Below are 144,179 nucleotides of genomic sequence, written 5' to 3' on the forward strand. Positions count from 1 at the left end.
TCGTTATTATGGACTACCTAATGCGGCTATGAGTAAGGCTATATGTAGAAAACACTAAAAAAAATCTGCTTTTGAAAAATGATAAGATATTTTTACAAAAAATGTTCCATAATCTTTGAGTCGAATCTTTTAAAGTCACCAAAAATTATTACTGTTATTTGTTTTAAAATAACGCCTGTAATACTTAGAAATTGCTCGATTTCGAGCAACAGGGACACTAGTACTTATTTAATACGCAAGCAGGTTTTTTGTGACAATTACTCCTCCGATCCGAAACTACTGAACCGATTGTCATGTTTTTGGTGTCATTGGAAAGAACGTAACGTGTAGTTGTGCAGGAAACTTTCTTTTTAGGCAAATAATTAGTGAGTGAGGCCCTAGGGCCCTTTTAATTTTCATATTTCTCCATAAGATTAACACGGGAAACAAAAATAATTATGAAACTCCTGCTGTTATCAGAATTTAAAAGTGAGAAGAAAATCATATGTTAATAATTGTAAACAGTCAATAAGTTTGCTAATTTAACAGTTTGCTACAAGAATTTACTGACTTGGTTGAAATGAAATATTTACTATTTGAATTTGGGTTGGCGTAAATATTAGAATGGAAAAAAGCGAGAGAGCCTGTATAATTTTATATACTAAAAAGAAAACTGAATTAACACTGTGCTGCATTTTTTAGTAATCATTGAAAGAGCCGATTTGCAAACCATGGAAACATAGGAAAGTCCTAGAACACCACCAAGGAGAAGAAATAGAATTAATGTTGTTTTTATTTTTAATTTATAATCGTTATTATGGACAACCTAATGCGGCTATGAGTAAGGCTATATGTAGAAAACACTAAAAAACAAGATCAGCTTTTGAAAAATGATAAGATATTTACAAGAAATGTTGACTATATTGATCTGTTATGTACATCTGGAGTATTTCCATGATCTTTGAGTCGAATCTTTTAAAGTCATCATAAATTATGACTGTTATCGTTTTAAAATAACGCCTGTAATACTTAGCAATTGCTCGAATTCGAGCAACAGGGACACTAGTTATTAAAAAATACGCAAATATACAAATATACATTAGCTGCCTCCAAAACAAAACAGCTGTTACAACCGTACTTGAGATGTTGCCACCTTGAAGGCCGCGGCCTGGAGTTAAAGGTGGCCGTGTATAGTCACGATAATCTAAACATGTTCGATACTTTTCCTAAATGTTGGCTATTCTAAGATTATTTTAATTTTATTTACGGTTTTATGGTTTCTGCCTGATTCAATCAAAGTTCAATTCAGGTGGCAGAGTCGCAATGACCAAGAGAAAAGAATAGTGAGCCTGCGCAGCCTGTCTGTCTCTGTCTGTCTGTCTAATGGAAAGTTCGTTTGCCAATGACGTGCTGTCTGCTGTGTTTCCAATCCTAACCAAAATAACTTAACCTAGAATGTAACTGGGACCGCCCGTATATCTACATTTATATTTTTAGAACGTTTGTGATAAAAGTTTTGTAAAGTGCAGTGATGGCCCCAAATAAGAAACAAAAATCTTCATCTCTCAATGATTTTTTCTCACGATTTAAAGTCTCATGGAAGAAATGTTGTTCTTGGAACTATGCAATATCATTACTACTAGATCCACGAAATTTTCTGATCGTATCTGTGCTATTATTCATTTTTGAAATATTAGTCAATCTAATAGTAATAAGACACGTAAAGTACACTGAAATTGACTGGGTTGCTTATATGCAGGAAGTTGAAGGTGTAATAAATGGGACTCTTGACTACAGCAAACTGAAAGGTGATACTGGACCTTTGGTGTACCCAGCAGGTTTTGTTTATTTTTTTGGACTATTGTATTTTTTGACAGAACATGGTACAAATATTAGACTCGCTCAGTACATTTTTGCTGCTTTTTACTTAATCTTATTAGCGTTAGTATTTCGTATCTACTACAAAACCAAGAAAGTGCCTCCCTATGCTATACTCCTTGCATGTTGTACTTCGTACAGGATTCATTCCATATTTGTACTTCGAATGTTCAATGATGGTGTTGCGGTCATGCTTGTTTTTGCCGCTTTAAACTTATTCCTGGACAATAGATGGACCCTAGGAAGCATATTCTACAGCCTTGCTGTATCCGTAAAAATGAACATTCTATTGTTTGCCCCGGCTTTACTAATAGCTTATTACTTTTCTCTTGGTGTAAAAGGAACAATCAAACAACTTACCATTTGTGGCTTCATTCAAGTGTTATTGGGATTACCTTTCCTATTTACAAACCCTTATTCCTACATTAAAGGTTCTTTTGACTTAGGCCGTGTGTTTCTACATCAGTGGACTGTAAATTGGAGATTTTTGCCAGAAGAATTATTTGTTAACCGATACTTTCACATTTTGCTTCTAATAATTCATTTGACATTGATATGTGCATTTATAAATTCATGGAAAACCTACCTCAGCAGCTTTGCCACACTGAAGATAATAGAAGATGATGTCAAGCCGCAGCTGAAGAAAAGGAAAGAACGTGTCAACATGGACACTAGTTCACAGTTGTTTATCTTACCATTATTTACTTGCAACTTTTTAGGTGTAGCTTGTGCTCGCTCATTACATTACCAGTTTTATGTATGGTACTTTCACACTTTGCCATATCTTCTTTGGTCTACTCCATACACTCCAACATGGAAACTTATTATAATGGGTGTGATTGAGTTATGTTGGAATACTTATCCCTCAACTATACTCAGTAGTGCTGCTCTTCATGTTTCACACATAGCAATAGTGTTTGGTTTGTTCAGAGCAAAGTATAAAAAATCTTAAATTGCTAAACCGGTGTTGTACATTTATCAGGAATTACAACTGAAAGAGTGGTCTGTATTTCTCTAAGGCTGCGTTTACACGAGGCCTGTTGGAGGGCAGGGTAGGTGTACTTGCCTTAGGTGACTTGAAAATTAGAGACAAGTAACCTGCCTAGGCTTTACTGGCTTTGTGTAAACGGGGCTTTAGGAAGAATATGGAAAACATTTCTTGTAGCCTATTTAAATTAAATCAAGACTGTAGAGTTCAAGACTATGACGATGAGGTAAGTTCTTGATACTCCAAAATCATTTTTAGAATTACTGCAGGCCCTGGAATTACATAGCGACCTGGATTAACTTTATTTTTGTTTGGTAAATAAAATAATATGTAGTAGGCTGGTTAAAATGTATGTGGCCTATAACTTCATGAATGACAGCAATATGTACATACTTTTCTTTTACAAATTAAAATATGCTAAAAAAGGTTAAAAAAGTGTACAGTAAGAAGTTAGTGACAATGGCTGCACTTTAACTTACTTTACGTCCCACACTCATTTGAATGAAATCTACTAAATGAAAATATCGATTATTCGATATATCGTTTGGTTAGGTTAACCTTACCTAACTAACCAATTCGATATATTGTTTGGTTAGTTAGGTAAGGTTAACCTAACCAAACGATATATCGAATGAAAAAATCTAACAATCGATATATACATCAATATTTTCATTTGAATGAGTGTAGGACGTAAAGTAAAGTGCAGCCGTGGCAATACCTCAATTGATTATCCGATAAGCCTGTTGTCAAAAGGTGTACCGGTAATACACTAACTATCAAAACATTAGGTAAAGTTTTAACTGTGATGTGGAAGTGCCTTACCTAGGCCTAATATTTCACCACATAGTTTTTCACCCCTTTTTTATAATGTGCTAGCCTATGTTTTATAATATGCGTGAGTGTACATAATTTAATACTTGTAAGAATTTAAATGCAAATCTAGTCAATTCACAAGAAGGATAGGTTATGAGCAACATTATCATTGTTTGCCAACAACAAATTATTATATATAAGTGGAACCATACAATTTGTATCCAGTTACTCAAATCTGATACACTAGATTTTTAAAAACAATGACATTGCCTAAAACTGTAGTGAATACATTGTCTTTAATGTAGAGAATGTTTCAGCCCTTTTTTTAAGGATCAAATTACAACATAGCATTAGGCTATCCGGTAGGCTTAATTTAACTAAGCGCCAAAAGTATCCAGACAATGCTGGAATTGTGTATAAAATATTCCCAATAAAAAAAATAAATGTAATAAGTTACAAATGTATCAAACTTTTTATTAAACTCCGTTGTTAATAGACTAGAATATCCGACAGTCTCGTGTGCTTCTGCACAAGTCTTAACAGGAGTCTTTTCATTTATTATATTTTATAAAGACATTTTGTTTAAAATATGTTATGATTGTAAATATTGAGTACCTAGTTACCGGTACAGTAGCTACTGAGTTTATTGTTTTCTTGACCCTTTTTTCTTCCTGCAGCCGTTCGATTCCTCATCTGATCATCTGAACTTTTTAGCACCACCACAACAAAGTGTTCCTTAACCCGCGGTATATGAATTTGGGTTTTGTACAAAATAAACCAATGTTTTCATTTAAGAAAAAATATCTTAGAATTATTGTTTGTAGACTACCACTGTTTGTACTATTTGTATAGTGTGATTATGTATAATATTCACAAATTTATGTAGAAAATTAACAATAAAATTATTTTGGACAGTTAGAAAGTGGAATTTTGATTTTATTCAGTAACCCCTAAATTTCTTAAGTTTTAATTTAAATCACACAATACAAAGTTATTAAAAATCATAGCATTTTAATAAAGCAAACTATATTATTAGCCTACACTTACCATCTATATATTAATAGTATTTAATTATTTCACAACGGATTGGTCTTTTTCACGAGTACCATGAAAATAGAAAATATTGTTGAAAATAGAAAAATAACCAGCAAGTGCAAGATTTACCAATAATAAATATACATAACTTGTTATTCTTAGGTTGTCGGTTACTCATCACTAAAATAAATTAATCACAATTTACTAAAAAATGTCGAGGTATATTTCAAGTTTACTTCAAAACTCATCTTCAGCCTCTAGTAACAACATATCAAGTAAATAAACTATGATTTATAATGTTTGTTTATAAATTAATTAACATATGTTTGAATTATTTTAAAATTAAGTTAGTTGGAAAAAATTTTTATATGTATATATTATGTAGATGTCACAGTTAATTTATTATTGTTTTTCCAATTTTAATTTTGTTCTCAACCTCTTCTCGAATTAAAGGTATAAACATAGGGCTGATTGTAGCACTAGGTTGGGATATGCTTCTTTTATCAACCACCATGCAAGCAGCTTCTTTAAGATTTCTTAATTTCCAGTCTGCTTCCTGGTAGATCATAGTTGATTCAGACCAATGTATTCTATGTTCTTTCAGAGAAAACATGTTCACTTAGTTTGGAATAACTCTCCAAATGATTACTAATGCTCTTCTGGTGTAAATTATAAATCATAGTTTATTTACTTGATATGTTGTTACTAGAGGTTGAAGATGAGTTTTGATGTAAACTTGAAATATACCTCGACATTTTTTAGTAAATTGTGATTAATTTATTTTAGTGATGAGTAACCGACAACCTAAGAATAACATTAATAATGCCATCACGAAGGAAAAAACATACCGGAATGAATTATACATAACTTAATGGTTTAAACTTCAGTCTCCAGTTTAAAAGTAATTTTCTGCCACCTAGGTTTCAGCATGTTGTGCCATCATAAGGCTTCCAGTTTGAATAATATGTCGCAGAAATCACTTATTTTTAACCATGGAGACTGAAGGTACTTAAACAATTATATTAGTTCTTTAACAGTTCAGGGCAATTCCATGTCTCATGATGTAAAACATATGACAATAATGGTTTGAGAAATTCTCAAGTATTGAATAGGTACATTTAGATTATGAGAAGAAAACGCCACCAAACTCTAAAAACCGGACAGACTGTTGCTTTGTAAAAATCGTACGTTGGCTAGCCTATATTCCAGCTAATCATAACTCTATTAAGTGAAGAAAGGTTATCATATTCTCCTACTCATAATGTTGCATACATTTCCATCTTTGTAAAGGTTCTCAAGCCCAAAGTTATTGATTCAACCCACTTAATATTTAAGAAGCTCAGGTTTATTTTGGGGCTTAAAACTTCATTAGTTTCCTATTTCAAACCTATCATGAGGCATTTCTGGGTGGAGACACAAAACATTTCCAAGATTGCGGGCATTCATTGTCTATGGCGATGTTGGGAATCTCCGAATGATGTTCCTGGGATGACCACTGACCGCTCCTTTCCACACACACACATTCTTTATATTTACTTTCTAGCCTCTTCGGACGCTCTTCTTAGGGTATTAGTAATGGAAGCATTGAAAGGAGTATTGCAGCTACATATCATTGAATAATATTTATGAAAACATAATTTTTACATATTCTGTCATTTGGTGTAAAAATATAATTTTTTATAATCCCTGTGTAATAACCCCATCAAGTATAATGTTAATACCAAACCTCTAAAAAACAAATTTTCCATAAATATACTATAGCCACAATAACTCAAAAGTTTAGGTTCATCAGTCGAAGATCCCACGATGTGTCCTAATAACTTGAAGTTTTGCAGTTTGCAAGTGCAAATCACCTGCGTTTTTATTCCTGTTGAGCCATGAAAATAACTACCTTTGTTTGTTTGGAAATGGCTAGTACAGTATACTGTCTGCCAGTTATTGAGATGATTTTGTGAGCAAGGTATGTGATGTTGTCAGTTAAGCGTGGGTGTAAAACGTTGACAAAAGACGGAATAAAGAGTGACTAAGACAGTTGGCGATAAAAAGTGAAATTGCCTGGGACATTTAAATTCCAACTAACATATTTTATTGACGATTTTGAAAAACGGGGAGAGTATGTGGCTGTAGGTGGATTGAGCAATAAGAAAATAATGAGTTTAATGACGTGGATGAATGTGTTTTGATGTAGATAGTTAAAACAGTATCAAATTTAAAAAAAATTCCTGTATCAGGACCGATTTTGCCACTTTAATTGTAAAAACATTTACCAAATTACAAAAATGGCTGATTTTGTGAAAAAATGCCATGACCACTTTTACTTAGCTTTTAACTTTCTATAGAACAATACAGTTTAAAAACATTGAACAATAAATAGCTGAGTAATCAGGACTTTTACTTCTAGCCTACAGGCCAGGCAAAAATAAGGCTGAGCAGTATAGGTTCGCATCACTTTGCGCCTAAAAATTATGATTTCTCAGCTATTAACAATTTGATCTTTTTGAAGTTGACACCTTTTAATAGTTAATTTCAAATACTAAATTAAAGTGTACTCAGAATTTTGGTGTTGAATAAGTAATTTTTTAGTGGTTTACAACAATTAACATGGCTGCCAATTTTATTAAACTAGAAATATATTTAGAGACTTTTTTTCTTAAAAAAATTAAAACAAAAAGACAGCAACCTCGCTCACAGGGCATTTGTGGAAAAATATTTTCTTCTTGACTTTGGTTTTATTTTAACCCAATAAACCTATGGCTGTGTTTAAACTATTCAGTAAACTAAGGCCCTTTTTCATGCCATTTTTATTGTTGACGAGATCTATTGAAACTTAGTTATTTAACAACAAATAAAGATTTATGTTTTAAATTTGTTGTACCTATTTATGGGACCCACAATATAATTAAAACTTAGGTAGGTAGTTATTAAAAAAAACACACTCTTGAGCCAGAACTTGTTTTTTATTCAGTTTATTTAAGCTGCCATTTTATCTTCTTTTTTGAGGTTTATGTCGAGTCTTTTCTTTTCCACATAGTGAGCGATACGAGCTTCCAAACTCTCTGTAAAAACATACAAAAATGTGAGAATAGATATCCAAGACATACAACTGATAAAATACCCCCGCTGCAGCAAACCGGCAGAGAAACCAAATTTCTATTTTCCTAATTCTTTTTCAACTAAAATGTTTCCTAAAAAAATGTCAGATTTATTTCCTAGGTTCATTGAGTAAATAGGATTGCTGTTGCAGGGAAGTAAATAAAGTGTTTTCAGATGTTAACTAGTGTACATATTGCTCAAAATTGAGTAATTGCAAAGTAAAGTAGTTATTTAAAAAACAAATAACTTATTTAAAAACGAATAAAAGTCATAATTTCCGATGAGTTTAAAAGACTCAACCCATAGATTACGTACCTAAGAGTTCCATATAATCAAAATTTCTTGTAAATATTTTATCATTTTTAAAAGCTGATCTGGTTTTTTTAGTGTATTCTACAAATGTTTCCCACTTATAGCCACATTAGGTTGTCCATGTTGATCTTTGTCAATGATAATGTAGTCTGCATGGTACCACCCATTGTCACCAGTACGTTTACAAATTTCAGTAATTTTTTTATAGCGATTTTGTTTGCATTACTTAAGAAATACCTGATGTTCTGCATAACCTCTCTGTCACAATTGTATTTGCTACAATTGGCATTACTTTGGCTAGCCTATATAATAGGCTTATATAGCTTACGTCATGGCGACCAATAATTCCCCCAAACCATGGCCCTAAGGCCCATGCCAAATTCCTAAAAGTTTCAATTAAACTTAGAGAAAAGCCCTGTGGTCCGATTAAAGTACAATTTCAGATTTATACCTTCCCATGATTGGTTACTATGACTGTGCTAGATTTTGTGCCAATTGCTTCAGCCGTTCGCAGGAGTGTGGTATAAGAGCTTCGCTCCGCTCAATTAATAAATAACTTGATCTAAATCCAACTTAAAAATATCATGAAATAAGCAAACTACAGTATAACAGTTTATTATTCTCTATAAGAATAACATGGGAATTTTAAATTTACAGTTTTTTACTTTCTTTGTACAGTATAACAAGGCTTCAATATCTTCACCATCTTCAATATCATTCGTTTTTCAAGCCATACAAAATGGTTTGGAAAGAATTTGCTAAATTTATGATGAATAATATCAAAGTTATGCTTAAAAATGTATAATATTGTTGAGTAACAAAACATATCCAGCCAAACCACCAACAAGTTGATTACTTACATTGCAATTTTGTAGTATACAGTATCAGTTTGTGTAAGATAACTTTTGAATCACTAAGGTCACTTGTTTCCTGCACTGCTAATTCATCATAGATAACACTAACAATGTAGCCTCCATATATTTTTTGTGGTTTCCATTATTCCAAACTAATAATTTTTTTAAAAATAAAGGTGTCCCATGCCTTCAGAACAGTTAAGTGAGAAATGTGTATGTAGCCTTTTTATAGCAAGGGAGAAGCATGTGCAAACATGTATTTTCAAGTTCATGATATTTAGTGGAATATATAACAAGACTCCTTAAGGCTGAAAGCCCCACATGCCTGTACTTCAATTGTGGTGTGTTTTATGGCTCTAAACTTAACTGTTGCAGTTTCACACATTTAAAAATTGTTGCATCCACTAGGAATCATCGCTGAAATTGGGCGGAAATAAAGCACTGCATAATAGGTGTCTGACTTCAAAAGAACTATTACCGTCCAGCCTTATATATATGATTTTTTATCAAAAAATATAAAAAATGAATGTAATAGTAGGAAGTTTTACTTTAAATTAAAGAAATTCTTAGTAGAAAAAACAATTTACTCCTTTGAGGAATTATACAATTTAAAATATTGTGAATAGACAATAAGTTACTCACTGACTCTATTTATTTTACTTGTACATTTATGAATAAAGGAGATTTTGATTTGATTTGATTTAGGCTCATAAATAACCACATAAAATGAATTTAAAAATTTGTCATGCATAGGCATGGCCTCAGGACTATGCAAGGGTTGACTTGTACTGAAACATTTAGTCCTAGGATCCAAACTCACAAAATTGCGGCCATGGATCCAAAGTCTGTCACACTACCAACTGAGCAACTAGCGTCATTAAATGTGTTTCTTACCACATGTAGGCCGCTGCAAGAGAGGCGTATAGACTTTACCCTTGTTCCCTTGAATGAGTGCACTGCTTTGGCGACACAGGGTTTGACCTTCCATCATGTTCTCAATACCTGCTATCATCTGACTCACCATTGTACTTCTGAAACATGATTTAAGCTGAATATATACCCGACGGAAACAAAGAGGGGAGTGTTCATTGACTTGCTTTAAATTACAAAATTAATCTATTTATGTATCAAAAGCAACTTCTTTTCAATTGAACTGGATTAACCTAATGCTCCTTTACCACTCCAGTAAAAAATTTTCATATCAGGGGTGCTTACGAACCGAGCACCATGTCTTAATCCCCAATAGGGTCACCCCATTATCTACGCTGTACTCCATACATGACCCGCCCGGTACCTGAATCTTCAGCGTCTGCCTCAATGGTTCTCTAATGTGTCACATTACCCTACACAAAAATTCATCAACTGCTTCGTTATTATAAAATATTAGCCGCTATACCTGCTATATAACTGGATATCTAGTACAATATATTTTTGGCCTTGATGCTAGTACGAAAGTGCTGTAAAATATGGTAATATTAAAGGCTTTTTTCAATATTTACACTCTTAAGACTATTATCGACATTCCCATACTGCCATGTTAGGTTAGGTTACAACCGATGTCCCGAAAAACAGGAGAAAGGTCAATGAGAAGAGGGACATCCTTTTGGAAAAGATAAATAATTAAATAGCCAACAAATAGATATGTTAACATATGATAAGTGTTTAGGCTACAAATATTAACCAGTGTGAGGGTAATAAATCCCCTCATGTGCTTGGTTTATTTGTCGACCTCCATTTTGGTGCTCAGTTCGAGTGCGCCCCTTATCAGTACCGTCAATCAGTTAATGTTACCTCTCCCAAAATTTAATTCCCTGAGTATTCAGGTTCTACACATGGTGTGTATTACCACTTATAGCAACAGATTACGCTATGGAGTATATGACTTAAGTTTCCTACTACTTCTTATTTAGTCACAACAAAAACTAAGACACGATGATCCTGTGTTTACTCTGGATTTGAGAGAAGATTTTTTTACGATGGCCAACTCTAAGTTTCTTGTTTTCAACTTACACATCAATACTCATTTTGTTTTTACAAACAACAAAGGAGGGTTAAGGGGAGCCAATCATATTTGAAAAGTGTTAAAGGTCGAAGTTTTTGGGTATTTGAAGCTATTTGTTAGGATTTTGGGAAGTCCGCAGAATGAACTCAAACTCCGCCAGGTTAGCGTCGTCTGTTGTCATAACTGATCAGTTACCATAAATGTTTCGTGTCCGTGTGTGTATCGTGTCTAAATGTCTATTTATTTTTACGTGTTAAACATGACGCTCTTCACATGAAGAAAGAAAACGTCCCTTGTACCGCCGACGATGGCTCCACATAGGAGTTGAAAGTAGTTGCGACGGCAATTTAATGTATTGCTTAATAGCAGGTATTTGAACATTTTTTTAAATTTTGGGAAGTTTGAAAGTTTCGACTTAAAGATTTATTTTCAAACTAAGCAGACATGTACCCTTTTGTATAAATTAATAATTAAAGTAAAAAGGTGTTGGAAACGTATGGAGAAATTTCTTACGTTGAACTATAGTACGTTAAGTAACGTATCCATAGTAGACAGTGATTCAAGGCTTTTTAGGGCTATTTCCTTCTTAGTCGGCCCAGTGGAGAGCCGCATCAACTGAGTGTTTATTAAAAAATTGATTTTAAGAAACTGTAAACTTAAAATGTATTATTGACCAGTAGAGTGAAAATTTGTTGGGACACTTTAGACACAATCAGAAATGAGGATTGTCACTGTCAGTTAACTCAATAATGGGAGAGAAACCTACATTTCTTGTAATTTGGGTATGTCAGCTATAAATAAAGAGGCTTTAAGGTAAAATACCCTAAATAGTGAAGTGCTTCACATTTTGATATGTCAGAGGTCGAGCAGCTGTGTTTATGACTCACTTGACAGTATGTAGCGTCCACTGCTGTTGTAGGCTCTGCATCACACACTCCAGGTTATGTCTGTCTATCTCCCAATCTCCGTCAATCTCATACTCACAACGGAACAGCTGCAGTGGCTCTCCTATGGCGAGGCCGTACTGCGGCTTACTGCAACAGAGAATACTCGTGGTGCTCAATACCGATACCTGAAAAATCAATTCTCGATGCCAATACCATGTTTTTATAATTTTACCAAGTTTTCTTAATGGATTGATTTGATAATTCTACACCACGAGTCTTTATACTCAGTAAGTATTTTGAGGTAATGGGGTGTTTTACAAGTAGAGAAAAAAATGCAAGCAGCGATGAATTTGAGAGTTTTGGTAGGTACTCAAAAACCTCTCATACTCATTGTGGAAATAAATAGAATTACACCTTGCAGATATAGTTTTATTGTAAACCACATGGAAAACTAGCAGTTGAAATATCACTGATTTTTTCAAATAAATTGATACATTTAGATTTTACGTATTGTTTTAATATTACAATAAAACAGGGTTGCCACCTTAGGTAAGGGAAAAATCGGGATATGGCCCCCCCGCCCCCCGGATTAACATAGGCTTAAATGCGGGCATAAGGAACCGAAATCAGAACTGTCCCGGCAGAATCGGGACGGGTGGCAACCCTGCAATAAAAGGACATTTTCTTTAAAGCAAATATTCCAGAGCTAATTTTGGGTAAGATTTTGTCTACATGGCTATTACAATCTAAATGCTGATCAATAGTTAAACCAAGAATCTGAGCATTTGGTTTTGTTATAATTTGCTGAGAGTTCAAATCTATCACTGGTTGTCTCTTATTTCTGTTTTGTTTTGTATAAAAATTAATACAATTAGTTTTTCCTACATTCACAAATAAATTATGATCCTTGAGAAATTTATTGATGTTTTCTAATTCTAGTTTACAATTTACTTCAGTTTCTTATAAATTCTCCGATGATAATTTCAAGTTTGAATCATCGGCATATAAAATTAATTTTTAATTTGGTTTGAATAACAAGGCATTTTCCATGTATTTCATATAACATAAAAATAACAGAGGACCTAATATTGAACCTTGTGAGACGCCAAATTTAACGGGGCGAGTTTCTGAAGATATGCTAATAAGTTTATTTGAGTTTGATTTTGATAGAAACGTTACTTTAACATACTGACTGCAGTCACAAAGATATGACTGAAACCAATTTAGAGAATTTTTAGATTTTCCTTAAGATTGTAATTTTTGTAATAAAATTGAGTGCTTCACACTGTCGGTTTGATTTTTTGATACGAGCAGCTGATTCTAGTGTTGATAGGATTAGAGGTAAAGTGTATACATATTATTAGATATATACAGATTAGAATAAAGTAATTTAAGCTGGTTCATATCATACCTGGGGCATTTTTCAATATCAAGCAAATGTTGAATAATTTCTGGGTTCTCAAGTTTCCTTCCAATTAAAACCAATACTCCAACTATGCATCTTACTTGATGCCACAAGAATCCTTTGCTAGTCAATGTGAATTCACACATGTCATAACCTGTAACAAACAAGTTTATCTTACCAAACCATCTCTGTTAACTAGCTGTTACTTGTTTCTAAATCATACAAACTGGGACGGTGGCGTAGTTCCGTAATCCAGCTACTAGGAGGTTACAAATTGTGGATATTTATAGGCATTAATAATAATTAATTGGCTCTGCCATGGTATCAATATTTACTTTTGAAAACCTCAACTCAAAACTCTGGTAATCCACGGGGCGAAGCCTGAGGGGAACTCAAGTAAGTGAATAGAACTATGACGTTCCTAGATATATGGACCATCATTGTGGTTAATTTTGGCTATATTGGTTTAGTATTTTAGTCGTCACAGCTGAGATGTTGTTGAGATTTTTCGGTTTTTGTAAAACAAATTTTTTTGCGGGTTAGGTGAAGATTTGTATCATAATGCGCAGCAAAAACAACCGTTTTCAATTCTGCAATACTGTTCTTTCGTCGGGGGCTGGAGTAGTTAATTGTATCCATTAGACATAAAAGAATCCATCAAAAAGCCTGGTTTTGATAGTTTTTGTTAAAAGTTAATACATGGATAAATTATAGCAAGCCTGCGTTCTTAGCCAATTCCCAACAGATTTTGATCAAGATAAGATATATAACATATGATATTGTATCAGCGGATTAGATGTTTTGTTTTAATTTTTGCTCATGTCAAAATATACTATTAATTCTATTAATTTATCTTTGCAATGACGTGTTGCGTCCTTTTCCACAGTCTCTTCAAAAACTTCTGATAATGTAATAATGTAAATTAAAGCAAAATGTGTATTTTAGCCCGTAGCGAAGTCACGGGTTCACTTCAGAGGGTTCATTTAGTAGTAGGTAATGAAATACAAAGCTATGTCGAGGGAATAAATAATAAATTTAATCTTGTAGTGGGTGACTCAAACATGGTAGGCCTAAAAGAAGTGTAAACAAACATTGTAAAAGCTATAATTAGTGTTTATTGTTAGGAAAGCAAACAAACCATAAGTAGCCTACCTGGATTGTTGAGGGTAGAATTGGTAGATATGACTTTAATTCCAGCATTATCAACTGTACGGATAAACTCAATAACTCCATTAGCAACATCCATTTTGCAGAGATTTCGATAATCATGAGTGCCAATCAAAAATGCTGCACCTTTCTCCATAGCCTTATAAAAATATATTTACAGTTAGTTATTATTGTTAATGCTAATTATGGTATTCATATTTCATTCTCATATACTTAAATTTCATTCATACATTCAGACTATTATATTCCCTTAAAGAAATTAAAATGGTTCTTACTAGTTGTGACAAATGTGTTTTTCTTATGAACAGGACTCGGAACTAAAACCAGGCTCAAAAGCAAATTTTGCAAAAGGGTCGAGTAGTAATTGGGGTTTTCACTTCTCGCATTATGTTGGCATAATGTTTATCAATCGGTTTGTAACTTATCAATTTTTTTTTACTAAAAATAAATCTTTCCTTAGGGAGTAAAACACCTTTTTTAATCCTAAGGAGTAACAGTCAGCTGTTGTAACTTTGATTGTCAGCACTCATGTAGGTATTAGACTTATTTATAGATTTATTTAACCTTATCTGTTGTAGCCTATTGTTGCATTCTTGTCAATAGTTCAACAAATCGATAGTATAATGTACAGTAACACAATTGTAATAGACAAAATGATTGAATCACAAACTGATCAGCTGCTTATTTTGCATTAGGAATAAATTGAAAACAAGTTGGAAGTCATTTTCAGAGGTTATCTTTACATGAAAAGTATTTTTGTTTTCTAAGTTGTTTTTTAGATAAAAGTTGCAATTTGACAAAAAATATAGTTCATCACACAGGCAAAAAGTTTCTTTTCAACCCTCGCTCATTTTACGACCTTGGCTTCGCCTCAATCGTGAAACTTAAGGTAAGGTCGAAAAGATTCATTTTAGGCCCTAGTGATGAAATATACTATATATATATTTTTTAAATTCTACATTGATGTTGTCCCCTTCAAAATAGTACCCTTTAGAGATTATGCATTTGTGACAAAGCTTTTTACAATCCCCGAAACACTTCTGAGACACCATGTACTAACTTTGAAACTATGATATAGAATGATATAATTTCCTGTGTAGTAGGAATATATGCTACAGTTTGAGCCACAGATTGTGAAATGACAAATACTTACTGTCAGATCTAAATCGCCCCTAGGAAAGAGATATTTATAAGTTCTCTTTTTACAGTCAAACCTCGCACTAAAGCCATCAGGAACTTGTTTCCAGGCAATTACTATGATGTTGTTTGGTAGAAGACTGTTCAACATCTTGCAGTATTCCAAGGGTGGCTCCCCTTCCTTAGCAGCCCGAACCGTCAAACTTATCACCTATAATAAGAAATATAATTTTTATTATAATATCATTAACATGTTGATGATACATCCTTGCTAAACAGGTTCAATTTGGCTTGTTGATTCGATGTGAACAAACCGAACTGACAGTGTATGTGTCAAAGTTTGTTGAAACAGTGTGAGTTCAAGCCAGAAATTTGATATTGTGTGTGAACACTGAGACAGCCCATCTATATGGACCAGCTGTCTCAATTTTTCATTAAAAAAGATAAATAACATAGTTGTGTGAGCCAGCCACAAAATGCGCTACTGCCTAGAACTCTGTTTCGACCTTATTTTTTGTTGCTGACCGAGTTCTTGGGTCCCAACAGTTGCTATAGCTCACAATAAGTCATTCCATTAGTTTTACTTGGTAAACCAAATTGTGTATTTGGCAGAGATTAGTAATTTAGATCAGCACAACCTGTCAATGGCTCACATCAACTATGACGATTTTGTTAAAAAAACTGACAAACTTTAACATGGGGATGGAATGTCTACTTGCAGTGGCGGATCTATGGGGGGGGCTAAGGGGGCTATAGCCCCCCCCTTCGGGTCTAAACTTACACTGTATAAAACGGAAAAATTCCTAGTTAAACCAACAATTTACCATGAGACTTGCAGGTGCTTGAAATATAAAGAAAATAATTTATGAGCGTGTTTAATCTAATTTCATGTAACGACAGTGCATTACAATGAATTAATCTACTGCTTGTTTTAAACTGGACAGACCTTTAAGACTGCAACAGAACAGCGCTTGTACGGTTCGAAACTTCTGGCCGTCTGTGCCCGAAATAAGCCGAAGGGAAGGGATGCGCCTCCAGCACACTTTCCTCCCCCGCCACCGGTTAAGTTGGACCGTTCCGCGCTATGACTATGAGTCATAGAATCATAGTTTTGGCACGTACGCTCGAAGATAGCCATTCCCATTGTCAGTGTCCACGCTCCAGTAGTGCCCGTCCAGTGTCCTAGTCTTACTTCCTACTGCCACGCAGTAGTTTGTTGTTGTGCGGGAGCGTTTTAAAGTGGCGTCAGTGTTCATGAGGGTGAAATTAATTTGACTAGTTTTGTATTTCTATTAGAAATGAAGCGTAGACTTACGGATTATTTCAGTAAGAAGGTAAATAGTACTGTTTCTGTTGCTGGTGAAGCAAGTTGCGAAGTGAATAAAAGCACAGTCAGTGATAATACTACAGTTAGTGATCAAAGTAATGAATTCTCCAAGAAGCATCGCCGTTTGGATGATGAGTCAAATAAAAGTGAGACTTTCAATAGAGGCGAGATGAGGATTTCTCATGATATGGTAAGTATAGGCTAACATTAAGCGGTAGTGTATGCTTTTTAGTAACGTCACGCTCGTGGTAAGGAGATGGAGTAGACACTCAGAGACTATTTTCTCAGCAAATACCGTTAAGTAAAAGGTTTTGCATTATTTTTAGAAATAGCCTATGTCTGATATATGAAAATTTAATAATTCTTACAGGACACGAATCGCTCAGAACTTGCGTTCATAAAAGAAAATTTATTTCCCAGCCTCGGGCCGGGGCCTACCAACATAAACAATTCTTTAATACTTTCTTATTAAATGGTGACGATACAAAGTAGGTATTTTAAGCCAAGTATGAATTTGAATGGAGATGAATTCATCGACGGGACGCGTTTAGATCTACTATTACATCGTTGTTTTACGTCTTGCATTAAGTTATAAAACCCAACTTATTATTTATTGATTTTAACAAAATGTTTTCGTAATTTCTGTTGTGTTTATATCCTCGTGATAAAAAAATAATTTACCTTAGAAATGTTTCTTTGGGATTTATACCTAGGCCTCCAAGTTCGTCCATTTTCCTGTTTAAAATTTGATTACACATAGATTACCTAACCTATGCCCCAATTTCACAAGGAACATTTTTTTATGGTGACTGTTGAAGTATCAGTTTTATTTGATGGCTTAAACTAGCGGGTAAGGTGTGGCCAATATGGGTATGTGACTCTACCATCATCGGTAACTAACAGTGGCCATAACAAAATGTATTTTATTTTAGGGTCCACCTGGTATATCAACCACTTGTGGTGGAACATATAAATCAAATGATATTGGTCTGGCTGTTGGGAAAATTCTAGATGACAACGAAAAGCTACAATTTTTGACTCAGACTTGGGTACCTCCAGTTAAATATAATTTTCCAACTAAAGTTGAAGGCAAGCAAACTCGAAAATTCAGAAGAGAATGGTTAGACCAACACGACTGGCTTGCATACAGTGAATGCTTACCTGGAGGATTTTGCAAAATTTGTGTTCTTTTTGCTCCTGCTGAAGCGGGAATAGGAAGTCAGGTAAGCCATGTCTCTATACTTGATAAAGTATTCTTTTCGTTAACATTTTTTAGTTTAAAAGTTTTGCAAGTGTTTCGAAATACAAGGCCGAAACGGGACATTTATTAAATTATTCGTATAAATAAAAAGCATTAACTTGGGCAATAATTTCATGTTTACGTTAAAAAAAAATTATAAGTACGGTAATGTTTAATACAAATAATTGTATTAAATCAAATTAATTAAATCTATAATTGTATTAAATCTGTTTGTTACTGTAACTTCTATAATGAAAGAGCTGCTGAAGTTAATTTTTTACTAAATAATAAAATTAAGTGGTTTTGTAAAATATAGAACACTAATTTAATATTGTTGACACCCTTAAGATTCTCGTTTTGAAAAAAAAAAATTAAAGGCATAGGAATTATTTTTTGTCCTTGACTTGAAAACGGTCAAGTAATTTGACTGTTTAAGACGTAAAAAAATAATGCAACATAATTTTTTATAAAAACAAGTAAAGTTCACGTTTTGTTTCAGGTTCTTAAAACATTTGTGAAAGTGCCGTTAAATAAATTTAAGAAGGCAACAGAAGAGATCAAATGCCACGAATCTACTAAGTATCATCAGTTTGCAAAAGAGAAAGCTCTAAATTTCAAAGAGTCGTCCGAAACTGCTGGCTTACCTACCAAACATGTCGGTCATATGATGGACAAGAAAAAAGCCAACATTATTGAGCAAAACCGACGAAGGCTGAAACCCATAGTGAAGACAATCCTCTTTTGTGCCCAAAACAACCTACCCCTCAGAGGCCACAGAGATGACGGAAAACTCTCAGAAGATGAACGAGAAATGGCTCTTCAAGGAAGATATGGCGTATTCAAAAGCCTCCTGTCATTTCGGATTGATGCAGGTGACGAAGACCTAAAGTCGCATCTTTCTACGTGTAGGAAAAACAGTACACTCATAAGCAAAACCATTCAAAATGAGATTATAGAGTGTATTGGAAAACATTTACAATCCAAAATAGTAGAAAGTGTACAAAAGGCCAAGTATTTTTCGATTTTATGTGACGAAACCACCGATGCCAGTAGAAAAGAACAGCTTACGTTTTGTGTCCGTTATATCGACATGGAAGACCGTAAGGTAAAAGAAGAGTTCCTTGGTTTTGTAGAGCTAAAATCGACTACAAGTGTGTCGATTATCTAGAGAAAGAGACCAAGAGAAATATTATCTAATATCAGTTCCGTAATATAAACATAAAATATATTGGAATTGGTTTATTTTCCTTGTTTGTAAAATAAAATTAATCAAAATTACTTTTGTTGTAGTTTATAAAAGAGGAATGCAGGATGAACGGACCGAATGGTCTATTATTTTTCCTACTCTAATGAATGTCTATTGGTTTTGTTTGTGTTCAGGTTGAAGAGCTACTTGAGAAGTACTATGGGAGAAGTACGTTTGAACGGGCTGGCGCTAGCAAACATATCAAAAGAAAGGGAGGTGCCAGTAGATGAAATTATAAACCTCTTCAGCAGATCTAAGAACAGACGCATGAGCCTGGAAAATTGGGAAGAGGATTAAGTAAACTATTTCTATGTATCTGATGTTTAATAAAACCGATTTTCAGTTTAAGTCTTTCATTTTGTATTCATAGCACCGATTACTGATCACAGTGTTTATATTTGAATAAGTTTAATGTTAAATTTAACTATTTAACGAACGTAACAAATGTGTGTATGTGTTTGTGTTAATTGGGGGAGCAATTTATCTAAAGGCTATATTTTAAAAAATATGAGGCAATCTTTGTTAAGAAGATTATGGCTAAGCTACTGAAACTGGATAAACTTTTATGACTTTTGTGTTGTTTGAAAGCCTGTAATGCCGAAATGAGCTTTTTAGGTGTCTCAAATCGGTGCAGTGTAGTAGGGTTTCAGCTCACTGTAATGGAGGAACATCACCACGAACGAACATTCAACGCTGAATACAAATCGAGCAGACAACTAAACTGTCAAAATGATGCTTAAAAATACAAACATATGGTTTGCTCGCTTCTTTAATACATCTACATTATTTTAGTTCAAAGCGATGCCGATACCCACGACTGTAGTATTTTAAGAGAAAACAAAGGCAATAATCAATGGCTGTGCAAAATCTAGTAATCAACAGTGATTCAAAAACGAACAAGAATTTTAAGGTTAGTGTTTGCATTTGCATTCACGTTATAAAATTATTCCATTAAATAATCATGACAATAATAGTAATACAAAAGTTTACTAGTTTGGCAAAAATTCTATTCTCAATAGAAGTTGATGTCGATTTTAATATTTTTTTTACTAAACTTTGGACAAAGAATTAGTCTAAAACTGCCATTTTGGACACTTAAATTTCAAAAATTCAAAAATTTCCCCGAACCCCCCTTCTTGCTGGGGGGTATTCCATACCCCCCAGACCCCCCGGTTAGCCCCCCCCTTAGGATAGTTCTAGATCCGCCACTGTCTACTTGTATACATCAATAGTCAAAGGTTCAAGTCTTCAAATCAGCTGTTCTGACAATACAAGGCTATGGCCACACTTAGCGACGGTCGCCGTGACTTTTTTTCTTGCAACCTGGTCGCTGTGGTGGCCATACTAGCAACAATTTAAACCTTTTAGTTGACTTTTTAACCATACCCGTTAATAGTGTTTCGAAATGTTATCTATTATATTATTAAAGTGATACAATCAAATTTTATGTAAACGGTTAAGGTCATTTACCAAATAAAAATATAGGCATATGGAACATCAAAATGAAGCTTAGAGTGTGTATTTGCCAAAAAGTATTGATATGGACAAATTTCCTAAGGGCTCTGCCCCACAGGTTGATTTCCAAAGGGCTAACGCCTGGCATGCTTCCAATGTTAACATGATTTTATTTAATTTAATGAAACGGCTGGTCAGTACAATGAACTGGTGTTTGTTTTTTTACTCAAATAAGATGTTTGTGACGCTTTATGTAGATTGAGGAGGGTTATGTTTGGTTTAAAGTGAGGTTGTATACGTTTTGTATTTATACAGTAATCTACATGTGAAGAGGCTTGAATAAAATTGAAGAAAATGGTAAAACATGTCATTCATAAAGAATCAATATGAAGCAATAATTGATGTTATTGCTACACTAAGGTTTGACTTTATATGTTACTTTATGTCAGTAAAGAATGCAATTTTCCATTGATGAACTCAGAGAAGAAAGTTAGAGCCAAAATACCTTAAATGTTGGCACTTCTCCACCCTATTCTTAAACTGTGTCTTCTATAATATTACTACTAAATAGTTGTTTTCAGCCTCAAAATAAAAATATCATTTAACTCAACACTGGTCAAACTCTTCTGGTTGGGGAAAAATAGACTGAAGGTCTAGTTTTATTCAAAAGCCCATGTTTAGTTATTTTACCTTAACCCTCCAAGTGTCCATAGTTTAGGCCTTAATGTCCACCTATTTTTGGCGCATTTGCAAGGTTTTATTAAAACGGATCTGAGAAGCTTAAAACAATGTTAATTCTAATGTTCTATATACCATTTTGTTTGGAAAATCATGGGCTTCAATATTATATATAAAACATAAGGAACATTTTTTCAAAAAAAAAATTTTTAGGTAAAAAAAATATAATTTCGAAAATTTTCAAAAAAAAAAATAAGTTCGCGCTCAATGAAATTGTATAAATTATAGGCCTATAAATATTTGAAAATAGCCACTTTGTTCTAAATTTTATGAGGATTACAAATATATAATAATATAAGGAAGTAGATTTGCAAATAAATAAGTTATGGGCAAAAAACTGATTTCAGTACATAGCGTTTAGCTAAGAATGCATAGCCTAACCATAGCTAGGAATCTGGATGATAATTTACATCAATATCACTACCTACTTCTTCAGGATCATCAACCAGCACTTCAAAACCACTTAAATCTTCTTATAATGCACCACGTATATCACTACTTTTGATTTTTAACACTAAAACAATGATAAACGTAATAAAACACATCAGTCATCGGTCCGGGGGAACCTAGCTGTTTACAAATACACGCACGTCAGCTGTCTGCTACTATATTTTCGGAACTAAAATGAATAGCGCTTAGAGACAGACCTCTGAAGAAAGCTTAGAATATTACGGAAAGAACGATACCTAACTCGATCCAGTTCAATCCGATTCAGTCAGTTATAGAGCCTTCGCCGTAAACGATGTCTGCGTGTCGAAAAATCGACAAGTAACACTACACAAAGTGTGCTGCTTGTCGAATTTTCGTCAAGTAACACTGGGAGGGTTAAAGGGGATGAGTTTATCACCAACAACGTTTTTTTTGTAACACAATGTGAAAGTTTGCAAGTCAGTTTTGTCACTGGTTTTAAATATACTAGTAGTCGTCCAGTGGTCGAAAACTCGACCAAAAATATGTAATGTACCTGCAAAATTTACAAAATTTACATTTTTTCTTTTTTTTTACAAAAATATCAAAGTAAGTCAACGGTACAGGCTTCTCTATTTTCACCCCTTGCTGTAAATAAAACATGTGATTGTAATTTATTCCATTTATTTAGATTTTCTGTTTATATTTTGTCACCAGCATGGCAACCCATAAAGCCCATGTTAATTTGTTTAAATTTCAAATCCATTTTTTGTGCTTATATTTGAGCCTTTTTTAATTTTTAAAGAGATTCTGCACATCTACAGGAAAATATCTTTCTAACAGTATGCGTAGATTTCCTCTGCGATGCACACGAGCTGAGAAAAAAGGTTTGAAAGAAACATGCTTGCCTATTAATATATAGATAGATTCTCTTAGATTATGTTAAATATGACATTGTTGTAAAATAAGACATAGACTGGCAATATATAGGACAGCATAGGTCATGAAGCAGACTGTATGTTCCACATAGGTTCCTTCCAAACCTCTACGTCAGCTACTGGTGCACAATTTAATAGCACAAATGTTACACAGTTTTAACTGAAGTTTGTTCCCAGAACGCACAAGGTTTTTTAAAATAGGTCTTACCTGATCAAAAGCGCTCACGGTCTTGTCCGTCCTACCACATCGGAAGTAGTTGCATGTTTCCTTGCTTTCAACAAGACAACTTTTGTGAAGAGCTGCAAACAGATGATGCTCAATGGTGTCACAGCTCTCCTCAAGAGCAGCAAATCCCTGGTACTCCCAGCCAAAGTATAAAAGCTTAAATGCCACATGCATTTTTGGATATCTACAATGAAGATTGTAAATTAGTTTTTGGGAGTTTGGCCACACTCCACACTAGTCAATTGTACTCAGGAAGCTAAAACCTATCCTTACAATAAATACGGTATTACATGTGCGATTGAAAAACCTACTACCATGTGAGTTACAAATGAAGACCCGATTGATGGTAACATTTAGTATGTTGCTTTAAACAAAATCTTAAATATATCTGACCAAGTAGGTTGCATCAGTAATTTATTAACGTTAAAAAAATACATAGGTACCGGTAGCACAAAAAATTCAGAAACATTGGTTCCATAGTTAAAAAGCGAGATCCAATCGTCTGGCACAGGTGAGCACACATCTACGTTGTGAAGAGAAGTACTGCTTGTAAATGACAGCAGTTTACTATATAATTTAACTAGCTTACCCGTCCCGGGTTGCTGCGATTTCAAGAAAGTTTCAGAGTCGGTTTGGCTCTTCAACTATACTGATCTGCATAATTTTGGTCTTAAATTAAAAGCATGCAAGCACAGATTTACCATCAATCATCGGAATTCATTTATTTGGTGTTTATTTCGAGTAATGCACAAAAGCAACTTAATCCCTATACATTTTCTATGGGAGTTAAATTTGGATTTTCTTTTCCGAGTTTGTTTCGCTTCCAATGTAGGTCACGCCTTATAGATGTTGATAGTTCTGAGCGAAACTAGTTAAATTGATGAAATAGTTGTTTTTTGTATTATATCTCTAAACATTTTTTGACTAATTGCTTAAGTATTAAATTATTTATTAAAACCATGAAAGTGATCGTCCCTCACTGCTATGAAAGCAATCCTAGTTTTAAATAAGAAAAACAAAACAGCAGATAGCTTATCTCACTAGGTGTTAGGATTTTCTTGATTTTTGTTTGATTTGGACCCATAAGGTCTGTTTCAAATTTTTTGTAATTACTAATTGGGAACACCCTGCATATGTTTTTGCTGTTTGAGCAGGCAATTAGTGTATAGCTAATTCTAACCACCTCTACATTCGTTATAATTACTTGGAAAAGTCAAAGGGTCGTTTCCTTTTGAGATTTTCTCTTTCATCTGATCCATTGTGCTTTGAGAGAATGCCTTTTAGCTGTTTATTGTGAGCTTCTAATTGCTTGATGCGTTCAATTAATTCCTGAAACAGATCAATTCAGTTTAAAGAAGTTCAGTTTAGACATGAACTAATCAGTTTTTTGAGTTAACTAATAAAATTTGCTATTAGTTCAGCAAAATAAATGAAATTATGAACACAATTGAGTAAAAATGCTGGTATAAAACCTTTAAAGTTCGCAAACAAATAATTAGATGCAAGTGAATCTATCAACATTGATTTATAGTGATGGTCTGAATTTACCTTTTTTATAGAAAGATTTTGTGCTTTACGTTTTATCAGAATGGCAATAAAATGTTAAGTTCAAATTGGTAAGGTTAAATTAGAAAGTGTTATCATGAATGGTTGTTATGTGAGGATTTACTATACAAGTTAGGAAACAAATACAAAATATACTGTATTCTAATGATGATGAGCTTAAGTCTGGGGTTTTGAACTGCCTGATACTGCAACCCAACATATGCATTGATAAGAATAACTATTAAAAAATACTAGTTTTTAACTTTCCCACTTCTAACTAGATCACAAGCAGAAAAGCACATACTGTAGATAATGAGTTAATTACTACATGCAAGGCAACACATTTAAAAAATATATGATAGCCATAAATTTACAATTTCAAATTTAACACTTCAAAATTGATATAGGCTACCAACTATGCCTTGATAAAATGTTGGTTTATTCACTATTTTCATCAACTCAGTAGAGTAATATTTGGTTTGATTTATTGATCGACCACCCCTTATAAATTATAATATGGCGTATTATATTCGTATTCATCTTGGATTTCAAACTTTCAAAAATGTATGAAACTTTAACAAAAATGTATGAAACCTTATTAAAAAGGCTTGTTTGGTAATTCAAAATACTAATTAATTATTAAATTAGACAACTTCAACTTCTTTTAACTCTTGTCTATTTCACTTAAGTCACAAAATAATAACTCCTGTATATTTGAATCCATTTAAGGAAAAACATGATACTCCCAAATTGAATACAATAGCACATTTTAAAAAATTAATTGACCTTCATTTTGTTTTAATATTATATAAGTTGTGAGTTAGAAATATGAAAAGGTGTAAGCTATGACTTGAATCAGGCTAAAATAAATTTAATATAAAAAAAATGGGATTTACTTGAAATAACCTTATTGTTTGATTGAAATTACTAAGTCATAACAGCAAGATTGAATTTGTCGGAATGCATTTTCGTATAAAATAGTTTTTAAGAAACAATTCAAAATAGGTATCCAAATGCTGTATTGTTTAGCCCTTTTAATTGGCGACTGATCTTTAGTATAAAACGTTTTTAGAAACTTAACACTTTGTTTAATGTAACAAACATTTGGTGATATTTTTTTATAAGGAAGTTGTAGTCTCCTTTCAATTCATTATTCAAAATCCTTTCTGTTTTAGTTTTTTTGTTTTTGCGACAAGCTTTTAATATTATAAGGCAATAGTTTTGCTGAAATCAAAAGGTATTTATTTGATTTTTGCTGTAATTGACAGTAAAAATATTAAATACAATATATGAGTTGTAGTCAGTATCTGAAACAAAACTCAGTATTTTATAGGCTAACTAGATCAGATTTAGCACTGTCCTCTAGTTACATAATTAGCTATAATGTGTAGAGATACAAACAAAATAAAACTAATAATTTCTATTACTTTAATTGAATTTCATTCTAGTACCAAAAGGGTTATTTAAAAGGTTTGATTCTGAGCAAGTCCTTAGATACTTTTTTGTTAACATGCTAAAAGTATTTGATTTACACTCAAAATCATAAAAACAATTCAGTTCTTGCAAGCCTGGATTTTTTATATTACACGCTTCAATACTTTACCCATGCTATTGAAATATAAATTGTACCAAAATTCAGATTTTTTCCCCACAACCAATTGCATAATTTTAGGAACAGTAAATAAAAACACAAATGACTTATAAGACAATAGTTTCTATTTAATATTTTTACAAAAAAATAAAGGACATGCTCTCTGAAAAAAATATTTACATAAACTTTTACCATAAATATTTCAACATTTTAAATTAAGAAAACAAAATCAAATTTTGAATTGGATAGCTTATAAACATGATGTATTATTTATATAACAGAGTGTACTGCAATAAAGTGTTAACATTATTCTTGAGTTTTGAGTATAAGGAACTTTTCTGGCTTAGCCACTAAAAAATAAAAAAATATATTTTCAGAACTCTATTATGAAAGCAGGTAAGTTACTTATGTTAGAAATAATATTGATAGGATATTAAAAATAAAAAGTAACCTGTTACAAATAGTTGAACAATAGCTAAGGGGTATAATCAGAGTCAAGTCACCAACTACATTTAAAAATAAATACAAATTAACAAAGCTTGGTTATATTAATTATCATCAAAGTAAAACATACTAATAATATAAATCAGGGGTCTCCAAACTACAGCTCGCGTCCAATATGTCTCTATCTAAAACAAAATTGTATGGCCAACCATTTAAAAATAAAAAAAATTAAATGTCTGTTTGATGGTAGTTGTTGAGGTAGCAATTTTATTTGATACAAAATTATTTGTTTGTAGTGGTTGTTTTGCACATTTTATTTTAGTGATGACTGATATCTCACTACAGAATAACTTTCAAGTATTATATGTTAGGTAGTATTTTCTGAATCATTTTACTATGCTTCCAGATTTTTTTATAAACCAACAGAAAATAAAAACTAACTAAAAACTAACAAAAAAAGAAAAACTAACCATCAAATTATTCCTACCAGTATCCGAAAAGGGAGTTTTGCACTTAAAACTCCCTTTTCAGATTGCAAGAGATAAAAACTTTTTCTTCGTCAAAGTGCTTAAAATGTTGACTTTGCAAATAGTTTTGCAAAAACTTCCAAAGGAGGACTCCCCTCTCCCTATTCCATACCCTCAAACCCATAGGTAATCATGGCTCAACTGGACTCCAAGATATTAAAATCTGGCCCTTGCGTGACAACGTTTGGAGACCCCTGATATAATTCATGTTCTAAAACGCATGAACAGTCCAAACACTAAGGACATTTTTTACTGTTTATCTTTATAAAGCACTAAAGGGCAATAAAATGTAAGGCACTAAGAAAAAACTCTTAACATTTTTTGATACAGGCACTTTTATCATTACTTTATTAGTGAACAAATTACTAGGTCAATAAAACCTTCTTTATTAATCTAGCTTTTAAGCGCAACAAGGATTCTTTTTTACCTGAATATTTAAATCGGCATATTTATAATTAAGTTACAGCGTTGTGGATTGGATTTGAAAATTAATATAAGTACCTATTGTAAAAGGACACAAATTAAAATAAATACATTTGCTAAAGGTAATTTAATCCATACCTTTTTGTGCAACATTCAAACAGCTATAAGTTTGTGCCTAAGAGATATGGGTGAAATACCCAATACATTTTTTATTATTGAAGTCTTCATATAAAATATCTTGAAAATTAAGTAATGCAGACAATGTTAGTGCTTACTTCACACTCTTGAGATTATTTTAGGAAATGTCAAAGGTTTGGATAGAGATTTTATTGAACTTGTAGTATAGTACAGCAATGTAAATTTTTAAATTTTATGGCATGTTTAAGGGAATGTCAAACATTACCTTGATCTAGAGGGCCTTATAATGTAGGTTATTCTGCAATACAGTAAATATTTTGTTAATCCAAATCACACAAAACATTAGACTTAGATAATGTACCCACAGACTTTGTACAACTGTCCATTCATTATAAAAAATAAAGTTTAAAAACATGAGTACCCTACATAAATTTACTTGTCTAAAATTATAATTTGTAAACACCAATCCATTATAAACATTTAAAGTGTATGTTATACCTTTTTTGTCAAAATTCCGTAAATAGGAATTTGGATTGAAAACATAAATAGTTCCCAAATATTTTCATTAAAGCACAAGTAAAATTGATTCTACAATGAAAATTCTTACCAAGTAACGCTGATTAACGGTACTCAACTGTATTATTTAAAAATAACTGAACCAAAAAGTCTATGAGCCAACGAGCTTCTAACTTGATTAGACTAAACTATTTTCTCTACTTCTATATGGGGAATATGATTGCATTAGGAACTAAATTCATACATTCAAATAAACAACATATTATAAACCTACTCAGGCACCCATCATAATCTTAAAACTGACACAGCCTTATACAATTTGTCAGAATTATCTACTTACTTGTAGGACTTTACTTAACTTGCAGCCTCTAATGCAAATGACTGGGGCTACCATGAAGTAGCAAAACCAATTTTTTTAGGGGGGAAAATGTAGATACAAACATAACAATTTATAGTAAAATGTTATTTTTTGTATTTAAGTACCATACATAATACGACTTCATTAACCACTGCTATATTAATATATACATTAACACACTGAGATGTATGAATTTTAACATACACTAGGCCTATACATGCATTTCTTAAACTTTTTGAAAAATATAGTTTTAAAGTATTTAATAAACTTGAAGCACAAATGTATTGAAGACAATTGTTGAACTCTAACTTTGTATCTTGAACTAACAATGTTTATAACTAACCTTGAAATAAACCGTTGCAAATGTGTAGGCAAAAGAATTTCAAAGCTATGATACATTTGATTTCAACAGTCCATGGTAGCCCAATATAAAGCTTAAAGACTTAAAACATCTATTATCACTGAAAAAAGATACTGTACAGAAAGTATATTGCCCACAATTATTGTAACATTTGAAGTTCGCTTTGATTACTTGTAAAACAGGAATGTGTTACTATTGACTAACTCATGTTCTGGTTTAGAAAAGTTGGTATTTACAATTGTTGGAGAAATTGATGACTTTGGGATGGAAGAGTAGATTGTTTTCTAAAACAGATAACTAATTCATAGAACCAGGACAAAATAGATAATGACATCAGCTAACTCTGACTTCAATGAGCATCAAACGTAATTCAAAATTACACAGCTGGGCGATAAAGATGAGGAATCTAATAGAGAGTACACTTAATCTGTGCTAAAAATATTTTATATTATACCTTAACTACAATATACACATTCCCTAGATTTGATTTTGTTTGTTAAACACTATATCAACAAAACTAGAACACAAAGATACAATAAGATAATGATAAAGCAAAAATATAATAATGAAGCTGAAATGTTGGAATACAAAGCTCTAAAAACGTGTCCTCATGAATCTAACAAGCAGGTATTTACAAACAACAAGCAAGATAACAAGTTGCAGTAGGCTTATAATAATAATATTTAGAAGAATATGAGCAACACTTTGGTCTTTTAAATATTTATCTAAATATTTGTCTGTAGAATTGAAATACCATAATTATTCACCTGAACAGGAAGATCTTGAAAATGTTTATTAAAATGTTTCACTCAAACAACATTATAGAACAGTACTTCAGTTAAAAATTAACAAATCGCGTACACGCTTTAACAGAGGAAATAATTGATTTTACCTTATCCTGTCTCAGGTAAAGTTAAGGCAGGCTCAATGAAGTTAAAAAGAAGAAATGTAATGAATTTGTTTAAACATTTTGCTAATTCGTTATTAAAAAAAGAGAGAAAAAAACAGATACTGTTTTCCAAGTCATCATAAAACTTACAATTGTGTGTTTGTCCAATGTAAATAGGCCAACTTAAAGTATGCAGTTAATTTAAAAAGTTTAAGTTGACCAATTTACATGGGGCAGACACAATTATTTTTTCTCTTATTACCTATAACTAACAATGCAAATAATTTTCAAATAAAGAATGGATCATTTTTAATATTATTTTCGCATTTCCACTTTAAAATGTTGTCTTGAGGTGTGACTATTTAACTAATGAGATTTACTCGCATGACCGGACATTACATTGTCTTGTCCTACTCCGGTAAGGTAGTCTGCCTCGACTTACTTAACCTGAGACGGGGCTTAGACCTGTAAAATTATCTTTGTAACTCATTAAAAAACGTTTGTATGAAAGCTTCAAGTCTTCAACAAAGGTACGCCTGGATTCTTGTCCAAAGTGACCAACTGCAAAGACAGAGAATATATATTTAGTAGGCTACTTAATATTGCTAAGTACAACCTACGTGATCTACTGAAATAATCCAAAAAAACTTCAACTCAAATTAAAACTTATTGTAACCAAAATAATGGACTTCTTCATTAGACCTTAAGCTAATGGGGACTTTTTCAATTTTCTAGAGACTAGATTTTACGTCTTTCAAGGATTGGTATCGGTAAGTCAAAATAGAAAATAATTTCTAAAGCTAAATAAAAAAAAACTTTTAAAGGTAGGCTTCAGAATAGTGTCTTATGTTTGTAATAGGTATTACGCAAACTTTTGTATAAATTATAGTAGGCATAGGCCTTGGTAGGTCTGGAGGAAAAGAAACCTAGATATTTTACCAAATAGGCTAATGTCTGCAAATTAAAAATAAAAAAATACAGCGGACTATTGTATATTGAAACAAATGGGACCAGGACAGACCAGGACCAGGAAATATTACCAAAACAGATACTTAATGGATGCAGGCTTCTGGAGGTTTTTCAGTAAAATAACAAAAAATTCCTCCAATCCTGGCCTAGGATATATAAAATCTCGATTAGTCTGAATGTGGTCAAACACCAAAATTGCACACGTCACATTTCAGGAAATTGCACACTCATCTCAGAAGAGAATCACGTTTACATTATTCTAGATAACTTAACTTATTAAATTTTGCTAGATAAATTAATTGTTCTTTATTTATTGCATTCCCCTAATAAGTCTTAATATTTCTGGCGACTCTATACTCACACCACTAAATTATCTCTTGCTTTTATAGCTACAACAGGTTGGTTACTTATCAGTCCAGGTAAGCCTGCAATGGTATTAGCGAATTTCCCTATAGGGAAATAGCTATTACGGTCTAGGTGGCACGGTAAGGCCTAGTCCTGGGACCAATTTACTTTTTCATTTTGATGTTCCCAGAGGCCAAAAATGCTAGGGCCTATTCATTGAAATTTATATACTGGTATCTATAGTTATGTAGTACCGGTATGTGTCCGTAAATGCGATAATTCGAGTAATTTTTGTCCGATTTTGATGAAATTTGTTTCAAAGATGTAAGGCAGGATAAACTTGAATGAGTTTGCGAACCAGCATGATCAAACCATGAGAACGGGATCAAGATAAAAAAAGTTTAATGGGGTAAAATTTTCATTTTTGACCCTCAAAACACAAAATTTCCCAATTTTTTCTCTAGACCTTTTTAAAGAGCTTAAAAATGAAAACGGCTTAGTTGGCAGGTTTACTGCGGCAGGGGTAGCCTATTTATTTTTTTAAATGGATTTGTTATGAAAACAAAAAGGGAGCAAAACAATCCAAAAGTACAGTAGAACTCCAATCATCCGAATTAAAACTTAGTTTGGTCGATAACTCATTCGGATTGGCTAATACAAATTTGGATAGTTGGATTTTTACCGAAATTTGGGGTATTTTGCAGAAAAAAGGCCATTTAACAATTTTACAATCCCAGAACACAAGACTAGGAATTTCCATTTGTCTGAATTGATTTTCAGTTAAATATATTTTAATATAACATTTTAGGTTTAACAAGTACCTAGGTTTGCTACTACAAGGAAACTAAAAAAGTGTGTTTTTAAGTAAAATATTGATAGCTTAGTACAAAATAAATAAATTTGCCAAATTTGATCAAAATATGTTCATAAACAAGCAAACTACAACAGTTTACTCATTCTCCATAAGAATAACATGGGAATTTTAAATTTAAATTTTTTTGGAATTTTCTCCGTAACCATTAGGCGCATAATAACGCTTCAATATACTAAATTATTTGTTTTTTGAAGCTCTACAAAATGGTTTGGAAATAAATTGCTAAATTTTATGTTTTTTGGGTCAAAAATGGGAAATACCTATTTTTACCCCATAAAACCCCCCGTAAACACCCGTTCCCATGGTCCGATCATGCTGGATCGCGAACTTGTTCGAATTAACGTAGGTTTACACGTTTGTACCAAATTTCATCAAAATCGGATCATTTTTGCTTGAGTTATCGTGCTGACGGACACACATATATATATATATATATATATGAATTCGAACGGATGGTGTTTTTGGCCTCTAGGGACCTCAAAACGAAAAAAAAAAATCGGTCCCGCATCCAGGTCTTACCATGAGTACTACGGTAATAGCTTATTCCCTATATGGGAAATTCGCTAAAACTCAAAAAAAAAATTAATTTCAAACTTACATAGCAATTTAAAGGAGGCTTGTATTTACCTTTTTTAGAAGTGTAGTAGGATGAAGCATCAAATTTCACTAAGTGCATGGAAATATTGTTTACAGTTCCTCAAAAAATGCAACTCTTGCTTTGGTAGAACCAGATTTAACTTTTTTCAAAGTAGAATACTTAGTTTCACCCATTCTGACTTGCTCGTTATGAAGAGCGTCTAATTCACTTTGCTTTTCCCCAACTTTTAAGACTTCTATTTCCGTGCGCAGGTCCCTCAATTGGTTTTGTAGATGTTTACTTTTTTCTAAATACTCTACTCGTTCTTTTTCAATTTCAAGCGATAGCTGTTTCATATCATTATCTGGTAAACCGATAAGATCAAAAGATGAAATATCAGTGGTAGAGAGTGATGGTTTAGGATTCAGTTGTAGTGCCTGCAAGTCAAGAATAGTAGTAGGATTGTAGAGACTACCAATTCCGTCATTGTTACACATGTTGTCATCTGGAGGGGACAGAACGGGCTCTGGGTAGAGATTTGACAGACTTGATGAAATATACGCATTTCTAGAGAGAAACTCGAGAAGTTTTTCTTTAGCTTGTTTCTCAGCAAGTCTTGCACGAAGAAGCTCATCCTTTAAGCGGTTTGCCTCAGCTGCACGCCTCTCGGACTCATCAACCAACCGAGCAGTTAACTGTTCAGCTTCTCTTGTTTTACGTTCTAAATATACTTTTTCTTCTTCAGTCTTAAGAGCTGTTAAGCGTATTCGGGTGATTTCTTGTTCAGCTTCTGCTGCTTTTTGACTCAAGAGCATAGCTTCTTCTTCAGCCACTCTCGATTTCTCAGCTAGTAATTCAGCAGTTTCTTCAGACCTCCGCAGAGCTTCATTTGCTAAACGAATTTCTTCTTGGTATTGCAACAGCCTTTGTTCCATAGCTGCTTTTTCTCTTTCAGCTGTTTCTCTTAGTTGTTTTTCACGTGCCAATTTGTTTCGTTCTATTTGCCTACGGGTTTTTTCTTCTTTTGCTTGTGTTTTCATTTGCTGTACCTCCATTGAATCAGGTTTTCTTCTTCTCATAAATAGATCATGATTGCCTATACATAAGTCCAAAATTAGTTTGTTCATCCTTACTTTGCGTGAAAAGAAAACACAATTAGGTGCTGATTTATCAACAGGTTTTATTGTGAATTTCTTCTCATCAAAACTAACATGGCGAATTTCAGACCAAGGAAAACTGGTTTTAGGAGTCAGTTTGTTTTCTTTTTCATACATATTCAAGCCTAATGCAGTTACCCCTAGCCAGAGATCAGTATCTTTCTTATTACTAATTGGAAAATAATTTACACCATACATATCCAGGTCTTGGGCTATTTTTAAGTATTCCATTTCTGCTTCATCTCTTGACATACCCCGATGATCTGCGTACCAAATTTTAATTCTATCCTCCCACATTTCAGGTGTCATCTGGTATTGGTCAATTACTCGTTGAGGAAGAAGATCTTCACTTGCTAACATTCCAGGCTTGTAAGTTGTATCATCATAATCACCATATTTTGCTTGTACTGCATATGAGGCAAGAAGGACTGAAGCTTCAGGGGGGCAATAAATGTCCATAGATAAAATAGCTTGTTTAACTTGAAGAAAAAACAGGTGCTGTGTTACTTCTTGTACAAGCTCCTCACCAACATCTTCGGGGTAAAATTTAGCTAGGAACATAAATGCCGTAGTTCCCGGTTGCTGGAAAATGGCCTGATCTTGAACCTTTTTATCTAACTTCAGCCAAGATATAAAGCCTTTAGAATCTTCATACTGAAGCCCAAAATACCATGTTTCCCGCAGGCCAATAGTTCGACAAACTAAATCGAACAAATCTCTTCCTGTAGCTCGCCATTCTAAGTTGAACTCCAACTCAGCATCTAATGTACACACTTTAACTGGAAAGGATTTTCCTGACTTCTTCCTTAAAAATTGTGGCATTTTCGTATAACATGATTATTTAACTATTTAAGATAAAGAGTTGGTAGGCTACCTACTGTACAACTATTATCAAATCCATCACAGTATGTAAACTTGAATTGGCCTACCTACATTTTTGGGTAATTCCGTGAGTTCTTCACTAGTAAATGTTTGCTTTCTTCTTTTCACACCTGCTTTAGCACCACTCATAACTAAAAGTATTTTTTTTTTTATAATTTAGTCTTTTAACTTAGATAACCCTTTTCAAAGGGAAAAATGTAGTCCTGTTGGCTGATAATAAAATGTTAAAGTTAACCAAAGAAAAGGAAAATTTACTTTTGTCCTGTTATCTCACTTCAGCACTTCACTTCTTCACTCTTCCTTCACTCACTACCAAACCAACTACCACTACTCCACTACCATTGAATTGGATTGGGATTGGGATGAATTGATGAATTTCACTACACTATTAACTTGAGGAGTATGTTTAATCTATGCTATTAATAAACGGTATCAGCATTCTGACACATACTTTCTCCCATAAGTTTGTCAACAACCTTTATCATGCGTAAGCGGTGAGATTAAATAAACGGAAATGGAATTTGTACAATTTTCTTCAGAATTTAAAGTACTATGACATACTAAATTTTTATCAAAATCGTTCGAGCCAATTTTGGGAAAATCTGATTTACCGTTATTATATGGGGTTTTTATGGGAAAATAACATAATTTACAATAACTTTTGAACCGTAATTTTTACAGAGATAAGATTTGTACCATTTTGTTCAGAATATAAAGGACTATAACATACTAAATTTTTATCAAAATCGTTCGAACCATTTTAGGGAAAATCCTATTTTTCCGTTATTTTATGGGGTTTTATGGGAAAATCTCCATTAAAAATGAAAACTTCTAAAAAATAAAAATAAACTTTCAAAATTGTAAGGACTATAACATACTATGTTAAATCAAAACCGGATTTTTGTCTAAAATTCCATTTTTTGTTATTTTATCGGGTTTTTATGGGAAAATAACATAATTTACTATAACTTTTGAACCGTAATTTTTACAGAAATGGGATTTGTACCATTTTGTTCAGAATATAAAGGACTATAACATACTAAATTTTTATCAAAATCGTTCGAGCCATTTTTGAGAAAATCCAATTTTTCCAGTTTTTTATGGGTTTTTATGGGGAAATCCCCATTAAAAATCAAAATTTCAAAAAAATGAAAAAAACGCCTGGAGATACCATGGATTAGAACCTACATACCAAATTTCATCGAAATCGGACCACAGGTGTAGTCTCTAGCTCTGTACACATCCAGACACACAGACACACAGACACACAGACACACACACACACACACACACACACACACAGACATCACTTCGAAAACCACTTTTTTGGGTCCAGGGGGACCCAAAACGAATATATCCACTCAAAACTCAAACTCGAAAATTTTGACGAAAACAATACTTTCTCCATATACTATAGTATAGCCGGAGAAAGTAAAAATTGCAGCAGCGGGCGGCCGGGCTACAAAATTTTTATTTCAGCTGTGGTTTTTCGAATCTACGACGGCGCTGAAGTACGACGGCGCTGAAGGGCCACCAACTATAAAAAAATATTTTTCTTAATCTCTGAGAAAAAACTTAGAATTCTGAGTTTAAAGTCAGAATATAACAAGTGGGCGTTCCACTCTGAGATTAAAGTCAGAATTCAACTAGTGGGCGTTCCCCTCTGAGATTAAAGTCAGAATTTAACAAGTGGGCGTTCCTCTCTGTGAAATGAGTCAGAATTCTGAGATTAAAGTCAGAATTGAATTGTGGGCGTTCCTCTCTAGGAAAAAAGTCAGAATATAACTAGTGGGCATTCAACTCTTAAGACAGAATTGAACTGTGGGCGTTCCTCTCTTATTGCAACGATATTATCAGCATATCGATGCTATCATCCCTACTATCTTAGACAAAAGAAATAATATAAATATCATTTCTGTTGTCTATTCTACTGTGTTCTTCTACTTGCAACGTTGCCAATTCTACCAGGCCGCGGCCTGGAGTTAAAGGTGGCCGTGAGAAGAGTATAGTAGAGTATAGTAGCACGGCCGCCTTATGGTGGCCGTGGTAGTAGAGACTAGATAAGTCAAATTCTTACGTTAATCTCAGAGATGAACGCCCACAATTCAATTCTGACTTTAATCTCAGAATTCTAACTCCTTTCACATAGAGGAACGCCCACTTGTTAAATTCTGACTTTAATCTCAGAGGGGAACACCCACTAGTTGAATTCTGACTTTAATCTCAGAGTGGAACGCCCACTTGTTATATTCTGACTTTAAACTCAGAATTCTAAGTTTTTTCTCAGAGATTAAGAAAAATATTTTTTTATAGTTGGTGGCCCTTCAGCGCCGTCGTATGAACGAAATGATATCCACAAAATAAAAATAAAGAGCTCGTGGAAAGTGGATAAACCAGTACTGCCAGTATTTACTGTTTTAACTGGTGAAAAGGAACAAACAAATAAGGGAATATGGCTAATTAATGTTTTAACTCAAAAGTGTTTAATGTATTTGACCAATGCCATAGCAAATGCCACAAGTGTAAATGCCGGATAAAAAAGTAATGATAGTTAGTACTTGATGCCTTTTACCATGCAACAATCAACATTATTCTTTTCTTGGTAAGAAACAAAACCGTGGCTAGTTCACAAATTCCCACAACCATCAGCTCACCTCACACTCACACTCACACTCTAACGCTGCTATCAAATTAATCAGCCTTGACACCTTTAATATACTATTATAGATAATATCTACTTACGTATCACGTATGCCAGTAGGTGTCAATTATTAAAACTTGATATGCTGTACATGTTTCAAGCCTAAATACGGCTCATCTTCAGCAGCATTTTTCTATGTACAATTTTCACATCGAGAGATGATTGTCGACTATATACAGACCACATATACACACAAACACAGAACGTTTTAGCATGCTATTTTTATTATTTACATGTGTTTTTGTAGCGTACGCTCGTTTAAACAATACCCGACCGGACGACATTTGTAGGCCTACTGAGGAACACGAACACGGGAGGGGGGGAGTGACGTCACGGTATCAGCTGACTGGTGGTTGTCATTTCCAGTTTTGTTATCTACATCGTAATACAGCTGATAGGTGATTTTGTCCGAATATTCCTCTCTCGTATTTAACATGGTTTCATTGCCGTGTTCTTTCACATGTTGGTAAATAAATAATTCCTCCCATACTTTGGCTTTGTTTTTCTGGCTACAACTTTTCAAAATACTTAATGATTTTTCAAACTCGATTTTATGACCTATGTTATCCTTAAGATGTTGTGCAACAATCGACGTAGGTTTATTCTGTTTAGAGGCATTATGTTCCTTAAACCTTTGAGAAAACGACCTATTTGTGTACCCGACATATTTTTTGTCACATTTGTCACCACCGTTGCATTGTATGAGATATACCCCTTTATCTTGCTTTTTATCAATGGATCGTTTCTGTCCTTGGAGATGGTTTCTGTTGATTTTGTATCCAGGGTGGAATCCATAATTTTTGAAAATGTTGCCAATTGTTTCAGAGTGTTTGTTTACATAGCAGAAGGGGATATATTTTTTATTTGTAGAAGGATTTTTCGGTTTATTTAGGTTCTGTTTTGTTTTCCTAATTAAGTTGTCAACTAATTGAACATTGTAGCCATTGTTAAAAGCAATCTGTTTAATAATGCTCTTTTCTTTTTCAAATTCACGGGGACAAAGGTTGTATGTAAGAAGTCGGTAAACCATGGATCTGAAAGCTGCTAATTTATATTGATTAGGGTGATTGGAACTTTTCGGTATTACTAAGTCAGTTTGTGTGGGTTTCCTATAGATGCCAAACTCATATTCGCCATTGTTTGCTTTGGTTATTTTAATGTCTAAGAAATTTAGGCAATTGTTGGTTTCCAGTTCCATTTTAAATTTGATGGAGTTATGAATCTTGTTTAAATGTTTTATGAAAACGTTTGCTTGTCGTTTAGTTCCTCTGAACACTAAAAACGAATCGTCAACATATCTCTTATAGAACAGAATTTTTCGATAGTGAGGATTAGATGGCGTTAAAATGTTGTTTTTTTCAAACTGTTGCAAGTATATTTCAGCCAGGAGAGCAGACAATGGGCCACCCATAGGTAGTCCTTTCGGGTTACAATATGTTTTACAATTCCATTCAAAATAATTCTGCTTAGTTATTTCATCGACCATTGTTTTGATGTCTTGTATTTCACTTTCAGAGAATTTTTCAGACAATTGTAGCTTTGTAACTAACGCATCAATAGCTTCGTTGGGAGGTATGTTTACGTACATGTTATCAACATCAATTGATAGCAAGATACTGTTTGGGTCGTGTTTGTTTGATTTTAAGGAATCTATAAACTCTTTGGAATTTTGACTAGTGTTATCAGATGTCAAATCAAGTTTGGATTTAATCATATTTGATAGGAATTTACTCAAATTGTATGATGGAGCTGGGATGCAGTTGATGACAGGCCTGATAGGCATTCCGTCTTTATGGGTTTTAACAATAGGTTTAAACTGTGGTGGAGTAGCTTTTAAATTAATCAGATGTTTTCGTTTTTTCGGATGAATGATTTCATTGTTGTTTACAAGATGTTTTAGATTTCTATTGTATTCAATCGTTTTGTCCTCGATCTCATATACACCATTTTCAGTAAAGAATGCATTGATTTTGTCATCTAGATCTGTTTGATTTATAACAACTGTAGCATTTGATTTGTCGGCTTCTATTATTCTAGCAGAGCTATGGTTGAGTTTGTCCTTAATAACCTTAAGACATTTATTTTCGTTACTAGTCAAACGTTGCTTGCGAAGTCTTCTCTGTTTTGATTTTGATATGATTTTCTCTATTTTGTTAGCAGCCTCATATCTTACTCTATCTTTCTTATTGTTATCCAAAAATGATATTGCTACCTCAGTTTCAATGATTAAGTTTTTTATGTCATCACGAGCGTACGCTACAAAAACACATGTAAATAATAAAAATAGCATGCTAAAACGTTCTGTGTTTGTGTGTATATGTGGTCTGTATATAGTCGACAATCATCTCTCGATGTGAAAATTGTACATAGAAAAATGCTGCTGAAGATGAGCCGTATTTAGGCTTGAAACATGTACAGCATATCAAGTTTTAATAATTGACATCTAACGCTGCATTATACTGTACGCTGCATGCTAAAATGCATTATAGTGTACCTATATTCAATGGTACAGGTAGGACTTAAGGAAAATCAGATATATTCAGTGGTGGCAACACTGATATATCAAATCGTTGCAGACAGAAATAGATAGAACATCAGCTGATATTTCTTTATTTGTGTGTAATCAAAAATCAACTGGGCCGAGACGACCAAAAAGCTTTGTAATTTTATTTTGTTTAGCCTAGTCGGTCTTTCAAATAAATGATTACATAAGTCAAGAAGTTTTCAATGTAAGCGTGGTTTTATGTTGCGCATCGTCTCTTGTATTGATCAGTGCTGTTGAAATAATTTTAACTCAAGATAAGTCTTTTAAATTTAGTGCTGTGAATTTGTGATAACCAAGTCCTTTGTTTACATTTACAAATGAGTAGATCTAGTTCACGTGAAGGGTCCATAGGCTATCAGTCCACTAGTTCTTCAAGAGATCCCATATGGACAAGAGTGGCAAATGATCCAGCAGGGGACAGAACATCTTATGGAGAATCTATTGTAAGTTATAAATAAGTTAATGCGTTCAACTCCTTGCCTAAACCTTCCTGTTACTGTTACATAACCATGTCCTGTTACTGTTATCAAAGCAACTTGTAGGGTTTAATTATTCGTTTGTAAGTTATAATGTATTGCAAAATAACAGGTCCTTAACCTCAATGTAAGTTAGGGTCTACAATGGCCAAAGGGTGTGATTGACCACTATTTTGGACAAATCAAAAACCTAACCTCAAACGTTGCCAAAGAAGGCCCCCTCCCCTTACATCAGTTGACGTGAGTGAATGTTTTCCTTTATAGGCCTAATATAACTTAAGCATGCCTTCATCTAAGCCATGGTGTCCAAGTACTCAGTGGTGGAGTCTTAAAATGTCCTGTCTGGAAACGCTCATTTTTGTATTTTAACATATAGCCTAAGTTAGAAATAATTTATATCACTTTTAGAAAGAGCAGAGTGTGAACGCGTCTTTCGATGTGTTCCCACGCCACTACAACACTGCAAGTGCTAATTCTTTGAGGCCTAGCCCATGTCTTAATTCTAAACAATTAATAGTCTTTATCAATCAAATGTAGTTGGACCCTTTGAAAATTAATAGGCCTAGGTAGTCATGCTATATAACCAGGGTTGCCACCTGTCCCAATTCTGTTCGGGACAGTTCTGATTTTGGTCCATTGTGCCGATGTTAATTCGGTGGGAGGGGGGGGGTTCCCGATTTTCCCCCATACCAAAGGTGGCAACCCTGAATATTTAACATCTAATTTACTTTTTTATTTCCTCTCAACAGTTACACCATTTTACAACAAATCATGATAGTTGATATTAAAGTTTCTAATAGCACATAACTACTAAAACAACCAATAAATATACAATAAATATAATAAATAATATAACAATAACAAATGCATAAAGAGATTTGAACGCAATAACTTAACAAAAATAAATAGCAACAATTTTGACAAGATCTAATTAGTAGCTCTAGGAATTGAAATCTTAGATCCGCAGGATGTAGGCTAAGTTATACCTATCCTAAGGTTGCTGGTTCGATTCCAATCAAGATTGTTTCTAGACCCAGATACCATTTGTCAACAGGCTATCAATTATTGATTCTAAGTTAGGCGCAGACCTAACAAAAAGGGTGATGTAGGCATTGTACAGAGGCCACCCTTATACAGTGTGCGGTGGTTATGTTAGGTTGGGTTATCATAAATAGAAAGTATGACTCATCTGGTATCGTTCGATTCATAACAAAACGAGGAAAGTCCTGCAAACATATTTATGATAACCCAACCTAATATAACCGCTGCAGCCAGGGGCGTCATTTGGGGGGGGGGGGGGGCGTTCCTGGGCTAGAGAAAAAAATGCTGTACTAGCTAATAGGCTACAGTATACAAATATTTTCTCCTGTCAAATCCTAAAAAGCACGACAGAAAAAATCTTACCTATTCTTCTACAGTAATTTGAAACAAAAATATAATTATTTAGTGTCTCAGTAGCACATTCTTGAATTGTGTCAAATTATATTATTGATACAAAAATTTGATTTGCTTTTAAGTAGGCCTACTTAAATACTTGTGTTTTTTTCAAACTAAATTAAACTGTTATAAACTATAGGCTATGAATACAACCGTATTCATTGCTATAGGTCTAAATGTTATACAAGAGAATTTGGTCATAAATCTAATAACAAAAATAATATTAATACACCATGAAACTATTGATCACGTTTTTTAGATGACTAGTACCAACATATTATTATGTTTCTGTCTGTTGTCAAAAACTGTTAGTTTCATTAATTTTCTGCCTAAATTTGCATAAATTTTACTCATAATTTTGTTTTTATTTGAAGTGCTTTTGAAAATTAAAATAAGCTTAAACCCCTCTTTTTTGTTTCCAAACTGCAAAATTTTCTGGAGGAGGACCCCCGGACCCCCCCCTCCCCCCCCCCGTTTGCTGGGGGTATTCCGTACCCCCCAGTGTTTGTCCCCCCCCCCAAGGATTTGGTGAAAAGACGTCACTGGCTGCAGCGTGCTGTAAAATATGTGGCCTCCGTATAATACCAAAGTACTACGGTATTCATAATTTTTTTCTCTTTACTCGACTCAGACATTCACCCTTTCTTGCTTTCTTCCTCCAGATGCTCATGACCTTATTTAATTATTTTGGCGGCAAACACCATTTTTACAATAAATTTTACATTTTGATACATATGCAACAAGATTTTTTTACATGCTGTTGAATATTGTGCAGCTACATACAATGATACATGCAATGATGAATTTTACAATGAAAATAACATGCAGTTATTATAACAATGAAGATTAATAGTTGGATTAAATAAAAAATGTTTGGCGATAGGATAAATAGACTATAACTAGGTAACAATAATAATTGGCAATAACTCAAAGAATATTAGGCTACACAAGCTTAAATCCTAAACTATTAAAAACGTTAAAATAGCAACTGTAACAGTTATACGTTCTATTATAACTTAACACTAACTTACTTCACTGAGCTTCACTTTTAAGAATGGAAGCATATTATAATAAACAATAAGATAATTAATTTAGTCTATAAACACTGCCTCAATCATTTAATTAAATTCCTTGGGTACTTATAAATTCAAACAGAGTCGAAACAACTTATAACTTGTTGACTTAAAGGCCTAATTTCTAAACCAAAACTGGGTTCAAGTGTTTATAAAACTTCCATGAGTCAAGTGTTATGTTGGAATTGTTGCCATGTAACCATGAATCACGGGTCCAGACTTATGTATGTAGCCTTGACAAATGATAAGAGCACATCTGGGACTCCTTATCACTCCTTTGTGTTAGGTTGGCAGTTGACCAGTGTGCAAGTACAAAAATGTCACAAAACAGTTTAAATACTTCTAGGTCAAGCTCTTCTTCTTCTGACAATGTGCAAGGGACTGTGAGTAATATTGTATTTAGCCTATAATGAAAAGATCAACTATAAACACATTTTTTACATTTTTAATTCTGTTGCCCGTCAAGTAAATGAGGAAAGAATTGTTTTGTCACATGTTCTAGGGGTTTTCGAATTACTGTTAAGGTTACAGGTATCTGTGCTTGAATAGATGTTTCCATATTTAGACCATTACATAACGGATGTTATTGTGATGTATTTTGATGTTTGTCATCAAGGTTAAACATAATACCTAAGTCTGGACCCGTGATTCATGGTTATATTTATATATGGCAACAATTCCAAAATAACACTTTACTTATGGAAGTTTTTAAACACTTAGATGAATTGTTGGATTTAGCAAAATTATGTACTATCCTAATAAAGAAATATTATCAACCCTATCACAAATTATCAATGAGAGTAGGTACTTTGGCTATGGCATGATATTTTTTTTTAAGCAATTAGTAATTCTAATACAGTAGAACACCTCAATTATTAAAGGTGCACTTTGCAATCCCCTTAAAAAAACTAAAGTGACCTCTATAAAATGATCAACTCTATCGAAACAACCTCAATAGCACGCCTTTTCACAATTCAAAATGTAAGCCTGACTTGAACCTCTGTAAAAAGTCGTTTGAGAAATCAATCTTGATACAACTTTATACATAACAGTATTGAACATCGAGCAGTTCCCAAAAGAATTCACTAGAACGGATGTTTAGGAAAATTAAGAAACATAATTTTTCAGACTGAGGTACAAGAATGTAAGTCTAGGCTTGAAACCCCCACTCCACTCCCCTTCATTACACTAAATTTAAAAGCTAGGGTTTTTAGCGAACACCTTATTTTGTAACCTATTTGAAGCTTTGTTACACAATACTAATAGTACAAAATAATAATAATTTGAAAATAAACTTTTTGTTTGCATAAGAGTTGAAATAACATTGATTTTATTAAGAATATCTCAATAGCAAAACTGTCCCCCTTAGTTTCAACTGTTAAAATGTATGTTTTCTTTCTTTTTTCAAATCCACTGAAAATCTTAAGGTAGGACTAATATAATTTTTAAATCAATGACCCAATAAACCAACAATGTCCTCGAATGCAAAAGTTTTATCTGTTATTTGAAGAGAATATATTTATTTCAGGAAGCCCTTCCTCCTGAAAAACGGGAAATATCAACAGGACCAGATGGTGGTCTCAATGTCATTTCCGCCGCAATCTTTGTGGCAGGTGAGATGGCAGGGAGTGGTATCCTGGCCGTACCAAAGGCTGTTGTGGACTGCGGTAAGTATTTAAAACTTGTGTTGACAATCGAATCAGCCAACTTCAGAATTTCTTCCCAATTCTAGTTAATTTCAACAGCAGTTTAAAGACAATCAAGGGTTTTTTTTTAAATAAATTGATTTGAGTGTTGTCTTTTAATTTACTGTAAAAACGTATAATAGTACATACATATTTTAAACATTCATACTGTAGTGATTTAATTTTTAAAAATGTCACTTCTAGGCTACATAGTTTTACCAAAATTTTATTAATTGGTTTGCAGTGTTATTTGTATTTATACAGTTTATAAAACTACTGCTGAACTATTTATTTTATTGTTACCGTTTTATTGTTTTTTTTATCATATGGATCTGTTGATGTCGGAACGAGGACAGCAGCGTTTTTGTGTGTGACCGTTTTATAACGACTCTCTTCCACACACCAGAGTATTTTTTCCTTTGTGGAAGATAATTTCGCTTATTGAAATTTAAAAAGCTTTTGTAGAAAATGTTTAATACTATCTACAAATCTAAATATTGTAAACATTTTATAAATAACTAGGTGAAACCCTTCGAAATCGACGGTTACTTTAAAGGCTTACGCTAACTAATCTAACTGCGATAAATTGAGTGAAATTACACATATTTTGAGCATTTAGCATTGTTTGAATATTAATAAGTGTAAAAACAATAATGCCATTAATTGCGTTAGTTAGTAAATATTGTTGATCATTCCACGAATAAAATATTTCCCATACTGTACGTCATCGGAGTTGTGAGTATGCTATCTGGTATCTCTTCCTTTGGAAGAACCTTTAAATACCTAGTATTAAAATCGTATTGGTGGATATTTTGTAGTTAAACACTCCCGTGATTTCATCAGTGTTATGCGAATTAATCTATGATTTTATTTTAAAACAATCTGTTTGTTATGAAGACACGTTCTAACTTCAAAAAGGGAGGTACATCCATTACAGTGCAAGTTTGATTTTTCCTTCGTCACGTCGCGTCAGTTCATATCGTACTTCTGTGCCAATGAATAACCCTCTAGCACAGTTTTAAGAAATTGGTTGTGGGGTTACTGTTTAAGCTGCCATTCCTTGACATGGGGGATGTCAGTAAGTTGTCTCAGCCTTATCAGTTACATCAAGTTGTCAATATAATCTCTCTACGGAATGTTAGGTGCAGTTGAATATACTTGAAGTGAAGTTGGCTTTTATTCTTGAACTGTTAGGGGCTTCCTCATTTATATGCTAAAAATAATGTAAATTGGCTGTTACGTAAATATTGATGTTTACATGCATTGTTAATCAACGTATCTTATAAATGATGATGTGATCTAGTTAAAGAGGAATATGATCTTTCTGTCAGTGTCATGACAATAGCTGCTTCGATAGTATTTACTCATTGGGCCATTTTTATAGCCAAAATGTCGTGTTATTTTCAATAATGTTACCAACCCAGTGGGCCATGGTCCGTAGTATAGGCCACTGTAAAAAATTTGTCAAGATAGGTACCATTTTAGGCAAGGTTTCTGTGTTTGGATGTTATTAGAAACGGCAAGAGCACAATAAGATTCTTCTGCAAATGAATTTTATGTTGGAGAAATATAAGCCGAATTATAAAAATGTCATAATGCGAGTTTGAGCATTTTGTAACTATATTATATGGGTAAGTTACATAGATTTTTTAGGCTGCTGCTCAGTGTACTTTAAGAATATGTGTTTTAGAGATCAATTAAATGGTTTTTGTTGCAGAGTAGCGCTAGTAAACATGTACAAACCTTTTCGTTAGTCTAATAACATTCAAAGGCTCTCTAAGGGTTCAAGTTCTTATTTCTATACATATATATATATTATGTTTTCACTAAGCTGAATGAATACATCGAAGTAACCTATCTGAAAACCTATCTGAACCTATCTGCAGTATATTGCAGTTTTCCAGCTTAATGACTTTCTAAATCATGCACATATTTCTACATAAATATTGTAAAATGTTTTATCCAGTTGCTGTTAACCACTATTAAATTAACAAAATATGGACACGGCTCAAATGGGCACCGTGCCCTTCTGCACTTGTATTATTTTGTATTGTATTACACAATCGAAGATTTTTCCAATGATTGAAAGCATGTATGACATTAATCTTATGAAACTATGATGATCTGTCTAGAATAATATGATAAAATATAGGGAAAATAAGGTGTTAAAAAGGCATACACCAACACGTAAAATAGATATAAGATGATCAATAAGAAATAATTGTAAGAGTTATTGTGATAAAAGGATTTTCCACTGATTTCATAAAAGAACTTTATATTGCAAAACATGACATGATACAAAAGAAAATCAATTTTAAAATAAGAAAATAACATTGCAAATACTTCTTTTGGACAACTCAGTAACTCCCAATAAATGTGTGTTGTTTAAAATACAATTTTAAAATTACCAGCTGTTTTATTAAAAAGTATTATCCATCTGACCAAAATGTAAACAAATCTGTGGAGGGATCTTTAAAGGCTTCTGGGGCAGAGCCCTAAGCTAATTTACTTAGTTTTTCTTTTGATAACTCATCTACAGACCAAGACCTTTCTTTGGACACCTCTACCAAGTTTCTACGCCCATCCGTTCTCTCAAATTAGAGGAGGCAAAGTTTCCAATTAAATATTTTGATTCCACCATGTTAATCTTATGGGAGAAAACCCAACTTTGATGGAAGATCCTGCCCAAACTAATAAAGATATCAAAAAACGAAAAACACTTTGCAAAACTACAGATCAGGGCAATTCTTTTGACACTTTAATCATCAAAATCGGTCAAAAAATGAGGGAGGAGTTCTGTTCACAAAAATCGGCTTAGCGTATTATATATATAGATGATTCCACCATGTTAATCTTATGGGAGAAAACCCAACTTTGATGGAAGATCCTGCCCAAACTAATAAAGATATCAAAAAACGAAAAACACTTTGCAAAACTACAGATCAGGGCAATTCTTTTGACACTTTAATCATCAAAATCGGTCAAAAAATGAGGGAGGAGTTCTGTTCACAAAAATCGGCTTAGCGTATTATATATATAGATTTTGATTTGATTTTATATTTCCCAGCAGATGAGGTGTAGTTGTCTTCAACTGATCCATAAGGGTTAGGCTTTATTATTGACTATTGGATACAGAAGTAGACACCTATATATGGACCGGCTTAAGCCAATTTTTTATGCTTAAATATTTGGATATATGTGTCATCACTTTATACATAGGGGGACTGAAAAACTCACTGGGAATGAAAAAAAAGAAGATGTATAGTGTTAAAAGTGTTCCAAAAATTGATTAAACCAAAACATAATATTGAAATTTAAATATTTGCATTATTATTTTTGAAAAGTCATAAAACTCATCAAGACTTTCAAAATGTGGAGTAATGAAGGCCTAGCATGATGTGTTGTCTGTGCTTGATCATTACTGATGAACACTGACAATCAGCAATGGCTGAACAAATATCCAGGTCATATTGTACAGCTGTGGTCAATGACCTTCAGGGTGTAACTATGCATTGTATTGTGCCTTATCACCAAACTTAAATATTAGGCCTAGTGACAAAGTGGGAATTGTTTACTTTGCTTTTCAAACAATAGTGATTTGTTGCATAACAATACAATCATAAGACTTCTGTACCTTTCCGGAAATTCAGTTTTAGTTTATTTCCTAGATAGAATTTGAGTTTGCAGCTGAGCAAAAATCGGTTCGGTTTTACCCTCGACTATTAAAGGTTTTACTGACTTAAGTTAGGTCACGAATAATTTTGAAATAACTATGTACAGGAATCACTTTAGATAAGTCAAATTAGACTAGAAATTTGTGGTGATAATTTAATGGGAAATTGATAAAGAGTAATAAAAATACTTTACTTAAAACACAGATTGTTATTTATAAAGAATTCATCTAACGCATTTCAATCTACACTCATATTTCACTCACATTTCGGTTAAATACACACATAGGTGGCGTCCCCCATCTCATTGAATTGATAATTGATAATCATTATTGAGGCAGAGATGCAATTAACTTTGATGATTGAATGCAACCAGAGCTGGTGGTTTGTTAGCATTGAGTGGAGAAATCACTGATTTGAAAGATAAATTCATCAACGTCGTCTTTTACATCAAAGATACATTTTGTATACTGTTTGTAAGCAAATAAAATATTTTAAAATGTTAACATCATAAATGTTACATTTTGTATACTGTTTGTAAGCAAATAAAATATTTTAAAATGTTAACATCATAAATGTTACGAGCTATATTTTTAGATTTACTTTTTATAAACTAAATAATTATTCGTGGTTTCTCTTTGCACTAATTGCTGCTGTTCAAAATCTCTAATTATGTGTGCTAACTTTGACCTCTCGTGGACTGCTACTTATCACTAATTAATGACATCATAACAAATCAGCTGATGTGCATGGAACCTTGTATCTGACATAATGTGCTCTATCTCTAAGGCTATGATGCAGTTTATTGTGACCTTGTAACCCATTTAGATTATTCTTGTCATTATAATGAATGTAGGGAATTTAGTCAGTTTGTCGGAAAAATTACCATCCGTTTCTTCTAGTCACCAATGTATCAAATCTTATTTTACAGTTCATTACGAATATTTGAACCGACTAACGGTTTAAACATTTGTAAGCCTACCGGATCCAATAAATCCCTTTTGTTGTCAACCTGTGAGATCAGAACCAAGAGGAAAGTATGTCAGTTTCTTGAGAAGTATCATAATTTTACGAAAAATTATCCTTCAAAAATTATCCAAGTTTGCATTAACATATTTTTTAACTATACGTAAAATATTTTATACTTTTATTTTGACTACCACTATTTGTGCAAGAATTTAAAGTAACTCAATGTAAATGATTCGAGACTAATCCTGGAACTGATGCAGCCATTCACATACGATTTAACAAATACCCAGAATGCCTAAACGCAAAACAATGAAATTATAGTTCATCTAAGTTTACATAGCCTTAACTAGCAATCTACAGTTATTTGACTTTATTGAGTACCGGTACGAGTTCTGAGAAATTGCTCACTAGTTCTATGTGTTGTAACTAAGCACCGTAGTGAGAACGTCTAGACAACCCCTTACTGACTGTCTGTATTCAGTACATACATGTAGATGAAGATTGATTTATCTGATATGTTACTGATACATTAGTGGGGTTATTCCTTTGTCAGCATTTTATTGCTTTATCATAATAGGTTAAAAATAGAAAATTGTTAGTTGCAATGTAACTGAAATCCTTGAATAGGTTTTACAACATTGAAATTTAATTTGTTTGAGTCATAAATTTTTGCTAATGTCTTTTTTTAAAAAAAAAACCTTTTTTTGTTTACCTCCCTCTTTTCTCTTTTACAAACTTGCAGTACTGGTTTTGATAAGATAACTAAAACTCTATTTTAGTTGACAAACCTATCTACTAATGCATTGATGGTTGTGTTGTAGGATGGATAGGTCTGGTGCTGGTGGTGGTGTTCTGTGTCAACGCTGCCTACGGAGGCACCAGACTAGGTCACTGCTGGGCCATTCTAGAAGAAAGATACCCAGAGTACCGAGGACAAACTCGCAACCCCTACCCGACCATAGCCTACCGCGCTGTAGGACCATGGGGCAGGTAATGATCCGTTGATGATGAAGTCAGTGGTACAGTTCGGCCAAAGTTTCTGTGCGCGCGACCAGATCTGGTTGGGTCTAGGTGAGGGGGTTGGTGGGGGTACTTTTGTGAAAATATTTGTGTCTTGCTACTCACTCACCCCTACCCCCAGCACTGCCAATAGCCGGTACCCGTATGTTTTAGTTCGGCTAGTAGCGGTCCACGCGCACAGAAGTTTTGGCCAACCTGTACTTCTTTTCTTGATCAAAGTAAATTTTTAAGTGACAACTATATTTATTATATAAACTATATAGGCTGAGTCAGTGGCGGTTAGCCCATAAGGACTCTCGGACGCCGCCCTCCCAACAATACATAAATAAATTTCATTTTATTATTCTTCAGTTAAATTAATTTAACGAGCAGGCCTACTTAAAAAAATATACAGTATAAATATATCAACTAATTGGATAATTCAATTCAGTAGCCTAATGACTTATTTTTGATCGTCGCTTGCTTAGTAAGGACGTCGGCCAGGCCGTCCCAATCCCAATACATCTAGTCTTACGGCAGAACAACCGAACAGCGCTGAGGCTGCCATGACGTCATTCCAATGCTTTAGAATGGGCGCTTTGGGACAGAGTCCAAAGTTGTGCGCACACTCTTAAATCAGGGCAGCCACCACAATCTGGATATTCTGTATGGCAAACTCAAACCATCTAATTTCTAAAACTAGAAAACAACTGAGCTAACCTAAAACTGTTATTTTGGTGCTGTTTAGTGATTAATGAATAGTGATGTCAGAGGACCGCTCGTGCGTGTATAAGTAAAATACTAACTGTATTCTTTTTTTAAATTGATTTCACATCCAGTTTATTTAAAGGTAGGCCCTGTATTTCTAGTTGATTAATAAGTTGCAGTTTCATTTAGACCTACATTTAACAGATAGGTATTTTCCAGTATGCTGGTTTCTGGCTGTCTACAGTTTACTCTGTTCGGAGCCGCCATTGTGTATCTGTTGATGGCTGCAGAGATAGTTCAAGAGCTACTGCAAGATCTCATCCCCCAGGTATTACTTTTTTTTTATAGTAATAAGGGTTGTGTTAGTAATAAATTAAATAGATAGGCTATTCGTCACGATCCACAAGTGTTTAGCTCTCACTTCAGATTTGATTTTCATTCATCCTCATAAAAAAATGGGCAGAATCTTCATTGGTATAGATATGATTTAGTCTTTATCCACTGTACGAAACTAATACATAATTTCTTTCTATAGCACATGGGTTATTCTGAATGCAATTCTGTTGTAAAAACAATTAGGCCCTACCCAGACTTGAAACTTAATCATATACTATTGGCATTAGGAAATGCAAAGCTTGTGTCAAGTGTGTATTTTAGAGAATTATATAGTTACTAGCAGAGTGCCCGTCCTTCGTACGGGATTGGCATATAATAAGTAAGTATAAAATGCTTAGTACAGTTATACTCAACCTTTGTGTTTGCAATGGGGGAGGACACAGTATGATAAAATTTGCTTCTTTATTTTTACGGTATGCTATAGTATTACACATCTAACATAGCTATAATTCTATTCCTAAACGACATGGTATATTAGGTGAGGTCAATACTTCAGTATGATAATATTTTTGTTGGGCATCACTCACCTTATTGAAGTCACGAGAACGTAGTCCTTGTCATATCACAATCATACACAGTTCATTGCACATAAAAATATACAAAAATAAAAATAAAAATAAATCCAAATTTAAAATATTAGACAAAAGTTCTCAACACCGACGTTTCGCCGCACCAAAATCAACGTGCGGCGTTTTCAAGGTTATTCCTCTTCTCACGCAATCGTTGTGAGCGCCTAACCACGACTGACGACCCCGGTGGTGGTGGAGGGGGAGGGGGGACTCTGTTATCAAGAACAGCTGATGGCATTATCTTCTTTTGTTTAGATTTATCTATGCATCCTTTAATTTCTTTCTCTATTAGTGTATTGTAAACTGGGCTGATATCAATGGATCAATCTGATATCAATCGAAATCCGACAAACAGTGTACAGAATAAAATTAAGGCAGCATTAAAGAATAATAAACAATACATTGCTGACAGTACATTTTTCCGACTCAGTCCACAATACTGTAAAGCTCCCCATCTATATGGACTACCTAAGTTGCACAAAGAAAACATACCGTTAAGACCAATTGTGAGTGCCATTGGAGCTCCTACCTATGAGTTGTCCAAATGGTTATTACCTATTTTGTCCCCATTATTTGGCCACTCAACGTCCCATTTAAGAAATTCGGAAGATTTTGTACAAAAGATAAGGGATTATACTCTTAATGACAAGACGATAATGGTCAGCTTTGATGTGACTAATCTATTTCCCAATGTACCTATTGTCCCATGTTTGGAGATTGTTAAACAAAAATTGATGATTGATGACACTCTTCCTGAGAGAACTAAACTACCAATTGACTCAATCATGGAACTGCTCACGGTCTGTGTAAATAACAATTACTTCCAGTTTGAAGATACTTTTTACGCCCAAACGGCTGGCATGGCAATGGGAGGTGTACTAAGTCCCATTTTAAGTAACATCTTCATGGATGACTTTGAACATAAAGCTATTACAACAGCTGAGGTTAAGCCTAAGTTATGGTTGCGGTACGTGGACGATGTTTTTTGCTTGTGGGAAAGTGGCATTTCGGAGCTTAATAGGTTCAAGGAGCATATAAACAGCATTTGTGATACTATTAAATTCACTATTGAATTTGAAAATGATTGTAAACTTCCGTTCTTAGATGTAATGGTTGATAGGTCCTCGGACACTTGGCATACCAGTATGTACAAGAAGCCTACGGCAACAGGACAATATTTACATTTTGATTCATACCATCCGGACCACGTAAAATTAGGTTTAATAAAATAATTATTACCCTCAACACCAAAAAAAATAATTAAAATAATTATGTTTAAAATAATTGGGCTTATTAAAAAGGCGAAACTAATCTGTAGTGATGAACAGACTTTTCAGCATGAGGTAGTAACTATAAAAAACCGCTTACTTAACAGTGGGTACCCTAAAAGATTCATAAATAAAGCCTTAAGAAAAATATCCAGCTCTGATACAAGTTTACCACCTAAAGATAACAAACCTCTGGCCACAGTATGCATTCCGTATATTAAAAACCTTTCGGAGAAAATACGGCGCTTGAATGCTAAGCAAGGTATTAGGACGGTCTTTACCTCAAAAAACACGATAAGAAGACAGGTATCTAAAGTGAAACCTCCTAACTGTGGTAATGACAATAAAAACGTGGTGTACAAGGTCCCATGCTCGTGTAAACGTAGCTATGTAGGTCAAACTTCAAGACCGGCTCTCATACGGGTTCATGAACACATGAAAAAAGTTGATACACGTGTAACCTATGGTTCAAAAATATCTGAACACGTTCATGACACCGGGCATTGTATAAAATGGGAGGAAAGCTGTATATTATACAAGGAGCCTAATTGGAAGAAAAGGAATATTATTGAGGCTTTGTTTATTACTTCAGATCAAGATTCATTAGCCAACGCATCCATTGATATCAGCCCGGTTTACAATACACTAATAGAGAAAGAAATTAAAGGATGCATAGAAAAATCTAAACAAAAGAAGATAATGCCATCAGCTGTTCTTGATAACAGAGTCCCCCCTCCCCCCCTAACCTAACCTTGAAAACGCCGCACGTTGATTTTGGTGCGGCGAAACGTCGGTGTTGAGAACTTTTGTCTAATATTTTAAATTTGGATTTATTTTTATTTTTATTTTTGTATATTTTTATGTGCAATGAACTGTGTATGATTGTGATATGACAAGGACTACGTTCTCGTGACTTCAATAAGGTGAGTGATGCCCAACAAAAATATTATCATACATAGCTATAATGTTCTACCACTTCACCCAAACAATACAAACAAATTATTATTAAAGATTCACAAAATATCACAAATTATTCGTGAAATTAAAAACATAAACAGAACTGTAAACAGACGGTTCTCATTGGGTATCACTGTTTTTTGTTGCTGCTTGGTTCAAATTAGTTGTTTTCATAAATGAAAAAAATAATAGTGCTGCACCCTGTAGGTAAATCTTATAACTTGTAATGCTTTTGCATACCACAGAATCTACCTTTATAGTTGCAACAGCTGACTAAATTCTTTAATTCCATTTAAATATGAGTACTCATCAGGTTAACATGGGAAACTCCAGAGCCACTGGGGCGGAGCCTGAAAGGATTTTTGAGATAATAATATGCCTATATGTTAATCGGGAATGTAAGCTATCATCATGCCAAATTTCAGCCCAATCCGTCCAGTAATTAATGTGTGATTGAACTTCAGACAAACAAACACACAAACTTTCACATTTATAATATTAGTAAGAAGTAAGATTATCTACTTAATATTGATATTACTAAATGTTTTACAAATTAAAGATCTGATTGTTTTGAACCAAGGCCTCACTAAAAAAACAGGCCGTAATGCTCGTCAAGCATGACGTCACGATAGAAGGCGGCAATGACATAATGTTTAATATTTTGTGACAAAGGGCATTTATTTATTTTCCAAGGAAAGATTAAAACAAGCAGCTGTCACAAACGGCAAACTACGTCATTGCCGTCTTCTATCGTGACATCATGCTTCACAAGCATTACGGCCTGTTTTTTAGTGTGGCCTTGTTTGAATTTGAATGTCAGCTGAAAAAAATACATTCGAGATATTGTGAACTTTAGAAGATTACTTTTTCATCTAAAATGTAATGTAATTTACTGTAATTTTTCACATACATAAACTTGAGACTTCAAACTGATGTAGAGATTTAACATATTCCTCAATGAATGTTCCAGGTAAACTACTGCATCTGGTTTCTCTTGTTTGCCATTCTGATAACTCCACCCATGTGGCTGGGGTCTCCAAAAGACTTCTGGTGAGTTAACCTTCATTTACTACACTGGGTTCATATATTTCAGTTTTCTTCATGTTCTGTTTTCTTAATCAGATTAAGTAATTCAATCAAGATTTTTTACCTACTGAAAAATCTTACTTTGGTCCCTTTAAATTGTCTGTAAATAGTGAAGAAGGGAACAGGATTATCTTTTATCAAAATCTTCTTTGATGGCATATACTAAATCTTATTATTCTATCCTGATGTTTGTATGCATGTTTAAGTTATCATTAGATTACTGTTATTTAGTCATTGATAAGATCACATTAGATAGCGGGGATTTACATTTTCCTGGCATGCTGAGTGGAATTGAATGAAACACATACTTCTAGCTATAGCGAGCTATTCATATAGCCTGCTAAGGAAGTCCCTGGACTGACTATTTGCATAGGATACAGTAGGCAGTGAATTTTGTTTTGTCTGCACCAAACATAACTCCAAGTGTAATCACTGCAGGATCGTCGGAGTAGGTGCGTTGCTGACTACAGCAATCTCGTGTGTTCTTCTCTTCACACAGATCGTGATGGACGGACTTCGCCGCACAGAGCCAGTGCCTCATAAGCCACACTCCTTTCACGAGTTCTTCTTCTCCTTCGGCACTATATTGTTCGCCTATGGTGGGGCGTCCACTTTCCCTACCATTCAGAACGACATGGTCCGACGGGACAAGTTCTCTGTGAGCGCAGTCATCGGATTTATCGGTGAGTTGCAATTATCGGTTTTGGATATTCAAAATAGTTCTGACCAAGTCTTTTGTGCTTGGTAGTTATGATGATTACTCGATAACCAAAACTTGTCAACTAATTGAAGTGAAATTGTGGATAGACAATCTTATTGAGCGGAGCGAGCGAAGCTCTTATACGTCGACTCTTATGCATTTTGTAATACGCAAACTTCTCCTAGACGGCTGAATCAATCGTTTTCAAATTTTGCATGGTGATAAAGACCATATCGGTGAGTGCTAACATCTATATGGCGTTAAAAAAGTCTCTCAGTAATCCGCCCCACTGGGTTTCAAAATTTCAATGTAATCCTTATGGAAGCAGTATTTGACACATAAACAAAGACATATGATCAGCTGTTGACTTTTCAATGAAGTAGATAAAGAAATAGCTGATAGCATTATTCCACAGATATTAGAACAGAAACGGTATGGGTCATAAATATAATCAAATGACGACACTAGCTTGAGGTCCGTGACGTAGAAAGTGGTGAAGGAAGTAGTAAAAGCGAGCTGTCCGGAGAGTGGGAACTGTTTATGACGATTAGATTAAGGTATCTGCGATTCTAAAATGCTATGGGAAGGGACGGAAACAGGTCCGTGACGTAGGAAGTGGTGAAGGAAGTAGTAAAGGCAAGAGTAGTCCCGACTGTGGGAACTGTTTGTGACGATTAGATTAAGGTATCTGCAATCCTAAAATGCTATGGGAAGGGACGGAAACAGGTCCGCAATGTAGGAAGTGGTGAAGGAAGTAGTCAAGGCGAGCTTTTCATAGTGTGGGAACTGTTTATGACGTTTAGATTAAGGTATCTACAATCTTAAGATTCTATGGGAAGAGAGGGAAACAGGTACGCGACGTAAGAAGATGTGAAGGAAGTAGTAAGATGAGCAGTGTGGAGTGTGGGAACTGGAAACCGTTTGTAGCAGTTAGATTAATGTATCTGCAATGCTGAAATGCTATGAGAAGGGATGGAAGCATGCCCACATCATAGAAAATGGCGAAAGAAGTAGTAAAGGCTAGCAGTGCGGAGTGTGGGGAATGTTTGTGGAAATTAGATTAACGTATCTAAAATAGTAAAATGCTATGGAAAGTGATGAAAACAGGTCCACGATGTAGGAAGTGGCTTAGGAAGTAGTTAAGTATGAGCATAGTGTAAGAACCATCTGTGGCAGTTAGATTAATTTACCTTCAATCCTAAAATGCTATGAGAATGGAAGGAAACAGGCCCCACGACATAGGAAGTGGTGATGGAAGTAGTAAAGGATGGCAGTGTAGAGTGGGGGAATTGTCTTTGGCAATCACATTAATGTATCTGCAATCCTAAAATGTTATTGGAAGAGAGGAAAACAGGTCCATGACGTAGGGGGTGGTGAAGGAAGTAGTAAAGGTGAGCAGTGATGAGTGTGGGAATGGATTAATGTATCTGCAATGCTAAAATGCTACGGGAAGAGACTGTAGACTGTAGGTTAAAATGATTACGAAGCACAAATCGATACATATTTTTGATACATGCAATCGTTTACAATATAAATTACAACTGAGTTGACAACAGCTGATTTTTACTCCATAGGGGCTAAAAACGATTTTTACTCCCTAAAGAGTAAAAATGCTACTTTAGACCTGCAACGCATGAATTAAAAACGACTGTTTTTACTGCAGTATGACAAAAACAATATAATATGAACCCTTGATGACTCCGCTCAATTTTGTGGATGCCTCTGCGAACGCCACCTAGTCATAAAATGATACTGTACCATGTACACCTATCTTAGATATGAATTGTTGACTGATCAATCAGAGGTGGATGTTAAGCAAATTCCCCATGAAGGGAATTAACTACACCGTAGGTCTCATAGTAAAACCTACTGTCGGGGAAAAAAGTTTAGACACTCGAGTTTGGAGCTCTACAGAAAAGAGACCAAACTAATTTAGAAAAACATGTAGTATATATAAATTTTCGTTGTTTTATTCTATGTATTCCTGTGAAAACAAAAAATTTTTAGCTCGTTTAGGAAATTTTTTATGACAGTCAGAAGGTAAAAACTCCCTGTTTTTAGATTATCAAAAACCATCTTATGACTTTGAAAATTCGCACAATGTAAACTAAACGTCAGAACTTTATCAAACTTTAATACAATATAGACACATAGGCATATATAATGAATTAATTTGTGTAGTTTCAGAATTTTTACTCTATCCAAAATGTTTTTGTTGTAACTTTTGTAAATTAACTTTTTCTCAAAAACGGCAAACGCTAGAAAAAAAATTAAAACCTTTTTTTGGAGATGATTGGTTATGTATTTGAAATATTGATACTGCTCAACCAAATTGTTACGCATATTATTTATATAAGTTAACATTTAATTTGGATAGTGCAGAGGCCAAATACAGCACTTCCAGACCGCCACCGGCTCTGACTGGGCACATACTCCGTACAGTGTTGCCAAATTGAACACCTGGACACTGAGCAGCGATGGACTGCGAACTGTTGAGTCAAAACTGAACAGCAGTTATTATTAATTATTAACCATTTCCCATCACCTTTTCTAATGAGGGCTTTGGACCTCCAACGTCACTCCCACACTTCTAAAAAAAACATATAGCACTGACAATCATTGCATATTCCGAATCTGAAAATTTAGATTTAGCACCTATATTTGGGGTGGTAATACTTTCGACCCTTTGGAAGAATGCAAAACATGATATTTCCTGTGAGTCAGTGTCAGTGACACACACTGCGTGAATCACCTTACGCTCGGTCAAGGTTCATCGTGGCAACACTGCACTGGATTCCTGCGCGGGCGATGGCGTTTGCACCCCTTGAAGGCGCGAGATCATCCAGTTTTTTTTTTTTAATTTTTTATAAATAACATGCGTAACAATTTGGTTGAGCAGTATCAATATTTCAAATACAAAAACAATCACCTTCGAAACAAGCTTTTAATTTTTTTTCTAGCGTTTGTCGTTTTTGAGAAAAAGTTTATTTACAAAAGTTACAACAACAAAATTTTGGGTAGAGTAAAAATTCTGAAACTAAGTTCTGCCCTTTAGTTTACATTGTGCAAATTTTCAAAGTCATAAGATGGTTTTTGGTACTCTAAAAACAGGCAGTTTTTATCTTCCGACTGTCATAAAAACAACAAAAACTAAACAAGCTAAACAAGCTAAACACAACAAGCTAAAGTTTTTCCTAAACAAGCTAAAAAATTTTTGTTTTAACAGGAATACGTAGAATAAAACAACGAAAATTTATATATACTACGTGTTTTTCTAAGTTAGTTGGTTGCTTTTCTGTAGAGCTCCAAACTCGAGTGTCTAAACTTTTTTCCCCGACAGTAGACCCGTGACAGATTTTGTTTTATTTTAATGTCTCCAGAATCCAAAAACGCCATTTGTTCAAATTCATATCTATGCATGCCTACTTAATACAATAGGGTTTTCTCTGTAACATCTCTTTGATAATTTTTTACCGTTGAGGTGTAATTTTAAAGCTAATGATCTAGTGGAGGGACAGATGGTATCTAAAAAGGTAATTCTTTATGGGCTTTGCTTTTCTAGTGCTTGATTTGTTTCTAGATTAGGTTTGTTATATTTCTTCGGCCTAGTTCATTTTTAATAGTTTTAATACTTGTCCTGCACATTCAATATTCTTTATTGAAGGACAACCCATTTCACTAGATTAGCCTACAGTAATGTTTTGTGTGTGTTCTAAGACTATCAGAAAGCATCTTATAATCAAGAGATCCAAAAAAAAAAACTTGAACAAAACATGGCAAAAAAACAATGACAATAAAATGAACAGTATGTGTAACAACACAAGTACATAGTGAGATTTACACATTTCATTACTACTAGATTACACAAAACTGTGTCGCCATTATATCTCAAGAGCATGGAAGTAAAATCAACTAGAACAACTACATTGACTTATTTAAATTTTAAAATGAAACCCTTTAGAAATATTTTTATCAAATATAAGCACATTTTAACAACAAATAATCTAACTGGTACATGATTGTTGATTCTTCTTACGGATAAGTTAACACAATGTTACAAGTTCTGGTATGATCTAATATAAGTTGTTACTTACGGTTAGTTGAGGCATAGACAAAACGAATGAAATATAGACTGTCAGCCGTGCTGCGGTTGCCATGGTTACCATAGGTTCCGGCGCACACCGCTGTAGTTTACGTAGCGCGTACGCTGTAACTACCGTGGTGCTCCAAGCGGTGTGCGCCAGAACCTATGGTAACCGCAGCACAGCTGACGGTCTATATTTAATTCTTTTTGTCTATGGTTGAGGCTACAAAGAAAACACTGACTGACTACCTACTCAATTAGGAGATTCGTGTGTAAAAGGAATTTACCTGAATTATTTTAGAATCCTAGAAGGTGAACTGGGTGAGAGTTCTCTGGCAGTTAGGTCTGAGGTTGCAAGTGAAACAGAACATTTCCAAGATTATGCTTCTAGCTTGTCTGGAAAAGAATGGTGGTTTCAATTATGACATTACTTATAAATTTTTACAATATAGGCTATCAACCAAAAGCAAATAAGCCTAGAGATATTTTCCCCAAGAATTTTGTTGTTGTAAATTTGTTTTCTTAAAAGTATACTGTAGACTAATAGTTCTAGGCTGTAAGATATTTTTATACACTTTCACTGATCAATTATGTGTTCACTTTTTATTTGCACTTTTCATATATCAACTCTAAATTATGCTATAAAAAGATTTGTAGAAATTTGTTTTTTCATTGCTTAAACGACAATTAAACAATTAAATATAAAAAGCTACCTGATATAGGGTTGTCTCTAGAGTTTTCTTCCAGCCTATTTGGATCCACAGCCATGTAGAAATATGTTATTTAAAGCGGAGTGTGAACTGTATGAGTCGCCTCGTTTGACACCTAGAAAATTTCAGGTCCACCCCCAAGGAGTGAACAAACTACTATTCTGAGGTGTAATGGGTCTTGAAGTATGTTTACCAGGCTTGTAAGCAGGTAACTCCTTCACCCAACTATGTGTAGTTTGTCACGGTGACAGATGTCACAGGGAGGAGATACAGGGAGGTTGCAAGGTGGTCTGAACACTACGGGTCAAGACAAGCGAGTCGCAAAACAAAAATATTAAGTTATTCGGAAAAGATTCTTGGTTGAATAAACATTTTCAGAGAAATATTTTAGATGGTATTAAAAATAATGTTTTTTACTTTAAGGAACCACAAGACATAAGGTAGACAAACCACGAGTCCCTAATGAGTCCTATACAAGACTCTAAGAGGAGACTGTGAAATGCCTTTTGGACCACCCTGGTGTAATTTGTGTGTGTTGAGAGTCTTTCGTAGATATTTGAACAGATTTAAAATTGTAGCTAATATGGCTGCAGAATCATCAAGTTAAATGGGGGTATGAAGATCAGATTTATTAATATTGTGACAACAGCTGAATTTTCTGTAATTTTTTGGGCATCGTGTTTATCTTCTTTTGTGTGAAATCTGTAACACAACAAACATACAGGAACGTAAAATATTGTTTTCGATACACTGATATTGATTTCATGAAAGCGTTTTTTTTTTTACCAAGAGATTTATGTCTTTGAAGTTCTTATAAAAACAATTATGAGTAAAAACCATCTCAACTAGAATAATACGGGCAGGTCTGTTTTTGATCATCCATTCTGGGTAATTAGGTCGGTTAGTCAACTTTTACATTTTGTGGGAAGTATTGTGTTGTTTATTTCCCTGAAACTTGAATAATGTGGTAACATCAGTTAAGTAATTACTGACAGAAAATACACTTAAATTGAAAAATTAATTTTTAACCAAATGTAAAAACTAAATAATAAAGAGCTAATTTTTTTTAAAATTCAGATAAAATTATTTATCTTTTATTAAAAACGGTTCATAAGTTTATCAATGTACCTATTTGTTTTTACTTTGCTGTCAAATGTGAATGGAACCTTGGGCCTCTGTTTAAAAAAAAGTAAAGTAATATCAATTTATCGATTATTTTTTAAGATGGGGACGCGTATTTTAACCCAAATATGAGTGCAATAAAGTTGTACGTACTTATGGTTGAGTTTGACTGCCCTTTCACATTTGCTGGTTGATTGTGCTCAAAACATGTTTAAATTTTTAAATTTACTAAATAGTATTTTTTTGTCTTTTCTAAATTACTGCAGAAAACATAAATTGACTTACCTTATGCAGGCTAGTAGTTTTCCCTTCCACTTTTGGAGATGTAAGCTATCAAAATCTACTGCTTGTGGTAATTTTAAAACTTGAAACATTGTGTTAACTTAATTGTTTTTAAGTTATTTGTGAACAAAAAATAGCATACCTAGTCTTACACGGAAATATTTGCTCATCTTTGCAAGATGAACATAAATTGTGGTAACTAAAAAATTTTGGTTATTAAATGGGTGTTTTATGTAAAGAACTAAACAAACAAGCAAATAAGGCAGCTGAGAATGATTCCTTAGTCAAAAAATATTAATCTGTCATAGCTGAATGGACAAGATAGATAAATTCATTTACCTAACCCGCCATGTTAAACTTCCCTATCCCAAGCGTGATGTATACAGCTTTCCTTACTTATCGAGTGATGTAAAGTTGAAAAAAACTCACTCGGTGATGTAATGAAACCCATTTAAATAACATTGAGTGCTTAACTTCAAAAATATACCTCTATGGAGGCATCGACGTTCAACGCTAGAAATCAGCTGTGCGCTTGAATGTTATTGTTATGCTTTAAAGTATTTTCCTAACCTAGCTTTTGTTTGTAAAAGATTGTTTCTGTTAGACGATGAGTGAAATGGATAATGAAAACTATTGTACGTAAACCCATGTAGGCCTATATTGTCGGGTTGGGTAAAATCTTGTACGTTACACGTTACGCAAGAGCGTGTTTACATCACTTAGGTAAATTTGTGATGTATAAACTAAGGTAAATAGGTGTAAGGTGTAAGGTAAATAGCTATAAATTAGCTACAATATTTGTATGGAAGGGTTTTGATCATTTCAATAATACCGGTACAGTTTTACAGGATTGTTACAAGATACTTTAGTACTTTGGAAATCCAAATCCAATTTAGGCATTTTGTTCAAACTTCCAAATGTGTGGGGAATGTTATAAGCATTTAAAGTCTTCAGTTTTTACCTTAGATTTCAAACCAAGTGATCTTATTTATAAAAATATTTTTCAAGAACCTCTCACAATTTGGTACCTAGTCCAAGAAAATCAAAGTTTTAACAATCACATTTTATGAAATTGCTAGACTATAAAATTGAAAAACCTTTTAACACATTGCGTGCGGGTCAGTCGCCGGCGACTGATTCCTTATCATTGAGATAAGTGGAATTTTCAAGAGTAAACATGACGGCCGCATTGAAAGAGTTAAAAATACTAACTATACAATGTTATAAGTCCTAAGCCAAGAATACTATTCAAATATTTTACAAATTAATAATATTGTATACATTATATTCTATTACAGTACTCACAATACAAAATTCTTGTCTTCATCTTTCAATATTAATTTTAAAAATTATTAACTAGTTGCTAGGTAACATTATAACTGTGTTCCTTAATAAAGACAACAATAAATTTTATTTCCTAGCACTCACTTTTGGCTTTTAGCATTCTTTTTGTTACTAAAGTAATTTTGAGAACTAACACTCCTTTGGCTTTTTTTGTTATGAAAAAGTGTACTGTTACAGTTTGCTTGTTATGGGTATACGAAAGAGCCTATGTGCCAACTGCATATTGTAACAGGGTCCACAACTCATCTTTAAAACATATTGTAATGCAAAACAGTTTTACTTACAATCCAAATACTTTTTTTAATACTTTTTTAATACTTTTTGATGAAATGGCGACCATACAAAGTAGGTATTTTAAGCCAAGTATGAATCTAGATGATTGTAGGATGAGTTGCGCGATCTTGTAGTCTTGTTAGTGTCTAAGGCCGACATATTCCTTAGACACAGCTGTTAATTAATAGCCCATACAGCTAATGGCAACTAAGGGACCTACAGTTTATACTGGAATCCGAACCACATTTTTGCCTTGGTATATACGAATTGGTCTTATTATCAGGATAGTACTGCAGATAGTCATAGTACTCACTCGTGCGGACATTAATCCTTACCAGAAAGTATCGCATCCACAGTACATACCTATGAATATCCACAATTCGTGGACCTAGGTATTTATTTGTTAAACCTAATATTTAAATATGGAATAAATCTGACATAATTTAGTTTAAGATTTTGGTAAAAATGCAATCAGACAATTTTAAAATTTGTAACTATTTACCTACAATTTGGAAATTGGCTTTTTCTACCAGAAATAAAAGGGAAAATTGATTAAGGGGAAATATACAGATTTTCTCTGCAAAATAGAGATATTTTGATTTGATTTTATATTATTAGATTGATTCATATTTTGGGTAACTCAATGTCATTTTAAGGCTAGCCTTACCAGATGGAGTCTGCTTCATAAAGCTTTTTGTGACAATAATCAAGAAGTATTTGTTTATTGTAAAACGATTTTAGTTTTTTTTTTTTTTTATTATTATTATTATGAATGTTTACGTTTTAGTGGTGCTGTGCCTGTATATGCCTGTGGTGGTGGGGGGATACTTTGTCTATGGAGACAACATTGATGACAACATCGTACAGTCAGTTAGTCGGGGGATGTTTGTCTCGTTCGCCAACATCCTGATGGCCGTCCACCTCATCCTGGCGTTCTTCATTGTTGTCAACCCCGTTTGTCAACTCGTTGAGAACGTGTTTGAAGTGCCTCATGGTAATTATTTCAAGGTTTTAATTTATAATGCTGAGAAAGAAAAATAATGCACTAGAAATAATAAATGATTTATGTTGATTTGTTTGATTAATTATGTTAAGTATAAATAAATTGGTTGCTATTTGTAGATATTTTAAGGTGAATGTTTTTATGGTAAAGGAAAGAAACAGGATTAAATTACCTTTAATTTTTTCACAATCCAACTTTAAATGTGCATTACTAAAACTGGTCTATGAAATGAACTTAAGACGATGAACACTTTTCACACTTTTTGTTCTATTAGTTATCAGTTCTTTTTTCATGAAAATGCTTTACTAACTATACTGTTAAGTTAGTGAATCAACAGTACACAATAACACATAAGTAATGTACACAGAGTTCTGCTACAAGCGGTGTGTGACTCGCTCCCTGATGGTGCTGCTCATGGTGGTGGTGGGAGAAACTATCCCCAAGTTTGGCAAGATCCTCTCACTAGTCGGAGGGTCGACCATCACACTCACTACGTTCGTGCTGCCACCGTTGTTCTACATGCGGCTTTGCGACCAGAAGAACGTTGAGTGGCCTGAAAAGTAATGATTTTATTGTTTTGTTAGTTTTTTCATCAGTAGAAGTTCCTTTATCACTTCATTTACATGTTTTTGGTTCTATTTTTTTATTTGGGTTTTTTATACTGTGATTCTGTTCACAATTTTGTTTGCTTTCATATAGCCAAAATTTATATTTCAAAGTGACAACAGACCAGGTAACTTATTCCAGTAAAATTGGGAATAATTCTTGAATTGTTTGTACTGTACTTGGGATAAACTTTGAATTATGTGTGAATTTTTGTGATTTTAGTTATTTTTTGTTGTAATATTTGAGATGAATTTATGATTGAACACCTACAAAAATTGTATTTACTTGCATTAACACACTAAACGTTCATGAAACTCCCTTACTTACTTACTTACTGCTGTGGCCACTGGTGCCCCAAATGGTACTTGGCCTCAATGTCATGAAAAATGGTACCAAATGTCATGAAACTCCCTTAGGATATGAAAATCCTGACTGTTAAAACATCACAGTCAACTTGTCATCCGTGATCATAGCAAACTCGAGAACATTTCTGTGGTGAAAGGAAAATTGTAAACATCTTCCTAAATCACTGCAAAATCTTAAACACCTCCCTCAGTCTCAGCGAGATTGAGACCATCTTCAGAGGTCATGGTGAGATTGTAGGTATTATCTGAGGTAACGGCAAATTCGAAAGCCATTGCAAAAATCATGACCGTCTTTTGTGGTACGGTAATTCCGAAATCGTTAAAAATCTTCCCAGGTTACTTCTAAATCTTGAACATCTTCCGTTGATACGGTTATATCATCGTCTCCCTTGATCATGTCAAAACTGTGAACGTAACTTTTGTGCATGTTTTGAAACCAAAGGCATTTATTTGCGTTTTTCATAAGGGAACGGTCAAAACCCTGGGCTTGCAGCAATCTAATGTTTACCTTTTGTTACCTGGCATCTAGGTCCAGTATACCGATCTTGCTTTAAATCGAACCAACATAGACTGACAACAAAAATTAGGAGGAAATACAATTTAGAGTGTATAACTATGTGAGTGGTTCATTCTACTATGTCTGTTTGAATGAAAATTTGCTACAGTTACTTAATATTTGTCTACTCATACTCTTGATTAGATGTCTACTTCCAATTGTCAAAGCCTTATATTTAACTGTGGTTTCTCTACTTGCAGGACTATCCCTATGCACATGAGAGTGTACATGTGGGAGCTGATTATCATAGGGGTGGTGGGGGGAGCGTTTGCTACGTACAGCGCCATTCAGTCGATCTTCTCTGCGGACTCAATCACCAAGCCATGCTATTGGCCGTACTAGCGATCCCTCTTGCAACACATTCTCAATTCAACAAGAATCGAGTGAGATTTCTAGACTATGTTAAGTATAACAATGAGTGGAGTGAGTTAAAAACTAAATTATTTTTAGATCAAACATCAGTAAAAGTCAATCTTGATCTGTTGGTCTAATCAGTATCAATACTTATTTTACTCAAAAACTCGTAATTTGATGGAATTATGTTTATACTGATTTTACGCTTGAAAAATGTAGAAAGAGAGTTTTTATCTTGGTTCCGCGTCAAGCTTATCGTAATTGGTAATGTTGAGGCGTACTAATTGAATTACCTGATTAGTTCTATGCAAAAAACACTATGCAGTAGTTCGCTCTCGATAATCGTACAATACTTTTATGTTCTGTTGTGCCAATAAATATGAATGTCAGGGTTTGAAAACAGAAAACAATTTCACAACGCAATGAAAAGCAAAAAATATTCTTCAAATATAGTAACTAAATTTTAAAAAGTGTATTTGAAATTCTTATTTACTTTTGTTACAAAAATTTATCTACATAACATAACAAGGTTTTACGTAATTTCATACCCAAACGGTATGCTAACTTTGTTTTACTAATATAAATTGTCAGCAGTAATTTACTAAATAATACCAATGATCTGTATACTGGACAACCCCCAAACTTGACTACCTCTGAGTCCATAAATTGGCGAGTTAATGAGGTTTTACATGCAATTACACTGATCAATTTTAATCAAATAAGAAGTAAGAATGTCTAATATGTATACTGGTTATTTACTCACTCCAATATTTGTTATGTAATGGTTGCATTTTCAATTTTTGAATTGAAACATGTTATTGTCGATAATTAATTTAAGTCAGTATTTAATGCATTGTCATTTTAAATGCATGTGGTCTTGGTTTCATGACAAATAATCATACGCTCGTGAAAATTGTAAATATAAGAAGTATTTTTTATTGTAATATTTATTTTGTTTTTCTATTTGAATTATACTATTTTAGAACAATAAGTAGGTATGGTTTTAGTATAACTGTGATTTAAAGCTTTAGAAATATCTAAAAGATGTTTGGCTTCAAAAGTTTCAAAAAAATACTTAAATAAATTAGTATTGTCAGATTTTACTTGGAACAATACATTAACTTTACATTATACTTTGTATTTTCCATTTTTAATCTATGTTAAGAAATACATAGTGTTTCAAAATGAATATAGTATAATAGAGTGAAAATTTTTTACTGAGTGCTGTTGCTGTTTTTTTAGCCAGGATCATTTATTTAAAGACCAATGATCAGGGATAGCTGGTCAAATTTGAACTATCTTTTCTCTGAATTGAATACACAACCTTTTGATTGGCACTGTAATAACTTATTAATACATTATAATATAACTGCTCTATGTAAAGTTTCACAACAATATTCATTTTGAAACATTGACGTAAAAAAACCATAATGTGTGTTAAAAAATTATTGTTTTTATGTTGTAATCAATGTAATGAGTAACCTATATAATGTGATATCTGTGATAATGCACTATCTAGCAAAACTATTCTCTGTACATTCTTGATTGTAGCAAGGAAACAAATCATTTACAGCAGGCTACCAATGGAGAAATGTATTTTTATATTTTATAATTTTGTGTTATTGTTTGCAACACTGAGTACAATTAGCCACTAGAAGCTTTGTAAGTTTTGCATTAATTTATGTTAGATAATTTCATGTAGTATATTTTTTCCCACAAATCTGTTTTTACTTCTATTATCATATCGTATTATCTCCCTCAATAATAAATTGAACGATTTTGAAAAAAATTACTGCTTGATTGCTATTTAGTTCTGTATCAACTCACTAGGAAATTGTATTTTTGTCTTTGTTACTTTTATTATCAGGGCCGTATCTCCCTTGGCGGTTGCCAAAGGCCTCGGCCTGGGAAGGGATATCATTTAGGGCTTTTTTTCTTTAAAAGTGAATCACACTGATAACCTATCAGGGGTTTGATCTTTGATCTGAGCTTTTAATTCCGTGATCAATGAAAGCATCTACTAAGGTTTCTGACGGAAAATTTGACCACGATCGCGAGAGACAATGATAAAACCTCCTTGACCGCAAAAGATATTCATGATTTTTGCTGCCACAGGAGACGTCCATGATTTTGCTGTAATCTTGGGATACAAAGATAATGTCACTGCAAACTTGAAAAAAATCATGATCTAAGATTTCATTATCAATTTCATTTGTTTTTAATTTTTTGCCGTGGTTGTAGAAGTCGTTTGGACTGATTATATAAATAATGAATAGTTTCCAAAGCACCCAACCCGACCTTTTTTGGCCTTAGATCTGAACATTTTGAAAGGTTTGTCCTACAGACCCCTATTATTATTATTATAAAATTAAATGCAACTATTTAATTAGCTAGTCTCCTAGGCCTATCGCTAATCAGATTGTCAAAACCATGGGTCGAGTTTAAGTAATACTATTTTTTATTCTTATCCCTCTCTAAGAATCAGAATAGAGGTGCCTCTCAGCTGGTGTGAGCTGCTGGGGGCCTCATAGATTCTACATACGGCCCTGTCTATTCTGCTGTGTACAGTTTATGTCTCATTGTTATTTTTTCCTATTTCTCTTGGTATTTGATCTAATTTACTTCCATATTAGTTTATCGGCTACTGATGAAAACTAAATCCAAATGTTTGCTGTTTCCATTAATGTAAACTATAAAAAAAAGTACGGTATACATTTTTTTAGTCAAAGAATTTGCTAGTTATAAAAGGTTTTGTTATTAAACGTAAGATATTTTTTAATTCCTTCATAAAGTATAAAATATAAAATAAAGAGTAAAAAAAAGTCTACATTGACCGTTTTACAAATATAATGATTTTAAAAGATTTTTCCATATTATAGAGCTTTGTATGACTTTTTAAAAACTACTTAGAAGTAGAATGTTTGTATTGTGGTTCTGGAAACTCAAAGTTTCTTGTTGTTACAACGTAATGAAACTGGATGCCTTACAATGTGATGAGTCATTGGGTGGCCTTGATCCAAGGTATATTTAGGGTTTAGGGTTGCTTAAATTTAATGAATGAATAAAGTAAAAGTAAATGTTGGTAGTAAATATTTTATGCTTTGTTAAAAGTAGATTGTCCCCAAAGTATATATGTTACTTTAAAAAAAATGTTGCCAGTACATCCCAAAACAGTTACTTGTTTTATAAGTTGTACATTTGAAAATCTAAATTAAAATGTGAGTATGTGCAATTAGTTTACACTTTTTGACCGTTATTACTTGTTTATATTGTTTTAGTAAAAATGGCATTCCTTAAAGGCAATTTTTATGTAGATTTTTTAGTTTATGTCGGTTTTTAAGTTTGAGCACTTCAGTTTTAACTAATTTTAATATTTTTGATGTATACTCTTAAAACTGCTCAGTGGTGTATCACTGTTTAAACAAATAAATTAAATGTTATGACGAATCATACAAAACATTCATTTACACCTATTTTACCAATTTGTTAGTTAGATCACCAATGCTTTGAAGGATATAAAATACCCAAATATTTATTCACGACTTTTTAATTTGCCCATGCTTCACATCTGGGTGAAAACACAAAGATAAGAATGTACCTAAAGGCGGCTCCAGACATGCGCCATTCGCCAAGCATCAAATATTTGACATTCGGCGATCTAGATGTCTTGCTATTTGCCGATTAACGAGCAGACGTCTGTCTACTCACACATGTATTGTTTTCCGAGCAACTGTTTGTTTTGGGGATAACAAATATTTGTTCACTTTGATGTGTGCAAAATTCCGACAATGAACGGAAAACACAAGCACGAATGTTTGCTGCTTGCCAAATAGACAAACACCTATCCACCTATCCGATTTGGCGGTGCTTGGCCAATGGCGCATGTCTGGAGCCGCCTTAAGCTATTTGGAAAGTGACCTCTATTTGGTCATTGTACGAAAAATTACGGGGGTCGTACAGAAATGAGTGGCAGATCAGTCAGTGTACATCTCCAGTTGTGATAAGCTCCAAGGTTGAAGGATCCTTTTCAGAATGTACAGTGTTACAAACAAAATATGAGACAAAATTGAAAATCCCATTGGGAGAACACATCCTGGGGATGACTCATAAGGAAATCACTTCTGAATTTTACTGTAATGGATGTCCCACGGTGAAGAAAATGGTTATTTTTTGTGTTACTAGTGTGCAAGTGGCACTTTGCTGCACACAAGAGGAATGTTTACGCACGAGCCAAAGGCGAGTGTGGAAAGTTTCTCGAGTCCAGCAAAGGCAATTTGCACTCGTGTTACACATTATATTTCTTCTACAGTAATTATAAAGCATAGAATTAATTAGTCTTACAAACACTATACTACCTACACGTTTTAGATTAGTTTAAATTCAAGCGTTGAACAAATGAGTTTAAAAGTTTTGCCAACCTATTTCCAAGCGTACACGGATTACGTCCGTGATAAAAGCACGCTCTTTTGTGCTGTTTGGTTGGAATACTGGTGTGCGGCAAAAGTAAGTAAAAGCAGCAATCTGCAACTTTCTGTACTATAATCAGTGCAAGGAAGCCCGCTTTGTCAGATGACTGTAGGAAAAGAAATTTCTATATGCTGCTTCACCTCATTTACATGATTGAAAATACGTACAATGTTTTGAAAATTAACTTCCATTAAAAGATTGATAGATAGATACTCTGTTCATAGGTAACCATATGCTATCACCGCTATATCGGTCAACTGATCTTCATTGATGGAACAGTTTACCTAAATAAGTAAATCAAAATGTATTTAAAATTAAGTGTTTCTCAGATTTCATCTATCCAGCTCGTGTAAAACTACAAAACAAATTTCACTTCATTATGGCTTTTAAGTTTACATTTGAATAAATTTAAGTATGCTCATTGAAGCTGTTTGCCCTTGGTATTATACAGTAAAACGCAAGACTGTAATGTGCTATGTCCTGTTTCCCAACTTCCTGATGAACTCTCAAATCGTCTTGTTAAGTAGTTCCAAAGAGAAATTCTACAAAAGTGAGATTTTGTGGCAGAGGAACTGTCGCTTTCGAGAAAAGTGACGACTATAAAAAGTAGGCTACATTACGGGTACTTGAAAAGGTAAAATTGTCTGAATAAATTGTTATTTTTAACGGTGATTCCCCCATAACATACGGTAAAATCGGAATTTTACAAAAATAGCCTGAATGATTTTGATTAAAATTTAAAATGTAGTATGGTATAGCCCTTTCAACTCTTCACAGATCGGTACACCTCCCATTGCTGTCAGAATTACGGTTTAAAAGTGATTGTAATATTTGATTTTCCTATAAAAAAACATAAATAATATACAGAGGCTACTCTACAATGGACTCTCTATTTTTTATTGAAAATAGAGAGTCCATTGTAGAGTAGCCTGTATATTTTGATTAATTGTATTATGATATAGTCCACTGTCCTCATAATTCCAAACAAAATGGTACAATTGGTGTAAAATTTACGGTTCAAAAGTTATTGCAACTTATGTGATACCTGAACTTTATTATTTATGAATGATCTTCCATTTACCTCTTCAAAATTCTTCTATGAATAGTTAAATAAATGCCTAATGTATCTTTAACCATTTTGTTTTTAATCATCGTGTTTATTATTCTGCCAATAATTACAAAAATTAAAGTTGTGTTTAAGTCAATCGTTTAAACTATTTAAATTGTAATATTACTCCATTTAAACATAAGTGAAGGGTATTTTATATAATAAACTAGCTGTAACCCGCGGGCTTTGCCCCGTTTAACTTCTTAATTTTCAAGATTATCTCGTTCGCATGGCTCAATCACGTCCTGGTTGAAGTTTGTTCGCTACGCTCACTCACCTTTAGGTTGGAGCTCGTTCGCTACGCTCACTCACCTTTAGGTTGGAGCTCGTTCGCTGCGCTCACTTGCCTTCAGGTTAGCTCGTTCGCTACGCTAACTCGCCTCCAGGTTGAAGTTCGTTCGCTACGCTCACTCACCTTTTGGTTGCAAATTAGCTGTTGTCATAAATGTAAAAGAAATAATAGTGCTGCACCCTGTTGGTAATCCTTGTAACTTTAATGCTATTGAACATCATAGAACAGAACCAACTTGTTTAATTAAAACAGCTGTTAAGATTCAATAATTCCATTTCTCATAAGGTTAACATGGGAAACTCCAGAGCCACTGGGGCGGAGCCCGAAAGGATTTTTGAAATAAGAATATGCCTATATGTTAATCGGGAATGTGAGCTATCATCATGCCAAATTTCAGCCCAATCCGACCAGTATTTTTCGAGTTTACTTTTCCCATACACACATACACACATACAGCAACCACCTCTTTTTTATAATAGTATAGATTTCCTTTTTTTGTCTGTCATTTTGTGTCATTGCAACGAGTTTGAGAGAAAATGTAGATGGCACTGTTTGTTTGTTTAACCTTACCTTACCGTACCTATCAGAATACATTTTGCATACCAATTCCTAAGTTTACTTAAAAAACAATTTAAAATTCTTATTGCCAATCAATCACATCTATTGAACTCTGATCATTTGTTTCCAATACAATCAATACCGATTGAACCATCGCCATGATAGGACGCAACTTGTCGTGATTGGTAGCAGGTGTGGTGTAATGGAAAGTGGTTGTCCTCACTATCAGCTGATTTAATTAGCAGTGAAATAACAGAAGGGCAACAATGTAACAGCTGATCGATTGTTGGGCATTGACCTCTGTATGGCAACCACCACAACAAACTTTAACCTCAGATTTCAGTGCACTACAGACCACGGTACAGTCAACACCGCAACGTACAGGTTGTTATCAGATGTTAAAAGGCTGAAATGTTTAATTTATTTTTTAGTAGCGTTGTTAGCCTACACATATGCTTTTTGTAACAAACTAAATGTTTAATTAATCAATTTACGAAGATTATAAGTTAGCAAACTTTTGTAATTTATTTAGTAGCTTGGTGAAGCCTTATTTGCAGTTGTTTTTAACAAAATTAACTATTTGTTGATTGACGTTTTTTATCTATTTTTTATTCATAAATTTATTGATGTAAGACTGTCACTTTCTTATTCTTACATTTTACAATTTATATATAAGTTAGTACAATTATATTTCTGTTTAGCGTTTAGGCAACCTTTTAGATTTGTATTTTACGTTTTACTAAAACTTATTATTTTTTGAAAGAAATCCCACGTAATATTATTTCTGTCTGAGTAACTTGCTTTCCTTGTTTACACAGAAATAAGCTAAAAGTTAAATTTGGTTCTTATTTATTTCCAAACAAAGTTTACAAGTCGTGGCTAGTAAATCCCATGCGCCGACGAAAAACAAAAATTCTGATTGAAAAACACCTGAACAAGTTTTTATTCGTATATGAGTTTGCATACAAATTTCATAGAAGTTACACCAAAGTGAAAATGGTCAAAAGAATTATGTGTAATTTTGTAGATTTTAAATTGATTTCAATCCCAATCTGTAGGTCTATAAATTGACGGAATAAATTCGCTTCATTCCTGGATGATAAACTGATTTCATATTGTAGTTGTTATATTGTTAAATGCCCCCGCCGCAGCTAACCTGTCGACTAAGCGAATTTCCATTTGTCTGAATTGATTTTCAATTAAATTTAAATAACATTTAGGTTTAACGAGTAACTAGGTTTGCTGCTACAAGGAAAATTGTGTTTTTTTTGTAAAATATTAATAGCTTAGTATAAGATAAATACATTTTCCAAGTTTGATCAAAATATTTCATTAAACAAGCAAACTACAAAATTTTACAATATTCTCCATAAGAATAACATGGGAATTTTAAATTTACAATTTTTCGAAATTTCTCCATTGCCAATAACCGTACAAAAACACTGTGATATACTAAATTATTCTTCTTTAATCTCTTTGAAAAGGTCTGGAGAGAAATTGGGAAATTTTGTGTTTTGTGGGTCAAAAATCAGAAAAAAACCATTTTCGCCCCATAAAACCCACCGTAAAACCCCGTTCCCATGGTCCGATCATGCTGATTCACGAACTCATTAAAGTGTATCCCGCTTTACACCTTTAACCAAATTAAATCAAAACTTGACAAAAAATTACTCAAGATATTTGTTATAGTTATAGTTTACGGAGACATATATAACTCTATATAAAATTTTTTTTATTTTTTAATATATTTGTATATATACATAGGCTATATACAAATTTGAACGAAATGTGTTTTTTGCCTCTGGGGACATCAAAGTGAAAAAGTAAATCGGTCCCGGGCCTAGGTCTTACCGTGCCACCTACGGTAATAATCCAATAGTCAATGGTAATTAATAGCTACTTCCCTATAGGGAAATTCACTAAAACCATGGCTACTACTCTTGTTTGATGTTTTAGTACTGAAAAGAATGAATCATTAATCCCGATTTTTGGGGGAATCCAAGCCCTCCGGGTTAATATAAGTGACAAATAAATTTGAAAAACTATTTACCGAAAGGTAGATCTAAAGATAAATTCTGTAGGACCCCCAGTATTTTTATTAAAAATGCCCTATACATAAAAAAAAACTTTTGGGAGTGTTTTAAATTGAGCTGTACATTGTGCAACACAACGAAAAAAGTTGGTGAAGGTTGCCGCGATTCTTTTCTGAGAAAGTTAATATTTTTCACGAATTAGGTTTTTGAATGGTTTGAGACTGGACGCGGTTATCCTAAACAATTGGCCTTTTAACACATGATTCTGGCTAAGAACAGCTGATCATAGTCAGTAATAAAGCTACACAGATCTCACTCTATTAACACTACACAATCACGAAGTATTGCCATTTTTTTAATTACCTAAATAATGACGGTGAATTTTTGTTGTTTAGGTTGTGTGTTTAGGACATTTTAAGTTTTATCTGCATCTGCACTGGCACAATACGTCACATGATTACAGATGGGACTAAATACATCCCGTTATGGGAACCTAGCTCGTGAACCGAGGGAATATATAGATCAAACTGTTTCCCCTCTCATAACACACGCGACTTCACTAGTCTAGAATGATTTACATGGGTTGGTGTCAAACGATCCTGTCAGTGTTGAAAAGTTAAAAATAGGGTGTAAATAATATAACACGTAAACTTCGTCCCGAGCTGTTTTAATTTAATTTATTATTTCATTAACTTGTGTTTACGTCATTGGTATGTTTTGCCTCGCTTTGTTATCAACTTATCGACTTTGTTATCGACTTTAGTACGATAGCATCATTAATGGATAGCTTAATGACAAATTGCATCTAGGATCACTATCGATCCAGCTCGAGGTACTATCACTAGCCTTTATATTTAAAGGCAAGCCTTATAATAACCATTTACAATCATTATGAGCCACTACGCAGACTTTACACACTGTATATAGCAGTTTAGTTGGTAATTTAGTTTTTAAAAGTTACTCGAATTATGTAAACTAAGAACTGTTAAAAGTCATGTTTACCATAGGCTTGCTAACTGGAGGTAAAGGAAAAGTCTCATGAAATTGAGCGAATTCTTTATGAACTTCGTCAGTCTTTTAGGTTTGATTTGGATATAAGTCAGTATTTTCAGTCATAGTTCTAAATAAAGCCAAAGTTAATAAACGACATACATAAGGGCAAATCTTTATTCAATGATTAGTGTAATTAATTAAAAGACAACTTCAGTAGCCATTGCTTGCATAAGTTAAGCATAATCTTCGTTTACAAAATAAGTCAGTTGGGTATTCCTGGACTATGGAGTATTTTTAGGAGTTTGGATAACGATTAAATTAAAATAGTTGAATCGGGTCGCCGGAATGGTCACCCCCGGAAACATCACCCCCCAGGCTAAACGTGACGTCACGAAACCAGACAACCAGCTGGTATAAAATCTATGTCCGCGACCGGAATCGTTCCCCCCAAGGGCTTGACAAGTAATTTATCAAAATCTAGTTGATATGAACTAATTATGTTATTAATTTTAATTCAAACAAGTAGAAACGGAAAGGTCTTCCCCGGCAAGGCATCCCCTATGTACACCCCGGAATCGTCCCCCCCTGAAACGCTACCCCTAGTAGGGCTGGGCTGCTCGGCAGCCTACCTGCTGCCCGTCCTCCTCAGTCCATTGTTCTGAGGGTCGGCCGCTCGTTCATTATTATTGTCGCTTGGACAACAGCTTTTCCACAGAAGAAAATTGCAGACGCTGTGGTGGAATATCAATCAGTAGATTTAGATGTGTATAAACTTCTAAGACAACTAAATAATGCGAGCAAAGATTGACTTTAAAAAATGATTCTTTTATACCGGTACTTAATTCATAACCAACGATAATGCGTAAAGTATACATTTTTTCTGTTGCATTAAATGGTAGTTATACTTATCAACATCAGTAAACTTACCTTACACCCTATGGTAATTGTTAAGCAACACATTTGTTAAAAATTTCTGAATGTATTAAATGTACATTAAATGTACATTTCTGAATGTATTAAAAATGAATCGCATTGCTTTAGGTTTGGCCCCGATTTAATTAATAATTTGAAAATTAGAAACAGATTATTAAATAAGAATAAACATAATGATATCTTTTAGGGGATTAATCCCTTAAACTTATCGAAATAATTAATTGTTAGTAATTACAAATATGTAAATGATACTATTCTAAAGGTTATGCCAAAAAGTACCTTAATTCAGAAACAGCCTAGGCTAGTTTCATATCACTGGAATAGAGTCAAAATATAATGAAAGTATAATCAAAATATCAGAATCACTTTAAATCGAGAAGAGGACTTGCAATCAGTGTTGATATACCAATAAATTAGTTTTGTTATAAGATGTATATGTTTAGAAAACCTTTTTGCTACTGAAGTTTGCAAAATTATGTTTCATAATTACTAAGGGGAAAATATACGTGAGTTCAAATTTTTAATATGTAATCAAAATTTGAAATGTTGAGCTGTAAACTTGTATTACATCGCTTAAACGATAGTAACATTCGTATATACTTCAATTAATGTATCACAAAGTGCCAATTATAATTAAAAATACCCCCGACACAGCAAACCTGCAGACTAAGCGAATTTCCACTTGCCTGATTGGATTTACGCTAAAAAGTCTCTGTAAAAATATCACATTTATTCCCTATTTAAATAACATTAGTTCAATATATATCAATATCAATATCAATTGATATGGGGACGCCACCTAGGTGCGTATTTTAACCCAAATATGAGTGTAGAATGGTGTGAGATGATCTGTGTAGCTTTGTTACTGACTAAGATCAGCTGTTTCATTAGCCAGGACCATTTATTTAAAGCCCAATGATCAGGAACAGCTGGGTCCAGTTTTGAACCATCAAAGTATAACGAGTACTTAGGTTTGCTGCAACAGGGAGGGTAAAAAGGTGTTTTTTTTTGTAAAATGATAATAGTTTAGTATGAAATGAATGCATTTTCCAAATTTGATTAAAATATGTATATAAACAAGCAAACTACAACAGTTTACTTATTCTAAGTATAACATGGAAATTTTAAATTTGCAGATTTTTGGAATTTTCTCCGTAACCATTAGGCGCATAATTAACGCTTCAATATACTAAATTATTTGTTTTTTAAGCTCTACAAAATGGTTTATAAAGAAATTGCTAAATTTTAAGTTTTTAGTGTCAAAAATGGGAAAACCCAATTTTTACCCCATAAAACCCCCCATAAACCCCCGTTCCCTTGGTTCGATCATGCTGGTTCGCGAACTCGTTCGAATAAACGTAGGTTTACACGCTTGTACCAAATTTCATCAAATTTATGAATTTGAACGGATGGTGTTTTTGGCATCTAGGGACCTCAAAACGAAAAAGTAAATCGGTCCCGGGTCCAGGTCTTACCATGAGTACTACGGTAATAGCTCATTCCCTATAGGGGAAATTCGCTAACACAAATTTAGGATTTTGTAACAAAGTTTGGAAGACAGGTACTTAAATTGAGAAATAAATACACACAATGAGTACTAAATCGTCTAATAGGCATATACATTTTAACTATGGAAAGAAAATACAAAAATATAACTGAATAACAATTTAATATTCTACAAAGTGTCAAGGAATTTATACAGTACCGGTACAAACTTCATTTACAATATAATTTAAAACAATAAAATATATCAAAATCAAAATCAAGAGCACAAAAAGAAGAAAAAAGCATAAAGATAAATTTTTTGTGTTACGCACTTTAAATTTGTGTGTTTCGTTTCTTATTTTTATTTCTTTTTATAAATACACATTTTGCTACTGTAGTACCTTTACCTATTTGGTAGTGTTTGGACACCTTCTTATATGGGAAAAGGTTGAAAAATATGTTGATAATAATTCAAATTATCAAATCAAATACTTAGTCATTTTAACTACGTAAAAAAATAATGTAAGTAAATAATTAAATATATTTTTCCTACAGTCACCTGACAAAGTTGGCTTCCTTGTACTGTTTATAGTACAGAAAGCTGCTAATTGCTGCATATTTATACTTTGCCGTACGGTTTATACTTTGCCGTACGGTTTATACTTTGCCGCACATCAGGATTCCAACGAAACAACACAAAACAGCGTGGTTCTATTATGCACGTAATCCGTGTACGCTTGGAAATAGGTTGGCAACACTTTAAAAATAATAATACTATGAACAGCTGATTGACTATTATAACTACGATTTAACCTGCCATTTCGTGTTTATAGTTTCGGTATTTCTGAACTTTCTAGACTTTTCTTTTAAACGTTTTTAAAATATTCCTACGATCTTAACAAACAAGAAAATACCTTTAAAGAATTTTTTTAAGGCGCGGAAACCACTTCAAATTACAAAAACATACGGAACTATATTCTCAAAACGCGGAGCATATTTCTTGCCGAGGTAAAATAGCGGAGTGATACGGACCGCGGGTACTACTTTCTCTAGGGCACCATTTGTGTTGCCAGCTGAACCTAAAAACGTGTTGTATAGTGTTTGAAAGACTAATTATTTATATGCTTTATAATGACTGTAGGAAAAATATAATGTGTAACACGAGTGAAAAAGGCCTTTGCTGCACTCGAGATCATTCCGCACTCGCCTGCGGCTCGTGTGCAGCAAAGTGCCACTTTCACCACTAGTTACACAAATAACTATTCTTAAATTGTTTTTGGCAACAAATAAATCATTAAAAACCTGGTAAACATTAAAGACCAAGAGCACAACAAATAAAGAAAGCAAAAAGAAAAATCATTTGTGTCCTAAATGAAAAATGGCTTTAATACAAAAAATAACGTTTTACTAAGTTGTAGAATATGCCTACGGTTATCTGTAAATATCAACCTATGCTCTTATTTAAGATTTCCTTCTGACTCCTTGCGGGATGTCTCCATTATATGACAGAAAACTGACAGTCTTTAAAACGTTGTTTTTAGGTGTGGTGTTTATGTACCAAATCTTATTGATTTATCTATTGCCGTTTTGAAAATATTAAGCCCATGCGGGACTTTATAAATACACCCTGTATATGTGACCGTGAGCGCGGTAACTCGGGCAACAACGCTGCGAGTTTGATGAGATTTGTTACAAACGTGTAAGCCTAAGTTTATTAGAACGAGTTCGTGAACCAGCATAATCGGACTATGGGAACGGGTGTGTCTGAATTGCGAACACCTCCAAAATGCTGGAGATTGAACATAAGTCGCCAAGATTGCGCACAAATATTCGGAATCGGGGAAAATGGATGAGTCACTGTTTCTTGTAATTTGTGGAAGATTTAATACAATTGTTTTAAATGTAATGTTTTAAGACTTGACTTGGCATGTACAAAAACGCAAAGAGTGGAAAAGTAAACGGATAAGCAAGAATTCATATGGGTGGGTTTCATCGATTTCCACTAGAGTGTGCAATTAATTGTGATATATTATATTTTTAAACGTGACAGAGTTTTTTTTTCATTTCAGGATTCTGAATCAACCACTTTCGCGATTTCGTGATTTTTGTGTTGAAATAAATATAATTTTCTAAGGAAGGGAATGTCAATGCCATGATTTCATTTTTTTAAGTTTAATTTTTTTAGTCTAGCAGCCGACGCTAATAATTTTTAAAGTCGTTTCAGTGCTGTTTTAACTAACAGCTGGTTTCAAACTGTCATTGACGTTTTTATGTTACAAGTAGTTTACTTAAATATTGATCGTCGGTGTTTGCCCGCATACTGTTTCAATTTTAAATGTTGTTTTTTCCTACCGTAACGGATCTTCGTATTCAGGAAATCTGTAGATTTGATTTGAACTATACATCTCTAATACTTCTACCCTTGGGTAAAATCAAGATTTGTCTGAAATCAAATCTGTGTAAGTAGGCCTATAAGTTTATGCCATGAAAGTTATGTCATGTTTGTAGAATGTGTGTAGTCTATATCGATATACCAAAATTTCGAGGGTTATAAAAATGTGAACCGGTGTAGCAGGTCTCTAGAAAACACTGGGGAAAATCCCCTACTATATTTTGAGCTGATTTTATTGTTAGTGCAACTTCAGAGTATACTTTTTACAAATTACATTATCATTTTCAAAATCTGTTTAAAACTCAATGAGGCGTTCTGTTCACAAATTAACCCCTTCCAAATTAATTAAGTACATAGGCTAGATAACACTGATAATTATGAATTATGTTAATGTACGAATTATAGTAAAAAGATGAAACTGACTTTAGTAAATAACTAACTAAATTTTTCCTTGACTATGTTAAACAAACGTATTTGGCTCAGGTATTCTTGGGAGGGATACCTGAAGTGGGGAAGTCTAAGCTATTTTACAAAAAATACTTCCCGCTATAAATACAGTTGTACTCTACGAATTAATAGTCTGCAAATTACAGACGAATTCCATAAATCAATACTCTGAGAATAGTGGATACTATACTTAGGACTATGTTCTCTTGCAAACTTTTAAGTTATACGTATTAATATTCTGCGAACTACAGGTAGATATAAATGTGTAACTTTCAAAACAATGGGCGACCGTTTATGGAATAACTGTACTACTTCAATTTCAATTTAGTTATTTAATATCAGCAGTGTGAAATCATGAAATAAAGTGAATGTGACACTGTTGCTTGCTTCTTTGTCAACGCAAACGTAAACAGTGTGAGCTTTTTCCTGTTTATTGCCGAAGAAACTAACCAATATTTACTTTCTAAATTCTTTTTTACGGGAAAGAGTCCTTCACCAATATCAAATCAGGAATATTCTCAATGCATTTATTTTTACCATAAAATCCAGAGAATTATTTAAATGTATAAAAATTATATACAGCATTTATTGCTCAATGTTTACAATTTAAGAATTAGGAAATGTGAAAATATGTTTGTCAAGTGTGTACTGACTGTATTATGATGTTGAGTGGTTGAAGCATGCTCATATTAATACGAGTTGATTCCTTACTTAATTGTCACTATTACTATAAACATTTTATTTCATTTCCACGTGTTTCAAATACATTTTATACGTCAAAAACTATATGTAATTTATACATCATTTGATGTCAAATACATCATTTGATGTATAAAATTAAGGGGAAATGTCTAGAGAAAGCACAATATCAAAGTGTTAATTTGTATTTATCTTAATATCCACAACGTTTGCGTAATAATACCAAATCCTTCCCATTCTTGCGAGTTCAGTCGAGCGGTGGTAATATGGGACAGTCTCTACCCTTGTGAACAAGAGTTTAGGAAAGATGGGGACAAGGAAAGTTAGGGCCAAATAGGGGTTCGACCGGGGGGGAGGGAGAGATTAGATGAACTAGGCTCTGAAACGACTCTTTTAGAACGAATCGTTATTCTGTTTCAGTTTACAGAGAGCTACAGTAACGGGATTTGACTTCAAAATCATAATTTGAATATTTCCAAACAGTAAACCAGCCATTTTTAACAGTTAATGTTAAAAGTCAGTCAAGTACTAAATTGATCCAGGCCTGATCGCCTAGGTTTGATAGCTTCTTTTTTACGCATTTTGGGTAATTTAAATATACATTATATAAATTACAGAAAATATAAACGCATTCTATGAAACAATATTACTAAATATAATGTAATGACACATTGTTAAGATATGCTGACATAATTAGTTTAAAATTTAAATATTTTTGTGATTGTGTAGGCCTACGATAAACGTTATGAAATAAATTTTATTTTTGTTTGCACATTGCGTCGGATCATGGTGTATTTTGTTACTTTCATGTCGGATGGACATTTTATCTCTGAATTTCTTATCCGCTGTCATTTTTGTTGGAAACGCTTAAGACAATATTTTATGCGGTCTACTCTGGGAAAATTATAGGACTGCATGGTCAAGATTGAATATTTTGACATATATTTTCAACGAGTATTTAGTGAATATTTTTAAGTTGTTCAAATATTTTGACAAGGCTTTGTAAAAATAAAGCGAAATTATGTTACATTATATTACCCGATAGTTAAAGATTTTCTGGCCAAGGGATTCTTGGGGATTAAACTCTTTTTTCTTATATTCACTAAATTGGTGAAAATGGCCCTATGTATTTTTTGAAATATAATTACGTACGTTCGTTACAATTGTTTACAAGGCATTTTATATTTATTATTTTCTTTATAAAAGTTATGAGTAATTTTTTCGTTTGTAACACTTCTAAAATAAAACTTGATATAAACCTACAGATTTTTATATACCTCGTCTGCAAAACGTCGCTTGTTTACAATTTTTGCCAAATTACCCTTTGTTACTTTTCTTTGTTGTACTTAACTTTTGCCTTATGCAACAACATACCTTGCATGTTAGGCTGCCAACTAACTGAATTCATTGTTACTCATGGTTTTGGCATAAACAGTGTTTTAAATGTAGGCCTGCTGTTCGATGTTTTTTCCTTAAAATATCATTGTTAGTGGTTAAATTAATTTGATAGTTTCATCATGAGATCATTAGTTAGATTAACAAGTTATTGTCGATTGACCAAAAATTGATCAAAATGTATTACTTTGTCAAGACTTAGTACTATTGATTCACTCTGATTCGGATTCCTTTGACCCAACTACGAGTTATTCTTGCCCTCGAGTCTGTGACACGAGTTAGTTATGAACCCATTGTACTGGTACTTTGAACCAAAAATACATTTTTTCAAAAACCTGTAGGCCTACCGATAACGAATGTGTAAAATTTATCACTAAATTAATTGTCCTGGAAGTGATTCCAAAACACGTCACTGATTGTAAATAACTTATAACAAGTGCAAATTTGTAGGAAGAACACATTTCTAAAGCGATCGGAATTTTTTTTCAGACGAAATATTATATCATCACATTATTGGTATTTGGTAAGTGACGTTTGCCGTAAAGAATTGAAGAAAATGTGTCCAATATCATACAAATCAGTATTTTGGATAATTTTATATATTAGATTTCAATCAGTATACACTGACGACGAAGGAATAAATTAGACCTATATCACCACCACTTTAAGAATTCAGAAAAATATAGTTTTATCAACAGCTGAGTTCCTCTTTTGCGATTGCCACGTAAAACCAAAACAATATTTAGGTTGGAAATTGGAGGTCAATCACACTTTCGCAACAACTGTACACAAAAGTTATTAACTGACCCGAGTGATCTGACACCCCAAAAACTGGCCTGTTTGAAAGGAAAATCTAAGAAATTTCAAATGAAGTCGATTCGGAGAAACGTGCGAGGGGATTAACGGGACATCGCTGTATTCTGTTCACTCATATTTCCTTTACCTTTCCAAGTACTGAATGTTTATGGGTTTGCTTAGATTAAACAATAGGTGGAATACTTTGTACCAGATGCCTACGACTACTTTTTGCAACAGGTATTTCTTTAATCTTTCTCAGTAATAGCTAGTCACGGGTTGTTCCTGAATTATATTGTATTATTGTTCTATTACAAACGAGAGAAATTCGCCCATGTTCACGGTCGTATAACATAAATTGGAGGCTATAACATCATCACGAAGTTGATGCTATTGTTTTGGAAATATTCAAGTGTATTTTTGATAAAAAAAATGTATGCTTGAATAATCATTTACAATTCGAGTTTACTCCGTGATTAGTAAAATAACCCTACAAAAACACTTCAATGTACTAAATCTGTTGTCCCTAAGCTCTACAAAAGTAACCATTTAAACAAGGTGAGAAACTTAAGGGGAGATACCTACAACTAGAAATAAATACAACAAGTCGTAGTTACAACTAGACCTAGGTACAATAACAATAGAGAACGAGTCGATTTAAAGAGTCGTTCTTAGAGCTTAGTCAGCCTCCGTTTGCCTCCCCCTCAGCTCAAAACCCGATTTGGCCCCAAGTTTCCGTGTCCCTAAGTTTCCTCGTCCCCATCTTTCCGGACACCGTGAACAATAGCTGGCTCGAGTCACGAGCCCAAGCCCTACAGCAGGTATACCGGGGGTGATCATGACAGGGGGGGGACCTTTCCGGGGTGTGCATTTTGAAAATGATCGGGGTTAACGTATCCGGTTAACATCAATTCTAATTAGAAAATCTGGTAATTGTATATGATAAGTGAATATAATTATCTAATTAATACGCGAACTAAAAAATAACTCGTCATATCGACGAGTGCATGCTGCAGCTGAAATTGAGTGTCCGCGGCCGGAAACATCACCCCCCGGTCTCTGACGTCAATATGACGTAGGGGGGTGATGTTTCCGGGGGCGACCTTTCCGCGTCCCCAAATTAATTGCTAAGACGATTTTTACAGCTAGCATTAAGCTTGTCAGAAACGAGTTTTTTTATTGTTGAGTCAAATTTACAAACAATGCTTGTGGATCTGTTGTTTTTCGATTTTTAATTCGTCCCCCCTGTACGTAGTAGGCTTAAACGGGGAAAGTATTGTAGGTACTCGTCAAAATGTTCGAATTTAAGTATTGGGTAGAAATACCCGTTTTTTGTGGAAACTGAAAATAGTGGTTTCCGAAGCCAAGTGAAATGAAAAATTGCTGTTTGCTGCTAGAGCATTATGACTGTATGATTTTTTGGCATTAGTTTTTTATTAAATAACGGAAGAATCAGATTTTCAAAAAAACTACTCAAAAGATTTTGATTAAAATGTAGTATGTTATAGCTCTTTTAACTTGAAGCAAAATGGTACGACCCCCCAATGCTGTAAAAACCATGGTCCAAGAGTTATTTCAATCCAAGAGTTATTTCAAACTTTTGTGATTTTGCTAATAAAATATCACAATTACTTTTACCGCTTAACCATTGACTACTAAGGTAATGGGAGGAATTTAGGAACTACTTTAATATTTACTTCATACCATGCTATAACCTAAACCATGTGAATCTTTAGGAGTATATCCTAATTCCTAACCTTCTTCAACCCGTGAACTTTTGGGGACTTTTTTAACTGTATCCAACGACACCAACTTCTCAAATTTGGATAGAAAAAGTGATCGGAAATACAATAATAAAAATATATAAATTTACCATATAAACCTAGTTGTTTAGATGCTTTTTACCAAATGATATGGCAACAGTGCAATTACTATCGTGTGTTACTAGAATAGCACTGTATCATGCAGCCTATGACTTATTAACATATGGTAACGTGGCAACATTATTATACTATGCGTGTCAAGCCTTCCGTGATGTTTCATACATTAGCGGTGATATTTTATTGAATATCTAATGTAAGAGTGCATCACAACTCCATAACTATAGAACAAACTGTTGATAGAAAACTGTGAAAACGCAGAACATTCGAGGTATTAAAGTATTAAATTTAATGCATACATGATATAGGTACTTTTATTTATTTGTTGAAAGTTAATAAATTATTTAATAACGTTTTTTAATGCCTCATTGTTATGTGTATCGATACCTAACAGATATTCAAATAACTAACTAGGTTACAACTATTAACTTTGGATACCGAAGTAAGCGTCTCATTTATATAAACCAATCAACTATCAAGTATCAAACCGAACAGACCACCCTGCAGAGTTGTTATTTTGTACAATAATTCAGAAAGCAATGCTCACGCAAACGAAGGATCAAAGTGTGTTTGAACTGCGATTCAAAAAGATTACCGCCCTTTATCAAATAAACGGATCGTCTAACGTGTGTGAGGTACACGAATATTTACTGATTTATTACGTTTCAAGGGTCGTTCTTTGTACTTTTTGTTTAGAGATATTTACTTACTAGACAAGGTTCCTTGTTCTGTCAAGTCACGAAGAGATCTGATAACTACTTTGATCAAATAGTCCTTGTGATGTTTCTGAGCAACCTCTGTTCCATAATTATATAAAGGTGAACTCTGATATAGTTCATGTGATCGAGAGGTTTTACTCGAATTCGATCATCATTTAGGCTTTATTAGTTGATACAAAAAATAGGGTTCTGGGTATTAACACATTCCTGTGACCGTTGGTTTTTAACCACAGTTTGGTAGGTTTGCACAAATCAACCGATTTTTGTGAAACTTGGTACTAACATATAAACTCACAATCATTCGAACCACCATGATCGGACCATGGGAACAGCGTTAGGAGAGTGTTTATAGGAATACAATTAAGTATTCCTATTTTTTACACTCAAAACATTAAATTCCCAATTTCTTTCCAAATCATTTTTGTTGAGCCTGAAAAAGAATTTAGTATATTGAAGGGTTGTTTCACGTTTAATGGTTACGGATGAAATTCAAATTGTTAGTTTAAAATATGCATGTTATTCTTATGGAGAATGAATCAACTGTTTGTTTGCTTGTTTGTGAATGAATTCTGACCATATTTAACTAATTGTTTTTTTCAACCCAAGATATTTACATTTCACTACAAAATACACTCTATCACCTTCCCTGTAGCAGCAAACCTAAGGGTTTAACCTATAATGTTATTTAAATATAGAGTAAATCTGACATATTGAAGGATCTATTTTTAGCAAAACCCCAAACGACAGTGGTCACTTTTTAAGCAGCCACATACTTCTTGCACGTACATAATCTGAATGTTGATGCGCGGTGAGTGTAGCGTAGGGTAAAGTGTTCTTTGTTAATAACCCTTTGGGATGTCTTTATCATCTGTTTCTGTACAGCTGGTCCATGGTCTAACAGACAACACATTATAGCTAGGCTAACACTATTACATACACACTCCACTGGATGTAAGAATGTCAGTTTATTTTATCAGAACCTAAAAATAAGCTATCAGTTGTATAGGGTCTCTAATTGCATAGTTTACTACCAGTTGCCCTTTCGGTTTAATGTAATAATTTATAAAAAATCCGTATACGAAAAACTCTCAATTAAAATTAAAGTTATAATAGTTCTCTTTAAAAATGTCTTCTCTGTAGAGTGTCCATAGTCAAAACTAGCTTCAACATTAAAAATCATAGGTCGTGTATTACGAATTTTTCCGTGAGCAAAATCCGACAAATGAAATGATTCTTCAGGGTACTTGATTAGTCGATAAATCAATTTAACCTTCACAGTCGACAATCGACCAGCATTGTGAACTTAGAGTCAGCACCCTCGCCAAGGAAGGATCGATAAATTGAAAGCATGAGCGATTATACTGTAGCCGAACAAATACAACCCTTTATAACACCGCTTGCAAACGCGAACACGTCAATGGGAAGTCGCCGGTGCTATATTTAGTAGCTTTAGCTACTGTGTGGATTGAACATTTTAGGCCCATTAAACCTGAGGACATAATGAATGAAAATTGTTCATGCTGTTTCGATTATTTTGTGAATCCAAAGTCATTATATAACTTAGACGAGGTTTAATTTTTTGTAGTTTTCAATTTTATGTTTTTTTTCGTTTTTTTTTCTTTGTTTTTATTCTAAATGAATGCTTGGGGAGTTTAAAAACCACATGAAGATATTGCTTGATGAACTGCAGCATCCTTAGGGACATCAATCTCTAATAGTTCACCCCCTAAGATTTCCGGCTCCAGGCCAAAAGATACGTCACAAAACTCAAAACTGAAACCAGGTAGTATTAGAGCTGTCCCCACGATTGGAAAACCGGAGGTGACGTCTTGAGAGGGTGGTATATTCTAGAGACCAGTCCCCTCTATGATTCCTCCCATGTGTCTGTCACTTGCCATGGTTCAAGAGTGATTCCAATTTCTTCATTCATAACTGTGCAGTTAAATAAATCTGCCGCATGTTCCCCGTTGGGTATCAAAGGGATGTAGGTGCTTTAAGTGGCTATAAACAATTATCGTTCCGGTATTCTTCCTCCTTGCTGAAGTGTTTATTGAAACAAAGCCATAATATAAGGAACTGTACACGTAAATCTACTCCAAAATAACATTTATACTTAGTAGGTACTTGGTTTTTCTGCTATACGACAAACACTACTAAAGTTGTTTGTGTTGTAGAACATGCACTCCGCTTCCGTCAGCGTTATCGGCGATCAGCACAACTTTGTCAGTGTCCTGTCTAGGAAGAAAAGGTATGTGTAGTTTTTTATTGTTTTGTTTTATTTATAGTTGCCTGTCATCAAGATGGTCATCGCTTCACATTTATGATGGCACTGTATTCAAAAGTTATTAATAAATAGGAACTTTTTTTACCAGTGTTTTAGCAAATAACCATAGGCTATATGGAATAACACGTAAATGACAAAAGCTATATTTGTTATCATAACCTAAACAAATTACGTACTAGACTAGTATAGATTAAAGGAGTGGTATTAGAGAAATAGTTGGTTTTTGTTAATGGTAGGTGTTGTTATATGCAGTTACGCGTTTGCCCATACATGGAAGATTGCTATAAAGTTTCCAACGAATTGATTTGAATTTTAATTCCCTTGTTTAAATTTGAGTACCAACAGTGTCAAAGGCAGTCTATTCCTTCGAAATTAATTTTGAGTTTTGTTTTAGTAAATGTTTGTGTATATGTATTTCATTTATAAAAACACAAATTTAATCTAGAAATTCTGTGTTTTTATTCTGTGAGCAACTCACCACACTCTTACACATTGCTAAGAAGTAAATGAAAAGGTAAATAAATGTAAATATTGGAGGTCACAAAAATCCTGTGGTTTCGTGATTTGCAAAGTCAAACCAGATATCGTGATATCTATTCCGTCACTTTGTTAAATGAAAGAGATATCAACAAATATGTTAAAATAGGTAGCGTGTACACGGGCTTTCTGATTTACCTGTTTATTATTGTCTACCAATTTACAAACCAGAATTTTTCATCCTGTATTTTTCCTGTATAATCATGTTTGTTTTAACTGTAGGCCTATTATGCAATTGGAAAATAAAGCTATCTGCCAACTTACCTTTTTACATAAAATGTCAAATAACCCACTAACTTACTGTATTAATTGAGTGAAGCTCACTTTCCCTCACTTTGTAACTTATTTGTAAGAGCATCAGAATGTAATGGCTTGACCAATTGATATGAAATTTGGCCAACAGCTAAAGAATACTGAGCACAATGTTTTGGTAAAAAATATTTGCAAATTTCCTTCTGGATTTTATTTTACGGGTCACGCAATTTCGCTTGTTATTTTAATGTAAGTTGAAAGAAAAATTATATTGGGTTTATGACATATGGGTTTATCTTGTTTCATTTAAATAAGATAAACATATGTTAATTGTTTGTAACTGTTTTGTTTACATTTCAATGTTTACTTTCATCCTAGGTTAAAGTTGGAATGTAACAGTTTATCAATGGAAGTAAAAGTTTTGCTATATTTGTTTTGAGCAAGCCTCAAAGGCCACGTCGTAATATTGGTCGTCGCACCAATAATGCAAATATTGTAAGAGAGTGGCGTCGTGAACAAGAAGAACCAGATGAAGCAGTGGCAGAAGAAGCTGATAGGCAGTTAGCTAATCAATTCCAACATGAATTAGATGCACTAAAATTTTACACTTGCACTAACTGTCATCGCCAACAACTAACAGCTTCAAACCAATCACCGATTTGTTCGCGTTGTCGTTCAAATGCAACTAAATTCACGGCGTTAAATAATATGGATGTGTCAAGTGTCCCGAACGAATTAACTGACCTGACGATTGTAGAACAAATGTTGATTGCACGAGTACATCCTGCTATGCCCATTTACAAAGTACAAGCAAATGGTCAGGATGGCCAGTTTCACTACAAAGGTACAGTATGTACTATCAGATAAATTTGTCATTCTTTAGAACTTAAATAATATCGGGCAAACAAACGGTGAATCTGTTGAAAGGGAACATATTGTAGGGTGTTCTGCTTTAGCCATTGACAATCTTTAAATAATGCTTCACTCATTTATGCGTCTAAAGTGTAACGGCAGACCACCCTAGTTATTTACATAATGCATCCAACCTTCTGTTAACCTAGAGTTTTCATGTGAACCATAAATTATTGATCTGCCAACTTTTTTAAAGATGTTTGTGACTTCTTAATCTTGCATTTGCCACTCACGTAGACCTGTGTGAGGAAGGTATCCAGCAAAACAAGGGATGTGAAGGGATTGATCTAAATAGTCCAAAATGTGTACATTTTCCCAGTTTTACGTTGTAAATATTGATAGCTTACGGTAGTACAAATTTATTATTTGTACAAATCTTGTATACACAATGGCATTTACTACAAACAACTAGCTATTTCTGCATTAATTTTCCTTTTTATTACCAAGAGTAATTTTTAAGAACAACTAAATCAGTAAAATTGGCTTTTTCAAAGTACCATTGCCTGATGTATAAAATACTAGAAGTAATTTAGTTTACATTGAAGATTTGAAAAGTTTAAAAGTAAAGGACGTTTAATCTTTAAATTGATTAACATTTTTGAGTGGCCTTTCACAATTCTGTTGTCTGTGCAAGCATATTGATATACCTTGTACAAACAATTTCAAGCCAATTATTGATTTTCTGTCAGTTTCTTCTTGAAAAGAACTTCACCTTTAAGTTCGTTTGGTTTAATGGCAAACATTTATACTCTTCTAGGATGTATTTTTTGTGAACTTGTGTTCATATATTTTTTTATTCTTAAGGTGTTAATTAACAGAGTTAACCAAAGAGTATCTAATCGGTGTCAGCTGATTTAGACCCATTTTGATTAGGGTGTAAAGATCACGACAAAATGATGAAGGAAAAGTGTGAAAATATTCGGATGACGTCATATTATTGAGACAAAACCTAACCATGTACCAAACCATGACCAAAACCTAAACTATTGTAAACACCATTACATTTGTTATTTTAGCTAGGTTTTTATATTGTAGTCTAATCCTATTAAACTTTTATCATAATGTGTTATCACCAGTGCCATAAATGGCTTGTCTATAGCCTCGCTGATTTTCAACATAGACTCGTACCTATATCCCCTACGTTTTAGGATTTGGAAATCAGCTGTTTTATTGTTAGTCTAAATAAAACTTTCAACTTTGTGTAGGACTATTATGTATGTCAATATTCAATGGAGTCGGGAGTGGTTGCCATTTTTTTTTTTTTCAAATCGATTGTAACTCATTGTTGCATTATTATTGACTAGCTGTACCCGCGGGCTTTGCCCCGTTTAACTTCTTAATTTTCAAGATGAGCTCGTTCACATGGCTCAATCACGTCCTGGTTAAAGTTCGTTCGCTACGCTCACTCACCTTTTGGTTACAAATTAGCTGTTGTCATAAATAAAAAAAAATAATAATAGTGCTGCACCATTTGTGGCCTCCTCTGCGAAGTGAAATGCGCCGCAATGCATGCAAGTGCTAAGAGGACCTATATTGTGAGAAACAACACTCAACTCGTTTTCCAGCGTTCTTCTGAAGGCAGGTTGTAAACCAGCTTGTGGATTTTCAAATTTTGGCCGTACACGATGTTCTCTTTCAGAATTTCTTGTGTCAGTTGAATTCCTGGATACTCTTCCACGTCTTGCAGGTCTTCCCCTACCCTGTCTAGTTACTTCGCTCATTATAAAAAACGGAGAACCAAAAATTAAACGAATACATTTCATTTTTAAATATTATTTAACAACATTGACTTTCGGAATAAACATTACAAATAAACTAGGTGTACAATGCAGTTGTCTGCTTGCAATATTGAGCGTAGCTAGCATATTAATCCAATATTGTTCTAAAGTCAATGCTACATCTGTTCCTCGTAGATGAGGTTAACTACTTGCAGTATCCAATGTCAATGTTATATGTGGTTCACTTAAATGGAATGTCTATTTGCAGTATTCTAAGTCAATTATAAGTCTGGTTCACGAAAATGAATTGTCTACTAAAGCAATGGGTCATTTGATTCATATAAATGGAGTGCTTATTTGAAGTATCTAAAGTCAATGATACGTCGGGTTCACGGAATCGAATTGTTTACTCAAATCAAACCAAATCATTGTTCAACTTTCAACTCTTTTTTTGCTTTCAGTATCCAAACTCAATGGTACATTTATTGGTTCACGTAAATGAATTGTCTACTTGCAGGATCCAAAGTCAATGGTACGCCTGATTCACGTCAATGGGAAGTCAGTATCCAAACTCATTCGTATGTGTAGGCCTAGTACAGATTTGGTTCACATAACTGGAATGACTATTTGGATTATTTAAAATCAATGGTACATCAGCCTTATTCCGGCGACCATAATTATTGGTTTTTCATTTTGTAGTAAATTATACTCAATGGCATTAATTAATCCGATTGTTCTTCCCTTTTTCTCTGTACGGTATTTGTAATGCTATTTAGAAGATTCGTCGACTAACATATGTTGCAACTCTTGTTTACCTTTTTATTGTTATCTCGCAAATAATGTCATGGCAACCAATTAACCCATAAGGCCCATGTTAAATTTCCAAAAGTTTGAATCCACGAACAGAAAAGTCCTTTTGGTCCAATTTGTACCATTTCAGATTTATACCTTCCCATGGTCGGTTACTATGATTGTGCTAAATTTGGTGCAGATCGCTTCAGTCGTTCAGGAGGAGTATTTGTAAAATGCAGACGTTTTTCAGTACCCATGCTTTTCTTGTGGTGGATATTTTACGTTATATCTCGTTTTCTGGTAATTTTATGGGAGTTCTGCTATTTTTCCCGAGTCCCTGGGGTCAAGACCTTTAATTTAAGACCTCTTTACCTTTCTGCGACTTACCAGGCGTCCACAATTTTCTGGTGAAAATTTTGTCTTACAGAATTATATATAAGGATAGATAACTTACTAGTTAATTGTTTTACTGTACTGAATTTGTTCAACTTTGAGAAATACATTAAAAATATATAAGGATGTGTACCGGTACTAAAATAACCCAATACTCGAGTTTTTCCTGAGTTATTTCAGCCTTCAGCCCACATGTTCAATATTTTAATCCTGTAGGTTAGTCAGTTTATTGTCAAACATAGGATGTATATTATTCTTGAAACTATTAACAAATATTTTAAGCTATAAGCAAATGTAAAACTTTAATTATTTGATGGAAGAAAATGATTTCGGTAGTATGAAGAAAAATTTAATGAATTTCAACTTTCAAAAGTTGCTGTTCAATTCTCACTCATTTTAGACCTTAGCATCACATCAATCTCCTGTATAACTATAGATCAAGAATCCTGTATAACTATAGATCTTGGAATCCTGTATAACTATAGATCATAGAATCCCGTATAACTATAGATCATAAAAAATAAAACTTTTCCTATTGTAATGAAAAGCAGTTTAAGAGCCGAGCCTTTATAAATGCATTGCAAGATTTTGTAATACGTGTTCGCTGGATTTGCAGCACAATTATTAGAATCATACTAACTAGGATGAACTGCCTTAATCTATTATGCCTAGGTCTAGTTTATTTTAAGTATAAATTTTAAGTTTATGTTAAAATGTATTTAGTTTGATCAATGTATTTACTATTCTCCCATGTTTTCTTTTGCTTCTTCAATGTATTATTTATTTGCCAAAAAGTTCAAAAATAAATCTTCTATTGTTGTAAGAGAACATTATATTACGGCTTATCTAGTAGTTTCAAAATGTAATTTCTCTCTAAAATGAGTTTAAATACAGTACCACTGATCACTATATAAAAGCTTGCACTGTCGATATACCTGCAAAAAAAAATTAGGTCCCTCAGGCAAAATGAATACTTTCTTTGTTGGATTCTTAGTGTAACAAATAAAATTATATAAAAATAATTCATATTATTGTTAATTTAAAGTTTCTTCTGTTGCAGACATATACTACGAGCCCTCTCAAATTCTAGTGTTTTAGAGAAGCGTCTTCTGTCCGCTACACTAGCTCTGCTAGCTGTAGCTCTCACACTGCTGATTGCTCTTATCGTCTTTGCCTCGTGTAAGTTACTGTCCCAATACTTGGCTTCAAACATCTTAACTTTGATACTTTCATGTACTGTTTCTTAAAGTAACCCGAAAATATAATATCAGTAATGAAATAGTTATTTATGTGACTAATGTGCGAAGTGGCACTTTGCTGCACATAAGAGAAATGTTCATGTGGAAAATTTCTCGAGTGCAGCAAAGACATTTTGCGCTCATGTTGCAAATTATATTTTTCCTACAGTTACTAGACCTATAAACCATAGAAATAATCTGTCATTCAAACACTAAAAAACACGTTTTAGGTTAGGTTAAATCAAGTTTAAAGAAATGGAAAATACTGCAACAGCTGATCGTAGTTATAGTATCTTCCAGTGTTGCCAATTTATTTTCAAGACACGTATTGCGTGCCTAATAAAAGCACACTTTTTTGGGGTTTGGTTTGGTTTTATGTTGTTTGGTTGAAATACTGTAGTTCAGCAAAAAAAGAAATTGCGGCAAAAGTTAGTAAATGCAGCAATTAGATAACTTACATTGCATGCTAATATCAGTACAAGAAACCCCATTTCATGTTTTTCAACTAAGCTCGTTTTTTTACATTCAACCCCAGCACTTGGTCATTGAGCATAAATGGTCATGACTCCCTACACTCATTCTTCGCTAATATTCAAGTTAAAATACGCACCTATAGGTTGCGTTCCCATCTCAGGTAATAGTAAAGAGTACTACTGGGAGGAAAAGCTTTCATTGTATGAATCTGGTTTGTGAAAATATATTTCCCAAATCATTTAAATAGGTAATATAGTTAATCATTTTAAAATAATCTATTTCCCCCCTTGTAGATTGTAATGTTAACTATATTCATCGTAATTTTTCTTCCAGATAAAAAATACCGGGATAGAGGAAGAGTTTGTGAGACAAAAGAGTGCATAAGAAGTGGTGAGTTCTTAATTGGAACAATACAAATTAATCAAGTTTTCACTAAGTCTCATTACTTATTCTCAAATAAGTTTCTATTTTCTGATATCCAAAAATGTGCAGTTACCCCTGTACAATATCAATAGCTTGATTTATCTGTGACTGCTACACTGTTATTCACTACAATTAGTTTATTTGTCTATTTTTAGCAGAAGAAAAAATCTGGTACTAGCTTGGTTTTGAATATGGAACAAATTCAAAACCTTGTAGACTAAAGTGTTAAGAATGTTTTATTGCCGCTAATACACACAACTCGTATATCTAAATGCAAAGTCAAATGAATCCACAAGTATACAATTAATTACAAATATACTACAGTACTAATCAAACACAAATAATATGCTACAGAAATGTACAACAAAAAAACAACCCATAACATTGAATTAAAATCGAAAGTTAATTATCACAGCATAATTTCAACATTCCTCTACGGAATAAATAAATTGTTAATAAGCCACTCACAGAAATAATTTTAAAGTGGCTCATAGAATCAAGTCGGAAAGGGGTCTAGCGGTCTAATGAAAACTCTTACTTGGTGCTGAAGGATTCTTTTCCACACACTGACATTTAGTCTTGTGAACTGTTTTTCATTTTTCAATTTGCTTCATTCCGGATTCTATTTTTGGAAATGAACTCTTTATATTTCATGCTTCACATCATAAGTAGCCACAGCTCAAAATCCCACCAACTCAAAGAGTTAACCCTGACATGAACTTGTATCTGTCATAGCCGCCATGCTTCTGCAGTCGATGGACCCGATGACTGATCCTTGTGAGGACTTCTACCAGTTCGCCTGTGGTCGCTGGGCGGAACAGAGAATCCTGGCAGAGGGGTCTTCCACCTCTTGGTTTTCCGAGAGGACTAAACACATCCAACGGAAGATACTAGGCAAGTCTCATTGTTCACTCATGTGTTTATCAATTTTATTGTAGATGCACTGAGCCACAAAAAACATTTTCAAGGTTGGAGTAAAAGGACTGACAAAAAAAATTTGAAGTTCCTTCCTCAGCTGAGTTTGTTTTAATCTTACAGACACACTTTCATTCAGGGCAATGTTCTTTACTTATCACGCAGTAACATAAAACGTTTTTTAAGCTTTTTAAATCTTTTTAAGAATTGTGTTAAATAGTCGAGGATATCCTCTCAGCTTATTAAATGTGCATCATGGATATTAGAACATTAACAAATGGTGTCACTAGCCCAAAATTAAAACATGTGCATATTAATATATGGAACTGTCAAAAAAAGGCCAAACCAGATGTTACAGTTATTAGTATTTATATCTTCGAGCCAGTGACGACATTTTTGAAAATTTTTAATTTAAACCATTGAATTTTTTATGTCCCATCAACCATCAAAGTATCAAAAAATAAGAGAGGAAATTAATTTAATGTTGACTTAGTCAAACTCTGAGCGATATGTTTCAAATATGTTCGATTTGAATAAAAATTGGCTACGGATGAACCATATCAATGGGGTGTATACTCAAGCGTCCTAATGTAAATGGTTGTCACGGCTGATTTTGTATGTTCGTTCAAATCCTGCAGAGATTTATAGCTAAAAATATTTATGTCCGATATACAGGATAATTTAATCTGCAAACATGGTCCAAGATGTGTATTATATACAGATACACACTATCATTCCCACATATTATTTTGATTTGCAAAGCTTCCACCTGTAGCATACAGTAACATATGTTTAATAACTCGCCTTTGTTCACAGAGGTGTTACAAACTAACAGCACCAGTGTTGATCCCTTGCCTGTCAGACAAGCTCGCAACTTTTATCGATCCTGTACAGATACTGGTAAGTTTTTTATTAACTTAACTAAACTTTAACCTTTTATTAACTTTTAAGTTTTTTTAGAGAATTGCCAACATTTTTATCCGTTAAGTGAATAAAACAACTAGTTGTTGTAAAAGATCAACGGATTTCTAAGGATTTGTTGAAAAGTTGTAGTTTTACATGGGCCTACAATAAGTCAACTGGAAAGACTGCAGGATTTGGATCGTTTACTCACTAAAAACATTCCAATGGTATTAAACACACAAAATAAAACAAAAGGCTCAGTTCCCCATTAAACCCTCTATACTCTCTATCTTTGCTCCAGACACATTAGACCAGCTAGGTCTGCAACCTATGATGGAGGTTCTGGACAAACTGATGTTACCGAGGACTCTGCCCAACACTACGACAGCATCCAGCTGGTCTTTGGGTCCCACTCTAGCAGCCATCCAGAGACTGCTCAATGCTGACATTATGGTACAACTCAGCACCTTCCTAGACCCAGCTACCAACCGATCTATACTACTGGTAATTGTAGAACAATCAATTATAACTATCACAACTGTTTAGCTACAGCACTATTTTGATAGGTTTAATGAACTATTGGAGAAAGTGTATTTCAGGATTAAGTGAAGATTAGTGAAGGATGGGAGTTCAGTGGATGAGATGATTGTTTTGTCACTAAACTTTGATCAGATGGCTATTTAGCTAGGATAATGTATTAGAAGTCTAATAATACAGGAGAGATGGATCTATACTTTTAAACAATCAAATAGCTATGCAGACTTTACTCCAAATTACCATTATTACCGATCAGTATGTTGAAGACCCTCTATCCCCGAAGCTATTCCAGCTGTATCATTAATTAAGTATACCTAAGTGTAGTTTTGGTATGAGGTATTTTGTAGCTTTCAATTGGATGAGCCACTCACAAATTCTACTTTCTTCCTTAGTTTTTATTGCTGCAATAGTTGATACAACATAAAAGGAACCAATACAGTTATCCATTCAGTTTGGTTAAAAAGTTCTAAGAGTATTTCACATATATTATTTGGTGGTACAATTCAGATGTGTTCGTTTTAATTATGAGTAGTATAGTTTGTCGGTGCCGTTTTTTGCGCATCGGCATTTTTGGGCTAACTCCCCACCTTATGCCTAATTGCTAGTACATCTACCATTCCCCTTTCTAGTTGATGTATTATATTTCTATCTTATTTATATATTAGTCATATGAGTTGTTTAATATTGTCATTATAGTTTGTCGGTGTCGTTTTTTGGGCTAACTCCACGCCCCATGCCTAATTGCTAGTACATCTAACATTCCCCTTTCCAGTTGTTGATATGTTGATATATTGTTGTCTATATTACAATCTTATCTATATATATATTAGTCGTAGGAGTTGTTTAATATTGCCATTCTCTTTTTATGTTATTCCAACCATATTGTATGTTATTGCCTTGTGAGTTATTACACCCGGTTTCTGCATATATCATAGTAAACATAAATTTGTTATTATTTAAATTATATATTTATAATTTTTATCATGCCTATGCTTTGAGGATTAGCTATCTGAATGTGAGTTGTAGTTAACACACTTTTGCGAATCCAGGTTGTGGTCTAATGGTTTGACCCTCTTCCCATCAAGGATCTTTTTATCCCGCGGATTAACCGCATGTGAGTCATAGCTATAGCACACTTTTGCAAATCCGGGTTGCAATCATAACGGTTTTATCCCTCTCCACACTCGTACAGTATAAAACATCAAGCCTCCATTTCGCCAGCCAGTATTCGTCTTGAGCCTCTACATACTAAGGTAAGATGTATTTTCTATATTTATTTCCTTTCCTTTAAAATCTAAAGACAACTTTCACGATTTTATCAGAATTAAACAATATTTCACTTTGTTTTGGTTAGCTGTATGATTTTTTTTTCTTCTAGCAAATTTCAATATCTTTATGAATAATAGCAATATTTACTTGGTACTTATGGGCTATGTCGTTAGCCGAAAATGTCAGATGTAAATTAGGAGCGAGTAGTAGATAGAGATGGTTCAGTAACCTGAGTCCTGATATAACTGTATGCTTGTCGAGTAGTTGACCTTGGCACGGAAGAAAGCAAAAGCTTGGATGCGTGGGCTATGATCTTGTTTTAGATTAGGATGTCATTTTATGTTACTAGTGATTGGTTAGCATATTTTAGTTCGATTTTATGTGTTTTGTTAGTTAGATGTGTCTTAAAACAAGACTCAGAAACACGATTTTAGGCTATTAATTAAAATGCGGCAGAAATTGCATACAACCGCTATATTTTCTTAGCTTCTATAAACAAGACCCCTTTTAAAGCTGCCCACATGTTAAGTTTTATCCTTTTTAGACTAGATTATGCATTAATTTATAATATTTGTATTTTTAAGCTTGTATGTGTGGGGTCTATGTGTGGGGTCGAGACTACTATACCAGCCGTCAGGACCATTTCCCTCTTCTTCTAATAATCTTTTAAGGTGTGTATTCACATATAATTTTAGGAGTATAAATAAATGTATATAAATTCTTATCTTGAAAAGAACTATGTATCAGTCTGTTATACTTAAAAACGTACATATATATCATAATATATCAATGACAGTGTTTTAAAAATCAATGAAAACATCGATAAAATTTTTATTTGGGCTGATAAACATGGAAACAAGACCAATTATAATTTAGCATTCATGTTTACGAAACTCAATTGACTTTGACATAGTGAAATCAGTAACTATAAATGGGACAGCTTTACTTTACAATGGTAAATTGAAAAAATGTAAGACACTATAAACTCGACACTTGTTATTTGTATTTGTTAGTTAGATGTTTCTTAAAACAAGACCCAGAAACATGATTTTAAGCTATTAATTAAAATGTGGCAGAAATTGTATACATCCACTATATTTTTTTAGCTTCTATAAACAAGACCCCTTTTAAAAGCATGTAAAGCTTTATTCTTTTTAGGCTAGATTATGTATTAATCCTTAATATTTGTATTTTAAGGTTGTGTGTGTGTGGGGTCTTAGAATGAGACTACGATGACAGCTGTCAGGATCATTTCCTCCTTCTCCTAATAATCTTTTAAGGTGTGTATTAATTTTATCAGCATTTTTATGCATATAAATTCTCATCTTGAAAAGAACTATGTATCAGTCTGTTTTACTTAAAAACGTACATATATAACATCTATTACACTTATTGGGGAGATATATTAGTGGGCATAAGTAAAAGGTGTTTGCAACAATCTACTCACTGAATAAGTTATCGATTTTTTTTTCTTTTTACCTTTACACTTCACTAGAGCAAACTCTGTGATCAATGATATGACTGTAAATCTCGCTGATGCTCTCTAATAAACTCAGAACTAAAGCTTAAGATGTAATGAGTGTACTGACCCTTTTTGTGTTGATTCTAAATTATCAGGTGTGTGAGTGTTTGTGAGTGGATGTATATGCGTGCGTGTGTGAGAGGTGTTAGTATTCTATGTTTTACAAATTTATTCGTTTTTTTTTTGTTTTGCATTAAATGTTGTAAATAGATTACAGAATAATATTACACAGTATAATATGATTAGATTTTTATCCAGAGGTTGTGGACGTATAAATAAACCATTTTTATTTCATTACATTTAATTTTACATTGACAATGCTCTTTAAATTTAATTTCTATTTTATTATCAGATAATTAATTGTATGTTAAACATTACTTCATTGACTTTAAATACAGAAGGACTTATAAATCCTCTCATGATAAAAAGTATTCTGACTTTTTTTTATTAGTTTCACAGTGCAAAGGGTAGTATTTACAGCTGTTAACACACTAGATTGTCAATTCAATGAGATGTGTTCAAGCTTCTGACATGTAGAGTTATCACTTTTAAATCCTACTAGATCTGACAAGGGGAAAAGGTCCATATGGCTGGATCCTTCTCTATTTAAAGTCAATGCTTAACATACAAGATTATATATTTTTCTAAAGGTCTTTTTTTTTTACTGCTCGTGTGTATTTTTACCCAGATTTTTTTTTATCAGTTGGAGAAAATGATAATATTTCAAGAAGTCAATTATAATTTATTTTGTTAATATTTCAGACTATGTGACATCTCACGTTTTGCCGTAACATCCCAGTTGGATGGTTTTGTAGCTGTAGCTGCCGCTTCTATGTAAGTATATATCTTTTATTATTTCACTGTGTACTCTTTTTCTACATTTTGTCGAGACATCTATATATTAATTATGTTTGGCGATTCTTTGTGTCAAAATTGTGGGCGTAGAACATCGGGAGAGGGATCAAATTAAAGGTCATTATCCCGTGACAGGAAGAAAATAAAGTGATTCCTAAAATTTTTACAGAAATTTATAAGTAACATAAAATGTTCTCCATAAGGAATTGGAAAACCATTAATAAAGTTGACCATGCTATATTTGCAAACCAGTATTCAATACATGCAGTTGGTTTTCTTCTTAGCCAGTTAACTCTGCAATTTGCTATATACTATATCAAAACCAGGAATATCGGTTATCTATAATTGTGCTTTGTGCCAACTGTCTATATTGACTTGACAACTGGCAAATGGAACCCAAAAATCATAAAAATATTAATCTATTTGGCTAATAAAACTGTTCGTTTTGTATAGTACTAATTAGTTAAAGTTTCATCACGATCTGATGTGTATAAAGGCCGAATAGATAACAACAGAGATACTTTTAAAGCATTATTAATTTGTACATCTTGATAAATAAATAATTTGATTCTTGATTTGTTTGAATGTTAAAATATGTTGTTTTATATCTTCAACTTTTTAGGGTACATAGAGTCGTTGATCATAATCTTGTACCTAGTAATTTATTAATAACTGACTAAGATGATTTAATTCTCTGCAAAATTTCAAATTTTATACATTTACACACAAGTAACTAAAATTCTCTAAATTATTATTTAACACCGCAACAGAGTATGGCTCCATAACAGTTAATAACGGTGGTCCTTCTTAAATGACGGTCGCGAGTATGTCTGTACCAAAGAGTCTGCCAAGGCTGTCGACCTTGCAGCTACAAACTGGTTGTTGAAAGTGAGAGTTATCAGGATGTTGACTCGGGGTCCCGTTAACACCGAAAATATTTTTTGTCGTGTTTACGGTTCTAGATATTAGAGTTATCGCTGCTAAATACTTAGTATCGTGTTGTATAGTCGTGTATAAATTAATAGTTCCTAGTAAAATATACATTTTGATATCAAAATATTAGTATTTTTTCGTTTGGTCACAGGTATTGGGAACGTCATGGCGTCAACGAGTACAGCCCAAATTGAGTGCAGCCTCTGTCCAAATTACATATTCTCAACGCCGGACGAGTTAGAATCACATTTTAAAGAATCCCACCCGGACAGGTTTTACTATGGCATATGTTTTGCTCTTGGGATTGTAAGGCATTATAATGAAAGGCGCCGTTTGAATGACCACATTAGAGATTGTCATTCGGATAAAAGATTTCCTTGTACGTTTCCAGGCTGCGGCAAGACGTATCTTAACAAGAGAAATTTAATGCAGCATTACAAATTCAAGCATGTAAAGACTGAGGGTCACAAATGTACCATTTGCAAAAAGATATTTCCACGCCACAATGATTATTTAAGACATATTAGAACTTGCAACAAAAAGGCTAAGCGGCAGTAAAATGTTCGGAAGAATTGTGTGAAACCACATTCTCTACACTTAAATCCTACAAACAGCATTTAAAGAACACACACCATAAAGTGGGCAATAAATATTGCTGTCCTAATTGCGACACACTTTTTGCTAAAAACGATAAATTAGAAGAACACATGGATGAGACCTGTACCGGTGACAACATTCTAAAAAATACAAATATCATTCTAACTCCGGTTCAACACAAAAACATATCTTTTAAATATGCTTTATTGTGTAAATTTGCTCAAGCAGACCCCACAAAAGCCTTTGAATTTGAAAATGAATATGACTGGAGCAATATCACTTTTCCCGTTTTGAGACCGGACAATGATTTTATTGCACAGTTTGAAGCAAGAAATAATTGTAGCTTATCTATTTTCTTTATACATGCCGGTCGAATACTCCCATGGAACCCACCCAAGGACAACTTAGACAACAACATAGACTTATTGTATGTAAATGGCACGTTCCACTACATTAAAGACTTTGATGCTCTCGTTGGACTACAACTTGGAAATTTACATCGGCGGGCTTGCGTTTGTAGAAGATGTGGGCAGCGATTTTACGATAGAACTGGACTGACTGCTGTACAACAGTTGGATAGGCACAAACCTACTTGCGATCCTGATAACCCCACTAAATTCGAAATGCCCATTGGAGATAAGGCTCATATGAAATTTCAAAACTACAATAGACAGAAAATGATTAGATTTATTGCTTATTTAGATTTTGAGGCGTTAAATGTACCACAAGTTTCAACTGGCAACACTACCATTCTACAAAAACATTGCCCTTTTGCTGCATCTTACCTCCTACTGGATGAAGAAGGACAGTATACTAAACCTCTTCGAGAATACTGCGGATTGGATGCGCCACAAAAAATATTGTCTATGCTTATGGACGATGTTCGGGAAATTGAGTCTATTCTCTACAGCAATAGGATTAAGCAGATACCAGTATTAACAGAGGAACAACAGCGACAATTTGATAACTGTACAACCTGTCATGTTTGTGGCAAGGGCGAATTTACACTTAACAACCCAAAATCAATTGATCATAATCATTTGACTGGCCAATATCGTGGATGTTGTCACAGGATCTGTAATCTTTTTTATAGAGATCAAAAACACATTCCAGTAGTGGTGGCTAACCTAGCGCGGTACGATTCGGCATTCATAATACCGAACCTCGGACAAGTGAAAGTCGTACCAAACACTAACGATAAATTCACATCGTTTTCTAAGACTGTGGGAAAGATGGAACTCCGTTTCATAGACTCTTTTAAGTTTATGCTTCGCAGTCTTAGTGAATTATGTAATAACCTACAGAATGATCAAAAGAAAATTTGTAGGAAGTTTTTTCCTAGCGAGGAAGACTTCAACCTTATAATAAGGAAGGGTGTCTATCCTTATAATTATCTAACAGACATGTCAAAATTGAGTGAGACATCACTCCCACCAATTGAAGCATTCCACAACTCCTTGACAGATGAAGAGTTAAGTTCAGAAGAGTATGAACATGCCTGCAAGGTGTGGTCACACTTTAATATTGCTAATCTTGAAGAATATACAATGCTATATTTACGGACAGATGTGATTATCCTTGGAGATGTTTTCCAAAACTTTAGGAAGATTGTACACTCGACTTATGGTTTGGACCCTGCATATTATTTCACCGCTCCAGGTCTCGCATTTGATGCCATGCTAAAAATTACTGATGTACGGCTCGAGTTGCTAACTAGCAGAGAGATGCACGACTTCTGCAGAAGGGGGATGAGAGGTGGATTTGTAACGGCACCCCTAAAGTATTATAAAGCCAACAATTATTACATGGGGGAGTTATATAATAAGGAGGAGGCATCATCCTACATATACAACATAGACATGAACTCACTTTATGCAACAGCCATGTGCCAACCCCTTCCTTATGGAGGATTTGAATGGTCTGACATTGACGAATTGGAAGGCATCTTAGAAGCTGGCGAGGATTCGGAATTTGGAGCATTTTTAGAAGTGACCATGGAATACCCTGAACATCTCCACGAAGCCCATGGAGACTACCCTTTTCTTCCGACTCAAGAAGAAAACGAGGACGGTAATATGTGCCTCATGGCCACTGTTCGTGACAAGACCAACTATGTACTGCACCATACTAGTCTACAGCTAGCTATGAAACATGGTCTTGTTCTCAAACATGTACACAGGATCCTAAAATTCAAACAATCAAAATGGTGTGAGAAATTCATCCTTTTGAATACAGAGATGCGTAAACAATCTAAAAACAAATTTGAAGAAGACTTTTACAAAGGGTTTTCAAATTCCGCATTTGGTAGATCTATAATGAAACTGGATGATCGTGTCAATATTAAGATTGCGAAGACCAATCAACAAGTGGACAAGTTCTCAAGAAGTAGACTATTTAAAGAGTTTTATGCTGTGTCAGAGGACACCCTAGTCTTCGTCATGCATAAACCCAAAATTATATTCAATACTCCAATATACATGGGTGTTGCTATATTAGACATCAGTAAAACTATAATGTATTCGTTTTATTATGACTATTTAAAACCTATGTATGGAAATAAAATTAGAATGGGGTACAGTGATACAGATAGTATTCTAGCCCACATATATACACAAGACTTGTACCAGGACCTAAAAAATAGTCCAATCTTCACCAGGCTTGACACATCCAACTACCCTAAGAATCATATTTTGTACCAGGCTGGGAGACGTTTTGGTTTGGGCCTGGCAAAGGACGAAGCTGCTGGAGATTTGCCAGTAGAATATGTAGGGCTGTGCTCCAAAGTGTACAGCAAGAAGAAATTGATACTGGAGACAGGACAAATAGTGGTTTACGGTATGAAGGCTAAGGGGACACAAAAATCGATGTTGCGAAAACATGTGACCTTCGACGACTACTTTCAAAGTTTGATGTCTCGAGGGAATTTTGAAATGAAGCTCCCGTTTACACGCATTTCAAGCAGTAGAATGCAAATCACTACTGTTACAGGATTTAAAACTGCTCTACGATGCCACGATCCGAAACGTTTCCTCTGCTCTGACAGGATACACACCCTCCCCTTCGGGGAACACAAATTCACATCACAGTCACAGCTAGTTGTTACATAACATAAAATTTGTGTAAAAATTGTGTGAAATGTGTAAAATTTGAGTAAATTTTTCACGCAAATTAACATCAAAGTTACAGTAAGTTGTTATATTGTGTGAAGTGTTTGTACAAATTGTGTAAAACATGTGAAATTTGAGTAAAATATTTTTACATAAATTAACATCACGGTCAAAGTTAGTTGTTAAATTACATGAAATGTGTGAAATTTGTGTACAAATTGTGTGAAATGTGTGAAATTTAAGTAACTAATTCACATGAAAGTCTCAGGCCACAGTCAATTGTTGTGTTTGATAACATTATTAAACATTTTTAGCATGAAAATATAACTAATTTTACTTTTAGAAACGTACACAAACATGTATATTATTATTCAAACAAGGCATTGTATTTCATTTAATCAATCCACAAATTCCAGGATTGATTTTCATAATTAACACGGATAGGGTAAAAACAAGTAGCAAATATTATTTTTATTTTCTTGTCATAAAGTATTGTACTGTTGTATATGTATGTTTAAATAACTTTTACATTTAGATAAAAAGTTGTAGCTCATCATGATAATTGACTCTCAGATTTACATTGCATAGCCGTAGTGATTTGTCTATTATAATGATAACACAAAAGTAATATTATAAATAGTTCATGTTACAATTCAATATGATAAATGTATTTGTTAATGTATAGTACGTTCACTTGATGTTTACAACTCAAGGGGACAAATATCAGAGTATTTGATGTAAAAACTCATACATATTCTAGTAACAAATTTGTAATAGTATTGATGCTATATTGTACAATAAACCTCTTAACGTCATGAAAATGTAGTACTTTTTATCCCTAGTTAAGGTTTGAAGGTGATGATTATTTGTAGATTTAATTCTTGCAACATTCTCATAGTAATCTTGCACAGTTACAAGACAGATTAAATAATATAAGTCTATAGAGATGTTTAGCTTTGACAATATCTTTACTATATCCAGAGGTATAAAAAAAAGTGCAAGTCACGTTCTATTTCCTTGTAAAGGTCCTCTGTAACATAGAAATCTTTTGTTCTTAAATTTGACATTTGTATTAGTGTCTTCAAATTACAAGGTTGTAAGCTATTTTAAGTTAATTTTTAATTTTAGAGTATTTTCTTGTAGCAAGACTTAAAATCACTTGTATCTCAAAAATTTCAAACGATACAGCAAAACGGAACAATAATAAAAAACAATAATACATCTAAAAATTAAGACAATTTTAAATATTATTTCATATGGATGACTCTAAAGGTAAGAGGTATTTATGCAATATAGTTGGAATAACATAAAAAGAGAATGACAATATTAAACAACTAATACGACTAATATATAGATAAGACAAAAATATAGACAACAACTGGAAAGAGGAATAGTAGATGTACTAGCAATTAGACATGGGGCGGGGAGTTGACAACGCACCTCAAAAAACGATACCGACAAACTAAACTGACAATATTAAACAACTCATACGCCTAATATATATAGATAAGATAAAAATATAGACAACAACTAGAAAGGGGAATGGTAGATGTACTAGCAATTAGGCATAAGGTGGGGAGTTAGCCCAAAAATGCCGATGCGCAAAAAACGGCACCGACAAACTATACTACTATTATGAAACTGTCAAAAACTTTAACATGGAAATGGAACTCTAGTTCTATCAAGGTTCATCACATTTGTCGTCTGCTACAGCTGTCGCCCAGCTACAGCCTGTCCTCCCTGCCAGAGGTTATGACACCTGAGGTGCCACACTCACACCTGACTGGCAATCAGCTGTTCAAGACCCGCCTCTCCTACATCGCTGAGGTTCTGGCCGAGATTCACCCGGAGATAAATTCCACACATCTCGTCACCATTGCTCTTCGTATCCTCTTCACTGACGCCCACATTAAAACGGTTCGTCGCTCAGGTGAACTCTTGTGTTGTATTTTGTTTATTGTTTGTGTTCTTGACTGTTGTTGGAGATTTTAAACTGATATATGTTTGAGTTTTGTATCAAATGGTATTTACCTTCCTTTAAGATATTATGAAAGGACGTCTGATTTTCTAATCAGGAGGGGTCTTTTAAAGATTCCCCAACTGTTTTTTTACATAGAATAGTACAAGTCAAGTATATCCTGAGTTTATGCAGAACAAGAAATTATTCACTTATTTTCTGTTACCATGTTCTGTATACCTGTTACTTATGGACAAATGTTCAGAAACCTACGCTAGGCTAGCACACATACATATCCTAAGTGTATACATTTTTAAAATATAAATGTGTGTTCATAGTGTGCAGTTTGATAATGAAAAACTTGTCAAATTAGTTGATTTGATTCAGGATATCAAGAAGGCAGAGACTGAAGAACCTCCAATGATCACCACCTACCAGAATCTTCAGGAACTGATGGACAATGCTAGAAACTCTACAATTAGTTCTCTTAAGGTGATTATATTTAGATACCATTTTATTCTTGCAAAAGTATAAAATAATCTTTATACTGTAAATGTGGAGACTATTGATAATGTCTGGCATTATGGTAGATTAAACATACTGCCATTGATTTGCCATCATTTTTTTTAATAATATAACAATCTATTAAGAAACTTTTCCTCTGGAATTTTAAACAAAGAGTATAACCTGCCCGGTAAAATTTTATCATACTTAGGTAAAACATTTATTCTACCCCAGAATAATCCAAATTAAATACACATAATATTTCCAATTAACCCGATTAGACTTCACTATAGCGAGACTTGCATTGTTCAAAGTCAATGGTTTTATTATATACTAAACGATAAACATGTTTTTTTGTAAACGTATACTTTAAATTATTAAATTTTATCAGCAGTGTACCCAAAAATACCCCCGCCACAGCAAACCTGCAGACTAAGCAAATTTCCATTTGCCTTAATTGGTTTTTAATTACGGTAAATATATTTAAATAACATCAGGTTAAACGAGTACCCAGGTTTGCTGCTACAGAGAGGCTAATAAAGTGTGTTTTTTAGTAAAGTATTAATAGCTTAGTATAAATAAGTTGGCCAACTTAGATCAAAATATATCCATAAAAAAGCAAACTACAACATTTTACAATTCATCTGCATAAGAATGCTAGGCAAAGAGTTTCAGACCTTACTCAGAGCAATGGCAGAACGCCAAACAGAAAAATGGAAGAAACCTTACAATTTAGTGATGATCTAGACAAGGTTAAAAACCATCTGTGCGACATTAAGGGCCAGCAGCATGTGTCTAAGGAGGACAAGAAAGAAGTGGAGGACCCTTAGAGAGTTTGAAGATGGGGCTGGAGTACCAGCTTTTTATTAATTTAAATAGAAAATGTTTATTGTTTTTCCATGTTCAAATTGTACTATTACTTATTATATAAAAAATGTCTTAAGAAAAAGGTGATTCCTCCGAACATCTGATCAATATGTTCATATACAAAATAAATGTTACGTATTTTGGAAATTAAACAACAAAAAACAACAATAAAAATTGGGAATTTTAAATTTATAATTTTTTTTATTTCTCCGTAACCAATAACCGCACAAAATACTTCAATAATATATTAAATTATTATTGTCTTTTAAGCCCTTTAAAATCGTCTAGAGAGAAATTGGGAAATGTTGTGTTTTGATGGTAAAAAATTAGAAATCCTAATTTTTACCGCATAAAACCCCGTTCCCATCTTCCGATCATGCTGGTTCACAAACTCATTCAAGTTTATCCCGCCTTACACCTTCAAACCAAATTTCACAAAAATTACTCAAGTAATCGCCTTCACAGACACTAAATGGTAATATTAAAATTTATTTTTTAACAGTTGGATTGGGCAGAGTACCTCAAGGTGCTGACAAAGGGCATGAATGTAACCACAGACATCAAATCTGCTGTGGCAGTTCAAAGTCCATCGTACTTTGAAGCCCTGTCTAGCAGATTGTCTAGCTCTAGGCCAGAGACTATACGTGAGTAAATTTATGTATATGGTACATACTATATTATGTATATCTATACATATTTAATACGCAAGCAGGTTTTTTGTGACAATTACTCCTCCGAAACTACTGAACCGATTGTCATGTTTTTGGTGTCATTGGAAAGAGCGTAACGTGAAGTTGTGCAGGAAACTTTCTTTTTAGGGAAATAATTAGAGAGTGAGGCTCTGGGGCCCTTTAAAGTTTCGTATTTCTCCATAAGATTAACATGGGGAACACAAATTGTTATGAAACTACAGCTGTTGTCAGAAATTAAAAGTGAGAAGAAGAACATACATATGTGTAAATTGTAAACAGTCAATAAGTTTGCTAATTTAACAGTTTGCTACAAACCTTTACTGACTTGGTTGAAATTAAATATTTACTATTTTAATTTGGGTTGGCGTAAATACTGCAATGGGAAAAAGCGAGAGAGCCTGGATAAATTGATATAATAAAAAAAAACTGAATTAACACTGTGCTGCATTTCTTAGTAATCATTGAAAGAGCCGATTTGCAAACTATGGAAACGTAGAACACCATCAAGGAGAAGAAAGAGAAATAATGTTTTTTTTAAGTTAATAATAGTTATTATGGACAACCTAATGCGGCTATGAGTAAGGCTATTTTTGTAGAAAACTTTGAATAATGATAAGATGTTTACAATAAATGTTGATTATATCGATCTGTTATATACATCTTGAGTATTTCCATAATCGAATCTTTTAAAGTCATCATAAATTATGACTGTTTTTTGGTTTATAATAATGCCTGTAATACTTAGCAATTGCTCGAATTCGAGCAACAGGGACACTAGTTTATACATAATATGTATGGTATAGATGATAAGTAACAAAAACAAAATAAACATTGTTATTCTGTGGTTTAAGTCTGTGGTTGAAATATGTATTTGGAATGGTAGTTGCACCTCACTTGCTTTTCCAAATGAACTTTTAAGGAGGTCAAGAAGTAATGCTTCAAGTGAATGAAGTTGAAGGAACAACATCACATGTTGCATGATGATGAAGTTTCTTGGTCTGTTCCAGAGAGATTTGTTTGGTGGAAAGTTGTTGAATCTTTGTCACCTCACACAACTACCGCCATGAGAAGGATCAGGGACAACTTCATGGAAGTCTTGTTTGGTCCTTCTATCAGATATACAAGGTAAATATTTTGTTTACCACCATGGTTTTACCATTAGGTTTACTAATATTGTTAAATCTCTATTAGTTTTGCAATCTGTCATTGAGACACAGTGCTATCCCCAGGCCGAATTTCTCTTCTCGTTTTCTCCGCTTAAAATTGAATTGATGAACAACCACGGACGACCTCGTTCTGAAAATTGTTTCGATCCTCCTTGAACAACTTATGCACGTCTAAGTCAATACACTTTTCTCCTTAAACATAGGTACATCAACTCGCAATGAATTTCTATAGAGGTTGACCCCCTCCCACATATCTGAAAGAATGCAATCCATAATTGGAACGAGCACTGATTTACTGCCCATCGTTATAAGCTTGAAAAGACTAAGCATTGTGAATAAGTATGGTATTGTAACTATAGCTATGCACTAGTGGTGGGGGCTGCAATCTTGCCAGTTTTAAACCAGAGTGTTATGTTTTGATGGGAGTGATGAGCTGGAAACAATTATTTATAGCCAACCTTCATATTATTTAAGTCACAATTTCACATTTTCAAAGCCCAAATTTATAAATAATCTACGAGCCTAGTCCAGAAAGAAAGTACCTTTTTGTTCTACCGCTGGCACAGCGCTAACAACGATATTACGCCTATGCCCACTAGTCTCCTTGGTTCATTGTTGAACAGCTGACGCAATTACGGCAAAATTTTGTTGAGTTTACATTAGTGTACACTCAAAATGTTTGAAACAATTTCTGATCCCGCGGACTGTGAAGTGCGTTCTTTTATACGATTTTTGAACCCAAGGAACGTGAAGTCTGCTGAAATTCATTGCCGACTTACAGAAGTTTATGGAGAAAAATTTATCAGTGATTGAATGGTAAGAAAATGGATTTGACAATTCAATGATGGGTGAACCAATGTTCATGACAAGGCTCGCAGCGGGCGGCCATCTGGTGCGAGTCCCCATTCTGCTGGTGCCACTCAAAACCTTTTGCACGGATTTGGTTGGGAGCAGTTTGACCATCCGCCATACAACCCTGATCTAGCATATTCTGATCTCCACTTGTTTTTGCACTTGAAGCGGGATTTCAGACGGCGCCGCGCCCCTTTGACAGCGATGACGACGCTCAAGACAGTGTTCGGCAATGGCTCTCTTCAATGGCGGCATCTTTCTATGAAGAGGGTATAGAAAAGTTGGTTCCTCGCTACGACAAATGTCTAAAAAATGGTGAAACCAAGTAGAAAAATAGTTTAAGATATAGGTATCCTGCGCGCTCTTTCTTGTATGAATAATTTTTTTTTTTTTTATTAAATGATCTGCATGTTTTTTTTCCAAAACGGTACTTACTTTCTGGACAAGCCTCGTATACATATGGACATTGGAATTTTCAAAACTTTATTATGTGTTTGTGTCCCTTTTATTAGAGGTGATTAGGCTATAAAAATTCAAATATATCAGAACCTATTAAATTATCTCTAAATTGTTAGAAAACCTATACACTTGGATTGTTTAGTTTATACATAAGCATACTGTATTGCATACAGTATGCTTATATGTATACTACATTTTCTTTTACAGAGTTAAGAGATGTGGAAAAATCACAAAGTCTTTCTTCAACTATGCGATTAGTCATGTTATTGCCTCTCAAAACCGTTTGGAAGAATCTACAAAGAAGGTAAATTATTTAATTAATTTTCCCTTGACACTTATTATTGGTACATGATTCCTGTTTTATAAACTTAAATAGTAACAAGACGACGGCTTAGAATGATGTTCCCTTACAAAAAGCTTTTTAAAAAATCCACTAGCAAAAACACACAAATAAAAAATCTATAGTAAATTACTGTTATAACCTGGGTAATGGAAACTTTCAATTTACCTGGACATTATTTAATTAATCACCCAAAAATATTTTGTTTAAACTCCAATTCAATTTTAAAAACAAATACACTCATTTTTAACTGACTTCCCCACTACCAACTTAAGGAGGAGGTTCTCAATTCGTTTGTGGGAATTTTTTTTCTATTGATGGTCACCAATTTCTCTGTCATTCTTTTACCGATCAACGTGTTTCCACCACCAAAATAACCGGGAGAGTTTCTCTTTGGTACCATATAAAACATTACCGTATGTTTAAGTGTAATTTTTTTTTGTCGGTAAAAAATTCTGAAAACCTGAAATATTCAACATTTATTTTGTTTATATATGTGCAGAGATGGCAATAAATACCTAATAGCCTAATAATATGCCTACATCTGTTAGTTGAAACCATTTAAATGAAGCTACAGACAGTTCTTCATGAAACAGTTGCTTCGTATTGATTAATAAACTATTTCTAGCCATGGAGCCTAGATAAATTTTAAGAAAGGTATTTTAACGTTTGGCCTGACTTGTGTATAATTCCGTTTTGAGTATTGAATTTTCTGACTTATAAAAATGTCAAAAATCATCATAAAGCCGACTTAAAATATGTGAGCTTGACTATTACTGTAAAAAAGTTTACTTTATTAAAATTATTTCATTCTTAGAGCGTTTGAAGTTGGATGTTTTTTTTTACAAAAACAAATTATTTACCGAACCTATGTATTTTGCGGTTCAAATTGTCTTGTAATTAAACTAGTCTGGAGCAAAGATATTATTATGTATAAGATTCTACCAATTTCCTTGTTATTCATTGAAGAATAAAAGTCTCAATTAATTAATTAATGTTTACTGTACAATTTAAATTTTTTTATAGTTAAACCGACATGATTGTTTTGTTAAAAACCAAGGTCCAAGATATGTTGAGGGACATAACTACAGCGTTCAGTGGTATGGTGAGAGCTCTAGACTGGATGGATCACCGAACTAAAGCCGCAACTCTGGGCAAAGCCGCGGCCATCAGAAAGTACGTTGGCTACCCTGATTGGTTAATGAACGTGACGGAACTGGAAAACCTTTACTCAAACGTAAGTTTCTATTCATTTACCTTTCCTTTCTTCTGTTATATGTTTAAAAAGTCAATTCCTGTTTTTTTACCTCTGCTAGTAACAATGTTTCTTACAGTACTCCCTGAATAAACTAGACTGAATAATAGGTTGTTTTAAACACTGATCAAATCCACCACAGCTCCAAATTGAGTTTTGGTAAAATAATTGAATCTCAAGCGACACTGACGCAACCTAGTAGGCGAGGACAAAGGTCAGGTGGACCACAAGATTGTTCTAACTAGTTTTGCCTTGGATGTCACTCGTCACAGTCAGTGAACTTACATGTGTGTGTCGTTGTTGTTTTTTTTTTTTTTTTTTTTTTTTTTTTTTTTTAATACCATTTAGTACATGTTTAATTATTCATGCTTGGGTCATGTGAGCTTATAAAACCCTCCCTTTCCTTAGGAGGATACAACTGTTATTCCAAAAGTCATACCTCCTACTAAATGTAAAAAACAGTACTATGAGACTGGCAACTGTGCTGCATCTTGTTTAGATTCTGGCTAACACTTCTAGGGGTTTTGTGATTCCACTGCTGCAGGGCTGCAGCGAAGCAGTGGTGACTATTACTCACTCGTATCCTTTTATTTTATTCTACTCGGGAGATTTTTGCTTCAAAAAGCAAACATACAGTACACACAGGTCCTATTTTCTCTGTGCAACCTTCTAGATCAGAGTAAAAGATAGTCCAGGTTTCATTTTAGATGTTTTTCCGACAGTTGAACATCACCAAGAGCAAGTTTCTCTGGAACATGTTGTCCATCAAGGCTAGTGAGGTGACGGAAGTTCTCAATACGCTGGGAACAACTCCTCCCAACTCCACTGAGTTTAGGTATGGTAAGTATAGTCTGTGTCTAGCTGTAGTTTACCTCATGCCACTTAGGGTGCCAAGCTCTCCATTGCAGTTACCTAACTGTAAAATGTGTGTTCTGATGTGTTGTGTTGTATTATACGCCACTTTGTAGGGGCAGCATGCATGTTCCTTAACACGAATCACCTTGAAAAACCTTCGTCAAGTTGGAGATAATATTTTGTTATAGACAGTGACAGATTTAAACTCCTAAATCCCTGAAGCTAACTGCACGTGTGGCAAAATATGCGTTAACGTAGGATAACAGTAGAATGAAGAACTTCTTACAAGGTTTTTTTTATAAATATAGGTATACTGTAGACTTCCTCTTATCTGGACTCCTAAGACTCGTCTGGATAACGGTTTTTCCGTCACCTAATCAGGGTAATCACTTGAAAAATAATCCAAATATTTTATTTACATTTGGGAAGGCATTGTATTTAGACACGTGATCACTGGTGTCAAATCTTTCTCACAAGAAAATTTATTTCAGTACTGTTCCTGCCAATCCTGTCCAGTTAACCCATGTGCTAATCAAAATTATCCAGTTAAATTTATGTCACTTCTGGCAAGTGTAGTCCAGTTAGTTAAACCGATATTCATGTGCTATAGAGTCTACAGTTTGTATGTTGTATTTCCAGATGGGACAGTGATCCTTTAGAAGTGAATGCTTATTACAGCAGAACAATTAATGCAATAGGTAAGTGCTTATGTATCAACATTTTAAAAATACTAGTTGCTCTGCCCGTGCTTCTCTACGGGATGAGAATGCAGAAAAGGAGTAATGCTCAATCGTACTTATCGATTATTTAAATGCAGCTTTCTTAATGTATTAACATAATTTTATATAGTGTATTGCATTTAGTGCAAAAGTCCAATTCACTGACCACATGGCACCAAGAAACAAATCTTCATATTAACAAATTTAATTAAATAGCAGAATGAAGGATTACAGCTGGGTTATTAAATTTTCTTCATAAGAAATACATTGGACAGGAATTGGTGATGGGGTGTCTACACAAAAAATACTTAATTTTGAAACATTGTTTGTAAAAATCCATCCATTATTAACGGAGGAGTAGTGTTTCGTAGAAATCGCCTTCACGTACTATATATAAGGAAGGATTTCAAAACTAGAACAGGTCTAGGCCTACACGTACTAACCTCTAGTTACACATTTGGAGACCAAAAGTAAGAGTGAGGCTTAAATCAATATAATTGAGAATATTTTTATTTGCATTATGTCAACAATGCAAAATTGTCTTGGTTTCACAGGGAAAAAGTATCTAATACTTTTGTTGGTACATGTAACAAATATGTTTTATCATTCAACGGATTCCCTAAGAATGAAAAGCTGTTACTAAACAGTACATACTGAATATGTATGGTTTACAGGTTCAACAGTAAAAATTCCAGTGTTAAAAGATAATCTCCAGATAGTCAGTTGTATGTTTAAACAGAAGATATAACATTGTATTTCTTTGCACATGCAGCGATTCCTGCCGGTATTTTACAAATTCCATTTTACTTCTTGGGCATAGAGTAAGTAAGCTATGTAAAGTCACAAATTAGGTTAAACATACACGCTTATAGATTTATGGTTCTCATTTCTCTGAATAGGAAATGAGGATACATTTTTATATCTTGCAAATCTTGTTCAACTCTCAGTGATCTTTGTTATGAGTTATTTCTTGACTTGAAAACTGTGCCATCTGTTTTAGCAAATTTCCCATTTAGGGAATAAGCTATTACCGTAGGTCTCATGGTAAACTTAGACCCGGGACCGATTTACTTTTTCGTTTTGAGGTCTTCAGAGGCTAAAAACACCATCCGTTCAAATTTATATATGTGTCCGTTAGTACGATAACTCAAGCAAAAATGATCAGATTTTGATGAAATTTGGTACTGTTTCCAGTCATTCCTACGTAGTGGGTTATGACGTATTGTTTGAAAGATTACTAACACGTGAATCGTTCAGTTTATAAAATGAAACGTGTGCACCCAAGTGGCGCAAGTAAAATAAAAATGGATAGGAAATATTTCAAAATAAAAACAAATTAAATTCAAACTGTTTGAACTTATGGTTAGCAGGTTAGCTGGTTTCAGTTCCGATTCTTCTAACAACGAGAAGTCGCAAACAGGCAGGCGGAAATCTTTAGAAGTTTTTTGTAAGCCTTACAACGTTTAAATTAAAATACTTTTGATTATTTCTGTTTGTCTTTGTTGCTGAAGTACAACTATGGAGTAAAGTGTGTGATAAACAGTAAATGTGGTCCATTCATAGATGTAGTCAAAATTCAAAAGTGGTACGTGATATGCTTTTTTACCATGTATGGCAAAAACTCCAAGAACTAGGTTTTGGTCTTATTTTTAAATTGAAGACTTAAAACAATTTTAAGAATAGGCCTTTAAATTTTATGACAGCTGTAGAGGTGAATAGAAATACGAGCAAATTGTATATCAAATTTAAATTGATTGATACCTTGGAATTAAATTTATAAATACAAAGATTTTAATTTATGGAAATTTAGCAATTATTAATTTAATCAAAATTATCAAAAACTTTTAATCATTTAAAACCACATTAGGCCCCTTTTATGAACCTGCGGCATGCAGCAAACATATATGCTAACTAATTGTTGCCGTGAGAGCACCCCATGGTCCTTGTTTTATTTCTGGCTGGGGGCCTCAAATCAACATCTAGCCGAGGGCCTCCAATGGAGCCAGACCGGGCCTGAATAAAATCATATATATCTTTTTATTTGTTGAACGCAATAATGAACATGAAGCGCCCACCAAAGCTTCAGATTTTACAGAAGGAGGGTATTTAAGTCTATTCTCATCCAAAGTCAATGGCAATAGCTGATAGTTTGTACATTAAGATAAACTAATTATATTAATCCATCTTATATGGTTTGTATTACGGTACAGAAATGGTTTTATTGAATAAATCCTTTAGTGATGAGGTAAAAGTTATTTCAGCACAATTCAGCAGAGAACATAATGTCACATTTTTGCCAAAATAAAAATTTTTAAGATGTTATGTTTTGAAAAAAAAAAGATTCCAAAAAAAGAATATATTGTACTAATCTTTGAATTAATATTCAATTATATTCGCTACTTAATAGGAATTGTGAGTATGAGTATAACGGCAATGGTAACTAAAATTTCTTTTAGATTAAAGAGTTATCATTTTTGAAAAAGAACTAAATAATAATTGATAGTAGCATTCCGTTATGAGGATTAAATGTTATGTAAAATTTAAGGGAAGGATATATACACAAATAATAGTCATAGTGGTCATTACGAAAGGGTGGTCTTCTATAAATGTTTGCCAAACAATTATCATCATTGCACTATTGCAGGTCCCTGAACTATGGAGCGATTGGAAGCATTCTTGGACATGAGCTAACCCACGGTTTTGATATTGAAGGTATAACTTTCAATTTGCTATATTCACCTAAAAATCCTTTAAGACAAAATGAGACATTTATATAGGAATTTTTGAGAGGATAGCAGGCTTACCTGAATGGGAAAGAGTCAAAACTGGCACAGGAAACACAAAAATTTACAACTATATACACAAAACATTAGAATATTTCACTGTCACTGGCAGCATTTTTAACTATAAGGAAGGGAAGTATTTGTTCACAGGTGTATATGTTAAAAATGACTAGAAAGAGCTTTAAAAACACCAATTTTCTGGAACCCCCTCTCATTCCACACCCCATAAACCATCTGGTAGCCCCCCTCTGACAAGGTCCTAGAATCACAACTTCATATTAGCAAAAACATAGGGTTTAATTGAGGGAGAAGATGTGTGTTGGTTTACATAGTTTTAACATAATTTTAAGTCAGTTTGACAATGGTTTTATTTTATTATTGGTAGGTACTTTGGTATTATGCAAATGCCACCCTGATACATAGATGAAAGTATGACTCATCTGGTATGGTTCGGTTCATAACAAAACTAGGGAAGTCCTACAAACATATTTATGATAACACAACCTAACATAACCACCGCAGCGCTGTAAAATATGTGGCCTCCGTATAATACCAATGTACCTGATTAGTGATTATCTAATGAAAATCAGAGCTCATAACATCAAACTCTCCTTAAAAATGTCCCTTAACTATGTAATGAATCTTTTGATGTTTAGGGAAAGACTATGACGAGACTGGGCAGAAAGCGTCCTGGTGGGACAGTAAAGTCTCGGACATCTACAGTCAGAAGGCGGAGTGTTTTGTGGACCAGTACAGCAAGTTTTCCTTCCACAACTCTGATCAGCTCAAGGTCAAACGCTACTCTATATGGAATACATTGTTCTATGATAAACCTCATGAATTGTGAGTGGAGTGATGATACGACAATATCAATCACTTATATTATTTATGGATGCATTATGATCAACACACAAATGATTGATGAAGATCATCCATCAGAAATATAAGTTTATGGTTCATAGTGATAATCAGGCACATATTAGCAATGTTATTTTAGAGTGATGGGATGCACTGAATGGCTGCCAGATAGTAAAATACTACTCAATAATCTGAGCGTAAATATATTCTAAATCCATAATTTACAGAAAAATGAAAAAACACTAGCTGCATAGCCTCCTCTACACAAGGCTGATGCGTTGTTGTGTGGTAATGGCAATTGGCAACTTCGCTGTCGCAACATCATGCCTATTGCCATGGTGATAATAGCAATAACAAAAGTGTAAACATCAACATTGCCTATACGCTTCAATATAAAATTAGTGCAACAGCTGTTCGGTGTTATAAACACTTTTGTCTCGCTGTGGTCTTGTAGTAGAGGAGGATATGATAGCTGTGCAATACACAAATTAAAATAAAATTGTATATTTTGCAAGTGGGCCCTACTACATACCTATTATAAATAGCCTGATCTTCCTTTGATAAAATATCTTTAAAATAGACCTTATAAATTTCTCAATCAGCAACTAGCAGTTGTATTATCTTGTATACGTTTCCAAATGTTGAGTAAAAAATTATAGATGACTATCATAAACCCTCTCTGAAATACTTAGACCTACTTTTGTATTTAAATCGAACACAAAGTAGCCTAACTATTTTACCATAGGTGAATGGAACACTTACCCTGGCTGAAAACATCGCTGACAACGGGGGAATCCGCGAGGCTATCCAAGGATACAGACTGTACACGGCTCGTAATGGACAAGAGCCTTACTTACCTGGACTTCAGCACTACTCTCATGAGCAGCTGCTCTTCCTGGCTTTTGCTAATGTAATTTCAGATAAAAATTGCTTCTGGCATGTATAAATATACAAATAACACCTATTATGTAGATAAACTGAGTAAAATAGAAAAATTATATTTTCAGTGAAGCATGTACAAGGTGGTTAACTTCAACATGAATGTTTTTTTTAAACAAAAATTTATTTGCAATCCGCTAGTTTACAAATTGAGCAATGAGTAATGCTATATACATTTGGCCTCAGTTCTACTATAGCCTACACACTAACTTATACATTTGAAAAAAGGTGTTGGGTTTGAAGCTATGTTCCCCAAAGCTGGTGGGTCCAAACTAGTTTCAGTAAAACTTTGTAAAAATTGATTTCAAAAATGTTTAAATACACAAATTAGTTTCAAAAATATATGGTATACATAATTTTCTAGCTTAAAGATTGCATAATCCTATTTTATATTTTTGTCAACCTTTGAGATGAATTCGTTCAGTGCCTATTGATGTGTAGGCTATATAGGCTACTTTTAAAACTTGTAAATAGTTTTAAAACATTTCCATTGTAAACACCGTGTAAAATTTTTACAAGAATTAAAAATTCTGTGGCCTTGAAGAAAAGCCTGTCCTGTGACTTTTCATGATATCTCGTAACTTCAACACATTAAAATTTCATTAATAATCTCAGTTTACCATAATCAGCCTCGTAACCATAATGTTGGTTGTCTCAGGTGTGGTGTGAGGAGACGACGCCGCAGTTTGAGGCGATGAGTCTTACGGATTCTCATAGCCCCAACAAGTTCCGAGTGCTCGGCAGTCTCTCTAACTCCCCCGAGTTCTCCAGTGTTTGGGGCTGTAAGACTGGCGCTCGCATGAACCCGAGCCATAAATGTATACTGTGGTGAACAAAAAATAGATTTATTTTCAATTAAACCATTTTTTACACCACGGCGTTGTTCCTACCCAACATCAACATACCTTGAGAATATTGGCCTGGTGTGATGAGTCTAAATACTATATATTAAATATAATTTAGGGAACCCGTGCGGCTCAATGAGCCTCAGTATAAAACATAACGTTGAGGAAAACTTTGTGGAAAACTTATGAGTAACTTTCTTAGAGTTATTATAAAACTACTTGTCAAAAATTGATTTGTAATATCTCCAATTGTCTAGTCAATGTTCACATACATGTCTGCTCCTACCCAGACAGCACAAAGATATTTTATAAATATTTTTAAAATATATATCCATCTTAAAAATATTTTATATATTTTAATATTATTTTTTAAATATATTTTTTACTTTCTCCCCCTATACCATAGTATATGGAGAAAGTATTGTTTTCGTCAAAATTTTCGAGTTTGAGTTTTGAGTGGATATATTCGTTTTGGGTCCCCCTGGACCCAAAAAAGTGGTTTTCGAAGTGATGTCTGTGTGTGTGTGTGTCTGTGTGTGTGTGTGTCTGTGTGCTTTCGTGCTGCATAAGCTGTGGGGACATGAGTGTGAATGTGACCAGACTGTGTGGACCTGGTCGCTTATGTGGACATCACACACGTCCACACAATTTTCACAGGAAATACATTAACTGTGTGGACTTAGTGATGTCTGACTACTGGCGCTCCTACAGACTTTTTGGTGAACAAGGAAAGCTGCTGGCGGCTACTAGCAATGGGACTTGAGTGTTTGGCTTCCCAATCTCCTGATATAGAATACTCCTTGTACAACTTTTCATAATAAATGAATAACCCAATCAACTATTTAAATAATCCCCATTACCGTTTGGTTAAACATAGAATAATTATCATTTATATATATTTATTTATATAAATAAAATGTTTATAACTTTTTATGCCACCTAATATTTTTTTCATAGTTATTTATTTTACTATTTTTTCTTGTGATTCCATTTAGCTCACATTTTCACCCATCTTCTTTCATTTATTTATTTTTTGTATTTGATCAAATAGAATTAGATTAAAAGGTTAATTTAATTTATTCAGTTCATTTCACATTTATGTTTTTCTTCTCCATTAAATATTTATGTACAATTTTTGTAAATACTTTGTCGGAATAAATACATAATTCATTCATTCATAATAAATATAATGGGTGTGTGATATAATAAATCATTATCACATTTAAATGTTACATATTCAATACCTATAGTAATTAGTAAGTAAAAAAACAATTTGCAAGATCCATTTGCAACAATTTGCAAATGAATAGACAGTGCTGGCCAGACTTTACAGTTTTAACCAGTTTTATCGCTTTTTTTTAATTTGATCAACATGACTAGTTTTGACTATTGTTATTTTGACAGTGTTTTAAAGAATCTTTTGACATACTACAATGTTAATACAGTGATTATGTGGTTGCATACAATGACCTGACGAAGTTCTAAGGAACGAAACTAGTCGTCATACCAGCAACTGTGGTTGGATGAGGTAATCCTTTTATATTATTGATAAAACTTGTGTGTGTAATGGAAGCAAGTGGTTTACTAAGAACAAATAACAGAAGTCATTCGATTCATCCTTTTTGTCGTGAACGTGATGCAGGTGAACGTTTTCGTACGTTTTACAAAACATCAGGAAACATGAGACAACGTTTTTTTTTATACTGTCGTACCTATGTCAGTCCAGTCATTCGATGAACTTCTTCAGATCATGAGGCCTCAGATAACAAAAATAAACACGCATTTTGGGAATAGTATTCTATGCTATCAGAATATTATTATGCCTGTTTGTCCCACAGTGATAGCTGGCCGTGAAAACTTTCGATAAACTTATCAACATCAAACATTTCTAGTAGATTCTAAACAACCGCACAACGCAACAGGATAGTGTGCACGAACCCACGAGATTGAACGAGTTTTCGGTCTTTGTCTGATTGATTAAATGCACTAAGTTAGATTTCAGTTGTGACAAAATTAGTCAGTACAGTTTTTATCCCTGTCATATTACATTCTTCCATTACAATTCCCATCATTAATTAAATGGCCATCATAATTGTCTTTACTTACTGGTTAATTGCGTCCTTAATTACGGGGTTTGTGAGTGTATATGCTAAGTTTAGGAACGCCTCACAGAAGAAATTTACACACGCTAAAATCTGGTGATCTAGGAGCCACGACATGATATCACAACATAAATATTGGGAAGGTGAAATAAACCATTCTACAATAGAAATATAATAAATTTAATGAAAATTTAATCCTTATGGGCAATGAATCTTGTTAAATTAACATTTATAAGGTTTAATGTTTATCTAACGTTGTTGTCTTACCTGTGACATAAAAAAGAGCTTAATCAACAATTATGAACCACAGCTTGACACAGGGCCGTCCGAAGGGGGGGGGGGGCAACCGGGGCAAGTTGACCCAGGTGCCGCAGCAAATTTTGTTTGTGGTCTTGTAGGTTTGCATGAATCGTAAAGGTTATCAGATTAAGGCGTTAATAAATACGAATCTGAAAAATGAGGCTGTAGTTAACAATAATTTGTAACAAAAAATGTAAACGTAATGTAGTATGAAGCTAACATATGCGAATGCGACTAGTACTGGGGGGGAGGGGGCACCGCGACTACATTTTCCCCGGGCGCTGACAACCCTAGGAACGGCCCTGGTTGACAAAGCGTTTCGACATCTACATCATCCTAACAGTTTCTTTAGAACCGAACGGCTGCATTTTCCCGATAGATTCCGTTTTCCTAAAATTCATTCGTACGGACATAATTCATTCGAAAAAAATAGAAAGAATTCAATAATAAAGTGAATTACAATTAAAAAACTAAGAAGACAAAATGTTTAACTCTCCTCTAATAGTAAGGGGTTGTTGTCAAGATGCTACCCAAACAAAACGCCACCATCTAGATGACCGAAGTGTTGGGTTGACTTGTAGGTAGCAATTTAAGTGCCGTACCGACAGTTAGTCATTAATTAAAATATATAGTACATTTTCCTTACGTCCACCAGTAATTTTAATACGGGAATATGCTTTATTTCTTCTCATAAAACCTTTTGTACTGCCGTTGATTATGGACGCTAACTAACTACAAGTACAAGTAATGTATCATATATAAAGGGGGAGACGTGATTCATATGATAATATTTCTTTGTACTATCGGTCGCTGATTACTGTACAGAACCATCCTTTTCCTACCTGCATTAATCCATTTACACTATCGTCGATTATAGGCGCTAACTAAAGCTACAGTTCAACAAAGTCAAGCTATAAAATAGTCAAATTTGAAACTGAATTGAGTACCTCATCTGAAAGGGCTTTCTGTTCAGAGACAAAGTTAGTTGTTGTCATAGTTTAAGTCAAAACCAAATACAGTAAAGTATTTAATTTATATATTATTAATATCAAAAATATTCAATTAATATTAATTAATAAATCAATATTGTAAAATTTTAATATGAAATTAATACTATAAAATATTTATATCAAATTATACAATATTAATTTATAATATTAAATTATATTAGTAATATGGAACCAAATCGATTGTATCACTGAAAAAATGTCGATAGTTCTCCAGCAATATCTTTATGAAGACATTGGTATTTTGGCCTAATATTTTAATCTGACGAGAAACTGTATTTCTTACTTATTAAATATTTTTTACAATTAATTAATACATGAATATTGTTATTTCATATGCTACATAGCAATTCGGATGTGATTAATATACAACGATTTGTTTATAAGGAAGAGTGGAGACATAACCTAAATATACTGTCAAAATGCAACCAGTGAAATTCCCAAACTGTGTGGACATTAACACCTTTAAGCGAAAAAACACTCGATTGTGTCAACATTTGCATTATCTGTGTGGACATGTGTACTACCTTTTACATTACTTGTGGGGACATGACCAACTCGTGCATTAACTGTGGGGACGTCCACACAATTTTTATGATTTTTTTTACTACATTTAGACCAATAAACAAGGAGTGTTCTATAATTAATCTTCAATTTGAGGTTAGAAAGAACCTAGGATATTTTTTTCAGCCGTGTGCCTTGATGTCCACACAGTTTGGTTAATAACCCATGTCCACACAAGTATAGGGATGGCGTGTATGTGTGTGTGTGTCTGTGTGTCTGTGTGTCTGGATGTGTACAGAGCTAGAGACTACACCTGTGGTCCGATTTCAATAAAATTTGGTATGTAGGTTCTAATCCATGGTATCTCCAGGCGTTTTTTTCATTTTTTTGAAATTTTGATTTTTAATGGGGATTTTCTCAAAAATGGCTCGAACGATTTTGATAAGAATTTAGTATGTTGTAGCCCTTTAAATTCTGAACAAAATGGTACAAATCCCATTTCTGTAAAAATTACGGTTCAAAAGTTATAGTAAATTATGTTATTTTCCCATAAAAACCCCATAAAATAACAAACAATGGAATTTTAGACAAAAATCCGGTTTTGATTTAACATAGTATGTTATAGTTCTTACAATTTTGAAAGTTTCATTTTTATTTTTTAGAAATTTTGATTTTTAATGGAGATTTTCCCATAAAACCCCATAAAATAACGGAAAAATAGGATTTTCCCTAAAATGGTTCGAACGATTTTGATAAAAATTTAGTATGTTATAGTCCTTTATATTCTGAACAAAATGGTACAAATCTTATCTCTGTAAAAATTACGGTTCAAAAGTTATTGTAAATTATGTTATTTTCCCATAAAAAACCCCATAAAATAACGGTAAATCAGATTTTCCCAAAATTGGCTCGAACGATTTTGATAAAAATTTAGTATGTTATAGTCCTTTAAATTCTGAAGAAAATTGTACAAATTCCATTTCCGTTTATTTAATCTCACCGCTTACGCATGATAAAGGTTGTTGACAAACTTATGGGAGAAAGTATGTGTCAGAATGCTGATACCGTTTATTTAATTTTTTAATAATATTTTAACATAATAAATTTAAAATATTTTAAAACGATTTTTTAATGGTCTTAAAAATATATTTTGTAAATATATTCTATTTTTCGGTTGAATATATTTACAAAATATTTTTAATATATCAAGACAAAATAATTTAGTTTTTTATGTAAAAGATATTTTTAAAATATTTTATTTACCATAAAAAATAGCTTTTAAAAATATTTGTAGAGAATTGTAACTGTAAAATATTTTTAAAAACACTTTTTAACACCCTTTATAAAGAATATTATAGAAATATTTTATAAATAGCCTGTTTTTAAGTTTTAAAAATATATTTTGGTCATTTGTTTCAACCGAGCTGGGTAAAATATATTTCCCACACATTTCAAAAATATATTTTGACAACAAATTTCTTGTTCCTTGAAGAATTGTTTTTGGGCCATGACTAAAAGACTCTTTTAAATAATTGAAGTAGCCTATACTAAAAATGGCATGTATATTAAAATTGTCTTAAAATCACTCAAAAATAATTCCTTTTTTCCAAACAGTTAAACAAAATGTTTAGACTATCTTATAAAAGTGAACTTTTAACATACCGGATGTCCGCCCAAGTAGCACACATTGTTATTGTTGGCCCAACCCCCAACGTTGGGAAATGGTCCATGGGATCATAAGAATTGGTTGGTCATGTCTCTGTTGGAAGTAGATATAATACCAGAATATGACCCCACTTTCGGCGTTTTAGAGGCACTTTTAGGGCACTTTTTATAGGGGAAAAATGAGAAAAAAATGGAAGAGCTTTTTTTGGCCACTTTTTTTAAAGACCCAGCTCTCGACCTATACACCCCTATATAAATTTTCTACTTTTGTTAATACTAAAAATCACGTCTGGAAATGGTGAGCTTTTTATGGCCACTTTTTTAAAGACCAGCTATATTTAGATCTCGTCCAATACAAGCCTATATAAATGTTCAAACTCCATTAAAATTTCAAATCCACATCCATTCCCATGTATATTTTCAAAATCATGTGAGGTTTGTGCGTGAACTCGGGCATGCTCCCGGCTTATGACGTGCTCCCTTGGACATCCTTAGTGGAAATCCATGAGTTCTGGCTACTTGGGAACCCAAGCCATTTGACATACAATGAATCACCCTTTCTCCTAATTACCTTCTCTACCAAATACATGTCCTTATACTTGGTCTTTAACAACTCCTCTGTATAGAAGCCTCCCCTGATTATATTGCCATTTTCATCTTTCAAGATATAAGTCACAGGCTTTGTATTCTTAACTTCTGCTATTGTAAATAGTTCCCCTGTCCAATTTGGAGTATAACCTTTACTAAAAACATGTTTATACTTGGAAATCCTTACGCTATCACCTACCTTATATCTTGGCTTTTTAACTTGCACTACTTTAGAAGTCAACCTCTCATGCACATATTTACTATTCTTAACATTCACTTGGTTAGGCTTCATTCCTATAGATCTATGCACTTTATTATTATATTTTCGAATTAACTTTGGAAGTAAATCCAACCATTTATAACTCCCCTGAGCACTAAATTCTCTATATAACCAATTCTTTAAAGTTCTCTGAAACCTCTCCACAATTGCAGCCTTAGTTGTAGAAAATGTGTGATAGTGATTAATATTTAATTTTTTCATTAGTTTGCTAAAATATTGATTAAAAAATTCTTTTCCATTGTCAGATTGAATGTTTTTAACCCCCTTTGGTAGAATGGTTTTAATGGCTTCTGTAACCACTAACCCTGTCTTATTCTTTAGTGGAGCAGCATAAGCTTTTTTAGAAAATGTATCTATTAAAGTTAAAATATATTTATTGCCAGAATTTTCTCTAGCATAGTTTTGCATATCAACTAAATCTATTTGTATGGTTTCGTTTATACCCAATACTTTAAAAGACCTTCTAATGAAATTCTTTCTTGCAGGCTTATGAAGCTCGTATGCAATTTCATTCATTTTTTATAACATCATCCTTTCCTGTAACTCTAAATACATCACCATTAGCCCCAATCAATAGATTATCTTCCATTCTTTTAAATACATAGTTTTCTGGTATATATGGTCTATTATCTATATACTTAAATCCACTCAAAGATGTGGGGTCAGCAACTAATAAATCAGGATTATATTCCATCAAATTAAAATTGTTTTCTCCATATACAAATTTTGATCCATCGTAATGCATAGATTGTGACATTAGACAAATATCATCCAAATGTTCCCCCTCTGGTAGATTTCTTATAAATTGTTTTTTGGCATCCCAACATTTTTCTTTTTTATCAAAAGTTATAGTCTGTTCTTTTATAACACAGTCAGTGTCATCAATGGCAGGTTTAACACGTACTAACCTTTTACTATTAAAACTCCAATAGCCTGCTTCCATTTTTGGAACTTGTGAAACATTCACAGCATCTTTACTATCTGTACCTTCCATCAAATTACTAATTTTCTGTTTCTTTGCATTCCAAACACCATTCTCTGATTCTAAAAATTCATAATTATTATCGTCTTGTACAAATTTACCATCTTCTTTTCGTATTAAAGTCTGTTGTAAAGTGGGCACATCATCTAAACTTTCGCCCTTTTCTACATTAGTAATTTTCCGTTTCTTAGCATTCCAAATACCATTCTCTGATTCTAAAAATTCATAATTATTATTGTCTTGTACAAATGTACCACCATCTGTTCGTATTAAAGTCTGTTGTAAAGTGGGCACATCATCTAAACTTTCACCCTTTTCCACATTAGTAATTTTCTGTTTTTTAGCATTCCAATTTTTATTCTTAGATTCTAAAAACTCATATTTAGTTCTACCTTGTAAGAAGACATCACCTTTTCTAGTTAATGTCTGTCCCAAAGTTGATACATCATCTACAAACTCCCCATCTTTAACGTTACCAATTTTACGGTTTAAACCATTCCAACTATCGTCTTGTAAATTTAAAGTAGGTTCACTACTAGCCCTGGGTTCTGCAGGCTTATTATATGGATTATATAAACGATAAAATTTATCTATAAACATATTTTTATTTAGTAAATAATTCCACTTTCTCTCAATTCCTCAATAATGGAATCTATTTCATTATCCACTCCTGAGTTACCGGCTTGGCGACTTAGCCAAAGAAGTCTTAACCTATCTACAAGCTCATTAGGATCATCCCAATAAATATAGTCTATTTTATTACCAGTCACTTGTCTCAAACCTTCACCAACAGACTTAAATAGAGGTTTAATTATATTAAGATATTTAGTATGTCTATTACTTGAAATTGGTGCACCATCTTTGTAACTCTTTAAATGTCCATTTGTAGCTTCCAAAATTTCTTTATAATTTTGCAAATCAGCCGGAGTATAATCCTCAGGTTCTTTTAAAGTTAACAATTGCCACAAACCTTTTGTCCCCTTGTAGGTTTTATTTGCAATTGTAACATCATCATTGGCAATGTCAACTTCCTTATTTCCAATAAAAAATTTATTTGCTTCTCGTCTAATACCATATGTAGTGTCTGTCATACTACTTTTACTGAGGTAATTTCCTAAATAGTCTGATGCTAAAAGACCAAAATCTAATTTCTGTGGGGTGGATTGCTGTAATGGTTGTAATCTTGGTATTATTGGTATTCTAGATGGAGTCATTGGGAGAATCTCCATTCGAGGCCTCTCTGTTTTGGCGATTTTTTTTAATTCTTGTAATGGCTCTATTAAAGGTTGGAATGTTTGAAACCTCTCTTCAGCCTCTAGAAACTTGCCACGTTTTAAAGCTCTATATTTCTCTCGTATTTGATTTGCAGAGTCAACCAATTCTTGTTGAATGTTTTTCATCTTTTATTTACATTTTATTTATCTCATTTGACAAAGGATTGTACTCAAACACTTTATCATGTATTATTAAACAATATGCAGATGTATTTGCTGGTACATTTTCTGCAGTTTCAATCTCTAATTTAATATCAACAATTCCTTCCTTCACTGTTTCGTTCTGTCTAGAACAGTCTATTACAATTAGTGGATATTTCTTCATAAACTCAGCCCTACTAATCATAGGATCTGGGATAGTATTATAGTAAGTCTCTCTAAACCTCATAAACATCTCATAAGCTTTAGAGACATCTCCATTTTCAAAGTCGAGATTTAAATCACTATAAGGATAATATTCAGAGTTTAGAAATACTTTGAGATTTTTTAACTTACAGTGATCAAATTCATCAGTTCTTTTTCGTGCACTATTATCCCTAGCTGTTTGGAAACCAAATATAATATACCTAGGCTTCTCCAAACTTGAAGATGTCTTTACTGACCATGTATGTCTTGTAGTATTGGGATATGATGGAAGTTCATGCAACTCTAAGCTTCTAAATGCAATTTGCAAATTTTTATTTTGTAGTAACATCTTTTGTAATTGTAACTTCTCCCCATCTGATGGTATTACATGTGGCATCACCCATTGAATTGAGTTAAGTGTAATTTTAGGAATCATATCAGCAGTACCACTGGCTGGAGCACTAGTGGTTGTTAATATACAATTCAAATCATTTTTGGATCTTTTTAACACCAATTCTTGTTTGACATTTACTAATACCTTATTAAAATCCTCAAATACACCCATTAACAGTTCTAATGGCAAACAAGTACTAAACTTGCCACTTTTATGGAACTCTTTTAAATTCGTGTCAGAATCAAATGCCACATTTGACAATTTAGTAGTTTTATTGTAAGAGCTCAATATTTTCATAAGACTAGAAATTCCTGGGTTTCTTACAATGTCTATTTCTTTACCTGCGACTTCATATCTAATTTCATCAAATAAGAATGCAAATGCATTATTTATAAAATGACCTTTATCATGATTTTCAATTTCTCCCTTAATATACAGATAACTCCTACACGGGAGAGTTAGCAAATCTTGATTATTAATACATATTCGAATTTCATCGGAATTATTTATTGCTAAAGTGTTGTGGGGAACATAGGAGTGATTTGTAATTTTAACCACACTATCGTCGAATTGGGATTTCCCTGTAACGTCTAGAAAATCTTCCATTTTTATTAATAGAAAATTTTAACTTTAGTCCTATTGATCGTAGGAACCTAGCATTTTGTACACTTATAGATAAATTCTTATAAATTCTCATATCTTTTTTATATGACAAGTAATTGTAGTTTCTTCTCCATTAAAGTCAATTGCCTTGTCATGCTGATCGGCAAATGTAATACTGACAACATCTAAACTTCTCTTATTTACAGGAAAATATATAATATTTCTTGGAACTTCAATAATTTTGTAGCCAGGAGGAGCTTCTGGATAAAAGCTATGTATGGTGTGTGATTTGTTTCCGTTTAAATAGGACCCGTTTGCAATATTACATTTTACTCTAATCACATTTACATTATTAATGTTTATTTTATTTGTAGATTCAAACTGAACACCAGGAGTAGAAACACCTTTAAATCCCAATAAAACAGACCCTAAACATGGTTTTGTAAAATCAAACACGTGGCTAGAAAGTAATGTCGCTTTCATAGTTTTATTATTAGCTGTAAGGAAAAAGTCTGGGATTTGCTTTTGAATTTCCTTTGCAAGCTCAACCACCTCATATGTTCCTTCAGAAATTTCTATTGTAACTGGAGCTTTGTGGTCATAATAGAAAACATCATCACCTTCTCCAATGGTTAATTTGTTGCCTTTAAGTTTATTTAATTTTGGAATAAGCCCTTTGAATAAAAGTTTGACTTTAGTATTAATTAATGCTTCTCCATTTTTATGTATTATAACTTTAAGTTTACCATCTAATAACTGGTTTAAATCATCAACTAAGATCTCTCCCTTTGGTAATGTTTTTTTCTCTACTTTGTAATATGTTAAAGTATTTAGAGGTTTTTTCACATTAAATATAGAATTATAACTTTGAAAATCAACTAATCCAATTACATAATCATCATTTAATTCTATGAGAGGAAAGAACACTGACTTTAGCTCTGGCTCTGTACCCGAAAATGTTATAGTAAATGAATCCATTTTTATAAACAAAAATTTTTTATGAATGATAAACATAAAATTCCACAAATAGAACTATTTAAATCTTGTATTTGATCGGTTGTATAGAATATTTTATGTCCCTCAAAATATTTAATTACTTCTTTTGGAGGTTGGATTCCAAATGGGTCAAAATAAATTACAATATCTTTATTTTTACGATATGCTGTCCAATGTGTGCCAGATGAACTGTCTAAATTAACTATTCCGCACTCTTTTACTTTTGGTGTTAGATTTTTTAGCTCGTTTTTTAGGTACACCCCCCGGAAGTGAGGCACGTCTTTTGCGGCCTCTAACAGCTGGTAGTTGTCCATCTTTTTTATTAAATTTTAATCCCATTCCCATTTTTGCTTTTGCCTTCATCAAATTTGTCACCGCATAAGCTGCAGCTCTTTCAGCAAGATTTGCGTCATTCGCCGTTACTCTAGTCCAAGCTAAGTCTGCTAATCTCATGTCTGCTTTGTTCCGAGCAGCGGTATCGGGATTATTCATGTAGAATATGTCATGCTCTTTACAATAAGAGTCTAGCTTATTTTTTGGAGGTACATTTTTGGCTAGATTTTGACGTATATTCGTTCCAGGTCCACAGTACCGATATGATGGTATGTGAAGTGGAAATGGAAGATTATTTATAAGAGTATTCAATAGCCCTCGACCCCTGTAAGGCTTTAAGAATAAACCTTTGCCTTTTTTACATGTTTTCTTATTATCATTTTTCACCATTTTTATTATATAAAAAATGTCTTTTATTCAACAAAAACATAAATTTAAAATAGTACATACTAAGGAAAATATACCAAAGAAGTTGGGTCTATTTCCTACCAATATTCGATGTGTTATTTGTGGTCCAAGTGGAAATGGGAAGACGGTTGTAATTTACAATTTAATTGTAAGAAAGGAAGGATTAAAATTTACAAACTTATATTTAATATCTAAATCTTTAGAACAAGAAAAATATAAAAAAATAATTGAAATATTTAGTTTGTGTGACGAAGTGAAATTACACACGTGTACTGACTGTGAAATCACACCAAATGATGTAAAATCACAGTCAGTTGTTGTATTTGATGACATAAATAGTCAAAATATTACACAATTTTTTTCAATGGGTCGACATAAAAATATTAACTGTTTTTACTTGTGTCAATCTTACAGCAAAGTACACAAACATTTACGTGATAATGTAAATTTCCTAATATTATTTAAACAAGATGATTTAAATTTAAAACATGTATATAACAATCATGTTGGTAATGACTTTTCATTTAACCAATTTAGAAATCTCTGCCACCAATGCTGGGATAAAACTAAATATGGCTTTTTTGTAATAGACAAAGAAAGGTCAAAGAATAATGGCAAATATAGATTTATGTTTGATCAATTTTATAGTGACCAAGCGCAAGCGTATTGATGCCATCTTCTAGAATAAACCTCTTGTCATCGTCAAACGATAGTACTTTCTTGTTCATGGTTAAGGTTTGAAGATGATGATTTGTAGATTTAATTCTTGTCACATTCTCATAGTAATCTTGCCCAGTTGCAAGACAGTTCAAATAATGTTGATGTCTAAGGAGATGTTTAACTGTAGCACCATCAGCTCCTTTAGCTTTCTTCACCTCTAAAGCTTGCTTGTCTTCTTCATATAACCATTTTAGAGGAATATAAGAATATAACTTTGGTCTTAAACCACAATATTCATACATAATATGACCATCTAATTCGTCTTTGAACTTGCCTGTGACTTTTTTATTTTTATCAGAGTATAAGAAATGGTCTTTACTATATCCAGAGGTATCAAAATAGTGCAAGTCACTTTCTATTTCCTTGTAAAAGTCCTCTGTAACTATAGAATACATTAAAGAATCTGTATCAGTCATAAGAAATCTTTTGTTCTTAAATTTTGACATATAATTATAGTGGAAATCATACATTATTACTTTACTAATATCCAAAATGGTCATTCCCAAATATATCGGCTTATTAAACTTTACAACTAATTTATTTAAATGTATAGCATGTAAATTGTTATCGAACTTTTTGCTACAGTCAAACCTTGGATTAGTGACATATTTTGTTAATAGTGACTCATCCTTGAGATATATATCACGAAACTTGCGTTGGTTCATAATTGTTCGACCAAAGAGACTATTATTTAACAATTTGTAAAAGTCTTTTTCAAAATCATTTTTAGCACATTTGCGTTTTTCAATATTAAAATTAATATAGGGTGCAAGCCATTTTGATTGTCTAAATTTTAAAATTCTATAGTATTTTGTAGCAACCAAACCTAATTCCTCATATTTTTGTAATGCTTTATAATGTAAAATATATTTAGTTTTGTCATTTAAATTAGATATTAATTTGCCATTCATTTTCTCAGGTGCTAATGGATAGTCATTATGTAAATCATGTAAGCTTTTATCGTATTTTAAATCAACTTCTAAGATATATCCAAACTCATCATTTTGATTGTTTTTGTATATTTTGTAGTCTATCTCATTCGTCCAACGAAATCCATCCACGGGTAGTGTCTCACACATAGCTGTGGAGTATAGCGAGTTACAATCTAAATATATTAAATACACACTTTCTTGATTGGGATCATAATGTTTGCCCATATATCTATTATTGGCTTTAGCGTAACGTGTAGAAATCATACTGACTCCTCCTCTGATTGCACTTTCTATGAACAAATGCATGTCAATATCTTGAAATAATTGTAATTTTATACCAGTCATTCTAAGACAAGCTTCCCATGTTAGTCCTGGAAGTGAATACATATGTACGGGGTCAAGTTTGTAATCCTTTAAACACAGGTCTCTAAATGTCTCAAACACATCAGCCAGTAGCAATACATCTGTTTTAAGATATAAATCATGATATTCTTGTAAATTATGTATATTAAAATGGGTCCAGACATTTTTAGCATGTTCATATTCGATGGGAGAGATATGTTCTTTAGTTAAAGTACTGTAAAATTTTTCAATTGGAGGTAGAGACTCTGCAAACTTATCTGGTCCTGTCATATATTCATAGGGAAATACGCCTTTGCGTTGTAGTAGTGGATTGTCTATGAATCTAAATGTATTTAAATTGGAAGCTAATTTGTATAATGGAAGGGACAGAAAGTTATAGGAATCTAAAAATACTAAATCATCAACAGAGAATGAAATGTACTTTTCCATATCTTTGGCTATGCAATTTAATTTACGATTAAACTTTCCCAAGTGTTGCATAATTAAATGTCCATCGTAATTTTTTAAGTTATGAAAGAATACTGGTATTTTCTTTGTTACTTTATAGTTTAAATTGCAATCATTGTGGGCAGCTCCACGGTATTGGCCATTTGAATGACAATGTTCCCGTACCCTATCAAAATATAGAGGCTTTTCACAAATATGACAATGTGTTGAGTTTTGGAAAGATGCCTCTTGCTCAGGAGTCATTACAAGGGGGATATATATTGCCATTTGATTTTTAATGAAGTCATAAGTCTCAAACAACCTTTCGAAAAACACATCCATAACATTTTCGCCACTATATAACTCTTCAGAAATAATCTTAGAATCTTTTACTACGACAAATGCAAATCCCGATGGAATATGTATATTGGAGTTTATAAAGCACTCAAAATCAGCATAAATCACAAATGGGGCTTTAAGTTGATATTTATAATTTTTAAATTGTAATGTATCTTGTTTAGACATTTCCACTCGTTGGACATCAAAGTTTTTACAATATGTTATATGACACTCCAATTTATCTTTGGTGTAAAAATGTTGTAAACAAAACTTGCAAAAATGCTTTTTACTGTTATCTTTTGTTGACCGTAGCATTAACCTATTAAAATCACGAATTAAACAGTAATGTGATTTACGACCTTGTTGTAATAATAATAGATCTATATGAGTGTTACTATTCAGTTTGGTTCTTTTTAATGGATATATAAATTTTTGGTCTTCAACTCCAAATACATTAACACTTATATTATTCTTTCTTTCAAATTGATCTATGTCAGATATTTTTACGGGATATTTTATATTTGTCATGTTCAACTTACCTACGTAGGGTGCATAGTTAGAGACTCTATTAGCATGTTTAGCATTCCTTGGATGTAAAGCTGCTAAAATTGACCAAAGGAAGCATTTATTATCAACATTCTTTATATTTAAAACTGCTTTTGTCAATTTAATACTTTTTGGTGTGGGAATGTATGACTTTGGAGTTAGGGGCTTATACTTGTAAACGTGCAACTGCCAATATTTAGTATGGTCATATATCCATCCACTACCTTCCGCTTGATATTTGTGCATGGAAGCGTCAATCTTTAAAAGTGCATTTTCAATTTGAGGCTTTAAATCTCTCTTCTCAATGGTAAGGATAGTAAGGCTTCTGAAATCTGCAATACATTCTTTCTCATTAACTAATTTTCCATTTTGATCTATTGTATATTTTATAAATTTGATTCTCCTTACTAAAGTCCATTTTATCGGTAGAGGACAAGACTGAAGAGTACTTTTAAGTTCAGTTTTAATCGATTCACCAACAAATTTAATCATTGTATATGGACATTTGTTACAAGAATTGATGTGTCTTTTAAAATGACCAACAACATTTCTTTTACAGAAATTACAAGTCTTATGAGTTTGTAATATATGAGATTTTAGAGCCATGTTATTATCACAGATTATATCACAAACTTTGCACAGTTTCACCTTCATTTTATGTATTACCTTGTAGTGGCGAATCAGGTTGCTTTTTTTGGAGAGCGATGCAAAACAATGTTGACATGTAGTCTTCATTTTTATATATGTAATTAAAAAATAGGTTGGCATCTTCTATATAGTAGAAATTACATTTTGACAATTTCAATTAATGAGAAATAATAATTTGAATTAGAATTTTATATTTTAATATTCAAAACAATTTTATACAATAAGATTTAGCAATTGTAATTTTCTAAATCAAAACTAAATCCAAAAACTTAAATAAAAAATACTTTTTAGCAATTCAGATTGCTGAGTCTACATATATACAGAGTGAGTGTTACCTATTTTAAAGGAGACTTGACAAAATTATATAGTGAATATAATTCGGCTAAGTTTTTAAATAATAACTTGTGCACACTTTTGACTCAAAGTCCCCCGGTGCATGAAGTTTGGCTAAGTTTTTAAATAATAACTTGTACACACTTTTAACTCAAAGTCCCCCGGTGCATGAAGTTTGGCTAAGTTTTTAAATAATAACTTGTGCACACTTTTGACTCAAAGTCCCCCCCCGTGAGTGAATTTGGCTAAGTTTTTAAATAATAACTTGTACACACTTTTAACTCAAAGTCCCCCGTTGCATGAAGTTTGGCTAAGTTTTTAAATAATAACTTGTGCACAATTTTGACTCACTTAAAAATAGTAATAACAAAATAAGTTATTTTTTTGGATAGAGAAGCAGCACACAGTTGACATGTAACTAAAAAACAAAGTTAGCATCTTCTATATGATGGAAATTACATTTTAGACAATTTCAATTAATGGGAAATAATAATTTAAATCAGAATTTTAAATTTTAATATTCAAAACAATTTCATACAATAAAATTTGGCAATTGCAATTTTTAAAATCAAAACTAAATCCAAAATCTTAAGTAAAAATACTTTTTAGCAATTCAGAATGCTGAGTCTACATATATACAGAGTGAGTGTTAGTTATAGAGAAGACTATGTTACCTATGTTAAAAGGAACTCGACAAAATTATATAGTGAGTATAATTCGGCTAAGTTTTTAAATAATAACTTGTGCAAACTTTTGACTCAAAGTCATGAGTGAATTTGGCTAAGTTTTTTAAAATAGACTTATATACATTCTAAGTTCCTTAGTGACGGTTCAAAATACTCTAAGTGTTTAAAAATAGACTTATATACATTTTTTACAAGTTCCTTAGTGACTCAATTCGGCTAAGTTTTGAAAAATGGACTCGGGAAATTAGCTACACTCCTAAGTTAAAAGAAATACAGAGTAGGCCTATGAGTACAAGCATCAATTACGTCACCAATTGATCCCATGACCCGACACGCGACAACATATTACAATAGTCTAGCTTAGATGTCAAAGACTTACCAAAACAAGAAGATCCAGGTGGAAGAGTTAGTGATGATTCCGTAGAATGCCCCCCTTATATACCACAAAATTGTCTAAATTAATTTAGAACTTAACAATGGAAATTGAACAAACTGAAATTGAACAATTGAATAATTGAGGTCAATCAATCAAACATATTTGGTAATTGTCTAAACCTGCCCCAGACAGACTGGCGCCAGACAGACAGAGAATGTTGACAATTGGTTTTGATTGGGGTCATTAGGTTACACTCACAGTCATTCATTTGAGTCAGGCATAGTTTACACATAGCCATAAGCGTGCCCGAGTTCACGCACAAACCTCACATGATTTTGAAAATATACATGGGAATGGATGTGGATTTGAAATTTTAATGGAGTTTGAACATTTATATAGGCTTGTATTGGACGAGATCTAAATATAGCTGGTCTTTAAAAAAGTGGCCATAAAAAGCTCACCATTTCCAGACGTGATTTTTAGTATTAACAAAAGTAGAAAATTTATATAGGGGTGTATAGGTCGAGAGCTGGGTCTTTAAAAAAAGTGGCCAAAAAAAGCTCTTCCATTTTTTTCTCATTTTTCCCCTATAAAAAGTGCCCTAAAAGTGCCTCTAAAACGCCGAAAGTGGGGTCATATTCTGGTATTATATCTACTCTAAATTTACACTTGTAAGGGTCAATAAATATAAGAAATAGCTTTTTAGCTTAATATCAAATATATTTATGGGGAATAAGTAAGGAATAAGGTTTGACAATTATATAGGGATATTTAGACAAAGATCAGGATTTTTGGTTTTGGTGGCCAAAAAATGATCCTCAATTTTTCTCGTAAAAAAATGCAAAAATGCCAACATATAGCCTCTAAAACGTCTCCAGTGCCCCTATAAACGTCTCCATACCCTCTAAAAATGGGCCAAAAAATGCCGGAAGTGATGTCTCTTTGCCATATTGCCTCTACTGTTGGATTGGTTATGGGATCTATAGTAAATTGGATCTATATTAAATGTAGTCAGATGATATGATAGTTGTGATAATAGATACAGTGGGGAACCCCTGCTTAATATAGAACAATTATAATAATGCAATTTTTTAAAATTAATATTCTTTAACTTGTTTTAGTTAATTTTTAATATTTGAACAATTTAAGGGAACATATTATTTAATGTTATTATAATAACATTAATCTAAATGTAGTTAAATAATCTTTATTCAAATACCAGTATCCTCTCCAACTCCCAGAAAAACAATTCATCTACTTGATGCTTAAACAGATTAACAGAATCATATTATATATAACTGCTGGTATCAAAAATATTTCAAGTATTGCGACCATTGCAACTGTCGGCTACTCTTTGACTACTTGAAAACTCTCAAAACCAACAAACACAGATAGCTCAGAGGTAAGGTAGGAGCACAGACAATGGAATAAACCATTAAGTATTATAACATTAGAGTATTATATTGTCTGTGGTAGGAGGCTCACAAGACAAAGGTACCCGGTTCAAACCCCGTCCGTCTAGTTTTTTATTCGAAATTTGTTTTTATGAACTATTTAATCAATTTACTCAACGAATAATTATGCTTTTCATACTAAATTATTATTATTTAAAATATTTAAATATATTTTTTAATGATTTTTTAATAATATTTATAAAATATTAAAACAAAATATTTTATTAAAATATTTTTAGGATACATTGGGGGTGGAATAGGATGCATTTTTAAAATATATACTTTAAAGATTAAAATAAAATATTTTTAAAACATCCTGTGCTGTCTGGGTAGTTTGTTTTACCGGATTACTTCTAATGCATTCTTAATGCTCTCCTTCAATTGGAGTGATCATGTCTAAAATATGATGCAAACATGTTTTTCCTGCATGGAGAACAGAATAAATTGTTGCCTCACTATGATAATCTGTGTGAAGTAAATTCAAGGTTGGTAATTTTATTTATTTGATTTGAGACATCCATCTAAACCAAAGGATTTTCTCCATAGGGGAATCTTGAAAAGTGGGATTATATCAAACATTTAATGTGTGCCATTTTTGAGGTACACAACAAACTCTGAGTTACCAACTGGTCAGCCATAATCATAATCTGCTTTGAATATAGCAGCAACAACACCTTTTCAAGTTCAACTGTCATGTCTTTGTGTTGTATGTCAGTTAGAGTATATGCCCAACACATTCTCACATTGTTCAGTAGAGTTTCTCTTAATTCCTGTCCCAAAGTTTTGAAAGCTCGAAATTTATTTGTCAAAATGATGGGTTAGGCCTAACGTTTCTATAAGATTTGGATAACAATTTTCACCTTTTCTTATTGAACAGAGTATATTATTTGCCTCTCCTGAATCAGAAAAACAAACTTGACTTTAATTAAAGGGTATTTACTCAGGGGAGGTATAGAAGAGGCTACGATGACAGCTGTTGGCTTCTTATTAGCTGAGGGAACGCAATTACCGTAACAATACGATCTGAAGTCATCGGTCTCGGTGGTCTAGTGGTTAGTGTGCCGGGCTGATGTGCTGAAGGTTCCGGATTCGAAACCCGCTAGTAGCATTAACTTTGTGTCCAAGAGTTTTTCATTATCAGCAAGTTTGGTTGGTTTGGTTCGGTTATGACAGTTTAATTGGTACTTTCCTGTTAAAGGGAACATTCATTATTATCGATGATATTTTCGATATATCGATATTTTTGTTTACCGATCCATTACATATTGACAACTGATCTTGTTTAGGCTAAAATAGTCTATTATATGGATTAAGAAATGAAACTGTTCTAAGCTAACCTAACATTACCAACCAAACTTGCTGTACTATTTAAAAATTCCTTTTGATAACAGAAAAGGTAAGTTAAACATGGAATGTTACACAGCAAGTTTGGTTAGTTATGTTAGGTTATTTTTTTTAGAACAGTTTCATTTCATTATCGTTTGTTGATACTGAACAATATTTATCGTAGTTGTCAGCTGATATGTTTCAATTTTTTAATATCGATATATCGAGGAAAAATCATCGATTATTATGAATGTTCCCTTTAACAGGAAAGTACCGTTTAATTTTATTATTAAGTCATTATACAATTTTAATTGAGAAATTTCTAGTTTTATTTAATAAAAAAAAAGAATTATTTTTTCTATTACTAAACTTTTGTTATATTATTTCATTATCAGCAAGTTTGGTTAATTCGGTTAGGTTATGATAGTTTAATTTTATAATTAAAAAATAATAAAATTAAATTTGAGGCATTTATAATTTTATTTTATGAACAGAACTATTATTGCGATTAGTAACTTAAACCTTCATTGCCAAAGTGCTCTCTACTACAGCGCTGTTCACGGAGGAATTTTGAACTAATGCCTCGATCGTACCTCCCTTAAGTCAGGCCCTAATTAAAGGAACATTTCGATTGTTTCAATCGCGCATCACTAATTGGAATAACGAATAACGTGGATGAAGAAGTAAAACATAGATAAGTACGAAAAATCAAAAGAGGAAGAAAAGATTAAATAAGGGTTTGGGGATCAAGACAAAGAGAAATGAGAACGTGGCTTCTGGTAAGTGGGTCATGACACGGCCGCCTTTAACTCGAAGTGGCAACTTCGCAAGTGGTGTTGTAAACAGCTGTTTTGTTTGGAAGCAGCTAATAGTATTATTTGCGAAACGGCACACGGAAGATTTCTCAGGTGCCGTTTGACGTCACTAACTGCTGACGTCAGTCGAGGGAACACTATTACCGCAACGATACAGTATTGAGCCATCGGCCTCTGTGGTGTAGTGGCTAGCGTGTCGGGCCGATAATTCGAATGAACCGGGCTCGAATCCCGCTGGTAGCATTAACTTATTGTCAACATTTTTTTTCATATCAGCAAGTTTGACAGTTTAATTTTATAATTAAAAATTAAATCAAATGAAATTAAAAAATTATAAAGTTGAATTTTAGGCATTTATAATTTTATTTTATGAACAAAACTATTTTTTAGATTAGTAAACCTTCATTCGATTTTTTCATTATCAGCACATTTGGTTAGTTTGGTTAGGTAATGACAGTTTAATTTAATAATAGAAAAATTATAAAATTGTCTGTTTCTTCAGACGCAGCAGTTAGAGACGTCAAACGGCACCTGAAAAATCTTCCGTGTGCCCCACCGGTATTATTTGTGTTTGTGTGTTTACGAAAGATTGGTTATTGGACTATGACAATATTGACTCCGCTTAAAATGTACAGATCTAGATTTGTAATTCATATTGTTTTGGTTTTCAATTCTGTATCTTTTATTTTCAATATATTTTAATAAATTTATGTTCATAAAGTTAAATTTAAATCAATAGAGTGCGAATTAATAAGCTGATGTCACCTGTCTGCCATGTTATCTTATAGGACGTCTATCTGTCACTAAACATCACCACTTGCGACGTTGCCAATTCTACCAGGCCACGGCCTGTAGTTAAAGGTGGCCGTGGTCATGAGATATGCCCACGAATACTAGAAAAATATGCCCTCTCTTTCAATCGCCTCATAAGACGAAAGTTTACCCGAATCTGGGGGATTATGAGTTATGGAATTAGGATTCAGGAGTTACTTGATCAACAATGCCATTTAAATAATGGGAAAGTGGAAAAATGTATATTCCCTTGTTTTAGGGTTGATTGTATGATGTGTGCGTTAGCGTTGCCATAGACTATACAGATATATATTATAATGTGTATATATGATCAACAGCTTTACTCTTTGTTTAAAGCACGGTTCGTGGATGTAGATATAGATAACAAAAGTTTTTGTAATTAATAATACATTATATAATAATATTATAGGAAGGATAATATACAAATAAATATATATAAATGTTTTTGATCATAATATAAATACATATTTTATAATATTTTTATAATAATAATTATATATGAATGAACACTTTTTAATAATGTTTTTGTTATTAAAAATACAAATATAATAATATTATAGGATGGATAATATACAAAAAAAATATTTTTTTTTACCATAATATAAATACATATTTTAAAGTTTTTTATAATAATAATTATATATGAATGAACACTTTTTAGTAATGTTTTTGTAATTAATAATACAAATATAATAATATTATAGAATCGATAATATGCAAATAAATATTGACAGGTTTTTTTGATCATAATATAAATACATAGTTTAAAGTTTTTTTATAATTATAATTTTATATGAATGAACACTTTTTAATAATGTTTTTGTTATGAATAATACATATATAATAATATTATAGGAAGGATAATATACAAATAAATATATATAAATGTTTTTGATCATAATATAAATACATATTTTATAATATTTTTATAATTATAATTATATATGAATGAACACTTTTTAATAATGTTTTTAATAATAATAATACATATATATTAATATTATAGTAAG

General features: G+C 33.3%; 5 protein-coding genes across 5 annotated transcripts; 3 read left to right on the forward strand and 2 right to left on the reverse strand.

The window, feature by feature from the left end:
* The first annotated feature begins 1,369 nt into the window (after nt 1–1,369).
* On the forward strand, nt 1,370–4,565 carry LOC128995053 (lethal(2)neighbour of Tid protein-like). The gene has a single exon (XM_054419929.1). The coding sequence runs from the start codon at nt 1,511–1,513 to the stop codon at nt 2,807–2,809; it is 1,299 nt and encodes a 432-aa protein (XP_054275904.1). The 5' UTR covers nt 1,370–1,510; the 3' UTR covers nt 2,810–4,565.
* Nucleotides 4,566–7,643: 3,078 nt separating this feature from the next.
* On the reverse strand, nt 7,644–35,003 carry LOC128994032 (tRNA pseudouridine(38/39) synthase-like). The gene is made up of 9 exons (XM_054418235.1): nt 34,776–35,003; nt 24,333–24,457; nt 23,111–23,312; nt 15,567–15,761; nt 14,399–14,552; nt 13,253–13,400; nt 11,842–11,988; nt 9,847–9,983; nt 7,644–7,749 (listed from the first exon to the last, which is right to left on the reverse strand). Exons 1-9 carry the CDS (start codon nt 34,851–34,853, stop codon nt 7,664–7,666), a joined length of 1,272 nt encoding a protein of 423 aa, XP_054274210.1. The 5' UTR covers nt 34,854–35,003; the 3' UTR covers nt 7,644–7,663.
* Nucleotides 26,508–34,786, reverse strand: LOC128994031 (merlin-like). The gene is made up of 2 exons (XM_054418233.1): nt 32,736–34,786; nt 26,508–30,481 (listed from the first exon to the last, which is right to left on the reverse strand). The coding sequence occupies exon 1, from the start codon at nt 34,662–34,664 to the stop codon at nt 32,796–32,798; it is 1,869 nt and encodes a 622-aa protein (XP_054274208.1). The 5' UTR covers nt 34,665–34,786; the 3' UTR covers nt 26,508–30,481; nt 32,736–32,795.
* Nucleotides 35,004–40,076: 5,073 nt separating the features above from the next.
* LOC128995139 (uncharacterized) lies at nt 40,077–70,103 on the forward strand. The gene is made up of 9 exons (XM_054420050.1): nt 40,077–40,413; nt 44,485–44,623; nt 50,103–50,271; nt 51,208–51,316; nt 55,149–55,228; nt 55,703–55,947; nt 64,567–64,773; nt 65,150–65,342; nt 66,510–70,103. Exons 1-9 carry the CDS (start codon nt 40,288–40,290, stop codon nt 66,649–66,651), a joined length of 1,410 nt encoding a protein of 469 aa, XP_054276025.1. The 5' UTR covers nt 40,077–40,287; the 3' UTR covers nt 66,652–70,103.
* A 43,148-nt stretch (nt 70,104–113,251) lies between these two features.
* LOC128995932 (endothelin-converting enzyme homolog) lies at nt 113,252–121,598 on the forward strand. The gene is made up of 9 exons (XM_054420992.1): nt 113,252–113,321; nt 114,418–114,594; nt 115,335–115,447; nt 116,107–116,165; nt 116,959–117,007; nt 118,831–118,898; nt 119,626–119,759; nt 120,573–120,737; nt 121,425–121,598. Exons 2-9 carry the CDS (start codon nt 114,427–114,429, stop codon nt 121,596–121,598), a joined length of 930 nt encoding a protein of 309 aa, XP_054276967.1. The 5' UTR covers nt 113,252–113,321; nt 114,418–114,426.
* Nucleotides 121,599–144,179: the final 22,581 nt, after the last annotated feature.

The sequence above is a fragment of the Macrosteles quadrilineatus genome, unplaced genomic scaffold, assembly GCF_028750875.1.
Source record: "Macrosteles quadrilineatus isolate MER2022 unplaced genomic scaffold, UCM_ALF_1.0 Scaffold_5__1_contigs__length_97177068, whole genome shotgun sequence".
In the NCBI taxonomy this organism is placed as follows: domain Eukaryota; kingdom Metazoa; phylum Arthropoda; class Insecta; order Hemiptera; family Cicadellidae; genus Macrosteles; species Macrosteles quadrilineatus.

Bases quoted from the DNA above. Each gene is read 5' to 3' on its own strand.
- LOC128995053 (XM_054419929.1), top strand. From the start codon at position 1,511: ATGGCCCCAAATAAGAAACAAAAATCTTCATCTCTCAATGATTTTTTC.
- LOC128994031 (XM_054418233.1), bottom strand. From the start codon at position 34,664: ATGCCACAATTTTTAAGGAAGAAGTCAGGAAAATCCTTTCCAGTTAAA.
- LOC128994032 (XM_054418235.1), bottom strand. From the start codon at position 34,853: ATGAGTGGTGCTAAAGCAGGTGTGAAAAGAAGAAAGCAAACATTTACT. The intron at 13,401-14,398 runs GTAGGCTACTTA...TGTTTGTTACAG, and splicing joins TTCTACCCTCAACAATCCAG to GTTATGACATGTGTGAATTC. The intron at 7,750-9,846 runs GTAAGAAACACA...ATGTTTTTACAG, and splicing joins CTTGCAGCGGCCTACATGTG to AGAGTTTGGAAGCTCGTATC.
- LOC128995139 (XM_054420050.1), top strand. From the start codon at position 40,288: ATGAGTAGATCTAGTTCACGTGAAGGGTCCATAGGCTATCAGTCCACT. The intron at 51,317-55,148 runs GTATTACTTTTT...TGAATGTTCCAG, and splicing joins TGCAAGATCTCATCCCCCAG to GTAAACTACTGCATCTGGTT. The intron at 55,948-64,566 runs GTGAGTTGCAAT...TTTACGTTTTAG, and splicing joins CGCAGTCATCGGATTTATCG to TGGTGCTGTGCCTGTATATG.
- LOC128995932 (XM_054420992.1), top strand. From the start codon at position 114,427: ATGTTGAGGGACATAACTACAGCGTTCAGTGGTATGGTGAGAGCTCTA. The intron at 115,448-116,106 runs GTATGGTAAGTA...TTGTATTTCCAG, and splicing joins CCCAACTCCACTGAGTTTAG to ATGGGACAGTGATCCTTTAG. The intron at 117,008-118,830 runs GTAAGTAAGCTA...GCACTATTGCAG, and splicing joins TTTTACTTCTTGGGCATAGA to GTCCCTGAACTATGGAGCGA.